At 35.6% G+C, this 144179-nt stretch overlaps 1 protein-coding gene and 2 long non-coding RNA genes across 6 annotated transcripts; all 3 read right to left on the bottom strand.

Moving 5' to 3' along the window:
• Window positions 1-13450: 13450 nt before the first annotated feature.
• LOC111094264 lies at window positions 13451-27157 on the bottom strand. Of its 2 annotated transcripts, none has more exons than XR_005384549.1 (4): window positions 26863-27157; window positions 22503-22661; window positions 20605-20869; window positions 13451-14737 (listed from the first exon to the last, which is right to left on the bottom strand). It is a non-coding gene; the product is annotated as an uncharacterized LOC111094264 (long non-coding RNA). The 2 variants fall into 2 exon arrangements; XR_005384548.1 differs by having other exon boundaries at window positions 22517-22661; window positions 26863-27155.
• An 898-nt stretch (window positions 27158-28055) lies between these two features.
• On the bottom strand, window positions 28056-28712 carry LOC119867778 (translation initiation factor IF-2-like). The gene has a single exon (XM_038585081.1). It carries the CDS (start codon window positions 28710-28712, stop codon window positions 28056-28058), a length of 657 nt encoding a protein of 218 aa, XP_038441009.1.
• A 10118-nt stretch (window positions 28713-38830) lies between these two features.
• Window positions 38831-78761, bottom strand: LOC111094262. Of its 3 annotated transcripts, XR_005384551.1 has the most exons (5): window positions 78268-78761; window positions 71476-71635; window positions 51417-51505; window positions 48636-48793; window positions 38831-39483 (listed from the first exon to the last, which is right to left on the bottom strand). It is a non-coding gene; the product is annotated as an uncharacterized LOC111094262 (long non-coding RNA). The 3 variants fall into 3 exon arrangements; XR_005384550.1 differs by lacking the exon at window positions 51417-51505 and having other exon boundaries at window positions 38836-39483; XR_005384552.1 differs by lacking the exon at window positions 51417-51505 and having other exon boundaries at window positions 38837-39483; window positions 48636-48743.
• Between the last annotated feature and the right edge of the window lie 65418 nt (window positions 78762-144179).

Raw genomic sequence — 144179 nt, forward strand, 5'->3', positions numbered from 1 at the left:
ATCAGAGCACATGTTTTGGAAAGATATTTCGTATTGGTTATGCGGTAATCTATTGATTCTTCCTGACCAAACACTTATGCAGCTTTTACTGTTTTTTTTTTTAAGATTTTATTTATTTATTCATGAGAGACACAGAGAGAGAGGCAGAGACACAGGCAGAGGGAGAAGCAGGCTCCATGCAGGGAGCCCGATGTGGGACTTGATCCCAGGACTCCGGGATTAGGCCCTGGGCTGAAGGCAGGTGTTCAAACTCTGAGCCACCAGGCATCCCCTGTACTAACTGTTAGACATTTGTCACTACCATGCTTTTTGGCATGTGTTGCATAAAGGCCAAATCTTTCTTTGCTTATGGACATAATTTAGCTCCTAGTCTCACATTCTTTAATTTTACATATTTATTTCAGAGTAAATGTAATTGATTAGACATGACTTTCCTGGTTACAGTTACAAGTGTGGATCTCCCTAAAATTACTACTTTATTACAATTAGTAATATTCCATATACATTAAGGTAGGGTGAGCTATGCCAGAACATTGGTTTTTTTCTCAGTTTATGCCTTGAGGATAACTGTAACCACTTTGAAGTTTAGGAAAAATATGTGTCACCTCCATGATCAGCCCACACTATTAACAATACCATGATTCTGGAATATATTGATAGCAGCATCACATTTAAAAATCAAATTGCCTAATCTTCCTGGATCTGTGATTTGGTGTCTGACATCACTTTGGGAAATTATCAGTCATTATTGTTTCAAATACTGTTCTGTTACATATTTCTCCTTCTGAAACTTCCATTATGCTTATATTTTACATTTTGTAGTTGTCCCACAAAATGTGGCTATTCTGTTCTGTGTGTGTGTGTGTGACTGTTTCCCTATTAAAAGTTCTTTTTTTTCCTCTTTGCTTTTCAGGTGTGGACATTTCTGTTGTCATATCTTCAAGTTCAGAGGTACTTTTCTCAGTCATATCTAGTCTACTAACAAGCTCATCAAAGGCATTCTTCATTTCTGCTATTTTGATCTCTAGCATTTATTTTTTAATTCTTTCTTAGAATTTTCATCTATCTGCTTATACTATCTGTCTGTTCTTACTTATTATCTATGTTTTTCATTAACACTCTTACCATATTAATTATAGTTTAAAAAATGTTCTTGTCTAATTTTAAGATACCTACCATATGTGAGTCTGATGCTAATGCTTGTTCAGTCTCTTCATATTGTGTTTTTTTTACCTTTAATATGCCTTGTAATTTTTGTTAGAAAATAGACATGGTGTATGAGGTAAAAGGAACTGCTATAAATAGACCTTTATTAATCTAAAGAGAGGTGTTGGGGGAGAGGAAGTTTTCTCTAGTCTTGTGATTAGGTCTCTGTCTTTGGTGAGCCTGTGCTCTTGGACTATGAACTTCACCAGTACATCGGTTTTGTTTTGTCCTTTGCCCTCCACATCCCTTAGATGGGAAGGGTATAGCTAGAGGGATCTAGAGTTTGGTATTTCTCTTTTCCTAAATCAATTAGGCTCTGATAAAATCCCAGCAGGTAAGCCTCATGGCAAAGTAATTTCTCCTAAAAGTAAGCCTTTTTAAGAAGAACAGAATACTCTAGCATATTTCAAAATAGTTCCTTTTCCAAACCTCCTGCTATAAGTACAATAGGATTTTTCTTCAATATTCACTGTAAGAATATGGTAGAGCCTTTGCAGGAAAAGCTCACAAAAGTATGGGGAACCTGCTGAGACTGAGTTCTCCTGGAGATTTTCACTCCCAGAGTTGTCTATATTAAGCCTTCAGAATTCACCAATTACAGGTTAGGTTTTTCTACTCCTGAACTGGTTCCCACAGAGATGTTTTTATCTGTGGGTGTCTGCTTTGGTAAGTTTGGTTCTCTCTTCACCTGTCTATCTCTCCAATATTTGGTACAGTGGTTTGCCCTGTGATCTCCCTTCTCTGAACAGATCTAGAAAGAATTTTTGATTTTTCAGTTTGTTCAGTTTTATACTTGTTAGGACAGAGTGGTGACTTCTAAGTTCCTTCCATGATGTATCAGAAGCAGGAAGTTGACAAAGGGCAGTTCACCCTTGAATAACTCAGTAAACATTCTTAAACTTGGATGGTTTAGATATTGTCTGGCCTTCAGGAGGTAGTTACACCAGATGGATTTTTGAATGCAATTCCAGAAGGTAGTAACAATGTTTAAAGGAAAAACTACATTGAAAAGTGTTTAAATTATAAGAAACTATTTGTAAAGCATAACAATAATTTTAATAGAATATTTCTGATATTCTAAAAAGGATTTGGTGGGGCACCTAGGTACCATAGTGAGTTAAGCATCTGGCTCTGGATTTCGGCTCAGGTTATTATCTGTATTGTGATCAAGTCCCATGTTGGGTGTGGAAACTGCTTGAGATTCTCTCTCTTTCCCTCTCTGCCTGCCTCTTTTTCTCTCTTTCTCTCTCTCTCTCTCTGAATAAATAAAAATATAAATAAATAAATAAATAGATTTGGTAAGAAAATTTTGAAATGCATACATACACATATTTTTAAGAATTATAAAGATGACATCACTAGGAGAGATAATTATATCTCACACTACCAGTAAGAGAGAATGATCCTAGCATCTTGAAATTCTATCATAACTTGTTATTCTTTGAGAGAAAAACATTTGTGTTAAAATTGCAGATTCAATTAATTGGAGAAACAATTCTACAGTTGGTTTTTAAATATTTTCAAGTGAAAATACTATGGAAACAGTGAGTCATACAATACTATTGTTAGTGAATAGAGATATTTGTTAGAAATCATAATGTGGCATGGCTCTATAAACTTACACTGTCTTCTATGCTAGAGGCTATGGCTCTCATTGTTAACAAGTAAATAATGCTAAATAAGTTTCACGGTAAGAATTTTCTTAAACCGATTAGACAGATAAAGATGCAAAAATGTCTGAATAAATAAACTTCAGACTGAAAAAAGCCATTTATAGATTAGAAAAGATCTCTTCTGTTTTTATCCCTGGGCAAATAGTGGGGATAGAATTATATCTACCATAAACTGTGGGGGGAGGGGGAGAGTCTGCGAGAATAAAATTGAGCTCTAAGGAAGAATCATTAAAATCTTAATATTGAAAAATAAAGTATCTGAGATGAAAAAAAATCAATTGAAAAGGCTTAACAGTAGACTAAAACAGTCAATGAAAATTATTTAAACTGAAGTCCAAGAAGAAAAAAAGTCAGAGCATCAGGGAGATATCTCAGATAATATCAAATATAAGTACTTGAGATCAGCGGGAGAGACGTTAGAGAATGCAATGGAAGGGAACACTTGAAGATGTTTTCTGAGAATGTCCTACCAATGCTGAAGGATCTCATTCTTCTAAAATAGTTGTGCTCCTAAAATAAAATAAAATAAAATAAAATAAAATAAAATAAAATAAAATAGTTGTGCTCCTAAAATTCAAAAAAAGTTGTATTTTATTTAATTTAGTGAAAAAAATGCATAGCATATCTTTCCTGCTTCAGTCATATAAAAGAATTGGCTATTTTCATTTACAAAATATGATTCCTCAAATAGAAAAACTAGTGGAAATAAGTAAAAGGCATATTTAGATAATATAATTAGTTAACAAATATATGATAAATACATATATAAAATATATTAATCAAGATATAAATGAGTAAATATATTAATGTATATTACAAATTTATTTAGTAAGTAACAATATTAATAACATTAACAAAATCACAAATCAAGAGGCCTGGGATCCATTCTTCCCTCTACTTTACTAGTCCATACTACCACTTTGCTACTTCCATAGTAGTCCATTTGGGCTGGTATAACAGAATACAAGAGTCTGGGTGGCTTACAAAAATAGCAATGTATTTCTTATAGTTCTGAAGCCTGGAAGTCTAAGACCAGGATCCCAGCATGGTCAGATTCTGGTGAGAGTCTCTCCAGGCTGTAGACTGTGCACTTTTCACCATGTTCTCATGAGGTGCAAGGGGCAAGCAAATATCTGGGTCTCTTTCATTAGGGCATTAATCCCTTTCAGGAGAGCTCCACTCTCGTGATCTAATTATCTCCCAAAGGTCCCACCTCCTAGGCATTAGAATTTTAACATAAGAATTTTGAGGAAATGCCTTCAGACCTTTCACATTCAGTCAATTTTCAAATCCTTATACATAAGGATTATATATACCTTTAATTAACCCTTTGCTATCTATCTCTACTAACACTTATTTATTTAAAATTATCTCCTATCTTTTCGTGGATGAAACGGAAGCTTTGACAGTTAGTCTCTGCTCATCCTTCCAATTGCAACTGGGAGTATGTCCAGGGAGAAATGACTTGGTTAAATCTCCTTGTAATCATTCAAATCAGATTTCTTGATAGCATTAACTGTGAATCTTCCTTGACTTAGGATGCTGTTATGCCCCAATAAAATTATTGTAAGTTGAAAATAACATAAGGCAAACATGGGTTCAATTCACCTAACCTACTGAACATCGTAGCTTAGCCTAGCCTACCTTAAACGTACTCAGGACACTTACATTACCCTACAATTGGGCAGAACTACCTAACACAAAGCTTATTGTATAATAAAGTGTTCAATATCTCATGTAATTTATTGAATACTGTATAGAAAGTGAACCAGAATGGTTGTATGAGTGAGTACGGAGTGATTATAAGTGTAGGGGCTGCTCACCCTTGTGACTGCATGGCTGATGGGAACCTGGGGCTTCCCATGCTGCCTAGCGCCCTGACAGTGGGTTGTACTATATCACTGGCCCAGGAACAGATCAAAACTAAAAGAATGGTTTCTACTGAATGTGCATTACTTTTGCACCATCGCAAAGTTGACAAATGGTAAATTGAAACTTTGTAAGTTGGGAACCAGCTGTAGTAGGAAGATAAAGGAGAGTCTATTTATAGCCCTCATTTATGAGAATTTACTTGTCTGTCTAGGTTAATCTCTGATTCTCATGAATATGATTTGATAATCCAACTCTGTGTTTTCTTGGATTGGTGTTGTTAACAGGATTATCTTTATTTTTTTGCAAATAATAATAGCTAAAGCACTTTTTTGACGAGAAAAAGAGGAAATGGAAATACATTATGAGAATTTGGTGTGATGCTTACCAATTGGTGAGAAGTGAAATAAGAGTTGAAGAAGGTTATGGAAGGCAATTCTCACCAGTGGAATTGGGAAAAATAAGCTTAAACCACGGGCTAAATGAATACAGTTCCAAGCAGAAGGGAAATTGATGCACTAAGCACCTGGACAAATGTTATATTCACTTGCAAAATAGCCCAATTAAGACCGTTGGTTATTTTTTAAAATTATTATACAAGTAGCTGGAATAAAAAACTAAGTGGCGATGGAATTCGGAGGATATTCTGTGAAAGAACTGGGAAGTTTAAAGACAAACACTGGTAAAAAGAATTAACAATCTATGAGACATTCCATTAATTTTAGTAACTACCAAGTGGAACCGATTATTCAGCTGATCACAAATCACCACGTGGCCACAGACCATTATGAACAGATGTCTCTCCATGGTATGACAACAGTGGGCAAATATGAAAAACCTATGGAGGGGTAATTCCCTGAATTCTCACTCACTCAGAAATAAAATCATCCTGATGTGCTAAGAATGTAAGGTGTGTACCACCCACCTCACCTGGCTTTGTCATGATCCAAGGAGATACACTGAATTTAATTCCATTGATCAGACTGTGATACAGGATATAGTAATAGGACGTGTCCAGCTTGGAGAACTTAGGTACCTCGTTCTTGGTAGGCTCACCTTGCACTCCCAGTGAAAGTGAAATCCAGTGTACCAGAGGGCTCTGGGAATCCACCATCGTATTGCCATAATACAGCCAGGCAGTGCTTGGACTTGAAAACTATAAAAACCCAATAACTTGGGTGGTGTGATGGGAAAATTGATGCATATTTTCCAAGTGAGAAGTGAAACAAAGGGAAGGAATAAAAAGACTATTGGGGAATAACAATAACCTACTCACCTGGTGGGTTTTGAAGAATGTGTTGAAATAAAGAACATGACAAGACTCCCATTAGGAAGAGGACAGTGTATTTTAAATATTTGATAGACAAGAGATTCACTCTTCTCCAAGGCAAATATGGGCAGCATTGTAGGCCTTATACAACAATTTGCATGATGTAGCCTGGCGGTGTTATGCATAAACTTTTTGGGATTGATGGATATGGGGTTCAATGTATAGTAATTCATACAGAGATGACATTCTGGAAGGTACAAGGTTAGACTGGGTACACATGGGAATTACAAGAAGGAGGGAACTAAATTTACAAATTGAAGAGATTATCCTCTAGTCCAGTCATCTGTACCTGAATGTATAATAGTATTGACCATATTGGAGTGTGGGGCCTTTTTGCCAGTACTCGTTTCATGCAGTTACTAAAAAAGCCTGCCCTTTGAGTTTTGATTTGCCATGATAAATGGAAAATTTTGAAATTATCCACATCCTTCTAGGTGGTAAAACTTAGGCAAAGCAGAATTCTAGGGGGCAGTGTTAAGATCTGTGTTCTGAAAAGGAAAATGGCTGGAGGTAGATTTTTGATTCTCTCTCATTCTCTTTTCCTCAGTCTTTTCTGGCCAGTATATACATCAGCTCCTACAGACTAACAGTGGATCATTAAGGATTAAAAATTTGTTCCTGTAAATGTTTTAGTTGTCCATGAGTATACTTTTATAGGACCTCTTTATTATTTTACATACTATATAGGAAATAAACAGGCAGAACAGGATTGATGAACCAATATGGATACCTCTAATGATTTCCTTAAAATACCAGTTTTGGGGCTGCCTGGGAGGCTCAGTCAGTTAAGAATCTGACTCTTGACTTCAGCCCAGTTCATGATATCAGGGTTATGAGATCGAGCTCTGGGTCAGGCTCTGCACTCAGTGGGGAGTCTTTCCCTCTACTCCCTCTGCCCCTCTCTCTGCTCTCTCTCTCTCTCTCTCTCTCTCTCTCTCTCTCAAATAAATAAAATAAAATGTTTTAAAAATACCAGTTTTGAATTCCTATTTGCAATCTCATAAAATGGAATCTAGTATGACACAAGGATATTTAAACTTATCATCATATTGCCATAATCGAGTGAGGTGGTACTTGGACTCAGTAACTGTCAACAGTAAGTGTGGTCCTTCCATTGATAAAAAGATCATTTCACTCTTCAAAGGAGTAAATTTAGGAGGAGTTAAGGACTGTAGTCATTCATGTGACAAATACTATATGTTCAATAAATCTAGAACAGTATTCAAGGCTAATCCAGTATGTGAAATTCCTGAGAATAGTGGCAATAGACAGTCTTCAAATTTTGAGGAATAAGTTACCATCTCTCACTGAACCTGCTTTAAGCAAGAAGATCAGGGACCAACAGTGGTGTTCAAGTTTTGATAAAATTACATTCCTTAGCTGGGAATCCTTTGAGCTTATCTTCACAAAGTTAATATAATAATATCAAAATTTGACTCAGGCTCTGAACAACAAAAAATACCATTAAAAATCTGAAGAGTGATGACATAAGTAATTTCAATTCACTTAATGGCCTGACTGAGCAGGTCAGGTGGTTGTAGAAGTGTTTAAAACTAGAAATTTGGCAGAAATCGAATGAGGCTATCCTGCAGAGATATCTAAATTTTGAATTCAAATGCTGCCCATTTGAAATCATATTTCTAGTTTGTTACTGTCATAGGTAAAAAAAAGTATCCCTATCACAGAAGGGCATTAGATAATTCTGAGGCTAGAGATAATGATCATGTCTTGGAGGAGTCAGAAGATCATTTGAAGAGAGAGCAAAGTTTAGAAGAAGTGGAAAAATTCAGGATTAGTACTATATATATATATATATATATATATATATATATATATATATATACAAGTTGTTGCTTCACTGCCAGTGGAGGCAACAAGTAAGTCTCTTAGTACCTCCATAACACTTTTAATTTTTTTAATGTTTTTTAATAACATTTTTTATTTTTTAACACTTTTATTTATTTATGTATTAATGAGAGACAGAGAGAGAAAGAGAGAGGCAAAGACACAGGCAGAGGGAGAAGCAGGCTCCACGCAGGGAGCCCGATGTGGGACTTGATCCCGGGTCTCCAGGATCATGCCCTGAGCTGAAGGCAGACGCTCAACCCTTGAGCCACCCAGGCGTCCCTCCACAAAACTTTTAAAATGAGGTCTGAACCTTCTGATTTTCTTCGAACTGAGGCAAAACAGGCTACTTAGATTCCTGATAAGAGTTCTTAAATTGAAAGACACGTTGCTATGTGGAAATCAGTCATGCCATATCCTACGGAATGTAAAACCTCGGTGGATGAGGCCAAGGGCAAATCTACAGTGGACAAAACTGAGACCCACTTATTTAGCAGAAGTGAAGGTTAGGTCCTGACTACAGGGGAATGTTTGGATATTTGTAGACTCTTGAGCCTATAGCCTACTCTTGAGTCAATGTCCTTATAGTATGTGCAGGTAAATGGAACTTTTAAGAACACATTTTCATGTGGGACACTCATTTATGTAAATCTCTGAGGAATAATTTAGAAGTGCCATGTAAGTACCAAAGTGCCATGTAAGTCCCCATTTTCATGTGGGACACTCATTTATGTAAATCTCTGAGGAATAATTTAGAAGTGCCATGTAAGTACCAAACAAAAATTTCAGTTGACAGTTCAGAAGCCAAATGGAATATAAGGCAAACATAGTCAAATCCCTAGAGCCAATGCTAAGACCATGCACCAATGAGCCCAGATGGTATACTCACCTTACACCTGATGAATCCACTAATACAAGCAACTTGCTGCCACTGCCCACAAGAAGGGAATTGTTTGGAAAAGTCTGCAAATAAAATTTCCCCCCCAATACACGCCTATATATATATATATATATATAGCTGGAAAAGATATTATATTGAACATCTACCCAAAGGGCTACAAATTGGGGTTAACTATGGTTGATATAATCTGCTGATTGCTTACCTATAAAAGGTACAACCTTGGAAACTATGACATAGTTAATTATTTGGAAAAATACATTTCTATCAATTTGGCTTAGCTGGACACATCTTGTAGTCAAGGTTCATGGTGCTATGGGCATGAAAATGTTCTGAGCATTGGCATGTATTAACTTTTTTACTACTACAGCAATTCTACAACCCAAACTTTAAAGATGAAGGAACTGAGTCGTAGAGAGGTTATTTCCCCCACATTGTGCAGAAAGTTGGTGACAGAGCCCACAAAGTTTGCTTTGGATTCCTTACTCTTAAGTGGTATGCTATACTGCCTCTTTCACAGTCACACTTTAAACAGAATTAAACAAAAACCAGTTTAGCAATGTATTAGGAGAACTAAAAATCAATCATTTTCTGGCACATTCTTATTGTAGCATTTTCTGTAACACAGAAAGATCCAAAATAATGGCTGGCCATATAGAAATGATTATGCAAATTATAATAAATAATAGAATAATAAGGCAAATAAACTAATATATATATATATATACTAAAATAATAACTTTAGGATTTCTGACTTAGCTTTTTTTTAAGATTTTATTTATTTATTCATAAGAGACACAGAGAGAGAGGCAGAGACATAAGCAGAGGGAGAAGCAGGTTCCCTACAGGGAGCCCCGTGCAGGACTCGATCCCGGGTCTCCAGGATCATGCCCTGGGCTGAAGGCAGACGCTCCATCACTGAGCCACCCAGGCATCCCAGATTTCTGACTACAAAAACAATTAATGAAAAATTACAAACACAATTCCATGATCAATATGATTTGTCGCCATATAAATTTGAAGCTTAAATTTAAAATTGGAAGGACATGTCACAAAATGTTGATTGTGAATATATTTGAATTGTGACATTAGAAATGCTTTTTTCCTCTTTTGGTTTTTATGCACTTACCAAATTAAGTATAAGAAACACATTTCCTTCTAAATGGAAAAATCATTTCTTAAAAATACTTGCCTCTATTCCTCTGTACGATTAATATTAACAGTTGCTTACATATACATTTTTTTTGCATATTGGGAAAATAAGTTGTTTCCTATCTATATCCATCACTTTCATAGTGGCCAACTGGTCCATCTCTGTTCTTATGCACCATACAGATATATTTTAATACCCTTGCACACATACCATTCAAGTAAAATTCTCCTAATTCTATGAAACTAAGTGACTTTATTGGTTGATTTTGGTCTTAAAATGTCTTATGCTGAATTCAACTCTAGTTTTTTCTTTTTCTCATATGGAAGACGAAAGAATACTGGGTATGTAAACAGTTCTCCATAAACTGTGAAGGTCTCTTGCTAATAAATAGATCCGTTCTTCCTGGGAAAGGCCTGTATTTCCCCCTGGCGCAAGGGAAGCTGAAAAACTGGTTATATTCTCTGCCATCTTCACAGATGCATCTTTTGGTTTTATTGTAATTTTTCAAGAAGTCTCATAGCTTGATATGACCAAAATAATTTTCAAGTGGCATGTTAGAAAGCATAAAGCTCATCTTAATAGAATATATGCCAAGGTCATCCCTCTAAGTGAGGTAAACATGATAATTATTTACTGTTTAAACATCAGGGAACAAATGAAGTTGAATTAGTATCATTGCAGTAACACATTTGGTTAATATGATAATCAATAACAAAGATACTGATTTTTCAAGGTATTATCCCCTTTTCTGAAATGCATTTTCATATAGTTCAGAATGCTTTTTAAAATTGGTAGAGACATTCAATAAATATAATGAATAATTTGGTTTAATGTATTAACAGCACATATTTATAAGGACTATTGTTTGCCTTGTGACTCAAAGAAAATTTTGTCATATACCTATCTCATAGAGCATGTTTTATAATAAAGCTCTATTTCTTACATTTTAAAGTCATTTTTCAACTAAGTGCAATTCTGATGCTCTCCTTTCTACGATAAGCTCTAGGTGTGGTTTAAAAATTAAGAAAAGTAATTTTTTTTGTTCACTTGTTGTGGATTTTATAATCAAAACACAAATATTTAATACATTTCCTGTGGTTTTCATCACCCAAACCAGAGAGTTTTGGAGCATTGCAAATTTATATTGTACACTAAGCAATGTCATTTCAGCATCAATAGAATGCTTTGATATTTTGACCTCTTTATTTCATAAAAATTGAGAGGAAAACAATTGATTGTATTTTGTCTGAATGAATATACGTAATGTCATAAAAATTATAATATTAAGAATTCAGTATTTTTTACTAAACAGAATAGAATTTCTCCCTTTTTATCAGAAACAAGGTTAAATAATACAAAAATTAAGTTTAGGGAAGTCACTACTATGCCAGTTTTTACCATCAGGAAATGTCCTGTGAGATTTAAAATATGTTTTTCTTATCTCAACATGACAAGTGTTACCACTATTGACGACCCTAAATAATTATTCTATTATCTAAATGTTTTTATATTCAAATAAGACATTTAAAAAATTGCTGCTGACTTGCTGTGTGACCTGGAGCCATTCACTTAACCTCTCTGTTTCTCGATAGGAATCAGATTAAGATTAATTATCCATGCATCATTTCTTAACATAGAAAATGAGAGAGATTCTGTAAACTAAATTAGGTGTTAAAATATGTCATACACATTCAAGGTATTATTCAAATGCATAATCATATATAGTAACGTCTGTCAGCATTTGAATTAAATGATAAGCTTGGATATTTAGAAGTGGTTTTCTGTGGAATTTAGAAATTCAACTAAGGCCAGAGATTTCCCCCAATCATAATCCATATTAAATGGTTAGAGGGGAAAAAAATAACTAGAGATTAAGCTTTTATTCAAAGTCGCATTCAATTTTCCAGCATTTAAAAATATTAGTTTTCTTAGAATGACATTATTCCTTCATAGAAAGGGGAAAAAAACTTTTCCTTGAAAAACTGTCATTGGTCAAGCCATTATTAGTAATCCTTTGACTCTGCTGGGGAATTAAGATTCCTGATTTCCAGCCTTAACTAAGGAGCTAATTAATTAGCTGTGCCTCAAGGAATTCAGCTATACACTTTGAACCTCACTTTCTTGATCTAAAAAAAAAAAAAAAATGAAGGGAGTTTAGAACAAATGACTTCAAGAAGTAATTTCAGAATGAACACTTTATGATTTATAATTATTCAAATTATTTTTACAGCTTTATCAATCCTGTAACAACTGCAGTAATAAAACACACATACACATTGGTTTAAAAATATGAGAGAGATTAGGAACCAGCTCTCTGGGTTGAGTTCAAGATGGTATGAGGTTCTATGCACACAGTTCCTTCAAGAGATGGGATAAACTCTCCTGTTGCATGGCTCTCATGGACCTGGAACTATCTGACCAAGTCCTGCTTAGGTGAAACATTTCTTCTTGGCACAAGTGGGTATTTCCCTAATATTTGAGTCTGACCTCATTGCGGGTGACAGCCACGTTCTCTGTGGAGGGCACTTGGGCTTATCCTCACAAGCAAAGGCTTGACATGGGTTGTTTCATTTGTCTAGCACTTTTAGGTTATTTTATCCCTTATTTTTACCATTTGCATTCTGAACAGAAGCCTTGTCCTTAGATCAACCAGAGTTTAACTCTAACATGCTCATACCTCAAGCATGTTGCTGCTGTTTTTTGAATCACGGGGGCCTGCTTAATTTGTATTTCTTCCGTCCTTAGGTCTCCTTCAAACTTAGATTGTTTTCCAAATAACTCCCCTCCATTTGATACAAGATTTGTTTATGATCAGCTGTATTCATCTGTTAGAGGACTACTACACTTCCTTCACCATATGTGCATTCTTAATAAGTTTCTTGTGGCCAGTCAATCATGAACCATTTATAATTTAAGCCATTTATAATTTAAGCCTTACCCACATACCAAAGATTTCACTGTTATTCATGTGCTCCTTTATCTGCTTTTACTTGCAAACTAACCATCGTTCTCTCCACCAGAAGCAATCATCCACCATCTGTCAATCTGAGTGAGACTCACTTGTCTTGGAAACTGAAGCCTGGTATTTATATATTGCAGGTATTATGAGCACTTCTCATCTCACACCCTGCTATCTCTTCTCCATTCATTTTTTATTGTTAACAAGCATCCTTTACGATGTTTTCTATGCTTTGTGACTTGTCGTCTACGTAGATATTTTCAGCATGACTACATTTGTGAAAGAAAAGTGGTGCCATCATATTCACCTTGTCATTTTTAAGTATATTTGAAAGCAATGGGAACTTTGCCAGAATAAGAAATACAGCAATAATTCATTACATAGATTTTTCCCCCAATTTTATTATCGGAAGAGACGGGATATATTAATTACATAGAATAATTAAAACTGTATGTAGTAATTAATTATCAAAGAAAGTTTATTTTTACCTTGAAAAGTAATTCAATTTTTCCTATCTATAATCCTCTTGTGTTGTGTTCACATAAATCTTTTAGGTGAAAACCAGAAATAGGTAAATATTAACATGAAATTTATTGTTTCCTATATGTTAATACGTGAGTGTATATAGGGAGAAATAAATGTCAAATTAAGCTCACAAATGCTATTTGAGGAAAGTCCTCTCAAAAATGGAAGTGGGAAGTTCTTAATTTGTATCAGACTTCAAAAGTTGATAATGTACCTGAATTTGAAATAGGGTAAATATTTTGTCTTAAAATTTCTATGTAGACTAGGTCTTTCTCTTTCTTAAGTAAAAGCAATTAATAAAATAACTACTATCATGCCTTACCACACTCAGCAAGTTAATAAAAACTTTCACTGAAACACTTTTTGTACCATAATTTTCACATAAAATACTTCTCTATTTTTCATTTTCAGGACAACCACCAAGTTCCCAGAAAGAACTGTGAAGTACTTAATGAGACATTTATCTGGTCTATGTACTTTATATTTAGCTGATAATATAATGAGGCCAAGGTACTGGAATGAAACATCCCTAACATTTCACATAATTTTCCACTTCGTCTCCACCATTTTTGGTACTTCGGCAGGATATTTTAACTTTTTGATGTTTTGAACTTTACCATCACTATCAATAATCACGGTGTCAGATGCAGCATCCTGCTAAACCTTATCCTGAAAAATATATTTTCATTTATCTTTGAGTATATTATTAAGATGATTGCAGTCTAACAAAGCAATATGTTTTAAATTAGATTTTTCTATGATGCCACATCAATTTTTTTTATAACTCTGATGTTTCCTCATGCACATTTTAAAACCATTTTACAAAAAGCAGAAATTCTTATGGTTTTCCAAGTCTTTTATGATTTTACATGATGTTTCTCTCTCTTTCTCAAAAATATAGTAAATTATTATATTTAATAGAATATGGCTAATGATCCTGTAAAAACATGACATACTTACATTTGGCATTGTTTATTTTCCAAACACGTGAAAGTATTCATTGTTACATGGCAGGAGCAACTAAAAATCAACATATTTAACAAGAATCATAAGAAATTCTCTGTAATTTTCTTCCCCTTTGTATATTTTAACATTGCTTTGAAAAGGAAAATTAAATTTAGAAAAAATATTCATTTACTCTCTTAAACATATTTCTCCTCTGAGATGTATAGCCTATTCCATGTTCCTTATTTCATATGACAAGTCAATCTCTAGTCAAAGATTGATAGCAGTTCAGAGTCTTGCTGTACCAGGACAAAACTGTTTCTCTTCTCTACATCTGCCACAATAAGAAAGGAAAGACATAAGAAAATTCTATGTAAATACCAACGCTATCCAAATAAAGTTGTTATTGTTTTACTTATTTTCAAAGGGCAGTTTAACTCAATGAAACATGTAAGAATCAATTCTACAAAATTGTCCCTTAAACTGTGATTCCTGAACAAATTAACTTTTCTGCCTCAGTTTCTTATTCAATAAATAGGAGATAATGGTACTAATCACACTACATTCTTCACAAGATTGCTATGAGTTTGAAGGTGATCTAATAAATTTGGCAGTGTCATGTACGCTGAACCACTCATATCTCTAAGGAATCATCATTTCGCTTTTATTTCTAGAAGACTGATTTGTATGCTCAACTGAAATATATAAAATGAAGAATCAAGAAGTTGTATATGTAGAAAAATTGGCATCAACGTATAGCTCTCACTTGATCTTTTGCTATTTCACTCTAGAGAATTCTACAGATCAAAAATAAAAATTTAAAAAATGTGCTGGTAAATTTTCTAAGAGTAAGGAAAATGGATAATAGTGTTGTGTGAATATTGGTGAATAGGATAAGCAAAAGAGAGTAAGTAAAATTTCACTCAGTTCATAAAATACTGCAGAAGAAATTGCAATCACATCTACTATCAAAATTTCATGGTTCCCAGGTAGAAACACTCTCTTGTTTCCTGATTCTGAATGGTAATCTAGTGTTTTCCTTTCTCCTTGGATGATTTTGAGATAAAATCGAGTACACAGAATATATTAGAATACATTTGCAATTTAATTCATAAATTCCCTTTTTGTATTTGGGTACAAATGTCCAGAGGCACTAGGTTAAATATATACATATATATTATATAATATATTAAGAAAGTAAAAATAAATAAATTTATAGTTTAAATGATAGTTTAAATATTCCTATATCTACTTAAACTGTACCAATAGTTTAAATATTCCTATATAATTGGGGGTTACTTAGTGCAAAGAAGATATGTGATAGAAGAGTTAAATAAGGAGGAACTGTTAAAAGTTGGGTCTCCTCTTAAGCAGAGAGGAAAATCATTATGTGTCAGGAATAGAATTTTATTCTTAGAGACAAAAGAGTAGTCCCAGGACAGTTGAGAGGGGAAATTCTTCATTGCGTTCATGAAACCCTGAGCAGAGCCCCCGAGGGAAAAAGAAAAATCCACAGAGATCACTAACATTGAGTTGGCCCAAAATGACAGAGGACACATGGAATGTAGCTAAAAAATGCTTAAAATGTGTTCAGGTAAATTTCTCTCTGCCAAAATGAAATTCAAGTATAAAGAATATATTCCCCAGTGGGCAATGCTGCAAATTGATTTTTAGGACCCCTTCCAACTGTACATAAATAGAAAAGTGCATGTTAGTAGTTGAAGACGGATTTTTCCAATTGTATTGGGAACTTCCCTATGACTAGAAGGGCTTCAATGGGAAGAGGTAGCTAATAAACTGCACAGAAATATTCTCCATTGACATTAAAAGAGCATTTAAGCCTTAGTAAAGTTCTTTGGACAAGTTCTTAGCAAATTGTGCATATGTAGAAAATCATAAAGTAGTACAATATCGAATAATCTCTCAATGTGATTTTAATTACTATTGTTATCAGCTTATGCAAGAAGTTTGAGTTTTCAAGATGAAACAATCAAATAATTAAGATAAACAAATTTGAAAAATTTCATAAGTTAATTGCTCTTTAGTTGAGTTGTCTGGTGCTTCCTTCAAAAGATCCAGTTAATGAATAGTAACAGTTCTTTTGAATGTACAATAACTTACAGAGTCTTAATTTCATGTTTCCTGGCTATCTACTTTTTATTATTTCTTTAATTTTTTCTCCTGGCTAACAACTGTGAAGTGGTCAAAAGGCAAGGATAAGGAGGAAAGCAAAGAGGAGGAATCCACAGGGTGTAGATAATCCACAAACAGACTAATTGGTCCCTGGATAATTGCTGATCTCTTCGGCAGCAATGCAACTGAGATTTCCAGAAAAATGAAAATACTTTATTTATATCTGTGCAAATTTTGTTTTCAAGGATAAAAGTACTAATCAGATGAGTTTAGATATTTGATCAACATCTCTAAACTATAACTACTTTCTAAATATTCACATGTTGCCTTTGTCTGCATTATCAAGTGCTTGTGTTTTCATTCATTTATAACTGAACAAAATCCTTACTAACACAGAACTAAAAATAAGGACTAGAAACCGTCTGTGTTCCTCTGACCCTTATTTTTCTTCTCTGTATGATGATTCTGGATCAGCCTTATCAGTGACAAGCTGTATGACCTTGTTCAATTACTTTATCATTATTACACAAGAAGGTTTTCATTTCTTAAATAAAAATATTCTATGATGTTAAAGTATTCACATATTCACAAAAATATTTAAAGAGTGACTACTTCATGAAAGGTTTGTGCTTGGCATGAAAAAAAAATAGAAGCAATAAGTAAGTAATAATCCTTATTTTAAGAAACTAATATTCTATAAGGAGATAAATATAATGGAAAATCATATGCTTTCCACTTAAAAATGTGAAAACAAATACAATGGATGCTAAGAGATAATTCAAGTTGAAAGAGGTTGTTGAAAGAATGCATTATTGGGAAAATGGTATTTGACTGGAATCTTCAGAGATCGCTAAAATTTGGCAACATGACTGTCCTAACTGATGAGGAATTACAAAGAATGAAAAAGAAAGTACATAACGTGGAGTCGAGAAGCATAGGAGGTTTTTAGGGAACTATGTATTTGTAGTGTTGCTTGGTTGAAGCATTTAGTATGTGTAAATGAGTTGTTGGATGCAAGTTGAAACGGCAATGTGGGGCTTTGAAGTTCAGGGAAAACATGATTTGACCGTGAATATTTTTCAGCAGAGTGGTTGCACTCTAGAAATATTTAGCTTGATACAATGTGCGGTTAACACAGAAAAGAGACTCTAGGTGGGTGGAACTAGTAAGGAGGCTATTTCAGTGATGTTTGTGATGAATAATTGGTAACTGAACTAGAATGATGATAATAGAAATTTTAAAAGGGGAAGAGATGCAAAAGACACACTTGAAGGGTAAATAGACATGTTTCCGTAGAAGAAATCAAGACCATTTTTTCAAATGGTTGAGTAGAGGGTGGTTCCATGAAATAAAGAAATCCAAAGAAGAGTTAGAATGTAGCCAGTTATCTGTAATTACATCTGTTGATTTTGACATATTAATAGTCAATCACTTAGTCACTGAAAAGTGTGTAATTGGATTTCTGGACAGAGTGTGAGGTTGTGAATTATACCTTTGTCCAAACTGTAAATATGGATGAATTATCAAAGAATATAGGTAAAGAACAAAGACATTGCCTTAGAATAATGCCACAATTTGGAAGTTTGGGAATAAAATATGGGCCATAGATTTAACATAGAAAGAACAGTTAGGGCATGAAAAGAGAACACAAGTAGTAAATGGTCCTAGAAACAAATAAAAAAAATGAATATTTTATTTGTGGCAGAGAGAGAAAGCAGCTAAAGGAATAACAAAACTCAGGCTAGTCTTGATAATTCTCATGGAGTTGGAGTAACCAATGCTCAATTTAATCTCTCAATTTCAATTTAGGTTTTTACGGAGAACAATGTTTAGGATCAAAACAAGGTGCATTTGGGGCGTCTGGGTGGCTCAGTTAAGTGTCTAACTCTTGATTTCAGCTCAGTCTCGATCTCAGGGTTGTGAGTTCAAGCCCTGCTTTGGGCTCCACACTGGATGTAGAGCCTACTTGAATAACAAACAAACAAACAAATCAAAGGTGTATTAAAAACTTTAAGCTTGGATAATGGGCGATGTTGATGCCATTAATGGAAGTAGGGATGTGAAACTGCTAAATATTAACATAAACCCTGCTGGTATTTAATAAATAAAATATCTCAACTGTCTATGATGATTAATATGGTGACAGCTTGCTATTTGACCACTAGGAAATCCCTCTCAATGTAACTTCCAGCTATATGTTATATATTTGTTTTATAGCAAACTGAAAAATGGTTACATTAGCTCACATGCCAGTTGAATTCCAAGAACTCTGACCCGATATTTAGTCCATTTAAGTTAAGGCCTATTTCTTTGCAAGCCTATTCCTTTAAAATATTTTCTTGATGTGTCTATGCAACCTGAAGTGAAATGTGAGGGTAAAGAGTGGGGTGCGGTGCACAAACTCATCTACACGACCAGGTTCTAAGTACAGAGGGTTCTAGAGGTTATATGGTAGAAGGTCTAGTTTAATATCACCTTGATCTCACAGCTTCTCTGGCCAGGGGAATTCCAGGAAATAAAAAGATTCCAATGTCTAGGAAATGCTGAGAAATGGCAAAGATACCTGCAGCCTTTTAGAGCAAGACCATCTTAAGACTGTATTCTATTTTCTTAGATAACCGTAGCAAAGGCATGCTTTAGCAGCTTACAAGCACCAGAAATGATTTTGCACCAGTTCTATTACACAGAGATGAAAGGAGAAGTGTTTTGTACCTGTGCATATGTGACCATAGGGCCCATTATATAATTTAGCTATACTCCTCTGGATTTACGAAGAAAGCTAAGTGTTATTTTGGTGTTGGAATTTTTTACTGTTAATTTTCCATCGTAACAACTTTCCTTTTGAAGCACTGTCCACAGATCTGTTCCAGAAGGAGTGTAATTCACTTAAAAGGTTATTTCTGAACTGTGACCACAGTAACTTGATTGCAACACAGTGGAAGTATACATGATAGAATTAATTTATTTCCTAAGAAGCTATGATATGAGGAATCAAGGTATCCATATGCCTTCTAGTTCCACTGTGTGCCTCTCAGGGTTTTGTGCTCACTCCCATCATTCTAGTCAAGCACACTTAACCTCTAAGCTCATGACTATGTCTCCTTTTCTCTCACCACCATACATGTTAGACACATTCCAGTACAACAGTTTTGATAAAATACAGCAACTAAGATTTGCCAAGCATTTTTTTTGTACTGAGCATTTCCTGAGTGTCAAGGATTGTCATGAGCACTTAATTCTCAAAATAACCTAGTGCAATAAAGAATCCAGCTCTATTTTTGATGTTTGATGGCTGATAGCTTTTAAGCCCCACTCTTTCCCTTTACCCCACATTGGAGGAGGCTGATATGAAAGCCCAGGTTCACCCTCCCCTGAGTTTACTCAAGTTGTACAAGGATCCATATCTGAGGGTTAGAGGGACCTACACTTAAATTCAGAGGGTCTGATTTCAGAGCCCAAACCTTCACTGCTACACTAAACTGCCTCTCTAATCTCTTCCAATGGAAAAGATTCTCAGACGAACATCAATAATCATGGTACTACACCTGGATATATTAAAATACATTAGAATAATAAAATGAATACTATGAGTTTATAGGTTCAGCACTGATGGTAAATGAGCGAAAAGTTCTTTGTTTTAATACCTGTGTTTTACAATTAAAATTCTTCATAGGTATGAGATATGTGTGGCTAAATTAGCTGCAATAATAAAAAATACATAAAAGCACTTCAGAGGTTCAGGTGGCTCTCACATGTTATGATTAGCTGTCAATTTAAATTTCTTAGGCTATATTAATTTATTAGGTTTGATTACCTTTAAGAGTATACTACTAAGCTTAAATTTGTTTTAATAATCTAATAATTGAAGTCACCTGCAATGAAAAATTTCAATGACATAGAATTCTAGCCTAGAAGATTTTTTCTTGCTTTCTGCTTTAGCTGCTCATCTTCAACGGTCAACACAATCCAATCTTAACTTGCACTGTTAGAATTGACATTGGAATCTGCAGCAGTATTTGTCTTAATCCAATATTTGTCTCATTCCCAGTTCTTACTCTCAGTATTTACCTTATTCCTGAGTGTTTTAATTTTTGTATTTGTTATATGCCTTTTCTTCTCCCAAAGACTCATCTTAACAGGTTTTCTCTCATTGCATCTGTAAATGACGGTGCAGCAGATGCATGTGTAATGTGGGACATTGCAAAGTTCCACATAATGACTAGATGAGCTCGGCAGGTGAATTCGGAATTACCAAGTCATTGCTCTCAACTTTCATGAGTTTAAATAGCAGTGATGAATAGTCATGGTGTATGGGCTTGGCTAGATCTCAGACCTAGGGGAAAAAGAAACTTTTTTGTAGATACTTGGTTAAAGTAGCTTCAACTTCAGACTCCTTCCTTCCTTTCACCTGCCCTCACTCTCTCCCTCCTTCTTTCTTTCCTTCCTCCCTCCCTTCCTCCCTCCTTTCCTTCCTTCCTTCCTTCCTTCCTTCCTTCCTTCCTTCCTTCCTCCCTCCCTCCCTCCGTTCCTTCCTTCCTTCCTTCCTTCCTTCCTTCCTTCCTTCCTTCCTTCCTTCCTTCCTTCCTTCCTCCACTCTTATTTTTTCTCCCAAATATAAAGAATATTTGCAGGAGAAATTTTATATTAGGTTATTTAAACTATGCCAATATAGACCAAGAGAAGGGAAACTATTTCAAGCCTCATACACAGAACCAATTCACTAAAAGGCAAAATCTTTTAAAAATGATGTTTTTATACTATTTTACTTACTAAATACAGTAAAAGCCTTCCTTCCTTCCTTCCTTCCTTCCTTCCTTCCTTCCTTCCTTCCTTCCTTCCTTCCTTCCTCCACTCTTATTTTTTCTCCCAAATATAAAGAATATTTGCAGGAGAAATTTTATATTAGGTTATTTAAACTATGCCAATATAGACCAAGAGAAGGGAAACTATTTCAAGCCTCATACACAGTACAGTTAGAACCAATTCACTAAAAGGCAAAATCTTTTAAAAATGATGTTTTTATACTATTTTACTTACTAAATACAGTAAAAGAAAATATTGGATTTATCATAAAACTAAAATCAAACAGTAGTCTTTATGGCATAGCACTTTTGATCATGATTTATGCTACTGGGTTGGATAATTTTAGCAAATATATTATAGTCAATATTAACACACAAAAAAGTGTGGTACATTGGTTCTTATTTTGCAAACTGAATTTAGTTCCTTTCTCATAAAAGGAGTTACAAAAAAGCACTTTTAATTAGCAGAAATAAGTGGACCTGCTCTGAGTGTGTAAGTGTAAGTGGTCTTTTTAGTCTGATGAGGGTGATATAGTTGAGTAGAAAAAATGAATAAGGTAGGTGTAAAAAGGTTGAATTAATGTAGGGAGTTGATTTTCTCATAGCCTTAGAGAATATACCCAGGGAAACAAGGGAGATGACGAGTATATGAAATGCAAATTTTAGTGTCTAGAAGTAAAGGTTTATTGACACATAGTCACATTTCTTTGCTTACTTATCGTCTATTGCTGCTTTTGAGCTAGGGTGGCAAAAATGCCTAGCTGTGGCAGAGACCATATAGTCCACAAAGCTTTAAATAATTGCTATCTGACCCTTTACCAAAAAAAAGTTGGCTGATCTTTGATTTAGAGGATAATGCCATGCTCCACATAAATTTCTTCCCCCTAGATCACACAAGCTAGCTTTGCATCTAAGACCTTTCTTTTGATCAAATTAATGTAACTCTTTGTTTTCTATTTCTTACATTCTAGCGTCAACGATCAAGTCAGATGATCCAAAGGCTGATAAAGTGCCGAGTCTCATATGAAATTAATTTTTACTTTGAACAAAAGTACACAAAATATATCTAGAACAACCAGAGACAGTCATGGATTTTTATTGCCAAAAAAATATTACCCACATTTTCACTCTACTTCTGTGTGCCTCTTCTGATTTGTTACCTACCCTTCTCATCTCACCTTCTCAAACAAGTTGACTTGCACCAGTTGACAACTTTGCCCTCTCACCTTCCTTGTTTTTGACCAATGGATGGCATCAGAAGACAGGGCAAATGGATGAGGCATGTATTTCCTAGTTTCCTCCTGAGGCAGCCTGCATCTGTGACTTGGGGACGAGATTATGGAAATAGAGGCAACTCTGCAGTTCAACATTTCTTAAAGTATTTTAATCTAAAACCTACATATGTGCATTTTATTTATTTATTTATTTTTATTTATGATAGTCACAGAGAGAGAGAGAGAGAGAGAGAGAGAGAGAGAGAGAGAGAGGCAGAGACACAAGCAGAGGGAGAAGCAGGCTCCATGCACCGGGAACCCGACGTGGGATTCAGTCCCGGGTCTCCAGGATCGCGCCCTGGGCCAAAGGCAGGCGCTTAACCGCTGCGCCACCCAGGGATCCCACATTTTAATTATATAGTATATTCTTTCTAATGTTGCACCACACTTAATTTTTATAAACGTATACATTATCAGATGTGAGACTGGCAGAGAGCTGATTCTCAAGCTAAGCCTTACCAAAATGGAAAGTAATAAATATTAATACAGGGATCCCTGGGTGGTGCAGCGGTTTACTGCCTGCCTTTGGCCTGGGGCGCGATCTTGGAGACCCGGGATCCAATCCCACATCAGGCTCCTGGTGCATGGAGCCTGCTTCTCCCTCTGCCTATGTCTCTCTGCCTCTCTCTCTCTCTCTCTGTGTGACTATCATAAATAAATAAAAAATTAAAAAAATAAATATTAATACATATAATTTCTGTTTTCCTTTAGCTTTAACAAAACATCAAATTCTATTCTTTTTTTAATCTTCTGGATTCCTGCCCCCTCCCCCCCCACTCCCCACCACCCGCCATTTAAAAGTGGTTCTCTCTTTTCCTGTAACAAGAATTAATGCACAAAAAGACTAGGACATCCTTTTTTTTTGTTTTGTTTTGTTTTTCTTTTTAGGATTTTATTTATTTATTCATGAGAGACAGAGAGAGAGGCAGAGACACAGGCAGAGGGAGAAGCAGGTTCCCTGTGGCGAGCCCAGTGTGGGACTCGATCCTAGGACCCTGGCATCACAACACCCTGAGCCAAAGACAGATGCTCAACCGCTGAGTCACTCAGGTACTCCAGACTAGAATATTCTTAATGTAAATATGCATATACTGTATTTGCATATTAGTATCCATAAGGCCTTCTTATCACATATTATGTATTCAGAAAGGACTAAAATGATAAAAAAGATTAGAAAATGGCTTGGTGGGGTACCTGGGTGGCTCAGTGGGTGAAGCATCTGCCTTCGGCTCAGATCATGATCCCGGGGTCCTGGGATGGAGCCCCACATGGGGATCCCTGCTCATCAGGGAATCTGCTTCTCCTTCTCCCTCTGCCCCTCTCCCTACTCATGCTCTCTCTTTCTCTCTCTCAAATAAATAAAATCTTAAAAATAAAAAAAAAGAAAATCGATTGGTTTACAATAGAATAGACTATACTCTATTTTCCACAAATACCACATTGCTGATGAATGTGAGGGGCTGCTCCCACCTTTCTTTCCAGGAGAAAGAATTTGCCAGTAACAGTGATGTAGTGACAGGAAAGAACTCAGCCTCAGATCTCTCTGTTCCATGTCATACTTAGAATAGAGATTTTCTTCTTAGAATAGAATTTTTCTTGAATTGGCTAAAAAAGTCATACACTTCATGCTGCCTTCTGCAGTACCATCTGGGAAGGGAATTAACAGTCTGGGAAAATAGTCTGTGGTGGAATCCTTTGCACTTCACTGTGGTGGACCGCACAGACCAGTTGCATTTTAACAGATGTGCAAAATCTTTGCAAGTTGCCTATTATGCTTCTAAGGATTCAAATGAAATAAAGTACCAAATTTACTCTATAAAACTAAAGATGAATAATGTACATTCTTCAACTGCAATTTTTATTCATCTTTCATAGGATGTTTCATACCCACAAAAATTGTTACATTATTTTCACATTAATAGAGACATTGACCCTTTGACATGTTAATGTTTATTGCATTTGTGAAAATACTTCCAAAAAAGTCACCATCTAACAAAGTGACAGTGAAAATATGGAGTTAGTTTTAAAAATTAGAAGTAGTGGGGCAGAGCCGATGGCTCAGTGGTTTAATGCCACCAGAGCCCGGGGTATGATCCTGGAGATCCGGGATCAAGTCCCACGTCAGGCTCCCTGCATGGCGCGTGCTTCTCCCTCTGCCTCTCTCTCTCTCTCTCTGTCTCTCATGAATAAATAAATAAAATCTTTAAAAAAAATTAGAAGTAGTGAACGATCAAAAATTGTTTTTTTAAAGGGGCCAGACATAACAGAAAAAAAGCTAAACAGTTTAATGCAACTGTTGCAAGCAGGCTTTTCCCAATAAAACCCTGCCATTAAAGATAATTTTTGAACATGCAATCTCTACCTTTTTTCTAATAATTTCTCCAGATATTTATAAATTGTTTTTCCTTTTTAAATATTGTATCACTCCTTACAGTGTGGCTTTTTAAAAAAATGAACAATTTATTTAGCTAATAAAATGCAAAACCAAAATAGCAGAAAGGGAACACTAATATAAGCTTCTTTAGACCTGGCCTGCTCTGAGGTAGCCCACCAGTTTTTCTTTATTGGCCAACCATCTCTAATAAGTAGTATTTGTAAAGTAGACTCTTTGTTTCCATCTCTTTTTTATAATTGGATTATTATATTGTACAATAGGGATAGCCAAACTCTAGAAATATAATTAAATAAAATGCTATATTCTAAACACTGAGATAATTTTTTTTTAAAGATTGTATTTATTTATTCGTGAGAGACACAGAGAGAGGCAGAGACACAAGCAGAGAGAGAAGCAGGCTCCCTGTGAGGAGCCCGATGTGGGACTCGATCCAGAGACCCCAGGATCACAACCTAAACCAAAGGCAAGATGCTCAACCGCTGAGCCACCCAGGCACCCATAGATAAACAAATTTGACTGAATATGTATGTTTTCTTTAAAAATTTATGGCCTTTAATAAGTAGATGTATTTTTTTTAAGAGTTTATGCATTTATTTGAGGGAGAGTGAGAGCTAGAGAGATCATCAAGAGAGAGGGAGAAACCAACTCACCACTGAGCAGAGAGCCTGATGCAAGTGTCGATCTTATGTCCCTGACATCATGACCTGAACTGAATGCACCCCGTTAACCAGCTGAGCCATCCAGGTACCGCAGTAAATGCATTTCTATAAATCAATTCTACACTAAAATTCAGACATTCCTATGCAAAAATATAAGCATTGTTAATTTAACTAAAACAATTGTTCAAATAACCTCACAGTGATTGCAGGATACACAGAGTAAACATAATAGGATATAGACTCATGAAAAATATTGAAAATTCACCCTTTACAACCATAGTTATTTTTAACATTTATTATCTTCAAGAGATAAAAAAGTTATTCTCTTCCCACAATCTAATTCAAACCATGTATATGTCATAATGTGCTCTTTCTACATGTTACAAATTTTTTTTTAGACATAATTTTAAAGGACTGCATAAGATCCCATGATAAGACTGCAAAACTTAAACATATTTGCTTACTAGGCTATAATCAGTCAGTTTTAATAGGAAGAGATTGGATATTATCTCATTGCCTTCTACTTGGAAATAGGTTCAATAGATCTTTATTTCAGCAAAGGAATATCATACAGTCAGGACCACTGATGGTATGAATCAATATTTTTATAAGAAAATAGGTTTACTGGGCAGCCCGAGTGGCTCAGTGGTTTAGCGCCTGCCTTCAGCCCAGGGCATGGTCCTGGAGACCCGGGATCGAGTCCTGCGTCTGGCTCCCTGCATGGAGCCTGCTTCTCCCTCTGCCTGTGTCTCTGCCTCTCTCTCTCTCTCTGTGTGTGTGTCTCTCATGAATAAATAAATAAAATCTTGAAAAAAATAGGTTTACTAATTAGAGTGAATCTGTATTTCTTTCACATTTGACTTATATAATTTCAAATATAACATCAAATAAAAGCATAATTGTATTTTTGTTAACAGGGCTCCTAAATCTAAGATAAACATTGTCTAAAATTAATAAGAATTTACTTATTTTGATAGTAGAACATTATTAGATGTGTTGATAAGTAATAAACGTAAAGAAATTTGTATATGCCATCATTTGTAAACGTAAGTGAAAACAATTGACTCTGGGAAATTTAGGCAAGGAGCAGAGAATAAGAGATCTGGCCTGAAAAATGTTCAAATAGGACCAACAATCACAATCAGGACTAATTTGATGAATATGCCATCAGCATTGCTCCTGGACACACAACTAACCTTCTTACTCTTTTCTCCTACTTCTGAGGATCCCATCTAGACATCCGGAGTAGCTGCTGCAGCTCTGTCTGGAAATGGTATGTACCTGCCATCAGAATGAAGCCACATGGTCTTTGCTTCTTCACATCACTAACTTGCCATTCAGATCTGAACTGCTGAAAAACCTGGCAGAAATAGAACTTCGACAATGCAGAAAGCATTGGAAGTCCAGTGGAAAAATAAAACAATTTTGCTGAAAATAGCTTCACACACACAAAATTATAAATTACTTAATATGATGATATAGTATAACGTCAACATATGCACATTGCAAATTAGTACATCCATGAACTCTAGATAACATGAATTCTCATGTAATAAGCTTAATATTTAATTGTAAAATAGTCACTATAGTAAAAATAATATATTATGAAAAAAGAACAGTCCTATTTAAAAAATGTATACATGAAGAAGTCTTAAAATGGGATTTAAAACTCAGTGGATAGAAAAAAATCCTATATTGGACAAACATAAAATTAATTTGGGAGGCAAACATAAAATCAAAAATTTGGAATCCTGTTTTAAGAGATAAAAGACACACACACAATATATATATAAAGGTAAAAAAGATGGAGTAAATAGGTTCAATGTAGATTGAAAGGCATTTAAGATAAATATTTTTATTTTTATTTTATTTTTTTAAGTAAATATTTTTAAAATGGAATGAGATAATTACAGCATTAACAGAGCCACAAATCTTCAGATTTGGAAAACATGGGTCTTGCTTAATGGTACATTTTGAAATTCATAGCTTCACACATTAGTAACACTGCAGAATATTAAACATAAAGATTAAGATCTTTAAAAAATCAGGAAAAAATTCAAATGACTTTTGACATAATGACAAGCGTCCTTACACAAGAATTAATGCAATCGAGAGTCTTCACTACCGTCAAAAAGCTGAGAAAAAAAATCATCAATCTAGAAATCTATATTTTGGTAAGCTATCACGCAACAAGAAAGGCAAAATAGACATTTCCAGTCAGAGAAAAGCAAGGAGAGCGCCGCGTAGCCCACGACGCACACCTGGAACCAACATAGCTGGGTGTGGACTACACTGAAATTAAAAAATAAATAAATAAGAAATATGGAGACTATCGCGTCCTGAGTCACATGTAATGGACTTCTGCAAGATATTTTTTGGAAGAGATGAATCAAGAGGGAAGAAGCAGGAAGAGGCGCCGCAGAGCCTGCGGGGGCTGCGTGGCTGTGGGCCGCGGGCTGCGGGGCTGAGGCGGGAGCGCACCACTCGGCGACCTGGGCGCCCCGAGCCGAGGCCTGGGCCTGGGCCTGGTCCCCGGGTGGTCCCGAGCTGCGGCCTGGGCCTGGCCTCCGGGTCCCCGAGCCGCGGCCTGGTCTCTGGGTCTCCGGGTCCCCGAGCCGCAGCCTGGGCCTGGCCTCCGAGCCCCTGGGTGGCCCCGAGCTGCGGCCTGGGCCTGGCCTCCGAGCCCCCGGGCGGCGCTGAGCCGCGGCCTGGTCTCTGGGTCTCCGAGTCCCCGAGCCGCGGCCTGGTCCTGGCCTCCGGGTCCCTGAGCCGCGGCCTGGTCTCCGGGTCTCCGGGTCTCCGGGTCCCTGAGCTGCGGCCTGGTCTCCGGGTCTCCGGGTCTCCGGTCCCCGAGCCGCGGCCTGGTCTCTGGGTCTCCGGGTCCCTGAGCCGCGGCCTGGTCTCTGGGTCTCCGGGTCCCTGAGCCGCGGCCTGGTCTCCGGGTCTCCGGGTCCCCGAGCCGCGGCCTGCCCCCGGGGCCCTGGCCCTGCCCGCCCGTAGGCGGCTCGGGGAGGCTGCTGGCGGCCGGTGCCTGCGGCCCGAGCATGCGGAGGCGGAGGCGAGAGCGCCGGGGAGCCCGCGCCGCCAGCCCCAGGAGCTCAGTGTCCCACACGAGCGTCGCCAGATTTCCGTCTCCTTCAGATTCACCTTCTAATTGGTTTCAAGTGGATTATTTTCAAAGGGAATGTTACCAGCTTCTGCTGCAAAGACTAGGAACTTCGGTAACTGGACCCAGAAAATCATTAGGGACATAAAGTACTTGGGGTCAAAACACGTCTCCAAGCTGAACGTTTGGTCGCCTCGTTGCCGAAGACTTGGCCTTGGCGGATCCAGCACAGTCGGTGTGACTTTCTGTCCACAGCATTTTTAAGTCAGAACGTCCAGACGTCGCCCTTGGGACGGAGCGCTCGGATTAGAGGCCTGGCCCATGGGCCTTACCAGCCCTTAACGCCTTAGCAAACAGGAGGCCGCATTCCCACGTCCTCGCGGTCACAGGCCGCTGAGTCCAAGACGCAATCACAGAAGAAAGAAAGTTGAGAGGCGTGTGTTTTAGGCAATAGAGTTCATTTGACTGCTCTTGCTGGCTTTCTCAACCACATTAGCTGACACTGAGGCCGGGGATTTTAAATCGAGAAGACAACTGTGGGGGCACCTGGGTGGCTCAGTCGGTTAAGTGTCCGCCTTCGGGATTAGGTCATCATCACGGGGTCCTGGGATTGACCCTCGAAGTCAGACTCGCAGCTCGGCCCCCTGCCCATGCGTTCGCTCGCTCGCCCTCTCTCTGTCTACCTCAAAGAAATAGATGAAATCTTGAAAAAAAGAAAAGACAATTTTGCTTTCATGTTCACTAAAGAGCACTACTGAGCCTATAGCTTTAGCTAGCGGGTGTCAGGAAGCCACAGATGAAATGTCCCCATTTCTCTCCCTCTTAAATGTCGTTGTAAACCAAATCTGGGGACAAGAGAAGAAATTCCAAAGGAGGCTGACCTTGGATTTTTATAATTATTCTGTAGGTCAAGAGAAGAGAGGATATTAGGAACTAGAATAAATTTACAGATTTGTCAAAGGATAAAGATGGCAAATGAACTGTTATAAGTAAAAGCTCGTTTACCATACAGAGACAAAGATGAAGGAAGATGACACTGTTGAAAAAAGTGAGTGTTGGGAAGGAGCTACAAGCCGATTTTATTACTGCTCATAACAGCAAACCAATACGTGCAGTCTAACAAAAGAGGCCATCAATGTAATACAGGAGTCCAGAGGTGATCAGGACAGAGTTTCTGATAAAGACACTAACTGAGAGCTAAAGCAGCAAAATAATAAATCCTATGTATATCTGTGTGTATATGACACATAGAACGTATTTTACATACATATGCATATATATGCATTTATATGTATATATTTCTATGTTTTATATACATGTACACATATATATGTTTGTGTAGCTACAAAAACAACTAAACTAAGGCCAAACATATGTATACATCATTAAAATAAATGGAAATAAGTGTAGCTCACCTGTTACAGAAGAAGTAGTCAAATTTATCCATAAAATTTAACTCTTTGCTATTTGCAAGAAACCCAATTAAAGAAAAATGATTTGGAGACATTAAAAAGAAAATTGTAGGCAACATGTCTGAAACAAATGTAAACAGAAAGAAAAATATACTTGGATCTTCTTATCAATTAAAATAGACTTCAGTTAATCAGTCAGACTGAGAAATACAAATACCATGTGATTTCACTTATATGTGGAATCGAACAAAAATGAATAAACAAACCAAAAGCAGAATCAGACTCGTAAATACAGAGAACAAATTGATTGTTCCCAAAGGGGAGAAGGAGTGTCAAGATGGCCAAAATGGATGAAGGGAGTAGGAGGTACAGGCTTCCAGTTATGAAATAAGTCATGGGAATAAAAGACACAGCATAGTGAATACAGTCAATGACATTGGAAGGTGACAGATGGTAGTTGTGCTTGTGGTGAGCACGGCATAATGCATAGAGATGTTGAGTCACTGTGTTGTACACCTGAAACTAATAATAATAAAGTTCAGGAAACAAATGCAAATTATTGAATCAAAGGCTACAATTAAAAATAAAGGCACAACACAAATATATATATTTTTATAGAGAAAACCTAGAAGCCACATTGATATAGCGGAAATCAGAGGAAATACAGAATAGTAAAAATGGATTTTCAGTTAGTCAGTTGATAATACCTATAAAAATAATGCCTATAAGATTAATCAATATAATTGTATATCTTGATAATAGAGAAAGGTCTTCTTTTCATGAACTCATTGAAAATATACAAACATTTGAAGATATATTTGGCCGCAAGTAAAGTCTCATTGGTTTTTATTAAATGCAAAAATATTGGCACTATTTGTTGGTAACTCTGCAAATAAATAAGAAATTAGTAATAATTCCTAAACAACTTGCTTCCATCTGATCATTGTAAAGTTATTTAAAAATGTATTCTTCTGGGGCGTCTGGGTGGCTCAGTGGTTGAGCGACTGCCTTTGGCTCAGGGTGTGATCTCAAGGTCCTGGGATCGACTCCCGAATCAGGGTCCCCCAGGAGAGCCTGCTTCTCCCTCTGCCTGTGTCCCTCATGAATACATCAATAAAATCTTTATAAATAAATAAATAAATATTCTTCTTCTGTCAAGCCAAACATCAATAATTTTTAGAAAAAATCAGGAAAATCAATATTAAAATTTATGAGATGATGCTAAAGTAATTCTCTAAGAAGAATTCTTAGCAATACGTACTTAACTTGATAATATAAAATAGTTTGAACCACCACTCACAGATTTCAGGGAAAGCACAGAAATAGCCAAGACAACAGCAAAATAAAGAAATTAATAAATTTCAGTAAATGGGATATCTCGCTGAAGAAAAAATAAAAATGACAAGGGAAATATTCTGAAAACAATGACACTTTAATTGTATTTCTTTATAATTCCTATGTTATCATTTAATTCCAATTCTCGGGGGCAGCATTTTCAATATCTCATTCCTACATGTGATATTTACCAGGTTGAGGCAGTTCCCTTATATTCAAACTTTGCTAAAAGCTTTTTTCATGAATGGATGTTAACTTTATCAAATGGTATTTCTTGTATCTATTTAAAGGATGATTTGTTTTTCTCCCATTTTAATTTCATATAGCAATTTAGATTTACTGACTTTCAAAACTTAGAGAATATTTGTCTTCCTGGAATAAATCTCATTTGGTGTAAATGTTTTCCCCTTTTTATACTGCTGTATTCAACTGTTTAACAACAGTTTAAAATTTTGACATCTATTTTTAAAAGAAATATTCATCTGTCCATATCATCTCTTGAAACCCAAGGCTATGCCAGCCTAAAATGAGTTAAAAAGTGCTACCCCTCCAATTCTATGTCTTTTGTGTTTGCAAGAAAAGTTTATGCAAGTTTGGTAATGCTTTTTCCTTAAATGTTGGAAAAAATTCGGTTGTTAAACCATTTGAATATAGTTTACTTTCTATACAAAGCTCTTTGTTGTTGTTATTGTTATAAGTGATTCAATTTTAACAGATACTAGAATACTATGTGTTTCTATTTCCTCTGTTTTCTTAGTAAATTGTGCTTTCAAGGAATATGGCAATTTTATACAATTGTCAAATTTATTGTTATAAAATAGTTTAGAGCATCTTATTATAATATTTTAAATTGTCATTAAATATATAGTGATGTCCCCATTTGCTTCTTGATATTGGCAATTTTTGTTTTCTCATAATTTTTTTCTTACTATTATGTTTCTAATCATGTATCATATTCCAACCTCTAAAAAAAAAGTATTTACATATTTTTCTCTAGTATACATTACTATATATGTATATAGTAATATTATTATGTATTATTATTTTTCATTAATTTGTTTTCTTAAGATGATTTATTTATTTTTATTCATTAAGTTTGATTTGCTGCTCTTTGAGTTTACTTTTTGGTCATTTTCTACCTTTTCTGACCTGCATGTTTTAATTATTTACTCACTTTTAATATATTTAGTATAAGAATGGACTGTTGTGAACTTGCCTTGGAACACCGCACTGGCTGTGTTTCATACATACTATTACAGACAGAATTTGTTTTTATGTGCTTTGCTTTATTGTACTTTGCAGATACTACATTTTTTACAAATTGAATATTGGTGGTAACCCTGCATTGAGCAAGTCTATTGGCACCATTTTCCCAACAGCATTTGCTTACTCTGTGTCTCCGTGTCACATTTTGATCTTTTTCACAATATTTCAAGCTTTTTTCATTATTATTGTATTTGTTAATGATGATCTGCAGTCAGTTATTACAACTCGCTGAATGAAAAATCAGATGGCTGTTCCCATTTTTCAGCAATAAAGTATTTTAAATTAAGGTATGTGCATTTTTTAGATGCAACACTGTTGCACACTTCATAGATTACAATGTAGTGTAAACATAACTTTTACATGTTACTGGGAAACCAAAAAATTTCCTTGACTCCCTTTATTGCAATATTTGCTTTATTGTGGAGCTTTGGAATCAAACCTACAAAATCTCTGAGGTGTGCCTAAATATTGTTTTTATTACTGGTACTTTCTTGAAATTCTGAGGACTTCCGTTGTCATTTGATTATAAATGGATTAATGAATGACATACTTTTAACTTAAGTAAAAGGAAGGCTTTCTTTGAACCATCACTTCATTATTTTCTAATTTGCTTTTTTATTTGCATTATCATCAGAAGATTTTTGTATTATTTATATTTTTATAAATGTGAGATTAATATTAAAAAAGAGATAATTGTTAAATGTCAGTGTTCGAACACATTCGTCTTTTTAGGCCACGTCTCATCAAGACCAATGAAATCTACATTATGGATCACGTACAACTATGTTCCCCTAATATTTTTTTCCTCAATCACTCTTGGAGAGATGTGTTAAACTCATTATTATTGTTTTTCTTTTCATTTACCTTTTAAATTCTCCATGATTTTTCTATAGAAGTAGTTGCTGTCTTATTAACATAAATATTACTAGCAGATTCTGTACTTGACTTTTACACTTAGTATTTTATAGTGACTGCATTGTTTAATTTTTCCCTCCTTCCACTCTTCTCCCTTTCTTCCTCTCTAGTTTTCCTCCTTCTTTCCTTCCCTGCTTCCTTCCCTTTTCTTTCTCTCACCCCTTTCCTCTTTCCCTCCTTTTTCCTTTCATTTACTTCCTTACTTCCTTCACTTCTTTCTTTTTGAACATGAATTTTACTTTGTTTATCATCAAGATCATGATTCCTTGTTCTCATTTGCTTCCCCAGTATATCTTGCTCATCTTTTCATTTTTATTAATTCTGAAATTCTTTTTTAATATGCATCTCTTATAACCAGTCAATTTAGGTTTCCTTTTTTAGCCAATCTGAACATTGTTTTATTTCAATTGTAGAGATGTCACTTAATTATTGAAATGACTCATATAATTCATCTTCATTTGGACATATTTATGTACAGGGCGTGAAAGTTTTAAATATATAACATAAGATGCAATTAATGTACTATATACATGTTTATTTTTCATTTTTATTTAAATATTTCAGAGGATTTGCAGGTTTTCTGGTGGAATCTTTATATAATACTCTTAGTTTCTACTTATTAAAATAGATTTTTGGAACAACTAGGTGGCTCAGTGGTTGAGCGTCTGCCTTTGGCTCAGGTCATGATCCTGGGGTCCTGGGATCTAGTCCCAAATCAGGCTCCACACAGGGAGGCTGATTCTCTCTCTACCTATGTCTCTGCCTCTCTCTCTCTCTGTCTCTCATGAATAAATAAATAAAATCTTTAAATTAAAAAAAAAAAAGCAGTGCAACCAAATATCTTAGTTTTTTGGGGGACTATCTTGTCCTGACTCAAAGTTCCTAACAGTTATAAATATTTGCTTTTAAGATTTTATTTATTTATTTGAGAGAGGAGAAAGAAACAAAGAGAGAGCTTGAGCAGGGTGGAGGAGCAGAGAGAGGAGAAGACTCCCTGCTCAGCAGGGCTTGATCCTAGGACTCTGATCCCAGAAGCTGAAGGCAGAAAGCTAATTGACTGAGCCACCCAAGTGCTCCTAAATATTTGCTTCTAATGGCTATCTTTTTGATGGGTCTTCTACCTTTGTGTAGCATATAACTTCCACCATTATTGCATAAGCAACAATAGAATAAGTTGAGACAACTCTGGTATTGAAAATGTGCATCAAAAAAAAAAAAAAGAAAAAAGAAAATGTGCATCAATTGATTAATTAATTAATTAATTTGCATTTCATCTTTCAGCAACACTTTTTCCCAAGTGGACACTGGAAGGGGGGGAAAAAAAAGTTAATTTACCAGATACATTTCCAGTGGATTTTGGACTATTTGCATAAATCTACTTAAGATTCATTACAGATTTTCTGCTTTGAATAATACGATCATCTTGAGATGCACAAAACTGGCCCTCTCCTTCTAACATCCCTTAATCCCTTGGCAAGATGACTTACTTTAGTAGCATAAAATTATGGCAAGTAAAGAGTTTATTTGAAGTTGGAAAATCTGTGAAACCTAGTGTCAATGAAATAAAAACTTTTTAAAAGAGTAACATTTTTAAAAAGCATATCAATAAGGGATGGTTTCTTTAATATCATAGGACTTCTAATACAAAGAATTTCTTAATCAATTAAATCTTTAGCACAAGTGATCCCGCCTCCCATTCCTTTTCCCCTCTAATTTTAGTGTCCTGAACAGTTAATCTTTTCCTCTTCTTCTGGGTATATCAATATCTTTTTAAAAGTATACACATAAAAATTCTTTTGCAATGTGATTTTATGCCTATGGATTATTAATCAATTTTTTTTTCAATTTTTAAATATACTGTCTTTGGTAAAAATGAATCTGCAAGTGTTTTGATAACCAAATAAAGCATAAAGATAATATGTAAACCTGGAGAAATGTTTGACCTCAATTACAAACAATCACAACAATAACAACAGAAAAACAAACCAAAACAAAAAAACATTTTCTTTAAAAGGAGAGTGAAAAAGGGTTGGGATGACTAAATCTAGTCATCATTAAATCTAGAAAATTGGGCCATTCAAGGTTAGGAAGACCACCAGCCAGATATTACTTTGGAAAATATAACAACTGGATTAACTAAGGTACTTAATATTTTTTATGAGTAGGGAAAATAAAAGGAGTGAAACAAAAAACCCACAGGTGTTGGAAATACAGGAATGCATTGTTCATTCAGTTTTATATGAAAACAAAATATGAAAATAATACACATAGAATAAGCTCATTCTGAATAAAAAGGGGATTGGGAGTAAAATTCAAATTACTATAGATTATTTGTTATTTGGATGTCTTTGGTAACAAGCTTTTCTTGCCAATGAATTGGATTACCTTCATGCCAGCTTTCTATCGGCAATGAATATATCATTTTACTTTAGTATTAGTAGCTACTCTCAGGAATAGATGTGCCAAGGGCAACATCATAGTAAGAAAGTAAAAAGCAGTGGGCTTCATCATAAAGACTGAAAAATAAACACTCACTTCTTTCACTTAATTGGGGCTGAAGTAGATTCTCAAAGTTTTAAAAGGTATTTCTTTTTAGGAAATACAATATTAACAAATGAAAAACCTGCAGCTATTTTAATCTCCATGATTCTTTTGAAAAAGTAACATTAGAAAATCACTTAAAATTTAATAAAATGTTTTAAGTTTGTCTGTTTAATAGTAGTCTATTTGAATGTTTCAGTTTTTAGATAAAATAGTTACATGGCTGACACAAAACTCTGAAATATTGCATAAGCAAAAGAGGTGAAATAGTTTATTATAACATGCACTGTGTATCTTGCACCTTCCCATAAGTTAAGGTTTTGGTTTTTCTCAAAGGTGGTCATTCACTGGACTACTAATCTATTTGTTATTTGAATCAAAATTTTAAAATAAACCTCAATTAATGTCACCAACATTGTTGTGACTTCTGGACAAAATATTCACCACCGAAAGTCATCATGGTTGTTCTAATATCTCTCTCAGACAGTACACACAATTTTGTACATTCAGGCCATCATTCTTGCCATAAATAATATGGGATGATAATCCATGCAGAAGAAAATGGAAGACGAAGTTAAAATAAATACTCTGCATCTACCATTGTTCCAATGTGGTACCATTTAACTTCAGCACAGACAGTAATGTCTATCATTGACATTTCAGTAAAGAACTGAAAACATTGTAAACTATTTTCTGATGTAAGAAATTATGGTACCCAAACAACGCTCCAGTCTAAGAGGGGAAGGCTGATGACTCTAACATAAAACAAAGCTCATCATAAAACCTGCTGTTACACTCCTGTTATAGGATGCATGTGAAAATTCACTAACAAGAAATTCAGCTTCTTTTCTACGGTTCTCAGATTTGTTTAGGCTCTTTCTGTGGCCACAAAATCGAATAGAATCCAACATGAAGGCAATAGTAAGGGAGGGTATTATGGCAAAACTAAATACGCGGTAACTGTCCAAAAAATCACCAATCACATCCTTCAAGGCATATTAAATACTGACAACTTTTTTATTCTATTTTAATAAAGCCCTTTGTAATTTAAATAACTGAATCATAACACTCTCATGTTTGGTACATATACCCTTAGGAATCCTTTTTAAATGTGCCTAATTCTACCTACACATAGGTAGTTATGTTTGAGAACACTGGGGATAATTGAAGATTACAAATCGAAAAAAATAGGAATTTGATCTAGCTGGTGATAATGCTAGTGAACATGATAATGCTAGTGAACTCTTCAAAAATGGGATTTTTATTTAATGTTTGTGTGTATGTGTGTGTGTGTGTGTGCGCGCGCACATACGTGTGCCTTCATCTATTTTGGAAGATGGCAGATGTACACTTTGAGGGCTGTCAGGTTTTCTACCCAATAGAGTTGTTGAAAAGTACATTTTCATAATTCAATTTGCTACCCTAGGCCAAAAAAAAATGTGACACTTAAAGAGTGATATGATAAATTAATTGATTTCTCCACATCACCAGGCACAAAGATGGTTTCTTTTATGTCTGTGGAGGCAAAGTGAGGTCCTGGCAACTGACAGGATTGTAAAAATACTCATCAGGCTTTTCTTCAGCAATAAGTTACTAACAGAAAACAAATATTCCTGAGTCTTTTACACGGCACAAAATTATACTATTTATTCCCCTTTCGATAAGGAATATCTGAGGTAGTTAGATATGGAAAACTGTAACCTTTGTCAGAGATAGAAAGTGAGAGGGGCAATCAAGTCTCACTCAATGCAGATTAAAATAATCAGCTTATTTATTTAAACTGAAATTCTATTTTTTAAAATCATTCTCAGTGGTTATTTTATGTTCAAAACAACAGGCAAGTAATCTAGCTGCAAAAGAATAATTTCTAAAAAAACTTTAGGAAATACTGTGACTAATTTAGTGAACAAGTAGCTCAAAATATTTGCATTACATCGACAGAGAGATGATATTACTTTTTATTTATAATTACATAAAATTGAGGGGAAAAAGGGAGCCTAAAACCCCTTAAGCTGACAGGCTGCCGAGCTATAACTGGCAGAGTGAGTACAGAGAGATTCAATGTGAAAAGTGGAAGATAATGTGCTCACACACTAATGGGCACTGAACTAGGCATAGGCTCATTTTTCACATCATGTCATCTCTAAGGTTTGAAGAAAAAGTAATGGCCAGAATGAGCCTGGCTCTATCTCAGACATTATCATTTGCCTCCTCAGTTTTATTTGTGTTGACTTGTACAGTCTAAAAAGATGACAGTCTCTAGGCCTCTGGATCACTCAGAGTGATAATACACAGCACATTACACTGTTGGTGACAGGTTCTGTTCTCCTGGATGGCATCTGAAAGGAACGCATCTCCCTCCGTCATTTCAAATGCTATAAACTGACAGAAGAAAGAATCTTGCAGAGGGGACATCACAAACCCTGTCTGTTATGATTTTATGAGATAAACTGGAGTTTCCAGGGTATCTTGTTCAGGAAATTAGTGTCAGTCAAACTTTAGTGGTTTTTTTTTTTTTTTTTAAGAGATAAATAGCAGACTCTCAAAAGTAGCCTTGCCCTATTTCATACAGCGAAACCTCCCAAACCATGTGTTCAATACTGTGAAAAACTGGTTTTCCTCTCTTTCAAAAAAAAAAAAATAGCTCCTGGGTTACTAGTTAAAGTGCAATAAACTATCCGGGGCTTCAATGAGAAATAAATGTCTACACATCGACGAGATCTTTAAAGAAATCACTAGTCTGGTTGTATGAAAGAATAAATCAGTACTTTTAAATATTTTGGAAGGCTCATTTTTTGCTGAATTGCTAACTTAATGTCCTGTTGAACTATAAACATGCCAAGACTATAATGTTTTTTTCTGGGTACATTTATTCAAGGTTTTATCTTCTTTCTCTTTATTTCAGTAACTATTACGGAATTGATTTACAGTAGTTTGAATTTAACTGAAGACTCCACAAAAATATCACTAAGGTAGATAATAATATGCAGAATTTTATTAATTTATCCTAAACTGAATAGCATATGGAGTCCCCACTCTTACATTTTTTAAAACATTACAGTGTCATAAAAATTTACAGGTGCTTGAATCATAATCTGCCAATTGTCGTAGCTTTTTCCCATGTAATTTCAAGTACTTCTATTATAATAAACGTTCCTTCCACGACTTAAGTTTAAGTGATTATTTAAGTTAGACTTGCTCGTTGTACTTTTCTGTCCATTTCCATGTTTGAAACTTTTTTACTGTCAAGAAGAAAAGAAGTGAATGTCAAATAATGTTTCACACATACATTTATAAATGTCTTTTAGTTAAATTTTTTTATTATAAACTTATTAAAAAATTATTTCAAAGTGGAGTTTGACCACATACTTGTATTTTAAGTATAGGATAAACCTGATGATTCAGATGACTTGCTATTAAGCCATAAGAGTGTTTTAGAAATTAAAGATCATAAGGATAACACTCATAGTGTGGTTAAATAAATGACTTTTAAAAAGAAATGAGAATTTATTTCACGTGTATTTCTTTTCTTTGGATGTCTTATTAATTAATTAGTACTGAGACTGCATAGTACTTTGAAATGTAAATCTAGGTTCCTCTCTTAAAAAGGGAAAAAATATGAAGTATGAAGCCTCTAGTCAGAAAAAGTATGAAGAGGGCAGCCCGGGTGGCTCAGCGGTTAAGCGCCGGCCTTGGCCCAGGTTGTGGTCCTGAAGACCCGGGATCAAGTCCCACATCCGGCTCCCTGCATGGAGCCTGCTTCTCCCTCTGCCTGTGTCTCTGCCTCTCTCTCTCTCTCTTAAATAAATAAATAAACAAACAAATAAATAAATAAATCTTTTTTAAAAAAAGAAAAAGTATGAAGAGGATGTCTTTCAATATGTTCACATGGAACATTGCAAAGGTGTGATTTGTCATCCCACAGGTGAATTTTCAGAATTTTCTGGTGCTTGGAAGATAGATTTGAAATTCCCTGAATTTCAGATCAAGGGAATGATGTGACCACTGTAAGTACCCAGCAGTGTTTGATCAGATTCTTCCTCACCTTACAAGAGGGCATTTTCGTTCATACAATCCCCTATTGGGATTCAGACACCTGTCATCTGCTTGACATACCTAACAATACAGTCACTCACTCTTGTTTTATGGAAGACGTAGAGAGAGAAAGAAGAGTAAAGGGTTTAATAGAATTAGTTTGAAGAGGGATTATCTTGTTTTTTTCTTGGTAATTTTTAGAGTTGCTCATTTTTTTTTATGAGACGCAGCATCACCCAGCATCAGTCTCCAACCTGGAGATCTTCATTAGCTCTCTTCTCTTCTTGAGTAAAGTTAGGACTTGAATATAGCCTATATTTTCCTACTTACATTGTATCCTACAGCTTGATGCCCTTTTTTGGAGCCTACCTGTTCTCTCATGTTCTTATGTGATTTGTCTCCAAGTATCCTATTCTGAGAGGTGAACAAACACCCCAAATTATTATTTATTGTACGCACACGCCCTCATTTCCTCAAAACAGAGCTTCGTAAACAGTGAACACATAACTGGGAGCTGATGACCCGAGGATGGCCAAAGAACTGCTTTCTTTCTTGGAACTAACTAACCCCTCTAAGGGTGAGTTTTATTGAAAACAATTTTGACTTCTGCAGATAGACCTCAACTTTGTAAGTATACAAGAGGATTTAGAACCTGAAATGTTACTTTAATGAAATCAGTCCTATAACCTAGTAAGCAGCCCTATTTTAAATAATAACGAGACATAGCCCACTTCATTCCTCGACTAGCAACATCTGGTAAAACCCACTTATTAGTTGAAAATAGAAATAAATATAAAACTTTATATATATATTTATATATAATAAACATATATAACAAAGAACTTGTAGATATCCTTCTATATTATATATGTGAACAAAAAAAACAGAATTGAAGCCCTTTAAAATCATATCCTGAGTAGGCATACAGACATGTAGATAAAAGGGAATCTTTTTCCCCCCCACCTTGTTTCCAGGTAAATAACTGTAGCTACAGAAAAGAGAATGAACCGTAGCTCCTAGCAGAAGTGTGCAAATCCACCACGTTCTATACCTCAGGCAGGGTCACCACCACCCATCTACTGGCACAGGGACATGGAAAACGCAGTCACTTAAAAGTCATCTTTGCTCTTGGAAATGGGAATCGCTGCCCAATCCCATTAGGCTTCCACCTCCTGTCCTTAGGCTCACTTCCGCCCTTCTTTGTTGAGGTCTTATCCCTCCTTGTGGGTGTTGAACTCGCCTTCCAGACGAGTAAGCCTCCTGCTTGTAGTCGGCCCATGGAGTCACCAGGTTAAGGGTGTATCTACTCCACTCCTGATAAATGCCAGTTTTATCTGCCCATTTCTTTTGTGTGTCTCTCAGTTAGATAGCAGGGTTAGGACATATCAAATCTTGTATTCTCCGTGTCCCTTTTATTTTGGAAAGCTTTTGAGAGCTTAACATTTCCCTGTTTCTTGTTGTTCAGACCAAACCATTGCCTTCTGAATCCGTTTACTCGTGGCCTCTTGCCTCCTACAGCAAATCCAGGCTTCCTCTTGTCATCTTCAAGGAACCCGCCCCTATCTCGCCTCTCTGTCCTTGTACGCACTGCCCTAGCTGTCGCTTTTATCTCTAGTCCATTTTAACCATGTAAACAGCGGAGAATCATTATAACAGTTAAGAGGAAGTCAAGTGATTTCAAAGACAAACTCGGATTAAAAAGAATGGGATCCAAATTTCTCCAACCTAAAGGGTGAATAAATATTTACTAAAACTTTAACTTCTACAACATAAAAAAAAAAAACCTTCCACTTCTCCAGACATGCTTGTATCTAAACTGGAATAAGCATAAAATATATATAACATACATGCACATATATGTAAGTATTCGGTATTAGCTCAACCAATTGGTCTTGACTTCTAGAGGATTTTCATTTAAATTGCGTATGAATTTAAAAGGCCCACTAAAGTATAATGTTCCAAATCTCTTACTTTTCCTCCCAACTCGATAGATAGATCCCTTTTTATGTCCAACTTACAAACTGTTGTCTATAGTTTTAAAGCCCTTCAAGCATTTTTCTCTTAAAAAGCCCATTTCATTTTCAGATCGTTTTATTTAAAGAAACTTTTTCCTTAACTTGAATTTAAATCTGTCCCTTGGTAACATTGAATTGTTGGATTTTATTCTTGCCTCTGGAATCATATAAGTCTTGGCTAAATAAAGTTTTACATGCAGTCTTTCAAATATTTAAAAATTTTATTGTGTCTCATTTAAACTCTCTAGGTTAAATAATCTCACTACTGAAACTAAGCATTTTATCATTTTTTGGGGTCTTTGATGATCTTACTTTGTGTTCTCTATTCCTGTTTACTAAAATTCCTTTCAAAATATAGTGATCCAAACTAAGTATGATGGTCTGGCCACATCACACTCAAGGTTAACTAAAACTCCAGTGCGATTGTTACATAGGTTTTTTTCCTAGGCAAGCTTTCCTTATTGTGTTCTTGTAAAGCTGGACTTTTTTAGACTTTAGAACAAGTTGACCTTACATTTGATGGTACCACATTATGACAATAATGGTTTATCTACTTTTTTTTTTGCCCATCAAGATTTTTTAGATATTGATAATAGGTACACATTTTTCTATATCTCATTCAGATTCACACAATTCACAAATATAATCAGTATGTTGTCTCGGTTCTCATCAAAGACCTTAACAAAATAGCCTATCAAAATTGTAAATTTCATTTTTTACAGGCCTAGAAGTTTATTTTGATCAAGAAAATAAACTTCAATTGATTTAAAGAACCGCAAAAATTTCAAAACTCCTATTTTAAGCTATGATTCTCATGAAACGTTGCTATAACACGATACTTAGTTATTAGAAATAGTGTTCATACATTTTCACAACTTTTGTTCATTCATAATTTTAAACTTTAAAATGATTGTAAAAGTTGACAAATTTTTATAAAATTATCTACGTATTTTTCCAAAGAAGTTATGCTCAAAGGTTTCTAAAGAATTCCATGCACTAGACAATATTCTTACAGCTTCCTCTGTCTGGCTCTTCTGGTACAGAGACTACCAGTCCACCAAGGCATAAGGAGGCACCAAAATAGACTTGTAAGAGGAAAATACAATAGTAGTTCAATTACTGGTTTGTAAGCAAGGATTTTCAGAGTCATAATACATCAGAATTAATGGTAGCAAATATATGTGTTGTTGCCTTATTTCAAAAGCATTATTCTTACTTTTAGGAAATATCCATATCCGTTATGGTGAGCACAGTCTATACTATAATGAATTACATAACTTTTTTTTTTGCCTGATGTATCAAAAACTTAGGTGAGAAGTCATAGTTCTAGGTAAGCAAAGCCAGACATCCCACTGAGATTTACCTGTGGCTCTGGTTAAGTAACTCCATCTCCTGTCAAGTTTCCTTAACTATAAAGTAAACTAATGATATGTCACCTCTTTCAAGGGAATTTTGGAGAGTTAATGAATGCACAGTGAGCAATTTAAGGATCAAACACACTGGGCAAAAGACTAAATTTTTATTATAGTGGATACTCGCAGCCTTATGTAATCTGCCAGTCTAAACCATGTGCTGCTTTGGCACATACTTACTGAAAATAGCAGACCAGTTTGTGAGCTGGCAAGCTCTCAACACAGCAGATGGACATGCAATGAAATAACTAGCAAAGAGACCTTGTTTCAACATCAAATATGTTTCCTCAGGGCCAGATTCCTGGGCGAAAATGTTTTAGTGATGCTGCTGCAAGTAAGGTACGTGGTATGTGTCCTTTCCATTAAGCCTTAGCTAACTTTTTCCATCTCTTGTGGGAAGTTATTTCAGGCATTCACGCATTTCAGATATTGAAAAATTCATATTTAAAAGTCACAATGGCTTGGATATTTTGGCGAAGAGTTGTGAAACACCAGTGAAGAATGAGATTTAAATAATACTTATTTTTTTCATGATAAGAAGCTACAGTTATCTAGTCCCTTGAGCAAATGGGAGACTTATCGCACACTCTGTCACAATACTCTTTATTCAAAGTTTGTAATCTTTTAGTGTCTCAGTGCAATGTCATTGCACTCTTTACTAATCAGAATATTCCAGATATTTTTGGCTAGCTCCTTTGAAAAGTAATACATCCACACGGTGAGATAAAAAGAATAGAAACTCTCAAAATTAAGGGGAATCTCAGATAATTTTCAGCTATTGTCAAATGGGATCCCTTCATATTTTAACATTAATATTATAATTAAAATCAGAGAAATGTATGTGGAATATATGTCTGCAGAAGCAAATGGATATCTTAAAATTAATAGTACAGTCCACAATTTAAGGAATTAAATCATTAAGGTGTTTCATAGGCTGATCTGAATTTTTTTTGTTCTGTAATAAGTTTTATTATAATATTTGTTATTGATACAAATTTCATTGTGATTCCTAGACACATCATAAGCCCATCAGCATTGGGAAGCTTTTTGAGAATTCAATTAAGAATAGAAACTAAATAATACACACTTATGACAAAAAGGCAATCAAACAATGAAAAGTACAAATTTTTTTTTCTCCAGTAGAAAACCACTAGTGCCTCTCTGAATATATAACCACTTAATAGTTTCTTTTATTTGTTCAGAAATCCTTCATGTGTGTTTTTAAATTTAAAATTTTATTTATGTTTATATGTTTAAAATAGTATATTTTGGAAGTCTGCATATGAAATGCACATCTATTTTTAATAGCTTCATATTAATTATTATATAAAAGAACTAAAATTTATTTTAAAAGTCCCTCATTAGTGGCCTTTTAAATATCTGATAAGGGTCTCATTACTGGTCTTTTTCTGAAATTTCTTGGATATTGTCACATATTTATTCCCCCCTATGAACCCTGGTGTCATTTTGTCAAGTGCCCCCAAGTGAAAAGTCTGATGGAATTTTAATTGGTATTGAATAGAATTTATGAATTTATTTTGTAAGAATTATAATAATATAGCTTCTTATCAAAGAACATTGTCTTTCTTACTACACCTACAAGACTATTGCTATCATTTGTAAAATGCCTGGCATATAATAGATCATGGATTTATAGTGTTTTTCATATAGATTTCATGCATATCTGGTTAGGTATACTCAATGATTATGATTGTTACTAATATTATTTATGTGCATATAAGTGATAATAATTTTTTTCTTTATATTTTAACCTGCCATTGTTTATATATAGGGAAGCCAATTTCTGTATTAATTGGCTCTCTATTCACTTTGTTAAATTCTTTCACTGCTTGTTGATTATAGTTTATTATCTTGAGTTTTCTTGCTTATATAGTCATACCATCTGCATAAAGTGTTAAATTGTCATTCTTGCAAATATGTATGCCACTTATTTCCCTCTCTTCTTTAATTGCGCTGGCTAGATTTTCCAGAATATTGTTCAATAGTACTGATAAAGGAAGCATCTGTTTCATTTCTAGCACTTAAATAAAATGTGTTTAGTGTTAAGCTGTTAAAATGTATGTTGACTTTTGGGTTTTAATAGCTCGATCTCTATATTATTATGTCAAAAAAAAATCCATCTATTTTTAGGATAGTAAAGATTTTTATTTGGCCACTAACACATGTTTATTTTGAGGGACAGATTTTATGGTGGCTGTTTCCCTTCACTCATTGTACACATTTCCACTCTATGGATTTTGGAATAAGTCACATGACTTGCTTTGACCATAGGTGCAGAAGCTTTAAATGGGTTTGTATCGTTTTGCCCATCCTTACCTCTCTGTCCCATGTCATTTAGAACAGCATGCTCCAGATGTATTTGTCCTTCACCCTGGGTCCTCAGAGGATCCTGTCGGTCCAACTCAGCTCAACATAGCCTAGCAAAGCTCAGTAGAATCCAGTCATATGGCATCCCAGAACTAATGTGAGGAGTGAGTGACTAAATATTTATTAGCTTTCCTGTAGATACAAATTCAATATTTATAACTGTCTTTGGTTGTATGATAACTAATACATTATTTTAGCTTGTTTTATGAAAGTAAATGACCTTTCCTATGTCTGGGATGAAACCTGTCTGTCCACAGAATGTTATTTTGTACATCTACTTAATTTGATTTGATATTTTCTTTTGAAATTTGGTATCATTTTAGTAAGTGAGATTTGTCTATAGTTATTTTGGCTGTCTGGCTTGGTATCTTGGTCAAGTTTTACTATTGGTGATATGACAGGCTTTAAAAATGAATTTAGAAGCTTTGTTCTGAAAGTTATGTTTCAGATAAGTTGAAATAATATTTGGATTTGTTTATTCATTGTTTTTATTTGAAATAACTTACCAACAAAACAATACAGACTTGTTCATTTTTTATAGATAGCTCTTTGATAGTGTGACAATATAGTCTTTGTTTATTGGTCTATTAAAAGTTTATATATATTTTACTAAAAACATTTCACAGATTTTCGAATTTATTTGCCTAGCATTTTGCAATATACTCCCTTATAATTCTTTCCATTTTTGTTCCTATATTTAGTTATTTCCTTATGTTTATTTTAAATTTTATTTATTCTCTTGGACTAATTAAACATATATCTATTCTGACACTTATGAATATATTGCCTAATGTCCATCCAGTGGCCAAGAAGATATATTTACAATAGAAATTATAGTAACTCTTTCTCCTGATTAACCATTGCCAGATGATTCCCATTAAAACTGTCATTCTCAAATCACCTTGTGAACATGTTTATTCTTTCCATTAGAACTGACTTTCTTGCTAGTCTTGAAAACATGTTGTCCCTGCTTGAGGTCTTTGAATTTGCTCTTTCTCTGGTCTAGAACATTCTTCCTCTATAACTCAGATTCTAGACTTCAGCTGCACGTGGAAATCAACTGAAATGTTATGAAAGAATATTGATGCCTGAGACCCACCTTTAGGGGTTCTGATATAATCCATGTATGTCGCCTAGGAAATGCAATTTTTGAGACCCTCTTGATGCCTTTTAATGTGTAGAGAAGTTGAAGATTCACTTTCCAAGGTCAATGATTCCAACCACAGATGCACGTTTCAGGCTGCCAAGGGAGCTTTAATATAAACATGGCTGCGCTCTAACCCAAATCAATAAAATTAGATTTTTGAAAATGGGAAGTAGGAATGGTTGAATATTTCCAAAAGCTTCTCAGTTGAATCCAATGTGTAACTGGGTAGAGGTACACTTTCCTCCATATTCCTACGCAGATTCCTGTCACTTCTAAGATAACAATTAAAAAATTACTTGAGAAAGTCTTCTCTGACCACTATATATAACTTGCTTCAGTATTGTGAGTCCTCAACCTTAATATAGGTTATGTTTATTACCTAATTTTTAGAACTTTCCACAATCAAAAGAATATTGAATAGAATAAATGAATACATTTATTTTGGCCTGAGTTTTTTCTGCTATTTTTTCTCTATGTATTATTAACTCCTATGACTGATGTGCCTAGAACAATATCCAAAATTGAATTAATAAATTGTATGCTCTCTTGGCTTCACTCAGTAAACTTGGAATAATTTGTTATTAATTTTGTAATTCTTGCTTTGTTTTATTTAGAATTTGGATACTATATATTTGTACCCTGTACTTTATGTACCCTGTACTTTATATCATGGTATCATTTTGTTTTTGATGTCTCCTGTATAGGCAAGTAGTTGGCTATAGCTCCAACCTTTTTGGAATTGGAAGAAGGTATAAGTTTCTATTCATCTTCTGTCTTTTCTTATGTAAATTATCTTGTTCTTTATAGTTACATCTAGTAATTTTTTTAAAAAATTACATATTGGTATCAGTTTTGAGTTGCATGGTTGCAAACAAGAGATCACCCAGTATTTTATGTAGTGAATAACTTTCATAAAAATTTAAGCACCTCATAAAGAAAAACTACAAAAAAGCCAAGAAAGACCTTCAAATTTAAGAATAGGTATCAGTGCTCCATCTAGGTTCTAGGTTCTAGGATGTACCAGGTTGGAGAATTATTTTAGACTGAATAATATGGAAAAAATTATTGGATAAAGTATCAGAACTGCAAGATGAAATCTAACATACTTTTCAATGCAGAGGTAAGAAATGAGGCCATGACTTAAAATGAAGAAATCAGTTTGTATTAGATTCTACGGTTGTTTGACCAAGAATGAAATTAGATCAATTGGATAGAAAGATATGGTCAATTTCAGGAATAGGGTCATGAGTCTGTGCCCACATATGCTGGACTATTACCACTGGGATTTCTACAAAAACCAGTAACTTCAAAAAACCATGCCCTGAGGAAATGGATACACAGGAAAAACATTCATCCTTTAGTATTAAGAGATGGAAAAGAAAATTATCTTTTGTTACCTGGTCTCTTGTTAAGAATGAATATGTCTCCTCAAAATTTGTAAACGTTGGCTTGAACTTTAAGTAGGTTTCAGGTTCAAATTTATTTTATCCACACAATCTGAGAATCTTTCAAACAACAATTAAAAGTAAATTTTTCTCTCATAATAATGATGGATCTGTTGTGTAACACAGAACAAAAACAAAGTCATTCTAGAGCACTCTAGGGTTACTTTGGGTAGTGATCTGTGGATTGGTGCTGGTTCATGAACTGATTGCTACTGATCAGTGATAAGGTAAGTACAGAAATTGAGAGTGTTAGAAATGTTATAGCTATTTGACAGAATAATTAATGTAAAATTGATCTAATATATTTTTTAAAACCTAGCAGTTTTATTTTTAAGTCTCTGTTAATTCAATTTATTCTAATAATTACTTTTTATTTTTTTTTATAAAAGTATAGATCTATGATGATTTGAAATAAGTGGCTCTTCTACTGGTACTTTGAGAGGTAAACATGACCAATGCAAGGTGGAAAATAATTCAATAGATAAAATCTATCTCACAATGCAAAATTACAAAACACATGGAGAGATAAAAATACACTATGATTAGGTGTTTGTACAAGAAAAATAGCAAGATTAGACTCTAGATAACATAATTCATATGCTTAGTAAGTGGAAAAATTGCAGAATAGAAAATCAAAAAAATAGAACAAGATGATATAAAATAAAGCATAAGTTAATTGAACAGAAATATTTAATTTTAAGAAATGAAAACAGAATTAAATAAAGTCTTAGTTGACAAGTTAACCAGCTGACTAGACATAGTTGAATAGAGAGTTAGCAAAATAAAAGAATTTGAAAATTGTTTTGAATATAGCTAGAGTAAAAGACATGAAATATGAAAGAGGTTAAGATAAAGGTTAGACACAATGAATAGCCTCTAAATAACTGCGCAATGTTCTAAAAAGGAAAGTATAGAAATAATTGTATTTGAATTTGAATTTCAAATACAATTTGAATAATTGTATTTGATGGCCCAAAATTTCTCAGCATTATTAATCCATGAATTCTCAGAAGTGGGATACACTGAGGCACCTGGCTGGTTCTTTCCATGGAGCATGTGATCCTTAATCTTGGGATTGTAAATTTGAACCCCATGCTGGGTGTAGAGATTACTTAAAAATAGCTTTTTTTTTTTTTTTAAGTGGGATACAAAATAAATCCTTAGCAAGATAATTAAATATATTATAGCAGGGCAGCCCAGGTGGCTCATAGGTTTAGCGCTGCTTTCGGCCCAGGATGTGATCCTGGAGACCCAGGATCGAGTCCCACCTCGGGCTCCCTGCATGGAGCCTGCTTCTCCCTCTGCCTGTGTCTCTGACTCTCTCTCTGTGTCTCTTGTGAATAAAGAAATAAAATTTTTAGGAAAAAAATATTATAGCAAAGTTCACTAAAAAAAGGAGGAGACCATCTTAAATGCAAACAGAGATTATAAATAGGATTACCTGAAAAAGAATGATATTTAGGATTACAGGTAAATTTTCAAGAATACCACAGAAGCCATAAATTAATGGGAGAGGGTAGGTGGGAGATATCTTTAAAGAGTGGAGAGAAGGGGTGCCCTAGGTAGCTCGGTGGTTAAGCATCTGACTTCTGCCTTCCTCTCAGGTCATATCCTGGGCATCCAACCCCATGTTGGGCTCCCTGCTCAGAGGAGAGCCAGTTTCTCGCTCTTCCTCTACCTGCAGCTCTATCAAATGATTAAATAAAATATTAAAAAAAATTTTTTTTTAAATAAAGAGTGGAAAGAAAATATTTGTTAAGCCTCAGTTTTATATATACTTAGCTTGTAATTTAGGGAGATAAAGGAAAAAGAGACAGTTTCAGAAAATGAGATAGAGGAAAGGCTGAACGATCAGAGAATAAATTAAGAGAATAAAGGAATGAGATACATAAAGCAAAGATGAACAATAAAAACTGATACATGTGTAGGCAAATGAATAGTCTATTACAGTAAAAATAGTTATTTTACTAATGAATACTGAATATTATATAAAATGTAAATAGTTTTTGGATTTGGGGATTTAAAAATTGGAAATTTTGTGAGGATGGGAAAAATAATTACTGTCATTTGCCTAGGCTATTTAGAGAGATTAAAAGTGATTAATATCCAAAGAAGAGAAATAAAATGATTAATTTCCATAGCAGTATAACAAAAATGTAATAAAGAACACTTGACCAATCTAAAAAAATAAAAGTCATCAAAATATAGGGGAAAGGAAAGCAAATGAAGGGAAATAGGAAGCAAAAAAATAATAATAATGTGGGAGTAAAAATCAATAAACATAACAAATATAAATGCACTGAACATTGTATTTAAAAGATAAAGTTATTTTTAAACTGATAAACCAACAATCTAAATAGCACAATATATGTCCAGTAATATGAAAATAAATATACTTGTAAAGCTAATATACAGATCTAAAATGGATATTTAAAAATAAAATAGGAGGAACATACCCCATAACACCTCTGAATTTTTGTTTCATTTAACATAGCTCCAAATAAATACAGACACTGATTGGCAAAATTATCAGGATAAAAGGACAAATCCACCACTACAGATTTTAGTATATATATTTAGTTATTAATAAATTAGGAAGAAATTAAATTGGTAAGACAATAAACTACTGGAATAAATATACATTCTTATGGATATATACAATACCCCTATCATTTAGAGAATTTGCATTTTTCCAGGCACACATTATATACTTAATGAAAATTGAACACGTACTAGGTCACAGAAGCAATCTTAACAGCAGCAACAACAAAATTCTAGGGGAGTAATTGTTGCTTGGAATGTGTTTTCTAACCTAGAAGGAGCTAAAATAAAGATAAATAAGAAAAAGTCAACCCCCAAAACCTATTTAACAATTTTTTAAATTTGTTTTTTATTTTTATTTTATGATAGTCACAGAGAGAGAGAGAGAGAGAGAGAGAGAGAGAGAGAGAGAGGCTGAGACACAGGCAGAGGGAGAAGCAGGCTCCATGCACCAGGAGCCCGACGTGGGATTCGAACCCAGGTCTCCAGGATCGCGCCCTAGGCCAAAGGCAGGCGCCAAACCCCTGCGCCACCCAGGGATCCCCCAAAACCTATTTAATAGGTTATTTTTGAATAATAACTGGTGGGTCGTATGAGAAATTATAATAAAAACTAGAAATATTTAGAATTGTACAATAATGAAAATGTTAAATGTGTGGGATGTTGCTAAAGTGATAGATACCCAAAGAAAAATCTAAGTTTTAAATATTTACATAAGAAAAAAAGTGAAAACCTAGAGAGTTTCTAAAATTTATAACATAACCAAAACTCCTCAAAAAATAGACTCTTTTATAGATGATTTTATGGGTATATTGTATATTGTATTTAAGCAATATAAGACCAATATTATAAAAATTCTTCTAAAGAAGGAAACAATTTAGTGCTTACCAAATCGTTTTATGAGGGTGATATACATTTATATTAAACAATGCAATATGTATCGGAGAAACTATAATTAAAACCAATCCTATTTATGAATATAGATGAATACATCAAAATTTCAATAAATGAAGGAAAAACCAATGATAAAATGTACTACATATTGTATCACTAGAAATGGAAAAAAATATTTTCCTTGATAAAGGTTATTTACCATAAATTTTCACAATATTATTCTTCAAAGTGAATGCAATAACTGCCCCTAAATCTATATACAAGGTAAAATGCCTTCTATCACACTTCTGTTCAATAATGAACAGATATTAGGTATTCTAAACATTGAAATAAGTAAAAGAAAAACATAGAAATTTAAAAAGAAAAGAAAAAGATAGTTTTCAGACAGGAATTGTCTACCTATAAATTCCAGGCATATCTATGGAAATATTAGTGGATACAATATGTTATTCTAAATCAGACTATATTTTATGCCAGCAAAGCATTATTAAGACATGTAAGTATAATTTAATATAAAGATAATACCAGAAAAGTAATAAAGACTATAGAATACCTAAGATTAAATCTAACATCAGTAAATAGTATAAAATGTATACATAGAGGATGAGATGTAAATAGATACGTTGATAATTGGGGACACTTAATATGATACAATGCAAACTCTTCCGTAAAATTCAAACAAAATTTTAAAGATTATTCTGCATAACAACTGATCCTAAAATATGTGAAAGAAATAAGGGCCTATAATAAGTGTGGTGATTTTGAAGAAAAGGGACAATATTGGAACTGTTTTATAATTAAGAATAAGTATAATGTTAATACGATTCAGGTGACTTAGCATTGGCAAAAAAAAAAAAAAAGGACAAAAAATCAGCATTGTATTACTTAATTTCATTTGGTTTAATATCTCTATAAATGAATTATTTGCAATTTGTAAATTAATTTCAATTTGTAAATGAGACCCACCTAAATATGGCAATTAGATGTATGTAATTGAAGACATTAAAAATCGATGGGAAAGGGGCACCTGGCTGGTTCAGTGGTTGAGTGTGCCTTCAGCTCAGGGCGTGATCCTGGGGTCTTGGGATTGAATCCCGCATCGGGCTCCCCCACAGGGAGCCCGCTTCTCCCTCTGCATGTTTCTGCCTCTCTCTGTGTGTCTGTCATTAATAAATAAATAAGATATTTTTAAAAATCAATGGGAAAAATAAATATTCAATAAATTTTCCGGCAAAAAATTGCTTGCCCCCCATTTACCCCCAAATAGGAAAGAAAAATTATTCTTATTTTAAAACATTCACAAAAATAAATTCCAGATAGCTTAATCACCCAAGATACAAAACACTTACAGAAGCAAACACGAAAAAAAACATAAATAAGAGAAAAATACAAACCACAAATAGAAATATGTGTAACACATGTGACTTTCAAAGATTAGTGTTATAAAGACTGCATATGTATATTAAGAAAGAAAGACCCTATTAAAATAAGTGGTTAAGTTTTTTTTTAATTTTATTTATTTATGATAGTCACAGAGAGAGAGAGAGAGAGAGGCAGAGACACAGGCAGAGGGAGAAGCAGGCTCCATGCACCGGGAGCCCGACGTGGGATTCGATCCCGGGTCTCCAGGATCGCGCCCTGGGCCAAAGGCAGGCGCTAAACCACTGCGCCACCCAGGGATCCCTAAGTGGTTAAGTTTGAATAGGAAGTTCACATAAGTCGAAAACCAAATGGCCAGTTAATATATAACGAGGCATTTAATTTGGCTATTAATCAAGAAAACACTAATTAAACTACAATTAACTATTATTTCAGACCAATTCGGTTAGCAATCCTTTAAAAGGATTGGGAAAGGGAAGGAGAAATGAATTCTCTCATACAATTTTTAAGACAAGAAAAGAAAAACAGAAAAAATACCATTGGAGGTGGTGAGATAGCTTTTCTGTCACCAAGAGTTTTCATGGGCCACGCTCTCTAGAAACCCTAATCCCCTATCACAGTGCATGTCTTCCACTCTCTTATTGCTCTTTGCCAAATGAATGATGGTTCTCTTTCTAGCTGCTCACAGGTATTTGGTCCTTGTTCTGTTGAACACTACAAAAAACTGTTCCCATGCTTAAAAATAACAGATGACAATGACAGCATAGTTTTATATTCATAATTATGGAATGATTTCTGAAGCTAATGCCTATTATTTACATTCAAGATTTAATAGATCAATCAGGCATTTACCAATTGAAGCAGCTCATTTATAGAGTGTATGAAAATAAATGGAAATAAACAAAATGACATCAATTTCTCCAAACCATTTTTCTGTTCCCTTTCAAATATTCCAAATTTATTTAAAGATTACCTTTTAATGAGATCTATTCTTTTCTTAAAAAAAAAAAAAAAAACCTTTGGGTGAATTTTATTTATATACAATAAAATACACTCATTTTAAGTATAAGTTTAGGTAAAAGTTGACAAATATATTATCTTGTGTAACCCATTGCCACAATCAAGATATAGAACATTTTAATCACCCCAAAAGTTTCCACAAGCTCACTGGCAATCAACTCCTTCCTAGAGTTTCCATCCTCCTCCACTCCAGCAAACCTCTGATCCATTTTAAAATCTACTTGAGTAGATTTGCCTTTTCTAGATTTTTATATACATACAGAACCACATTGTATTTATGTTATCTTTTGTAATTGAGTTTATCTACTTAGCATAATGTTTTTGAGATAATCCATATTACTTTTCAGGCCAAGTAATATTTCATTATGTGGGTATGCCATATCTTGTATATCCATCTCTCTTATCATGTACATTTTGGTTGTTTCTAGGTTCTGACTGTTAATAAAATTGCTATGATCATTCCTGTAAAAATCTTTATGTAGGCATATATTCCTCTTTAATTGAATTTCAAAATAAATAACAAACTCAAAAATATTAAAAGATGAAGAATGAAAAACCTCCCTCCAGCTCAATCCAACAAGTAACGGTGTTAGTGGGTTCTTTATTCTTCCAGATAATTATTACGCAAACAGAAGCCAGTAGAGTTGTATGTCCTTTTTTCTTACCCCTTCCCACCAAAGGTGGCATATTATACACATTTTTTGTAACTTGCTTCTTTACTTTTTATTTTTTTTAATCAACATAAAATTGTTTTTTTTGAGGTACAGTTATTTGAATTTTAACAATTCAATTTAATGTGTAGATTTGTGTTATCACAATCACAGAAAAAATATAAACTATCTCCCCTATATCATAAAATTTCCTAGTGTTACCACTTTGTAGTAAAATCCTTCACCGACTCCAAATGCCTGAAACTCACCGAGGTGTTCTCTATCACTATAGTCTTGTTGAGAACATACTGGAACCATACACCATACTTTTTGATACTGGTTCTATTACTCAGAGTAATGTCTTCAAGATTCATAGTTACCTATCAAGAGCTAATTGTACATATCAATAGTTAGCTTCTTATTTTGTTTTGAAATATTTTCTTTCACATTTGACTTTAATTGTAAGGTTTCTTCCCATGCACTTAAAGATATTTTAGTGAAGTTTACATTGTAAGATGACCTCTTTGATAAAGAAAATATAAACATAGTATACAGAATCCTCATAAATCTCATACCCACGTTGTCCTATTGTCAATTTCTTTTTTTTTTACATTTTTTTATTTTTATTTTTTATTTATGATAGTCACAGAGAGAGAGAGAGAGAGAGAGGCAGAGACACAGGCAGAGGGAGAAGCAGGCTCCATGCACCGGGAGCCGGACGTGGGATTCGATCCCGGGTCTCTAGGATCGCGCCCTGGGCCAAAGGCAGGCGCCAAACCGCTGCGCCACCCAGGGATCCCGTTAATTTCTTATATTAGTATATTTATCACTATTAAGGAACCAATATAGATATTACAAAGTCCTTACATTATTCATTTTTCTTTCATTTTACCTTTCGTTAACGGAATCATGTCGTGTTCCAGTTCTTTCTCAGGTCTCCTCTCTTTCTCCTGTCGTCCGTTCTCCTTTCCCATGTGTGTTTCTCTCGGTTCCTCCACCATGACAAGTGTATAGACTTGAACGCTCTGTGGTGTACTTGCAAGAACTGTGAAGTCCATATTCTTCCAAATGAAACCAAAAAAGAAGTCACCCCACATGTCTAAAAACTGTTGCTTCTCCTCCTCTGAAACTTCAGACTCCCAACAATTTCCAAATATAATAGCTTTGTTCTCTTTAGTTTCTGTGATGGAAAATGTTATAAAGGATATTTTACACCAGGCTTCTGGTTACATTAGAAGTCAAGTCCATTAGGGATTTTCTTTTCTTTCTTTCTTTCTTTTTTTTTTCAATTGGTTGTTGAGATGGTTCAAAAACCAGTTTTTAAGCTGTGGTCTTTTCAAACACATCTTCTGCACATAAATCACACATTCCAATAAAGCATTTTTCAAGACTGTTGACCACTTGAATTCCTTTGCTGTTGATGAATTAGCCTAACCGTTATTCAGGGATATTATTATATCTCCAATCCAGGATTTCTTTTTTCCTTTTTATGCTTACTTAACGTGGAGGTCCTGATTTTTTTTTGGGGGGGGGGGGTTCCTGATTTTGTGTGAATTCATTACTTTGGATATGAGAAGTAGAAATTGCCAATAATGTGCTTTCCCTTTTCTGCACAAATTCTGGGAATATGTAAAATCCTTTCTTTCTTTTTTTTTTTTTTAATTTTATTTATTTGTGAGAGACAGAGAGAAGCAGAGACACAGGCAGATAGAGAGGCAGGCTCCATACAGGGAGCCCGACGTGAGACTTGATCCCAGGTCTCCAGGATCACACCCTGGGCTGAAGGCAACACTAAACCACGGAGCCACCTGGGCTGCCCAATCCTTCCTTTTTAAAACATGGTTTGAAGGAACAACTCTAAGTCCATTCAGGGCAGTACAATTTAGATGATCAATTGAACACTTCAGACCTAAAGGTTCATAAGATTCCATCTCATGTAGAATATTGTATATTAATTATTTTTACCGGATACTTTACAAATACTTCACCTCATCTTGTATGTAATCAATAATAATGTATTTTAGGGTAGAAAGACACAGATAAAATAATGTACTTTATCAATATAAAAAGTATATTTAAGTCCTTCAAAAGAATGCTTTTTCTGTGCCAAGTATCAATTCATGATACTGCATCACATTTGCTGATGTCTCCTTAGGCTCCTCTTGGCTGTGACAGTTTCTCGGACTCCCCTTATTTTTGACGGTCTTTATAGTTTTGAGGACATTGGTCAGGCATTTTATAGAACACCTCTCAATTGGGAATTGTCTGATGTTTTTCTTATGATTAGAAAAAGATTATGGGTCTTTGGGAAGATGGCAAAAATAAAATGCCACATTCATCACAAAATATCATGGATACTTACTATCAACTATTGATATTAACCTTGATCACCTGGCTAATCCATTCCTTTTACAGTGCTGAATAGCATTCCATTGTATGGATACAATACTGTTTGTTTAACCATTCACCTATTGAAAGGCTTTAAGGTTGTTTACAGCTTTAGAGATTATGAATAGTGTTACTATAAATAAAAACTTTACATGGGTTTGGGCAAAAACACAAATTTCCCTTTCTGTGGGGTAAATGTCCACTAGTAGGATTATTGGGACATAAGGTTAGAGTAGATTTAATTCTGTAAGAACCTGCCAAACTGTTTTCCAAGTGTACATTTGGCATTTCCACCAGCAGTAAATAAGAGTTCCTGTTCCATATTATTACCAACATTTGCTCTTCTTGGTATTTTCTGAAAGAATATTTTAGCCATTCAACCAGGTGTGTAGTGCTAACTCATCATGGTTTTTATTTGCGTCTTCCAGATGGCAAATGATGCTGTAAAACTTTTCATGTCTTTCTTGCCCAGCTGTACATCTTTGGTGAAGTGTCTATTTTAGTCATTTGTCCAGTTTTTAAAGTTGGTTGTTTATTTTCTTACTGTTTAGAGAATTTGGTACATATTCTGGATATAAATCCTTTGTCATATATGTGATTTCCAAAAATATCCATTGATTTTTTTTTCTTTTATGGATCATACTTTTAGTGTCATATCTAGAAACTCTTTAGCAAGGCCTAGTTCTCAAAAATATTCTCATATAATATCTTCTAAAAGTCGTATAGTTTTACATTTATATTGAAGTCTGTGATTTCATTTTGAGTTAATTCTTTACATAAGATATGAGGTTTAATTTCAAGGTTTTTTTGTTTATTTGTTTGTTTTGCCTGTGGATATTGGATTTCTCTAAAACTATTTTTTGAAAAGAATATTTTTCTTTCATTGAACTGATTTTACATCTTTGTCAAATGTCAGCTATCTGTATTTGTGTGATATTATTCTGGGCTCCTTATTCTGTCCCACTGATCTATATGTTGATCCTTCCACCAATACCACACAATATTGTTAACTATAGCTGTATAATAAGTTTTGAAATCGGGTATGATAATTCTGCTCTCCTTATTTTTCTGTTTCAAAATTCTTTTAGCTATTTTAATTCCTTTGCTATATAAATTTTATTTATTATTAATTTTTTAACAAGAAAAAACAAATTTAAAAAAAAAAAAAAAGAAAAAACAAATTTAATAGGCTTACATACAGGAATCACATAGGCATGAAATTCTGAAGACAATAGCCATATAGATTATAGAGTAATCTTGCTTATATCTACAAAATATTTTGCTAGGATTTTGGTAAGAATTGTGTTAAACTTTTAGGTGAATATTCAGGTCTTTGAACTTTAGTTTTCAAATCATGAACACATCATGTCTCTCCATGTAGTTAGATCTTCTTTCATATGAGTGTTTTGTAGATTTAGCATACAGGTCCCATTAAGTGTTTTGTTAGATTTGTAGGTATATGTTTCATGATTCAAGAGCTACAAGATATGTTATTTAAAAAAAAGTGTTTCCTGGGGATCCCTGGATGGCTCAGCGGTTTAGTGCCTGCTTTCCGCCCAGGGCATGGTCCTGGAGTCCTGGGATCGACTCCTGCAGGGAGCCTGCTTCTCTCTCTGCCTTTGTCTCTGCCTCTCTCTTTGTGTCTCTCATGAGTAAATAAATAAAATCTTGAAAAAAATTGTTTCCAATTATTCATTATTAGTATATAGAAATATAATTGCTCCTTCTGTTTTTGTTGACCTTGTATTTTGTAATTTTGGTGAACTCTTGCATTAGTTCTACAATTCTCTTTTTGGTAGATTCCTTAAGATTTTCCATGTAGACAGTCATGTCCATACAAAGGAAGAGTTTTATTTCTTCTTTTCCAATTTCTGTGTATCTTATACTTCTGGGTTTTTTTTTCTTCATATTAAGTTGACTAAATCTAATAAGATGTTGTATAGAAGCTATGAGACTGATATTCTTGTCCTATCCTCTATCTTGAGAGGAAAGCACTTTTTTTAAGATTTTTTATTTTATTTATTCATAGAGACAGAGAGAGAGAGAGAGAGAGAGGCAGACACACAGGCAGAGGGAGAAGCAGAGAGGAAAGCATTTAGTCTTTCACTAGTAAGTATGATATCAGCTGTAGGGTTTTTTTTTCTCTAGAATTCTTTTTATCATATTGAGAAAGTTCCCTTCTACTTCTTGTTTGCTAAAAGTTTTATCATAAATTGGTTTTGAATTTTGTCAAATGCTTTTTCTGTACCAATTGATATAATCCTGTAAATTATGATCAACTAATTGATTAATTTATAAATATTGAATATTGCATTCCTGGGATAAGCTCCACTAGGTCATGATGTGTTGCTTTTTTAATATTGGATTTGATTTGGTAATACTCTGTTCAAGTATTTTCTATCTTCATGGGGATATCAGTATGTAGTTGTCTTTGTTCTGTCTTCATTGATTTTTAAATCAGGGTATTTCTGGCCTCATAAAATTGGATAAGAATTGTTTCTCTTTTATTTTCTGGACTATATTGTACAAAATTGCCTTTTATTTGTTTTTTAAATGCTTTTAGAGTTCATCAGTGAACCATGTGGGCCTAAACATTACTGGAATGTTTTCTAACTGTAAATTTAATTCCATCTCTTTAACAGTATAGGACTATTTATGGTATCTGTTTCATCTTGAGTGAGTTTGGTAGCTTGTGCTTTTCAAAGAATTGTTCTATTTTATCTAAGTTTGGAACTTATGTTCATAGTTTCATAGTATTCCTTGCTATTTGAATATCTGCTGGGTCTTTAGTGACACATTTTTATTCTACTATAGACATATTTAATAATAGAATGGCTTGATTGGACTTATGTGCATTTAAATGTATTTTAAAAACTGTTAAAACAGTTTTTCAAATAGTTGTGCCTTTTATATTCCCATGAAAATTTATAAAATTTCTGCTTATTTTAGTTCTTTTCAATTCTTGGCTTTGTTTTTATTTTTAATTTTAGCCAAGTAGTTTACAAGCTGTACTATTTTGCATTCCAGCAAGCAGCGTATCAATTTCACATCTATGTCAACACTTGGTATTGTCAGTCTTTTAAATTTTAGCCCCTCTAAAGTAGATGCATAGTAACATAATGTTTTCAATAAGAATTTTTATGGGGAATATTAATGTCAGAATCTTTTCATTTGATTTTTGGCCATTCAATTTTTGTTTGTATTTGTGTGAATTGTCTATTAAGTGTCATTTTGAAAAAGTCAAATTTTCATATTCTTTTGACTATTTTTATTGTCAAAAAAGTCTTCTACTACCTTTTCACCTGTGAAAATATTCTCCGCCATCTCATACACTACACTGAAGATAAGAATGTTCATATAGTTTTATTTTGCTTAACTTTTATTGCCAAACATCCCTGACCAATACTCAAGCTTCTATAATCTAGAATAATAATTTTACACTGTTATTAAAGTAAATACTTAATACTTTCAATATTTATATTTAGACTCATGTTTAATTGGGGTTGCTCATTGTTTTTTTTTTAAGATTTTATTTATTTATTCATGAGAGACAGAGAGAGAGAAAGAAAGAGAGAGAGAGAGAGGCAGAGGCACAGGCAGAGGGAGAAGCGGGCTCCATCCATGCAGGGAGCCTGACATGGGACTGGATCCTGGGTCTCCAGGATCACACCCTGGGCTGAAGGTGGTGCTAAACCGCTAAGCCACCCGGGCTGCCCTTCATTGTTTTTTTAACTTGAATTCATTTTTATTGCTTTTTTCTTCTTTCTTTCTTTTCTTCTCTACTTTCTGAAGTGAATTTTCTACTAGCATGTATAATAGGTTAACTCCTTTTGTTGCTGTATTACTAAAATCTATTTTGTCTTAGTTTTTGTATGGTTATAGGGCTAGGAAAAGCACTGTGGATTTAAAGTAATTTCTCTTTTTGTTGAGAAATTCGAGGCCAAATTTTTTCTCATTCTGTTGTGCATGAACTATAAAAACACTGTGGTTTGAAAAAAACGATCTGATGTTTCTTAGTAAAATATTTTCTTGTGTTTTGTGAGGAAAAAAAATGTAAGCAATCTTCTTCTCTCCACCCCCTTTTTATTAATTCTATTATCTTATTTTTTACCTACTCTTAGACATATATTGGAACTTTTGAATATACTCTCTATACTTCTCAACTTCAATTTCATACTTTATGTCTTTTTATGTTGTTCAGGCAGATTTTCTTGTCTTCTTATTTACATCCATTCTACTATCTAGAACTCATATCATGACAAAATTTTTATTTCAATAGGCATATTGTTTCATTTCCAAACTCTCTCATTTTCTTACAATCACCTGTTCTTATTTGATATATATGCTAACTATTAACTAAACTTTTATATATATATGTATATATATATTTTATTTTATTTTATTTTATTTTATTTATTTTATTTTATTTTATTTTATTTTATTTTATTTTATTTTATTTTTTTAGATTTCTCCAATGTGTTATCCTGGCTACTAGTTTCACTTAATACCAAGGTGTGGTCCAACATCAGATGTTTGGTGATATTTCTGTCACATAAAAATTCCATGCTTGAGAGAATTGTATAAACTCTGCAGAAGATGTTGTACTGGGATGCCCTATAATAATGGAGGACCCATTGCTTTCTCTAGGTAGCTGGGGCAGTTGTCATTGTTTCCCATTAAGTGGCTACAGAATTTTTTTAACAAGGTACATTTTAACTCCTGAAAAGGTTAACCCTCAAGGCTATTGGGCACTATGCTTCACCATTTTCCCAGAGAAGCAGCTTAAAAGTGTTTCCAAAGAAAAGCCTCAAGATCATGAACATGGCATTGGCTTTCTACTTTGGTTTTGCTTTTGCTGATTCTTCTGAAACAGCATCAGAGAATCAGTCCAGACATAATGTCACTTTTTGGCATTTAGAAATTATTAGTTCATTTACGTATTTGTTTTTCTATCATGTTGGAGTTTGTTGTGTATTAGAAGTAGAAACTGCCTTGAATTTCTGTAGAGGAAAATGTAATCCGTTAAACTCTTACAAGTAAAAGCCCACCATGTAAAGACAATTCTCTCCTAAGCAATATATTATTGATACACTTATTAAAGTAGAATTTCAAGTAGGCTGTATTTTAATATGTCTACCCATAGTAGACATAAACACTTTGAAGTCCGTGACTGTATATTAGACACAGTATGCTACCGAATAGTCATTCTTCCTTTCTTTACTAACAGAATTCCAACTTATTTGGAGTGTATGTGTGCCAGATAAAAATACATTTCCTACTTACTTTGAAGCTAGGTGTAGACATCAGACACAGTTCTGGCCACTGAGATATAAACATACTTCATTGGGTATGGTTTCTGGTGATTGGAGGCTGACTCAGTTGCATGTGTACCCTTTTACTCTTTGTCCTTCTTCTAGTTTGGAATGTAGACATGATGTCTACAGTTCTAGGATCCTTACTGCCTTCATACTAATGGAAGAAAGAGTTCACTATTCTGTTGACCATGAAATAAAATCTCTATCCTGCAGTATGATTGTCAACCAGGTCATGTACTCACAAGTGAAATAAGATAAGATGTCTCTAAAGGCTTCATTGTAAGATGATTTACATAAAGCTAAGTTTCTAGAAAAATAACTCTCCATAGAAATGCAAATACCTTAATTTGGCTTACTCTAAGCAACGTATATCTCTGTACCTGGGACTAATTTCTTCCAAACTACAGGGCTGATATACAATGGGGAAGTAGTAGAATTGGTGTTAAGAAGTAATGCACACTGTGGAATCCATAGTTTATATTTTCAGTTACCCATCATACATATAAATCCCTTCCCTTACACATTTAAAAACTTCATGCTTACATAATATAGTCACTCTATAGGAAGATAATCTAACCTTCAGTTTATGTAATTTATTCCATCTCTTCCCTTAAGAATACCCGTAGGCATGACTTTTCCCACAACACTTTCCTTGAGCTCCTCTTCCTCCAAGCCAGGTTATCTCCCCTGCTGTGTGCTTCCAACTCAACTTTACTTACTTCTTGTATTTTACTAGTCTCACTGGATGGCAATTATCATATTATTCATCTGATCACCTCAACTAAAAGATCCATCTTTTTGTTTCTAGATCATGTCATATTCATCTTTGTATAGTTATTAATTCAACATTTGGACTGCATTGGATATTCAATAGTTATTTGGTGATCTGTAAGTGATTCTATTGAGTTCATTTCAATTTATGTTTTATTTGAACCTTTGTATTATTGGAATATCAGGAAAGGGGATGGGGACTGACTATAGCTGTTTTAAGTTTAAAAAAGTTCTCGGTCTTTGTAATATTTAATAATTAAAGTGTCATCATAAATATATTAATTGCTATAAGCTTAGAATGACCATATAATACTCCGAGAAATTTAAAATATAGCTGTATTCTGAAAAACAGGGACAAATTTTAGGCCTAAAAATAATCTATTAAAATAACTCTCTGTTCAAGTGTGCATGTGTGCCTCTCTCATGCAACCTGCACACACATTCAATGAAATGTCAGCATTTATTTCCTTAGAATGATTAGTTAGATTGTGATGCTACACAAATATAATTATGAGATATGATAGCAGCATAGCATGCCTACTTCCACTCATTTTCAGTGTTTTTAGAAAGTGGTTCCCATAATTATTTTATTAAAAAAAAAGAACAGGAGTAATTAAGACCTGGCAATATATCACTCTTAAGATTTTTAAATAAGAGGACAAACACTCAAAACTCAAAATATTATTTTTTCTGGAAAGAAGAGCATTTTATTTTCTAATTAGAAGTCATGAATTTAAATGAATGTGGAAACATTCAATTTAGGAAGATATGAGTATAATGATGAATTAACTTCTATTTAGAAAAAAAAAACAAGCAACGTAGCTACACACACAGCACACACCCCATTGATATTTAAACAGCAACAATGGCCATAAATATATTTTTAAGATTCTGCTTATACATCTCTCTCTGTGGCTACAAATAATGTTCAGGTTAAATGAAAATGTTCCCAATTGAAGTGTACCGTTATCTCTTCTATCCTTTATCAGCCTCACATGTACAGTTCTAAGGTAAACATGTAATCGTACACTTGGAAATTTTGATTTTGAATCTTGACAGCACATTTCCAAAGGTATAACATCTTAATCAAATTTAAAAATAAAACATCCCAGTGCTGAGCTTGGTTGTAAACCTAAAATTATATAACATACATGTTTTTATGCTTTGTCAATTACATTTGAAATAGGGGACTGTTTGTTTCAGCCCTTCTAAAAATGAGACGAGGATGAGAAAACAACCTATTTCCTTATTAGGTTCAGAAGTCAAAGGACTCAGCCAGGAGCCGCAGGCTTCAAGAGCATAGAAGATTAAGACATATATTGGATTCATGATGGAGGGCAGAAAGTTCATTTTCAAAATAAAACAGAATTTTATTCATATTCCTTTTAAAATTCAGATTGCCATTTGCCAGCTGACCTGTGACACGGCAGCAGTGTATTACATTTTCAATGAGCAGTCTGTCTGGAGCTGCTAGTGGGAGAAACTGCTTCCTGGTTTCTAGGTTTGTATTTTTCTAACTAAGATATTGTTGTCAGAATTTTAGATGGTGCAAACAGGGGCAAGGTAACATATTTATTTTTAATAAGGAGGAGATATAGATAGTATAGTCATCAACATTATGCATGGAATAATCCTATGAAAAAAATCATAACAGCTCAGGTAAAATGTGTATATGGGACCATCAAAGATGGGGATGCCAGCATCTCAATGAGAAATAAGGGCAGGCCAGAAAAATGCATCTTTATTTAAAAAATAAATACATGTGAATGCCTTTTTAAACAAGTTTTGGTAGAGTGCAAGTCAAGCCAAGGTTTTCGATAGTCAGGGACTAGATTTATCCAGCTCACCATCTGTCAAAATTATATTATAGATGACACATATGCATAGATACAAGACCACTGATTTTCATATATATTAAAACCTGAAACTACTTCAGGATATGAAAACCTACAAACTGTTAAGCCAAAAGGCTTACATCTAGAACTTTTTTTTTTTTCCCTCCACATTGTTTTAATTCTATTTTCTTCCTGACCTGCATTCAGGAGAAAGGGACATGTAGTCAATGGAAATCATAAAAATTAAATTTCATTTAGAAAATATCAAAATAGAAACTTTTAGAAAAAATGAAAATAGGACAAAGGATTTATACTTCATTTTTGGAGCTGCTCTTGTGAGCGAATAGATACAATACATATTTTTAAATGTAGGACAGTGGCTTTAAGATGAGAATGAGAACAATTTTTAATGTCGGATAGAAAAAGGTAATATTTGTTAAAACAGAAAACTAGCAATAACGATAAAACATGTGACAAGTTGAGTTAACTTGAACCAAGACACTGCTGTCCATATTTCACCCTTGAGAATAGCTTTGTGATAAGAGTTACTCGTGTGTTATTTTTGTTAACCTCTCATAGGAGAAACAAAGGGAGAAAAGGCAGCGATTTTCACAATTTGATTTGGCACTATCCTTTTCAAGTGGAATCAGATAGTGGAAGGGAGCATCCTTCACCTCATATTTACCTTGAACAAATCATGTTTATAGATTTTTCTCACATATTGGTAAGAATAATATGTTTACCAAGTAGGAAACATTGGCTTTAATCCATTTGCAGCAATTAAGTGAATGATTGGTTTGTAAGTAGAGCTCTGAAGCTTTTTCCTTATAAATGAGATGTGAAATCATATCCTACCATTTCACATTTTTGAAAAAACCTTCCTATTGAACTATATAATTATCTTTTCTTATCAATAACACAAACTTTCCATATTATCCAAATCAGTATCAATACTCATTTTTTATTAAATAAATATTTTCAGGTAAATATCTTGATAATTTGTTATGTTTTAAAAAGAAATGACAGTAGAAGTAAATTGAATGACAATGGATTTCACTTTAAGAACAGCTGTTCTAAAAGCAGATCATTTCTATCATAATTTAAAATGCATGCTAAGAAAGGAAAACTGGATATCCTTCTCAGACTCTTCCCAAATGTGTTTGCATACTTTATCACTGTAGTTTAATTTCTATAAATCTCCTAATTATGATCTGTGAGCTATCAAAATCCATCCAACTTCTTAATGGATAATCTATAATTAAAAATGATCTCTTTTTTGTAGTTTTCAAGTTTAAATTAGATAAACACATTGTCTTTCTATGAAATGTTTTAATGCCATTCATTTTAAACATTTGGCTTTTTTGTGTAGGTTTGTAGCCAATGGGAAAACTTTAGAAATCATGCTATCATAAGGTTTGCTGCTTTTTTTTTAATTGCTAAAACGCATTTTTGAAATGCACACAATTTCCACAATATTCAAAGCAAAAGGAAAATCTTTTCGTTTTTCTTAAAGGAAGAAAAGGAGGAAAGGAAAGAAGAAAAAAAGAGACTCCTCAAATAAATTCTAGATGCAATAGAACTACTTTGGGATAATTTGATTTGCATGTGCCATATGTTAAGTCATACACTCCTCTTCCTCCAAACGCACACCTCAAATACTACGAAAAGCCTGCAAATCCTGATATTCTGGCTCAGTCTATGCCATATACTACTCCAGCCTGCCTAGACCAAGCGCTCATGGAACAAGTTTCATTAGAGAGCATGAAAAATTACTGTCAAAATTGATGAAATTAGTATCTTTGGAGGTATAATGTGCTTGGCATATGCCACTGGGCATGTTTTCCAGTAGCTCACACAGTATCAAACAAAATTTTGAATTTCTTTCTTTGACTAGCAATACATTGATATACTTTAAATCATATATATATATATATATATATATAGTTTCAAGCCAGAGACTTCACCAGTTGAACCCTGAACAGAAAATAGATGCCAAATTTAGCAATACAATGGGATTGAGATTGCTTCTTCACTGAGCTAATTTTCCCAGAATCCACCGTTCATCTCATCACTCCTTATAAAATACAGAATCCTTAATTGGTCTCTGCTTCTCCAACATGTTTTTAATGAAAACGCAGCACATAACTCTTAGTTTGTTGGCTGCCAGAGCCCAATTTACAAAAGTGGGAGTGCGAGATAAGAAAAGTACATCTGCAGAGCAGACTGCGCAATGAATCACACGATGCCAGAGTTGAGTAGAATATAATTGAGTCCAACATCTCTGAGCACTTTCACCATAATTAATGATAATCTGTAACAGAGGAATCTGAGATTCCAGTTCAGAGAACTGTTTAATTAGGCCAAGTAATGAAAGCAGAAGCAGTACAAGAATATGGCCTGTCTCATGATTAATGATTCATGCTACTGAACACAAAAGTGCCGCACCGTTAACTCTAACGGATGCTGCATCTCTCTGGCATTTACAAAATAGTGAGATGCATGCATTTTTGTATTTTAAAGATGTAACTGGCAGTATCCTTTCCTGAGCTATTTACATGATAAATATGGTTCCGAAGGTAACTGTCTTCTTCACAGGTTCTTTGCTCTGGGGTAGTTTAAGATAAATATGGTATCTGCCTTTACATCAGTATTAAGGTAAGTGCTGTTCCAACACAGGATAATTAACACTTTCACTTTCTGAGTCAGTAAAACATCATTTTCAATATTACTTTTTTTTGGGGGGGGGGGGGGGAGGCTGTTAAAATGTATGTCTCGTTGACCAAAACAGGCATCTTAAGGTTTATATATGCACCTCACTCATGGATAACACAATGAAGAAAGAAGTAGGTTAAAGATCACATTTAAGGTATGGAAAAATAAAACACGTTCAATGGGTATTATTTGGGGGGCCAGAGTATAAAAAATCCTTTCAAGGTACAGCAATTTGACTTTGGGATTGCTCTGCAAGTGTGGGGGACAAGACAAAAGAAAGGATGGTTTATCTGAAGCTTTAACAACATACAAGCCAGCAAATTATATGGGCTTTATGTCACTACTTACTGTTTTTCTATAAAATAAGAAATAGTACTTATCAAAGGCATTGCAGAATTGCGCTGTACGTATGCAAGGACTGTGATAAGACAGCCTCCATAACACAACATGTGCATTCTGTCGTCAACAAAATTAGGTCTCTTTATGTGTCTGCTGCAGAAGCTTCTGTGATTCGACACCCACTGAGAATTAGACTAATTCAGAAGACACCTTATCTGTGATATGGATTCAAAGAAAAGATTTCTGGATTCTCTTTACCATTTACCCTGCCTTCTAATACATGGGGACACATAGTCAATCACAACAATGCAACTCATTCCTGACATGCAGATATCTCCTTGTTGGCTCAAAAAATATGTAATCTCATAGGCAATGTAATTCCAGGGTTGTCAGTAACTTTGGATTCACGTAAACGAGTAAGGATGTGAAATTTCAATGGCTGGCTTCCAGTAGGCTAAAATAAAATCCCCCATGTTTATACATTTTTCACTCAACCTAAAAAGTGGTTGCTCTTCCAGGAATATTTTGTAGAAAATTAATGACGGAGCCACTGTAAATAGAACAATTTTATAGGTATTAAAGAACCACACTTTATTCCAAAATTTTGAACATGCATATTAAAACTTTTGCCTAAATCACTGTATAGTACCTATGCTTAAAAAAAGACAAATAAAATTCTCTTAGTTTCCTCTACAAAAGTCTGAGTGGACTTTATTTATACATGGAAGGACTGTACTGTACGGTAATCATAAATGACATATGCATCATATACAAGAAATAATTTTCTTTCGAACAAAATAACATTTAATAAAATGCTTTGAAAAGGAATAAAATATATTCTTTAGCTAGTCTGATAAATTTTATATGTTCAAATAATTTTCAAATCACACTATTATTGGCTTCATGGATTGTAGAAGATAAAAAAGAGAGAAATATGGACTTCATGATAAATGAGGTTCTCAAAGGAAGAAACCACCTTACCAATTGTTTTACAATGCATAAAAATAGCTAACATTTTTAAAACAGGTTTTATTTGCCATGAACCGGGCTTCACAATTTAATACATTACCTTATGTATTCCTTACAACAAACAACCTAATGAAATAGTTACTGTAATTATACAAATGTTACACATGAGAAGATGAAAAGTTAAAAGATGATTCAGCTAAGATTAGCTCATCAGCATCTAACAAGAAAACATATCAGTGCCTTAACAAAATTACATATATACAGCCACATAAAAAAAGACCAGAGCTGGAGCTACCATGGTGACTCCAAAGTACCATCAGGAAATCAGAATTCTCTCTTTCTCTCCTGCCTTACTCAGCAGATCACCAAGTTATCAAAGATATCAAGTAGAGATCCAATCGTTACGTTGATATTTCAACCAGTAGGAAAAGTGAAGAAGGAAAACAGGATTTGTCTCATCCTCTGAAGGCGCCTTCCAGTAAGTACCACACAACTTTTCTCCGTATATTAGATAGTCCAGAATCTATCTGCATGGCCTTCTATATCTATGTAGGCTGGATAACATAGAATTTATTCTTGGTAGCAATGTGTTAATCTCAAAATTAGGTTCACGTCATTAGGAAGAGTGGAAAAATAGTCTGCTGGCATGTGCCTGAATCAAGTGCCATTTTCTTAACCAGTATCATATATACCTAGTGACATGGCATAGTAGCTTCTCAATAAATCCTGGTTTGGGATCCCTGAGTGGCTCAGCGGTTTGGCGCCTGCCTGCAGCCCAGGGCATGATCCTGAAGTCCCGGGATCAAGTCCTGCATGGGGCTCCCCCAAGGAAGCCTGCTTCTCCCTCTGCCTCTCTCCCTCTGTGTCTCTCATGAATAAATAAATAAAATCTTAAAAAATACTGGTTGATTTTTATTACTTTTAACTAAATGACAAATGACAGAAAATTATATCATTTTATTTTAGCTTATAAGTATTTTTTTAAGTAAAATATGATCCATTTGGCCCTATGAAGTGTCATTTAGGGATCCCTCGGTGGCTCAGCTGTTTGGTGCCTGCTTTCAGCCCAGGGTGTGATCCTGGAGACCCGGAATCAAGTCCCGCATTGGGTTCCCTGGATGGAGTCTCCTTCTCCCTCTGTCTGTGTCTCTGCCTCTCTCTCTCTCTCTGTGTCTCTCATTAATAAATAAATAAAATCTTTAAAAAGAAAATGAAGTGCCATTTAAAGGTAACATATGTAACTATGAGAAAGATAAGAGGTAGGTATGATGCATGGCCAGTTATTTGGCATTCACTAAGAGCAATATAATTCCATCTTTAAACCCAAAATCTACATGAAGATTTTTTAAATGAATGGACTCACAAACACTCTACAAGTTTCAGACTAAGGCTTTTAATTATACATGTGGAAACAATGACCACTTAATAATAACACACATTTGGTGATAACAATTTTAATATGTAATTATGTATGAAATATATCACAATTTCAGAGGTGTTAAATATAAAAACATGCAGGTTAGAATAGAAGAAATACTACAGTGTACTCACTGAAGAGAAGAACCCAATAGATGGATTAAAATATATACAATTGATGGATTAAAATAGATGCATTCAGAGAAAATAAGTGAATTGCGTAACAGATTTGAGGAAATGAAACAGAATTCAGACAAAAATGCTAGAAAATATGAGGGATTAAAGGCATGAAAAGTAGAATGAGAAAATCCACCATGTATTTCTTAACACTTCTAGAAAGAGACAAAGGGAAATTGGGAAGAAGACACATAGAAAGAAATAATGGCTGGGAATTTTCCAATATGTAAACAAATAAGCAAAAAAGAGGAGTTCTCAGGTTTGTTCTGAAAACTCACTGAGCTCTGAAATGCACAAGTTAAATACAACAAATAAGCAAGCAAACCAAAAAAACCCTAGATTCATTATAATAGAATTTCTAATTTTAAAGACAAAGAAAGGGCACCTGGTATGGCTCAGTGGTTGAGCATCTGCCTTTGGCTCAGGGCTTGATCCTGGAGTCCTGGGTTGGGATCCAATGGAGTCCCTGCATCGGAGTCCCTGCATCGGGCTCCCCGCGGGGAGCCTGCTTCTCCCTCTGCCTGTGTCTCTGCTTCTCTCTGTGTCTCTCATGAATAAATAAATAAAATCTTAGAACAAAAATAAGCTAAAGGCAAAGAGAAAACAAAAACAGTCAGGAAGAAAATATAAACTACCTAAAAGTATCTCTCTACCTAAACTGTAAACTGACAATGCCATCCAAATGAATACAGAAAGATTTTATCAGTTACATATAATTTATTAACAATTAAAATACTGGGTCATCTGGGTGTCTCAGTGGTTGAGCATTTGCCTTTGGCTCAGGTCATGATCCTACGGTCCTGGGATCGAATTCCACACCAGGCTCCCCACAGGGACTCTGCTTCTCCCTCTGTCTGTATCTCTGCCCCTCTCTGTGTGTCTCTCCTGAATAAATAAATAAAATCTTTAAAAAAATTAAAATACTAAGATATACTTCAGACAGAAGGAAATTGAAACTAAAAGAAAAAAATGAAATCCAAAAAATAATGAAGAGGAAAGAAATCAACACATTAACTGGTTAATGTGAGAAGTATGTCATTGCTAACAAACTACTTCTGGTTTTTATCTAAGGTGGAGAAAACTAAAAAGTGTAGCTGTCACTCAATAAAAGAAAAAGCCAGTTAATCCTCAAAATCATAACTTTTGTTGAACGTACTAAAACTGAAGTCTCAAGTTAACCACGTTGTCTGAAATCAAATGAAAGAGAGATACACCTTCATGGGGAGGTGAGGCAAGAACAGTGGGTATCTGTGGGAGCAAGAATCAGAAGAGCTTTTGTTTCAAGTAGGGAAAAGAATTCACCTAAAATCTCTAATGAATGGATAAATGATGAATGCGGGAGAGCATGAGATTACAGTCCTAGAATCCCTGGGAGCAGCAGACATAAGCGGAGTTCACATCCACTAGTGGGATCTTCTCTACTGACCTTCCGGGGTGCATAAGAAAAAGATTAGGGCAGGGCAAGAAGTTGGAAAAAAACTACCTTAAGAATTTCAGATCTGTGAGAGAGGAGAGGCTGAAGCCCCTTCAGGCCTCTTTCCTCTTAAGGAGCAAAGCTATTCAGCTACGCTGGTGAGGAACTAGCAGCAAACCTGGTCAGCCCCACTAAGTTGAGCCCCACGGAGTTGTTGAAGACCTGTGGTCCCTGGGGAAAAGTTAAGTAAAAATTCCTATTTTTTTTTTTCTTTTTTGAAAAAACAGAATGAAATTGTCCTAAGTGTAAACTATTGGATGTCTTGTGTCACTGTGGCACAGGTCTACCTAAGACTGGTCTGAATTGGACCAGCAGAGACCCCACCCCCAAGCAGGAGGTTAGGTAGCAGAGTTACAAGCTAGGTTGGTCTCCTCAGAGAGGGGCAAGACCTGGGATAGAGATCGTCTCTGAGATGCAAGTACCCAGAAGAGGTCTCAGAGCTCTTAAAGGAGCAATACTGAGAAACATCCTCCAGCAAACAGTCCACACTCTAAGTGCATGATTATACCAGAGAAAGAGGAAGAGGATCTGTGGCTCATCTAAGAATTAAATTGACAAACAAGATTCACAGGAGAAAACAGCCTATTTTAATTACGTACCTATGGGAGTTCCACAAAAATTTGAGACTCAAAATCACCCACACCATTCCGATTTATACACCATTCTCAACTAAGGAAGAGATAGGGGTTTGGGCCTTCTGTGGTTGTGGTATTAAATACACTGGTAGGTGAGAGAAGGAAATGTTTGGTAAACAAAATGCTCTGGGGGATCCCTGGGTGGCTCAGCAGTTTAGCACCTGCCTTTGACCCAGGGTGTGATCCTGGGGTCCTGGGATTGAGTCCCACGTGGGGTTCCCTGTGTGGAGCCTGCTTCTCCCTCTGCCTGTGTCTCTGCCTCTCTCTGGGTCTCTCATGAATAAATAAATAAAATCTTAAAAAAAAAAAAAAAAAGAGAAAACAAGAGTTGCTCTGTTACCCAGGTGAGTTTTTGGGTAAAAGTTATCTTCTCTGATAATAGCTCACTTCCTGGTACAGACCTCCTTAATAATGTAAATTTCTTCATATTGCTGATTTCCCCTTCAAATGAAGAAATTTATACTGCATTATACTGCATCACAAAAATTTTAAAGGAAGTTTTTTAGACATAAAGGACTACAGTGCCATGCAGAAACAAATCCATACAAAGAAATGAAGATTTCCTGATAGTTGGGAAAATTAAAGTATTTTATCTTATTGTTTATTTACCTAAAAGAGCTGGCCTTTTGTAAATGCACTAGGAATGTATTATACTTTCTATAGAACTGCAAAAAAATACTCAGTTACATTAAAACTGGCCTAAAAAGAAAGGAGAAAATAATCAAACAAACAAAAAAACAAGTAGGAAGTTGATAGATTTAGATCCAATCATAATAGTAAATTAGATGTAAATAAGCTAAGCAAACAGATTAAAAGAAAGAGATTGTTAGATTATTAGAAGAAGGGTAGATTAACAATATGCTGAGTTCAAGAAGTATATTTTAAATATGGAAATGTAGAGAGGTTAAAAATAAAGGCATGAAAAATACTTATTGTATAAACATTTATTAAAAAAAACTTGTAGTGATTGCGGATAGATAAAGCAGACTTTAAAATAGGACTTATTACTTAAAAATAAGATTTAGTATCTGGGATGAAGAGGGACATTCCATGACGACAAAAGGGATGAATTCACCAAGAAGGTGTAACAATCCTAAGTGTGAATGTACTGCCTCGCAAAACATCAAAACACATCAAAAAATGATAGAAATGGAGGGGGGGGATCTACAGAGAATTTCAAAATTATGTTTTGAGATATCGATACTTCTCTCTCAATAATAAATAGAAACAGTAGATAGAAAATCAGGAAAGACATAAAATAACCCCCCCCCCCCAAAAAGACAAAACCAGTATAAATCAAATTGGCCTAATAGAGAATTAAAGAGAAACAGCAGGACAGGTGTTCTTTTCAGGACCATGTGAAACATTCACCAAGGTAGCTATATGCTAGGCAATAAAATAAACTTCAAGGAAATTAATATATATTGATATCATATAGATTCTATTTTTTAATGAAAAAGGAATTAGAGTATGGAGATGCCTGGGTGGTTCAGTCAGTTAAGCGTCTGACTGTTGATGTCAACTCAGGTCATGATCTCAGCATTGTGAGATTGAGCCCCACCTTGGGCTCTGTCCTGGATGTGGAGCCTGCTTAAGATTCTCTCTCTCTTTCTGCCTCTGGCCCTCTCTCCCACAAAATAAGAGAGTTAAAGAGAAAATCATTAACAGAAAGATAGTGGGAAAACCCTAAGTTATTTGGAAATTAAGCAACATATCTTTTTAATTAAAAAAAAATGGGTCAGAGATCAATTCACCAGAGAAAGTAGAAACATTTTTAATTGAATGAAAATTAAAATGCATTAAAAAATACATATTACTCAGCTATTAGAAATGACAAATACCCACCATTTGCTTCAACGTGGATGGAACTGGAGGGTATTATGCTGAGTGAAGTAAGCCAATCAGAGAAGGACAAACATTATGTGTTCTCATTCATTTGGGGAATATAAATAATAGTGAAAGGGAATATAAGGGAAGGGAGAAGAAATGTGTGGGAAATATCAGAAAGGGAGACAGAACGTAAAGACTGCTAACTCTGGGAAACGAACTAGGGGTGGTAGAAGGGGAGGAGGGCGGGGGGTGGGAATGAATGGGTGATGGGCACTGGGGGTTATTCTGTATGTTAGTAAATTGAACACCAATAAAAAATAAATTAAAAAAAAAAGGAAATAAAACTCTTAAGCTAGGAAAAATGCTCAACCTTACCAAAAATCAAAGCAATGCAAATTGAAACAATAAGATAACATTTTTTGTCTACTAAATTATGAAAACATTTTAATAACAATAAATAAAACATTCAATACCCCCCCCCAAAAAAAAATACATATCAGGGCATCCAGGTGGCTCAGTCAGTTAAGTGTCTGCCTTCAGCTTGGGTTGTGATCTTGGGGTCCTGGGATTGAGCCCCACTTCAGGCTCTCTGCTTGGCAGAGAGTCTGCTTCTCCTACTCCCTCTGCCCTTCCTGCTCATGCATTCTCTCTCTCAAATGAATAAATAAAATTCTAAAAAAAAAAAAAAAAAAAAACTTCAAAATTTAAGGGAGGCAGCTAAAGCAGTGCTTAGCAGGAAAATTAATTAAATTGAACATTATAACTATAATATATTATAGAACATATTATAATTTATTATAAAATAATAATTATATATGAAATATATTATTATATAATTAGTACAAATAAAAATAGAAACTATACAATGAATTACACAAGGAGGATTTCAAATCATCTCGATCTAACATTCCACCTTAAGAAACTAGAAACAAATACTAAATACAAAGCAAGCAGAAGAAAGGAAATAATTAACATATGATTATATATCAATAAAATTGAAAACAAAACTTCAACAGAAAATGCCAAGTCAAAAGCTAGTTCTTTGAAACGTTCAATAAAATTAATAGACTTCTAGCCAGCATTGACCAAGCACAGAGAGATTGACAGAGAACAAGTGACAGAGAGAAAATGTGTCAAAATTACCAATACTGGCAATTTAACTGGGACATCCTTACAGATCTAATAGACAATAAAAAGGCAGTAAGGGAATATTATAGATAACCTTAAGCTTATAAATTCAAGAATTTTAAGGGAATGGATAAAATCCTGAAAGTCTCCATCAAAACGTAACTACAGAAGAAATATATAACCTGAACTGTTCTGTTATTTGTGGATTTGAATTTGTAGCTAAGAGTCTTCCAACAGAGAAAATATCAGGACAACATGGCTCAACCGTTAATTTCTTCCAAACATTTAAGGAAGAAATAGTATCAATCTCTTGAAAAATAGAGAAGTGACTATTTACTACTTATTTTATGAGACCAGCATCACTTTGCTACGAAAAGCAAAGGCAAGAAGAAAATTGTAGACCATTATTTCTTAAGAACATACATACAAAGACACTTGACAATCTACCAGCAAATGAATCCAATAATATGTAAACAGAAAAAATATTTCATGATAAGTGGGGTTTATCCTGAAAATCCAAGGCCAGTTCAATGTCCATAAGCCAATCAATTGTAAGTCACAATATCCATAGCATATAACGGAAAATACTTATCTATACAAAGTGCATCTACAAAACAACTAGAGTTAACATTATATTTCATTATTCAAATACTGCTTTTTTTTTTTTTACCCTAAGACATGGAATAAAGAAAGGAAATCTTTTCTTACCACCGCTATTCAACATCATATTCGGGATTCTAACAATGGAATAGATAGGAAAAATGAATGAAATTCATATGGATTGGAAACAAGAAATAAATTGTCTTAATTTTTAGATTGATGGGACTTTCTAGAAAATTCCAGAGAATCTACAAAAAATTTAATGTAAATTAAGCAAAGTCATAGGATATAATGACAATATACAAAAATCAATTGCATTGCAATATATGAATAGGAAAAGAATGGGAAATTTAAGGAACTTTGGAAAAAGTACCATTTAAAATAGCATCAAAACCATGAAACACTTAAGTATAAATCTAAGATGTATGTCCAAGATCCATATCTGGAACACTGATTAAAAAAATAAATGCAGAAACATTGTGGTTATAGATGAAAAGTCTCAATATTGTTAAGATGACCATTCTGAAATTGATAGCAAAATACTAAAAGTTTTCTGAAGGCAAGAAAAATGTCTAATTGAATTGTGTCGCTTTGTAGATATAAGGTCTTCGGTAAACTTCTTTTTTTCCTTAAGATTTTATTTATTTATTTGAAAAACGGAGGGGGAGAGAGAGCAAGAAAGAAAGACCACATTGGGGGGTGTGGGGATGCCCAGAGGGAGAGCAGGGAGGCCCACCAGACGCTCCAGGTCTCTGGGTCACAACCTGAGCTGAAGGCCACAGTGGACTGAGCCTCCCAGGGGCCCCAAGGTCTTCAGTAAACTGCTTGAATTAATTTAGGGACCAGGAACATACTCAGTGCTAAGAAGACATTGACAATATTAGATCACTAATGTAGTGGATCTCATGATTAGGTTCCCCCTTTTTTAATAGAAATTTCTTTTTTTTAATGTGATGAAATGGTAAATGTGAGGGAAGCTACATGTAGGTTTAGTAATTTTTCTTATATTTATGATTAAATGTAATTATCAAATTGATGGAAAACAACATAATGAACAAGATACAGAACACAAATTGTAAATGACTGTAGAATTCAATTAGCATTTCTGAGATTTTAGACCTTTTTCCCAGTAAAGTCACATCATTAACATCTACAGCAATTTTCATGTCAAGCTGGAATGAGTTTTTCTTTTTTTCCAAATAGGATATTTTCTTTTATGTTTATGTTTTAAAAGTGGAAAGGGAGAATAAAAATAATCTAAAAAATGGATATTGATAAAGGCTATGAAGTGAAGAAAGTCAGGGCAACGGACGCCTGGGGGCTCAGCGGTTGAGCGTCTGCGGTCGGCCCAGGGCGTGACCCCGCGTCGGGCTCCCTGCATGGAGGCTGCTTCTCCCTCTGCCTGGGTCTAGGCCTCTCTTTCTGTCTCTCATGAATAAATAAGTAAAATCTTAAAAAAAAAAAAAAAAAAAAAAAAAAGCAAGGCAAGAGTGAAATAATGCAAGTCTACCTGAGGCCCTGTTCTGGCAGCCTTCTGTGAGGACGTCACACCGCGAGCAGGCCCGACGCACAGGAGGGCCCCCGTGCAGAAAGTAACCGGAAGTCGGGGGGAGCGCCGGGGCCGCGCCGGCAGGAACTTGCGGACCGTCGTGCGCCTGACGAGAGGCCCGGGGGGTTGGGGCGTCCGCGCCGCTCCGCGGGCTCTTGCGTGACGTGACGTCCGACGGGGGCCGAGCGCCGCGCCGCTGACGCTCTGGCCCGGGCCAGCACGAAGTCGGGCCTAAAGTCTTTCCAGTCGCCTCCCAACGAATTTCCTTAGTTGCGCCGTGAGCCCTCGAGGTTAACCCCCACACAGAAAACCGGCGACCCTCACGACGTGACGAAGTGTCCCGCTTCGCTTCAGTCAACTACAGGCCTTCGTCGCCCCCGGCCTGCCGCCCTCACGGCCTGCTCCGCCCTCAGCCGGGGCTGACTCTCCCCGAAACCGACGCTCGCTCGCCCCGTGCGCGGCCCCGCGACGGCCCGTCCCCGGCCGCGTGCGTTCTTCCGTTTCCTTCCCTGTTGCGTAACACGATCCAGGCGAATCATGACTTTCTTCTAGCTGCACCTCCTCCAGAACTGCTCACTGAACTCCGGTGTGTGCGAGGCCCTGGGCTTTTACTGGTAACGGGGAGAAAAGCCTAAGAATGTTGCCCGGCTCCTCGCACGGGGCCCTACGTAGAGTGTGACCTGAATTTAGCACGATTCTATGGACGTCTTGGTTAAGAGGAAAAAATGTTCGGAACTAAAAAAGGAAAATCAAAATAAAAGTCCCCCTCCCCCCGCCCCGGGATACAATTTGTTCGTTCTTTCGTTCTTTCTTTCTTTCTCTTTCTTCTTTCTTTCTTTCTTTCTTTCTTTCTTTTAACTTACCTTACACCTTACTTTAAAACAAAACAAAACAAAAAACAAAACAAAACAAAAGAAACACCTGCAGCTAAATCTCAAAACAGATTTCAAGTATCAAATGAGGCCACGTTGAGGTGTCTGGGTGGCTCAGTGGGTGAGCATCTGCCTCCGCTCAGGGCGTGAGCCCAGGGTCCTGGGATCGAGTCCCGCATCAGGCTCCTCACAGGGAGCCTCCCTCTCTCTCTGCCTGTGTCTCTGCCTCTCTCTCTCTGTGTGTCTCTCATGAATAAATAAATAACATCTTTAAGAAAAAAAATGAGGCAGTGTCATATGCCAGAGTGCCATTTGAATTCTTATTTTACTCTGGGAGAATGCAAAGGCTTTAAAGAATAGATTAGAAGAAAATCACTGGTGTCTTTTTACCTCAGCAACAAATACAAACACGATAACAAAAAGTTTCCTTTTCTTCCTCACGTATCTGCCTGAGCATTTTCTAATGCAAAGGTTGTATTCAATATACTTTTATTTTTCCAACTCGAGGAAGAATTTTTTTAATGATCTTGACAGTATAGGCGGTACTAGATTTCTCCACTGTGTGTGATATTTGTTGAGTTCTACTATATATAAGACGTTTCATGAACTCATTTCCCATGCATTGATTCCCTGTCAATAGTGATCAGCATCAATATTTCATTCATTGATTAGTGTCATTTCTCTCTCTATATATTTTCCCTTTAAAATTTCATGGTTTTCTAGAAACCATGCACATGATTTCTAGAACCTGCACATGATTATTATTTTGAATATTCAGATTTTCTTTTCGCTATGGCAGAAACATTTTCACTATATTTCTATATGGTTATTGCTTTCATTAAGAAACTCTTAATTTTTGAATATTTATTTTTTTACTTGTCATCTTATTGAACTCTCTTAATTGGTATAACAATTGTTTAGTGGATTTACTTTGCTACAATAATAATTATCTTCTCTGCAAATAATGATAATTCTTTCCCTTATTATAGCTTTTTTCTTTTTCTTTGATGTATTGGTAAGATATTAAACAACAGATATGGGAATATAAAGATTATGAATTTTAACAGGAATTGCACTTATGTTTTGTCATTATAGGAAATGTTGTCTGATATAAGCAAATAATAATAATGAGCTATTGTGCCAAGTGCTAGAAAACCCATGGTTTAAAATAAACTAATATTTAGAGCTCAAATTTGACGAGTCATAGCTTTATAGAACAGTAGCATTTTTGTATAATTAGAAAAGCATTTCAAATATTTCTGATAACCTTCTTAGCATATATTGAGGAGTTAATATATTTCTCCCTTTTGAACTATCGATGTGAAAAACCATATACATAGATATTAGAATATTGAATTATTTTTTCTTTTTTAGAAAATAGCACATTTAGCAGTTTTATCAGTTTTGAGACTCTATTTGATGATATTCTTCTAATATCATACTTATGATATTTTGAGTCAGACTACAGGGATTCATAGTTTAAGCCTTGAAAAATCTGAATTTGTATCCCATTGGCATCTTAGGTTAGCTTGTAATCTTAGGCAACTGGTCCAAACCAGCTCAGCCTTAGTACTTTTGGTGTAATGTGGAGATAATAAAATAACCTACGCTTTCAGATGGTTGAGCGTGTTAAATGGTATAATGCATGTACAGTCCTTAGCATAGAAGCTAGAATGCTCAATAAACATATAGTTATAAATGGTACTTGTCAGTCTTTCCCCCCACCTTTCTTTCCCTGATCAGATTTTTTTATATTAAGGCCATAAAAGCATCTTAAAATTAATTAATGAACTCCTTTCAATAAGGCTATAGAATATGCAGGACCTAACTGACATGTAGATTATTTATTCCTTAAAAATCAGCCACAAATCACCTCATGAAAACATCTAAAATCAGTATAATTTCTGAATATAATTATTTGCAAATTCAAATATTTGTCAATTTCTTCTAAGGCAATTTATGTACTCATTCTCTCAGATTAATTTTGATAATTTATATTTTCTCAACTTCATTAATTCCTTATAGCTTGCTACATTTATTAGCATGTAGTTACAAGTTAATTGTTTAAAATCACTTTCATATATAGTAATAATCTTTTTTACGTGCCTAAATCACATGCTTGTAAATATTTTTGCCATTTTTTTTTCTTAATGATATTTATCCTTGTACTATATAGCTACATGTTGGGCACATTTATGTCTATAATTATTTTTTCTCTTTTTATCTGATTTGGTAGTTTCATTTTTCCATAATTAATTTCTTCTTCTTATTTTTTAGAGTTTTTCTGCCTAACTCTATGGATTGGATGTTTAATTGATTATTTTCTAGTTATGCTTTTTAAAAATGATAGCATTTTTGCTCACGAGGTAAACCTTTGAGACAATGGTCATAAGTTTTCATAGAAAACATGCTCATTATAGTTATTTTCCAAATACCTCTTAGTTGTAATTTTGATTTCTTTCTGTTCAAAGTTTCAAGTAGAATTGGTCATTTTAATTAAGTAGCTAGATTTTCCTTTGCTGCTTAAAGTTTAGTTTATAATTTCCAAACCTTTGCATGATGATAAAAGAATGTGAGTAATGTAATTCCTTTATAGGATTACACGTGAAAAGGAAAAGCAGAAAACATGCTCATTGTAGAATGGATCAGTACTATATAAAATGAGAAAGTCCTTCATCTCCTCATAACCATGAAGAATATTTGTAGATTGAGTTTCCTGCAATTGGATGTTAATACAGACTTTCTTAGGGATCCACACCTGTGGAAGAGAAGGTGGGAGGCAGGACTGAGAGAAATGGAACTGCCATGAAAATTTTAAACACCTCAGGTAACTCCATGTGGAACACTGGAGCATACATGACACACCCCAGCTGTCCTGTGTGGTATCAAAAGGGCTGCCCTGAAACCCTCTTCTTCATCAGCTGTGGGATATGAGTCACCCAAAGAAGTGTGAGCCCTGAGGAGTTGGTCTTCTCTGCAGTTGAGGTAAACCCTGAAAGAGCTGACAGCTAGAGACTGTGGGAAGAGGCTATAAGTCCTTCCAAAGGGACATGGGAATTGTGGCTAGCTCAGTGTATAACATATATATATTTTTTTAAATACCAGCTTGGAATGTTTTATCAAAAATTTTTGTATATATTTTTATCTACATCTTATTTTTTTAGTTAAATGATCTCTGGATATTATATAGTGTATTATATATAATATTATGTATATTATCTATACTATATTTAGCACACATTTACTCTTTTGATCCTTTACAAATTTATTCAAAGTTGTTTTTTAACAGCAAGATTTTCTATTTTTCAGTTTTGATTTATGTATTAGTCGACTGTATTAAATTGTCAAACAAATTTTGAGAAGACATAGGGTATATCTCCTGGGCTATTGCTCCATTAAATATTTCTATAATATTTACACATGAATAAACTCCTTTCAAAATAAATTTTCTTTGTTGTCTTTTGTCATTTGATATTGCATAGGTTTACTTATTTCTGTTTAAACACTTCAAGTCTTTACTTGTCTTTAAATTAGAAAAAATCTCAAGACCTGTCTAAAAATGATCAATTATTTTTACTAGGACTTTGATGATAACAGAAGTAGAGAAGAATTATGATCAGATTTACATTTTTAGAATTATCACCCTGACTTTAATCTGGAGGTTAATTTATGAGGAGAATGAATGAATGTAAGGAACAACAATTCAAATTGACTCTCAGCTTTATGAAAAGGATTTTAATGGATAAAAATAACACAAGAAGAGAAATAATACGAAAGAGATGGTGAAATCAAGTTTAATTATAAATTGAGTTTGAGGATCTATGAACAATCATATCTGAAATATATAAATGGCTGTCAGGTTTAGTGCCGAGGTAGTTGTATTGTAAATGACGTAATAATAATCATTAGTAATTCAAGATGTGCAGGATCTTCTAGAGATTGCATAGTATAAGAAAAAAGAGAGATTAGGATAGAGGCTTGAAACATACCAAGATATACGAAAAATATAGGGGAGAGGGAAATGCCATCAGAGGAGAGCAAGAAAGAGTTGTCAAAGATGTTGGAAGACTGTGAGAACATTTTGATACAGAAAGTGACCTCTGAAGGTTGCTTTGGCTGCTGCCCATGAATTCTGATACATTATGTTTTTAGTATCACTTAATCATTTATATTCTAGATTCGTTGTGATTTTCTCTTTTACTTTCTCTATTAACTTTTAAAAACACAAGTAACCCTTTGGTTACTCAATAAGCAGTGTGGTTTTTATGCCCTTAATATCTTATTATATTATGATTTATAATTAAATACCATTTTAGTGAAATAGCCAAACTGTGGAAATGTGGAAAGATCCCAGACGTTTATAGACAGATAAATGGATAAAGATGAATGGATACACACACACACACACACACACACACACACACACACACAACGGAATACTACTTAGCCATCCAAAAGTTAAATCCTGAAATTTTCAATGATGTGGATGGAATTAGAGGAGAGGGTATGATGATAAGTGAAATAAGTCAATTACATCATCTCACTCATATATGGAATTTAAGAAGCAAGACAGAGGATCATAGGAGAAGAGAGGAAAAAATAAAACAAGACAAAATCAGAGAGGGAGACAAACCATGAGAGACCACTAATCATAGGAAACAAACTAAGAGTTGGAGGGGAAGTGGGTGGGGGTTTGGGGTAACTGGGTGACAGACATTAAGGGGGGCACGTGATGTAATGAGCACTGGATATTATATAAGGCTGATGAATCACTGACCTCTGCCTCTAAAACTAATAAAATATTGTGTGTCTGAATGTAAAAAAATTTTAAAAAATAAAAATAAAAAATATATCATTGTAGTGGGTAAACATGCTCTGAATGACTTTGATTTTTTGAAATACATTTAATATTGTTTTATGGCTCAGCATATGGTCAATATTAGTACGGTATTCAAATGTGAGAAAAATATAGTATTTTACTGTTTTTGGCTACTTGACTGTATAAACATCCCTAAGGTTAACTTAATTGATGTTGTTGTTCAATTTATTATTTTCTAATCTACTTACACAATTACTTAGAGATTGTTGTTTGTCTCCAATTGTAATTGTAGATTTTTCTAATTTTTCTTTTATCTTTGCCAATGTGTTGATTTATGTATTTGAGAACTTTGTTATTATTTGTTACTGATTTAACTATATTTTTATTATTATTGTCAATATTGTTATTATTGTTTTCAGGTGTTACTGGGTACTTACACCTAACAACCATGTAATATGATTGCATTAAAAAGTTTAAAAGATATTTGTGACCTGCCCCCCCAAAATTAATAAAATATTTGAAGTAACAAAAATCCTTTTTACTCAAGTTTTTATTTAAATTCCAATTAGTTAACATACACTGTAACAGTTGCAAGCACAGAATTTAGTGATTCATCACTTCCATGCAATACCTGGAGCTCATCACAAGTACCCTCCTTTTTATTTTATTTTATTTTAAGATTTTATTTATTTATTCATGAGAGATACAGAGAGAGGCAGAGACATAGGCAGAGGGAGAAGCAGGCTCCCTGCGGGAAGCAGATGTGGGACTTGATCCCAGGACCCTGGGGTCATGCCCTGAGCCAAAGGCAGACGCTCAACCACTGAGCCACCCGGCCCCAGTGCCCTCCTTCTAAAAGGAGGGAGAGAGGACAGCCCGGGTGGCTTGGCAGTTTGGTGCCGCCTTCAACCTAAGGCCCAATCCTGGAGACCTGGGATCGAGTCCCACATTGGGCTCCCTGCATGGAGCCTGCTTCTCCCTCTGCCTGTGTCTCTGCCTCTCTCTCTCTGTGTTCTCACGAATAAATAAATAAAATCTTAAAAAAAAAAAAAAGGAGGGAGAAAATTTGCAATAAGTATGAATAGTTTACTTAAAGTTCTCATTAGTGCATTTTAAAGTGTTTTGGAATTTAAGTTTTCTTTAACTCTTAACACTTTGCCATTTAAGCTTAGAGTTAGAAAATTAAACTAAGGTGGTTGGAATAGTCAGAATTTCAAGAACAAATATAAATAAAATACATTGAATGTTAGAAGAAAAGGGGACTTCAAAGTTCAGCTAGTGAAACCTTGAAGTGCACATAGTCTTCTTGGCTTTTCCCATAGGGACTATAGGGTTTTCTTTTTGGAGTTTTCTAAGACAGTGACCATACATCTATATGTCCAAGTTTCGAAAAATTCTTATTTCTTCTTTTTATATTCATTTTAATTTTGTAGATTTATACATCACCATCATCACCACTCCCTTCTTTGGAAAGATTGTTCTCTTATCTTGGCAAGGATTTTGGAAGAAATGGAGGCTAATCAATGTATTCACAATTTGCCGTCATTAACTGCCAGGCCAACAAATAGGTTTTTGCATAAACTTCTTATTGCTATTATCCTACGTATGTTGCTGCTTCTGTTTGCTGTTTCTACTTCTAGTTTTCATTTGTGGAGACTTTTACCATGGGGTCTGGCACCTAGTGGACCCAGAGCCCTAACAAGGGGAACATGCTCCGTGTCTCCCAGGATCACAAAAAAAGGAGTGAGTTCGGCCGTGGGAATAACAAAAAAAAAAAAAAAAAAAGACTTTAATAAAAACTGGTCATTATGCATGAGGGATGTTTTTTAACATTAAGGATGTTAAAACATATATATAGAACATACAGATTTCCTTATGGGTACAGAGCAGCAGGAATGAAGAGAGAGTCTATATTTTAGTCTCCTTTATGTGGCCAGATATTCTGGCTTTTTAAAAATTAGATTTCAGTTTTGAAAACTACGATGGCACATTGCAGAATTCTGAAAACTCTCAGTTGTCTTGCAAATTCTTCTGTAGGTCTGCTCTTCGAAGTTAAGTTAAAGGTGCTGTGGCACACTGGTTAAGAGCACAGGGTCTATAGCTGGATTGTCTGGTTTCAAAACACAGTTCCACCATTTATTAGTTCTGTGATCTTAGTAAATACTGCTTAAATAAGTTTTCTTCTCAATTTTCACATATGCAATTGGGTTAATAATGGTACCTAATTCATAGAATTTTGGTAAAGTTTAAGTTACTTAATGCATGTGAATACTTCTTTGAAATGCATCCGGCACTTAGTAAACACTATGTTATAATGACTATTTGTTATTATTTTTTCATATTATCATCATTATTATTGGTGGGTGTGAGAATCATACAATGGTTTGTGCTTCAAGTACAACTCAAGCTGGGTTAAAGTAATGGTTACACATTTTTAATGAAAGGATATCCTCATAATAGCTTAATTATTCCACCGTTTAAAATTTCTGACTGAGGCTTCCTCTATGTGTGCTTATTTACCAACCCAAGAAACAAAATCTAAAGAACTAAGGATCTTAAATATAATAACAATAATCATCTGTCAAATGAACAGTTATCTTGTGGGATCATGATTTGAGTGCTCAGATAAAAGTTAATAAAGTAGTCACAAAGGATTCTGTCCACTTTTGTGCTGAAGAAGATCATATTTAAGGCTCCATTTAATTTGCAAAATGTCAAAGAACATCAAAAGAAGAAATTTATTGCATTAATCTTTCAAAGACAGAATGTAAAGCTCATACTAGCCAGAGTTATTAATCAAAATTAGCTATTGATTTTGTCTGTCAGTAAATTCAAATTTACAAGGACTGTTGGTTATCAACACTTAGATTATATAAGTGGAAGCTTGGGATTTTTTTTCTATCTAAGGATGTTTGATTAGCACTTCTTTTTTTTTAATTTTTTTTTTTCAATTTTCATTTATTTATGATAGAGAGAGAGAGAGAGAGGCAGAGACATAGGCAGAGGGATAAGCAGGCTCCATGCACCGGGATGCCCGATGTGGGATTCGATCCCAGGTCTCCAGGATCGCGCCCTGGGCCAAAGGCAGGCGCCAAACCGCTGCGCCACCCAGGGATCCCTGATTAGCACTTCTATTAGCATTTCTGTTATGACTATTAGCATTTCTGTTTATAGGAATCCTAAACTTCTACAAAGTTTGAATAAATGGAAGCATTTTCACAAATGACAAAATTGATGTCAACTTCACTAATCACATTAAAAATAATAGTGATATTAACAGATTTATGTTTTAATGCTATAAATGTGACAGAACTATACAGTATCAATTATAATGAAGACTTACTGGAGATAGGGAAATAAGTGACAATAGTATTTATTGAGAAATACAGATAACAGTTCTGAACTTCAGAAAGTAGAAATGAATCAAGGCATGGAAGTAGAAACAATAGGATTGGTCTAAAGATTAAAAATGGGGATTGAATATGACATTGGCTGTGAGTTTGTCATATATGGACTTCATCATGTTGAGGATGTTCCCCCCTATACCCACTTTGCTAAGAGTTTGTTTTTATCATAAATGGATGTTGAATTTTATCAAATATTTTTTTCTGCATCTCTTAAAATGATCATATAATTTTTATCTTTCTTTTTCTTAATGTAGTATATTACATTGATTAGTGGTTATTGAAATCTTTTAGCATCCCTGGAATAAATCCCACTCAATTATGGTCATATGGTCTATGATCCTTTTAATGTATTGTTGAACCCAGCTTCCTAATGTATTGTAGGTTTTGCATCAATGTTTATCAGGGATGTTGGGTTGTGATTTCTTTTTTTTATATTTAATTTATTTATTCATGAGAGACACACAGAGAGAGAGGCAGAGACATGATACTTTATGGGAGACATGATACTTTACGGGAAAACCCAAAAGACCTCCACCCCCAAATTGCTAGAACTCATATGGGAGTCCCGCAACATTGCAAGTTACAAAACCAATGCCCAGAAATCAGTCGCGTTTCTATACCCTGAGACAGAAGAAAGAGAAATTAAGGAAGAGATCCCATTTGCAATTGTGCCAAAAAACATAAGATACCTGGGAATAACCTCACCAAAGAGGTAAAGGATCTGTACTCTAGATACTACAGAACACTTATGAAGGAAATTGAAGAAGACACAAAGAGATGGAAAAAAACGTTCCATGCTGATGGATTGGAAGAACAACTATTGTGAAAATGCCTATGCTACCCAGAGCATTCTCTACATTCAAAGCAATCCCTATCAGAATACCATGGACTTTCTTCACACAGTTGGAACAAATAATTCTAAGATTTGTATGAAACCAGAAAAGACTCTGAATAGCCAGAGGAATGTTGAAAAGAAATCCAAACCTGGTGGCATCACAATGCCTGACTTCAAGCTGTACTACAAAGCTGTGATCATCAAGATAGCATGGTATAAAAACAGACACATAGATCAATGGAACAGACTAGAGAACCCAGAAATGGACCCTCAACTCTATGGTCAACCCATCTTTGACAAAGCAGGAAAGACCCTCCACTGGAAAAAGGACAATCTGACAATCTCTTTAATAAATGGTGCTGGGAAAATTGGACAGCCACATGTAGAAGAATGAAACTAGACCGTTCTCTTACACCAGACACAAAGATAAATTCAATATGGGTGAAAGACCTAAATGTGAGACAGGAATCCATCAAACTCCTAGAGGAGAACACAGACAGCAACCTGTTCGACCTCAGCTGCAGCAACCTCTGGCTAGACATGTCTCCAAAGGCTAGAGATACAAAAGCAAAAATGAACTGTTGGGACTTCATCAAATAAAAAGCTTCTGCACAGTGAAGGAACAGTCCACAAAACTAACAGGCAACCTGCAGAATGGGAGAAGGTATTTGCAAATGAAATATCAGATAAAGGGTTGGTATCCAAGACCTATAAAGAACTTATTAAACTCAACATTCCAGAAACAAACAATCCAGTCAAGAAATGGGCAGAAGACATGAACAGACATTTCTCCAAAGAAGACCTACACACAGCCAACAGACACATGAAAAAAATGTTCCACATCATTTGTCATCAGGGAAGTACAAGTCAAAACCAATGTGAGATATCACTTTACACCAGTGAGAATGGCTAAAACTAACAAGACAGGAAATAACAATGTTGGCGAGCAGGTGAAGAAGGAGGATCCCACTTACACAGTTGGTGAGAGAATGCAAACTGGTGCAGCCACTCTGGCAAGCAGTGTAGAGGTTCCTCAAGAAGCTAAAAATAGAGCTACCCTATGAGCCAACAATTGTACTACTGGATATTTACCCCAAAGATACAGATTTAGTGAAATGACACAATACCTTCACCCCAGGGTTCATAGCAGCAATGTCCACCGTAGTCTCCATGGAAGGAGACGCAATGTCCTTCGACAGATGAATGGATAAAGATGAATGGTATATATACACAATGGAATACTACTCAGCCATCACAAAGGATGGACACTTACTGTTTGCATTGACGTGGATGAAACTGGAGGGTATTATGCTGAGTGAAATAAGTCAATCAGTGAAGACAGTTATTATGTGGTTTCACTCATATGGGAATACAGGAAGCAGCATGGAGGATCATAGGGAAAAGTGCCTGAGAAGTCATCAGAGAGGGAGAAAAACCATGAGAGACTTTTAACTATGGGAAGCAAACTGAAGGTTGCTGGAGGGGAGGTGGGTGAGTGCATGGGGTGACTGGGTGATGGGCATTAAGGAGGCATGTGATGTGGTGAGCACTGGGTGTTATACACTGGCAACTTGAATTTAAGTAAGAAAAATAAGGAAATAATAAATTTAGAAAAAAAAGAAAGAAACTTGTGAAATTGAAAGCCATTGACATTTGGAAGTTGTTTCCACAGCCAACTGGCCAATACCATGCACATTTCAGGCTTATTCTGAATTTTAATGAGAATTTCTCTAGCATAGTAGTCATTCAAAATGTGGGCCCCATACCACACTGTGAGGATGCGTGACTAATAAACTGCAAGAGATCTCATGTATACAGTGTCAGGTGCCCTGTGTTCAGCCATTCTCATGGCCCTAGGATGAGAATTCCTTCCTCACCAATAGGTGAATAGGATGTAATCAAAGAGTAAAGTAGATCTTGAACTGAGGTGTGGCTGACTTCAATGTCTGTTCTCTAACATAGGAAGACACTGATATGTGAAACTGTTTATAAATAGAAGAAAACAGTGTAGACACCAACATGACTCTTACACAAATACTTTTTAAGTAAAATTTTACCTGGTGGAAAGGTTTTGTTCTTAAACATTGGTTTTGAAACTGGAGTATACAGCACATGTTAAAAATAAAGAACAGTTGCTAAACCCAAGAAACACTTGAAACAATATCGCATTGTGTATCACCTATACTCAAATAAAGAAATGATAACCATAATCATAATTTAACAGGAGCTGTGTACAACATGAATCAATCCCTCAAATAATGTTTTCTGAAGAATATCATATGATGGCATTCATATAAACATTAAAAATATGGGAATTGGAACACTTGTTTCAGACCGCATTGTCTGGATTTAATTAAGGATGTATCAGGGCGCGCGTGGGTGGCTCAGTTGCTTAAGTGTCTGACTTTGGCTCAAGTTATGATCTCTGGGTTCTGGGATGAGCCCCACAGTGGGCTCCCTACTCAGTGATGAGTCTGCTTTTCCCTCCCCCTCTCTCTCTGTCCCTCCCAAAGCTTGTGCTCGCGTGTGTTCTCTCTCTCTTTCTAGATCAATCTATCAATAAATATTTTTAAAAATTTTAGAAAAGGGTGTATTAGAAAAGTGGTATGTTGAATCCAATATTACCAAAGGAAATCAGAGGTACAATTTTACATTAATTTGCTTTAATTGGAGATAATTTGTACCAGACACTGCAAAAGAGGACAGTACGATTAAACTGCACAATACTAAAGGATTTTTTTTTATTATGTGATACAGAAGAGGCCAGAAATAAGAACACCAAAGAACATGTTCTAAAGTTCTAGCAGTTACTTTAAAAAGTGTCCATTTTACAAAGAATGTATTGTCAGGAATACACCACAACATTGTAATTATCTGATTTAAAACTTTCTTTCCAGAGTTGCTGTGGCTGAAAGTCAGTATTTGGTATAGTAAAGCAGAGAAAATGAATATGCAGGGAAGTAAGTATAAAGGGTATGAGAGAACTGTTTGCCAAAGCGAAAGAGAAAGCACATACTAGTATTTTTTCTATCGATAATCATAAATGTTACATAATATATGCTAAATTATATGGAAAGTGTTAAGAGCTTTGCCTTGCCTTAAAGGTAGGGGAACCATTTGCAAAATTTACCATTTGCGGAATTTAAGAGTCCTACCGTTTCTTTTTTTTTTTTAATTGAGATACAATTAAAGTGTATATTTCAATATATCTCCAAAATGTATAAAAATCACCACTATCTAATTCCAAAATATTTGCATCACCCCAAAAAGAAACCTCATACCTATTAGCGGTCATTTTCACTTCCTCCTTATCTCTATCCTCTGACAACCAGTAAACTACTTTCTGTTTCTATAGATTTGTTTATTCTGAATTATAGATAAATGGAATCATGATACATATCTTTTTTGTTTGGATCTTTCACTTTACAGGTTTTCAAGGTTCATGCAAATTGCAGCATATAATAGTACTTCATGTCTTTTTTTTTTTTTTTTTACTGCATAACATCCCATCATATGAATATACCATATTTTATTATTCACTCATTTACAGGTGAACATTTGGGTTATTTCCACTTTTTGGCTATTACTAATCATATTGCTTTGAATATTTGTGTACAAGTTTTTCTGTGAATGTATATTTAAATATCTTAGGTATATACCAAGGAGCAAAATTGCTGAGTTATACAGTAATTCTGTTTAACTTTTTGAGGAACTGCTAAACTATTTTCTGAAGTGGCTAGAACATTTTACATTCCCAACAGCAGTGTCTGAGGGTTTCAGTTTCTCCGCATCCTGGCTATGCTTGCTAATGTCCATCTTTTTTATTCTAGCTAGCCCGGTGGGTGTGAAATGGAATCTCATTGTAGCTTTGCATTTTTAATTTCCCTAATGACTAATAATATTGAGCATCTCTCCATGTGCCTGTTGACTATATGCATATCTTTCTTGGAGAAATGCCCATTTCTATCCTTTGCTCAATCTTTAGCTGTGTTGTTTATCTTTTATTGTTGAGTTGTAAGGGCTTACATATTCAGAATACAAGTCCCAGATAGATAATTTATAAGCACTTTCTTCATTTTGTGGGGTGGATTTGCACATTCTTAATAGTATACTTTGATGCACAATTTTACTTTTGATAAATTCCACTTATCTATTTCTTTTTTGTTATTACTTGTAACTTTCAGTGGAACATCTAAGAAATCATTACCTAATCAAAGATCACTAAGACTTATGTCCAATTTTTCTTCTAAAAGTTTTACAGTTTACCTCTTATATTTAGGTCTTTGATTCTCTTTAAGTTAATTTTGTATATAACAAAATTATGTGTTAAATCTTTGTCTGACTTCATTCTTTCTTACATGGATATCAAGTTACCTTAGCATCATTTTTTGAGAAGATGATTCTTAATCCACTGAATCATCTTGTCACCCTGTTGAAAGTACATTGACCATTATCATGGGTTTCTTTCTGAATTCTCAATTCAGTTTCACTGATCTATATATTGATGTTTATGCTATTACAACACTGTATTGATTAGTATAGCTTTGTATTCTGACTTGAATCATAAAAACAGAGAATCACAGCCTCTCAATCAATTCTTATATTTGAGCCAGTTTTCAGATCCAGAACCCTTTGAATGAAGGGAAGACCAGGTCTTCTTAATGAAGGACCTCAGTATACTATCAAAAATTTATATGGTGGGACACCTGAGTGGCTCAACATTTGAGTGTCTCACTTCAACTTGGGGGGTGATCCTGGGGTCTGGATCGAGTCCCATGTCAGGCTCCTTGGGGGAAGCCTGCTTCTCCCTCTGTCTATGTCTCTGCCTTTCTCTCTCTCTCTCTTTCTGTCTTTCATGAATAAATAAATAAATTTAAAAAAATTTACATGGTTAATCTTTCTCCCAGCCTTCCTCAAAGGGGAGTGCAGCCTTTTACCAGGGTAACTGTACAGGTGGGGAAGAGATTATCAGACTTTTCAGAGGTGATTGAACACTGGTTCAGAACTGACACTAATTCCAGGAGAACCACAATGTCACTGTGGTGCTCTAGTCTGAACTGGGGCTTATGGAGGTCAATTCTGTCTCACAATGGGTTCCTCAACCTTTGGAGTAAGGGCTAATGTGGGTTAAAGCATGTGGAAGCCATTAGAAATACCTCTACCTAGGAAAATAGTGAACCAAGGCAGTATGAATACACATAGTGACTGCAGAGATTAGTTTCAACAATAAGGACTTAAAAGATATAAAGATAATGATTCCTGCTACACCCCCATTCAACTTGTCGATTTTGCCTGTGCAGAAGACAAATGGATCTTGGAAAATGACATTGGATTATCATAAACTTGACTGGGTGATGCCTTCAATTGAAGCTACTATGCCAGATGAGGTTTCATTGCTTGGGCAAATTAACATATTCCCTGGTATCTTGTATGTGGCCATCGATCTGGCAAATGCCTTTTTCTTTATACCTGTCTATGAGGTCTACTGAAAATATACTCTTGATTTTTTAAAGTCTGATTAATTTCCAGAGTTTTGCAAAAGCTGATTTTTGCCAGTGTTCTCACTGATTTTATGGAGGAGAGGATTTTCAGAGATCCTTAACATGGCATCCTTCTTTTTTTTTTTTTTAAGATTTTACTTATTTATTCATGATAGACACAGAGAGAGAGAGAGAGGGAGAGAGGTAGAGACACAGGCTGAGTGAGAAGCAGGCTCCATGCAGGGAGCCTGATGTGGGACTTGATCCCGGGACTCCAGGATCACGCCCTGGGCTGAAGGCAGGAGCTCAAACTGCTGAACCACCCAGGTTGCCCTCATGGCATCCTTCTGATGCTTGAGGCCTACCATTTCTAATATTAAATATATATATAATATATATAAATATATATAATATTTCTAATATAATATATATAATAGAATTAATTAATTTACAAAGAACAATGAACTAGAAACAGAGGAAGACAATGGAAACTATAGACACAAGGGAGAAGTAACAAAACACATGAAAGTATGAGCTTTTTATGAGTGCTTGCAATAATGGAGTTAGTAATATAGAATTCAACAGCATTTTTATTCTATATTAAGTAGATGCAGTTAATGGTCAAGTCTTCCTGTTCCTGACTTGAAATGTAGCATAGCACTAACCTTAGAATTACACTTTATATTATGGCACAATGCTGTGTTCTTGATTCTATTAAAAAAGTGGAGGGAGAGTCATTTGAAACTAAAATGTAAGCCTTTGTAAATTACATGGAAGGCTGAGATATGGGCCACTAAGTATGACTAAACTTTAGGTAAAAGTTGCCTGTTTAAGCATTCATAGAGAAATGTTTGGTATGAATATGAAAAGTTTTTATTCAAGAATATTCATGTCATAGGGGCACCTGAGTGGCTCAGTCATTGAGCGTCTGCCTTTGGCTCAGGTCGTGACCCCAGGGTCCTGGGATTGAGTCCCATGTCAGGGTCCCTGCAGGGAACCTGCTTCTCCCTCTGCCTGTGTCTCTGCCTCTCTCTCTCTCTCTGTCTCTCATGAATAAATACATAAAATCTTTAAAAAAAGAATATTCACATCATAGAATGTTTCTGAGTAAAGCAATTATCAGCATATAATCCTGATAAAAATATTAATGGACAGTGTCATTCCTAGGACAAAGAAATATACATATCCATAGTAATATAATTCAAAATCAGTCAAATAATTTTCTAATTTCATAGTTAGATATAAATTAAACTTAAATAAAATTAAAATCAAAGATTTTCTATAACAGAATTCAGCAATTTCTTTAAAAAATTATTTCAGAGAAGCAATTTGATTTGGAAAGTTTGTGAGGACACACATTCTGTCTCAATATCTCCCTCTCTCTCAGTCTCTTTCCTTCTCTTTGTATACTCTCACGACTTAATCTATACTTTTCGCTCATTTCTTTCCATCTTTGTCTATATTATTTGAAGAGATACGCCCTCTAAATACTTTAGAGGTACATTCCTTCAGCTGATAAATACCTATATACATAGTCACTTGAGACAAGTATGAAATATACTCTGATGATTGTATTTTCCCATCCTTTTCCATTCTTCCTTCATGAGACTGATTTCTGTCTTCTTTCTTCTGTCATCCTTCCCTTTCTTCCTCGTTTCCCTCCTTCCTCCCTTCCTTTTTTCCTTCATTCCTTTTTTCCTTCCTCTCATGTTCTGTGTGTATGTGTGTGAGTGTGTGTATATTAATATTCTCCCTAATTTGCACCTTCCCGTGTTCTTACAGCATCCATCAAGGTATCTGAGAGATTTTTTTTTCTCCATATTCTCAGAAAATGCTAAAATAGAGAATGAACCAAGGAGGCCACCAGAACTTCGAAGCTGGTCTTTAAAGAATTTCTCTCCTGGAGCAGTAGAAATGAGTAAATGAAAACAGATTAGTTTCTTTCTCTTGCCTTTCTACTTTAATCTCAGTCAACCTTAAATACACACAGAGCTTAAATTTAGAAGCCCAGTGTCTCCATCCAATTAGTATTTTTGTGAGAGAGCTTTGTCAGATGTCTCTAAGTCCCTTTATGATGATCTTAGGGTCATCTAAAAATCCAAAAGATTCTGATGTTGTGGTGTTTTAGGAAGTAATGAAAGGTGTCTTTGTGCAGATTGGAATGTGTGCACAGAAAGGAGAGAGGGTTAAGCACTTTGGGGCAGAACAAACGATGAGATTACCTGAACTCTGCTTCTCCTGAGTGGCTACAGGGGCAGTTTTTCTCAGCAGAGCTCACAAAATAGATTACAGAATAAGAACATAGCTTTAAAAATTATTGCAAAGGTCCACCCAAATCCCATAGTGAACTGTGTGCCTGAATGACTTCCATTTAGGTCTTCAGCTCAAAAGACGCAGCTAATCTTTCAGTGAGAAATAAAACATATTTAGATAACATAAATGTTTAAAGTGCAACATGACTGACGAACAACAGTAACAACTGATTAATTTGCCATTATTGTTTTGTATTTTAAAATTATGAGTCATTTTATTTTAAAGCTTTTTCTAAATTTGGAGAAGGCGGCCAAAACATTAACCACGTCTAATAAAACCCTACATAGATATTTTGCTATACTTGCTTTCCAAATTACATCTCATGCATTTATATTCAACACTTTCTTTATTGACTTTATATTTAACATTTTCTTTATTGACTTTATGATATGTATCATAAATGAAATTATTTATTTTGAGGCAAGATATATAAAGACAAAATAAACATCTTCTCCCTACCTCTCTAAGCATTTCCCTAGTCCTACAATTGAAAGAAATCAATATAAAACTTTGCATCTTGCTTATTTTCCAGTACCCTTTTTTTACAAATATATATTGTGTTTGTTTTCACAGATACAGAATCATACAGCACACATCACTTTGAAACATTCTATTTTCAATTAATTTAATATAAACTTTTATACAAATCAGTATACATGATTCTAGTTCATGTTATCATTGTTTATACATATGTGCACATATAGATATATATTTAAATAAACAGGAAGAAGATTTATCATATTTTTGTTTTGAATAAGCTATTTTTCTTTTCTCTTCACCTATGTCCTCTGCATTTCTACCATCACTTTCTTTCTTTTATTTATGATCAATTAGCCAACATACATCATTAAACTCAGATGTAGTGTTAAGCAGTTTATCACTTGCCTGTAACACCCAGTGCTCACCACATCACATGCCTTCTTAATGCCCGTCACCCAGTTACCCATCACTCCATAAACCTCCCGTCCAGCAACTTCAGTTTGTTTCCCATAGTTCAGAGTCTCTCATGGTTTTTCTCCCTCTCTGATGACTTCTCATGCACTTTTCCCTCCTTTTCCCTATGATCCTCTATGCTGCTTCCTGTATTCACATATGAGTGAAACCATATGATAATTGTCTTCACTGATTGACTTATTTCACTCAGAATAATACTTGTGGGTTTTGGCACAATTGCAAATGGGATCAATTCCTTAATTTCTCTTTCTTCTGTCTCATTGTTAGTGTATAGAAACACAACTTATTTCTGTGCATTGGTTTTGTAACTTGCAATGTTGCAGAACTCCTGTATGAGTTCTAGCAATTTGGGGGTGGAGGTCTTTTGGGTTTTCCCATAAAGTATCATGTCATCTCCCAATGGTGAGTTTGACTTCTCTTTTGCCAATTTGAATGCCTTTTATTTCTTTCTTTTGTCTGATTGCTGAGGCTAGGACTTCTAGTACTATGTTGAACAATAGTGGTGGGCATCCACGTTGTGTTCTCGGCCTTAGGGGAAAAGCTCTCAGTTTTTACCCTTTGAGAATGTCTGCTGTGGGCTTTTCCAAGATGGCTTTTATGCTATTGAAGTATGTTCCCTCTCTCCCTACACTGTGGAGAGTGTTAACCAAGAAAGGATGTTGTAGTTTGTCAAATAATTTTTCTCCATCAATTGAGAGGATCACACGGTTCCTGTCTTTTATTAAAGTGATGTATCGCTTTGATTAGTTTGCAAATATTGAGCCACCCTGGCACCCAGGAGTAAATCCCACCAAATGGTGGTAAATAATCCTTTTAGTGTACTGCTAGATCCTATTGGCTGGTATCTTGCGGAGGTTTTCGGCACCTGTGTTCATCAGGGATGTATTGGCCTGTAATCCTCAACTTTGGTGGAGTCTTTGTCTGGTTTAGGGATCAAGGTGATGCTGGCCTCACAGAATGAATTGGAAGTTTTCCTTCCCTTTCTATTTTTTGAAACAGCTCCAGAAGAATAGGTATTATTTCTTCTTTAAATGTTTGGTAGAATTCCCCTGGGAAGCCATCTGGCCCCAGACCCTTGCTCCTTGGGAGGTTTTGATGACTGCTTCACTTTCCTTGCTGGTCGTGGATCTCTTCAGGTTATCTCTTTTTTCTCGTTTCAGGTCTGGTAGTTTATCAGTATCTAGGAATGCATCCATTTCTTCCAGATTGCCTAATTTGTTGGCATACAGTTGCTCATATTATGTCTTAAAATCGTGTGTATTTCCTTTCTTTTGTGTTGGTTCTGATCCCTCCTCTTTCATTTGTGATTTTATTAATTTGGGTCCTTTCTCTTTTTCTTCTTCATAAGTCTGACTAGGGGTTCATCAATCTTATTACTTCTTTTGAAGAACCAGCTCCTAGTTTTGTTGATCTGTTCCACTCTTCTTTTGGTCTCTATTTTATTGATTTCTGCTCTAATCTTTATTGTTGAATCTTTTTAATTCTTCTCTAATTTCCTGGTTGGCCTATTCATTGTTTAGGAGGATGCTCTTTAACCTCCAAGTGTTTGAGTTCCGCCCAAATTTCTTCTTTGTGATTGAGTTCTAGTTTCAAAGCATTGTGGTCTGAAAGAATGCAAGGAATAACCTCCATCTTTTGTTATCGATTGAGACCTGATCTGTGACCCAGTATGTGGTCTATTCTGGAGAAAGTTCCATGTGTGCTTGAGAAGAATGTGTATTCAGTTGCATGAGGATACAATGTTCTGTATATATTGGTGAAGTCCATCTGGTCCAGCGTGTCATTCAAAGACGTGGTTTCTCTGGTGATCTTCTGCTTAGACAGTCTGTCCTTTGCTGAGAGTAGAGTGTTGAAGTCTTCTACTATTAATGCATTTTTGTCTATGTGTTCCTTTACTTTGTGTATTAATTGGTTGAAGTAATTGACTGCTCCCACATTAGGGGCATAAATATTCATAATCTCCAAGATCTCCTTGTTGGATAGACCCTTTAAATGTAATATAGTGTCCCTCTTCATCCATTACTACCACCTTTCATTTAAAATCGAATTTATCTGATATGAGGATTGCTAGCTTAGCTTTCTTTTGAGGTCCATTTGCATGGTAAATAGTTCTCCGCCCCCTCATTTTCCGTCTGAAGGTGTCATTAGGTCTAAAATAGATCTGTGGCAGACTGCTTATGGATGGGTCTTGCATTTTTATCCCATCTGACACCCTGTGTCTTTTGACTGGAGCATTTAGCCCATTCAGATTTAAAGTAACTATGGAAAGATATTAATTTAGTGCCATTGCATTAGCTGTAAAGCTCTTGTTTCTCTAGATCATCTCTGTTTCTTTCTGGTGTATGTTACGTTTGGGCTCTCTCTTTGCTCACAAGGTTCCCCATAGTATTCCTGCAGGGCTCATTTAGGGGTTACATATTCTTTTAGTTCTCATTTGTCCTGGAAGCTCTTTATTTCTCCTTCCATTCTGAATGACAGCCTTGCTGGATAAAGATTCTTGGCTGCTTGTTTTTCTCTCTTGTACCCTGAATATATCATGCCAGCCCTTTCTGGCCTGCCAGCTCTCTATAAATAGGTTTGCTGTTAATCTAATATTTCTCCTCCTATATGTTAGGAATCTCTTGTGTTGAGCTGCATTCAGGATATTCTCTTTGTTTTTGAAATTTGCAAGTTTCACTATTATATATGGGTGTTGATCGATTTTGTTGATTTGGCGAGATCTCTCTATCTCTTGGTTATGAATGCCTGTTTCCTTCCCCAGATTAGAGAAACTCTCAGCTATGATTTATTCAAATATACCTTCTGGTCCTCACTTTCTCTCCATGCCCTGAGGAATTCTAAAAATATGGATGTTATTTTTTTTTCAAACTTCACTTACTTCTTGGAGCCTTTCCTCATGAGCCTTTCCTCATGGGCCCTTGGTTGTTTTTCTTTTTCTCAACTTCCTTCTCTCCCATCAACTTATCTTCTATGTCAATTATTCTCTCTTCTGCCCTTTTACCCTAGCTGTTAAGCATCCAGTTTAGACTGCATTTCAGTTAGAGTATTTTTAAGTTCAGCCTAATTAGATCTCATTTCTGCACTAAGACTCTTTCCTAAAGTATTTTATTCTTTTTACAAGCCCAACTAACATTTTACTTAAATCCATATCCATTAGATTTGTGGCAGAGTTTTACCTCTGGTTCTTTCTTTTGTGGTGAGTTCTTCCTTTTAATCATTTTGTCCAGTGCAGAATGGCTGTATGAGTGAGTAGAGTCAAAAATAACAACAACCCATGAAAATACACACTGTTCTTCCAGCTGGTGTTCTAGTGGAGGGGCCTGCCTTGCTAATTTTCAGGTGTCTGTGCCTGGGCAGAGTTGCATCATCCTTTGCCAAGTGGCCAGGCTCAGTGTCTGCTGTTTGCTGTGTGAGGTCTTAGTTCCCTGAAGGCCTTTCACATCTCTTGCAAAAAGTAGTCACTTTTCTATTTGTAGAGTTCCAGCTGTTCTTTCTTTACATCCCAGGTTGGATTTGTAAGGTGTTCACAATGGTTTGATAGTTATTTAGCTACACTTAGCAGACCAGATGAAAAAGGATCCCTTCTCTTCCACCATCTTGCTTCTTCCTCAAAAGTTTATTTCTTGATCATGTGTCATGAGCGTTGGTGGTTGATTTGAGTCTTCTCTGATTGAGTCTCTCATTCATGTACCTTCTTTGTTATGAAGTAATAGCTCAATCTGGGACATGCTGTTCACATAGCAGGGAAGAAAAAAACAAACAACCTATTGAAACCAAAGAAGCCTCCTAAAAATTGTTATGTGAATTGCATGCAGTCATTTCCACAATTATTCCATTAGCAAAAGTGGGTTATATGACCAAACATGATAACACAGGTAGAAAGTACACTGTTTTCACACAAATAACTCCATGTACTGGACGAGGGCATGCACTTCTTTTACACAGTTAAAATTTGAAAACTAATTCAATCTACCATGTTCCACATGCTTGATTACAAATATTCATGTCTCTTCTTGCTCTGCACAAAATACATTTGCTTTCTAACCAGGGAACACCTAAAAAATTCTCATTGAATCACAGCACCAGACTCAATGTTTCAAGATCATCTTTACTTCAGACCCTAACATGTTTTTTCTTGATGCAAAAAACTCTGAAGTAACAAATAAGCTTTTTACCCCCACGTATATGACATATATTTCTGGGACTGCACAAGATAACTTCAAAAAATCCCATTTGAAGGGATGCCTGGGTTGCTCAGTTGGTTAAATGGTCAACTGTTGATTTTGGCTGAGGTCATGATCTCAGAGTCATGAGATCCACCCATGTTGGTCTCCGCACTGAGTGTGAAGCCTGCTTATGATTCTCTCACTTTCTTTTCCTGTTCCTGCCTCTCTCTCAAAAAAAAAAAAATCCCATGCAAATAAGGGAGAATGATTAAAATGTTTTATACCAAAATCCCATGGGATGGATAAAGCAAAGGACTTCTTCTGGAGAAGTGGAAATATTTCTTGATTAAATTCCCAGATTTCCCTCACAGACATTTGTTCCATAGTCTGTCATTCTTCATTTCTCTTGGCTTGGTCTTTTGGAGGTTCTACCTTTCTATTACTTAGCCACATCTGTGTTAGCTTTTAGTAAATATTTTCTTCTGAGGGCTGAGTGATTTTCCACTCTGTTTTATGCCTATAGAAACTTGGGGACTCAAAGTTTATTTTAGGTCTCAAAAGTCCCAGACTCATTCAATGCTACCTGAAAGTTTTTTTTGTCAGTAAAACTTACTCAAATATGTAGTCGGGTCTTTGTTTCCAGTCAGCACCATGTGCCAAGAGGCATATCTGCACTAGCTTTTAAGGCATATTTCTCTCTGGTCTTAAGTGTTGGTATTTTGAGCTTATCAATTATTTTGTTCTTTTTGTTCTTTCTTTATATACAGGATCTAGTGTATTACTTAGCATATATTAGAGACTTAGTAAATATTTATTAGATAAATGAACAGTTAAAAAATAAATGTGAATTCTTAATACTTATGAGAAAATTATTTAATGGTATCAGTACTGAAGAATTGGAAATTAATAAAAAGATATTGCTCTTTTCCAAAGTTATTTTACCCATTGTGGATTAGAGTAATACAGAGATAGATAATTGTGGTGGATAAATTGATGAAGACTTTCTGAAGGGCAATACAGAAATGAATATCAATATTTCTAAAGATAGGGGCACATGAGTGGCTCCATTGCTTAAGTGTCTGACTCTTGATTTCTGCTCAGGTCTTGATGTCAGGGTCATGAGATCCACCCTTTTGTCAGGTCTGCACTGGGTGTGGGGCCTGCTTAAGATTCTCTCTCTCCCTCACCCTCTGCCACTCCTCCTGCTCTCTCTCTTTCTCTAAAAGAAGAAAAAAAAGAAAAGATTGTTAAAATTTCTAAATATGTCTTATCCTTTTGTATCTTGGTAATTCAAGTGTAGGACATGTGGGGATAATAAATACCAAGGATATAAATTACAGTGCTGGCTACCTTAGCCTACAATAAGAAAATAGTCATACGAATTATGGCAAAATTATTTAATAGATTAATATGCAGTCATTAAAAGTATTTATCTAATTACATGCCACTTTCCCAAGGTATATTCTGTAAGTCTACATTTATAGCTAGTTATGTGTCTGCACATACTTTAATGTATATGCATATGGGTATATAAATAATCATGTGTATATATATGTGTGTGTGTGTATATATAGGAAGAGAGAAGCATTCATTTGTGTGGTGGGATTCCATTTTCGTAAAAAATGTATGTATGCATATAAGTATTCATATGTACTAAGAAAAAGTCTGAAAAGATAAATATAAAAATATATTCAGTGGTTATTGGATCATAAATGATTTGCATTCTCTTTTTGCTTAGCATTATATTCTAACATTTACAAAATTAAATATCCATTAGTTTAAATTAAAATTTAATAAAAGCAGAAGTGACAGCAAAATATTCAGTAATAAGCATCAGGGTCAAGACCTCTATGATTTATTGACTCATACACATAAAATTCAGATATGTAGATTGACTAATACACCAAGAATCTTGGTTATTTATTTATTTATTTATTTGAGAGAGTGAGTATACAAGTTGGGGTGGAGGGGCAGAAGGAGAGAGAGCATCTTAAGCAGGCTCCACGTCCTGCACAGAGCCTGTGTGGGGCTCAATCTCACAACCTTGACATCACGACCCTATGATTATGACCTGAGTCCAAATCAAGAGTTGGACAATTACCCAACTGAGCCACCCAGTTGCTCCACATGAAGCCTATTCTATGCAATGATAATTTATAAAGAGCATAATCCCTTTTAATACACAAGCAGCAGCATGTAAAAGATTTTTATTTTTATTTTTATTTTTTTTATTTTTATTTTTTTTTATTTTTATTTATTTATGATAGTCACAGAGAGAGAGAGAGAGAGAGAGAGAGGCAGAGACATAGGCAGAGGGAGAAGCAGGCTCCATGCACCGGGAGCCTGATGTGGGATTCGATCCTGGGTCTCCAGGATCGCGCCCTGGGCCAAAGGCAGGCGCCAAACCGCTGCGCCACCCAGGGATCCCTGTAAAAGATTTTTAAATTAAAATTTATGTTTTCATGAATAACTGGATAATCTGACCTAGGAAAACAAATAAAAAATAAAATAATCAAATTCAGGTCAAAGATTAGATTGTTTTCTATCAAGAAATTTGCATCATTTCATGTGATGATTTTCCTTGCCACTAATTTCCATTAGTGCTTTTTCTGTCATTACGAAGGAGTCAGATTAGGGGTTGGGTAGCCCTAAGTAACACCGAACATGTCTTATCTACCTTTGAAATCGGCATGTGCTGCAATGGAACCCTGTTTCTCGCGAATCGAGTGCTTCATTGTGAATATGGACCAGGGTCAATGCAGGCCACTAAGTGTGAAAGGATAATGTGAAAATCCATGCATTTGTTTTAGGGGAATAATTTCAATGAGGAAATATCTCCTTGCATTTCTTTTCTTGTTCATTCCCTTTAAAGAGATCATATTTATTCTGCTTTCAGGATTTAGTTCACTACTCTTATCTCAGGCAAATCTCCTATATTAGTCAAGGTTCTCCAGAAAAATAGAACAACAGAACGTGTATATATATAGAGATGTATTATAAGACATTGGCTCACATGATCATGGAGTCTGGCAGTCCCAAAATCTGCGATCAGAAATCTAGAGACCCAGAACAACCAATAGTGTGTGTACTTCTAGTCTTAAAGCTATCAGGCTCAAGAGCCAAGAAGAGCTGATGCTTCTGTTTGAGCCACTGGCATGAAAAGATCAATATCCAGCTCAATTAATCAAGCAAAATGTTCTTATTCTTGGGACGGGGGTCAGCCTTATTGTTCTATTCAGGTTTTCAATTATTTGGATGAGGGCCACTCATGTTAGAGAGGGCAATCTGCTTTGTTCAGTTTACTGAGTCAAATATTTATCTTATATAAAAACACGCTCACAGACATATCCAGAATAAAATTTGACCAAACATCTGGGTCCCCTTGCTGTAGTCAAGTTGACACATAAAATTAACCATTGTATCTGCTGATTCCCATCCTTGTCTTGAAATTGTCATATCTTTCAAGGATATAAATTCATTCAAACATCTTCATTATCCCATTGGCTGAATATCTTTTCTTTCATGTCACTGTCTGAACTTTGGGGACCCAGTAAGAAACCCAGATGAAATCTGAATCTCTGCTCCAGAAAACAAATCACTTCATTTATACCTTTAATGGTGGAAATGATTTTAACAAATAATAATGGTAAAAGGAGATGAAAGAAAGAAGGATCGATGTGTGCCAAGCCACAGAGGAAAGTACAAGATAGGTTTGTAAAGAAGAGAACTTAGATCAATGATGCTCTAGAGAAATTAGAAGGGTTATATCTCAGAAGAGAGATCTGAGCAGTATTCTAGACGATTGCAGTTATTAAGATGTTTAGTATTCTATTATTACCACGATTATTATTTTTAAAGTAGTAGTAGTAGTGGTATCAATGGAACACTACTGACAGCTTGATCAGCAGACTACATTAAGTAATTTGGTATGAATATTGATGAATTATTACATGTAGAAATACTTGATAAGGAATTATGGAAGGGAGGGAGACTGGTGAGGGGCCTTTTCTAAGAGGTCAGGGATATTACTTAGGGAAAATTAATAAACCATGGCAATCTTTTTAAAAAATATTTTATTTACTTATTTGAGAGAGAGAGAGAGAGTGAGAGAGACACACATGAGCGGAGGGGAGGGGAGGCCAGAGGGGGAGATGCAGGCTCCACCCCGACCCAGGGATCAGGGCCTGCCCCCGGCGGCCCCCTGGTGGGATCCTGTAAACAAAATGTGTGGGAGAGAGGGAGGGAGGACTCCGCCTACGTTCCTGGGAGAAGAGCACTATCATCGGAAGAGTGACAGGGCAGCTGGCACACGGCCTTCTGGCTGGTGGCCCATGAGGTTTAATCTGGGCCGCAGAGGCCTGCTGGGCGTGTCGTGCTCGGAGGGACCGCGGGGTCCGGCCACTCCGGCTGGGAGGTCGCGGGTGCGAGGGGCGCCGCTCGGCTTCTCCGCCTCCCCCGCCCTCGGGACCCCCTCGGCTCCCTGCTCCCTGCTCCCCGAGCTCCGCAGTGCCCGGCAGAGCAGCCGGGCCGCAGCCCACCGACTGCCGCCTGCCTCCCCCTCCCCGGGCAGGGCTCAGCTGCTGTTCCCCTGCTGCCCACTGCTGTGTCCCTGCTGCGTCCCTGCTGCCCCCCTGTTGCCCCCTCCTGCTGCTCCTCTGCTGCCCCCCTGCTGTCCCCCTGCTGCCCCCTGCTGCCCCCCTGCTGCCCCCCTGCTCTCCTCCTGCTGCCATCCCTGCTGCCCCTTGCTGCCCCCCTGCTGCCCCTCCTGCTGCCCCTCCTGCTGCCCCCTCCTGCTGCTCCTCTGCTGCCCCCCTGTTGCCCCCTCCTGCTGCTCCCCTGCTGCCCCTCCTGCTGCCCCCCTGCTGCCCCCTCCTGCTGCTCCTCTGCTGCCCCCCTGTTGCCCCCTCCTGCTGCCCCCTTGCTGTCCCCCTGCTGCCCCCCTGCAGACCCCTTGCTGCGTCCCTGCTGCCCCCTCCTGCTGCTCCCCTGCTGCCCCCTCCTGCTGCCCCCCTGCTGTCCCCCTGCTGCTCCCCTGCTATCCCCCTGCTGCGTCCCTGCTGCCCCCCTGCTGCCCCCCTGCTGCCCCCTCCTGCTGCTCCCCTGCTGCCCCCCTGCGGTCCCCCTGCTGCCCCCCTGCTATCCCCCTGCTGCATCCCGCTGCCCCCCTGCTGCCCCCTCCTGCTGCTCCCCTGCTGCCCCCCTGTGCCCCCTCCTGCTGCTCCCCTGCTGCCCCCCTGCTGCCGCCCCTGCTGCCCCCCTGCTGTGCCCCCTCCTGCTGCCCCCCTGCTGCCGCCCCTGCTGCCTCCTGCTGCCCCCTGCTGCCCCCCTGTGCCCCCCTGCTGCGCCCCAGGATCCCCCAGCGCAGGGGCCGGTGACCCGACGCTGTCGGCAGGGACCTGGGCCTGTCCCGGCGGGGCAGCCTCCCGGCCACCAGCTGCGGCCTGGCCCGGTGACGGCCCCCGCGCCGCCCCCGAGAAAGACTCAACGTTTTACAATGTTTGTCAGAGGCCTGATCATGGTTTTTGTAGTAAATCACCTTATTCTGCTTTATCTCAGAAATTTCAAAGAACTGCGTGAGTTTCGGGTTTTGTAGGAATCAGTTTGTGGCTTAGTCCTCGCGCCAGCGGACGCGCAGTTTCCAGGGGCGCGGCCCGCAGCTGTCCTTCGACTTCTGTCCAAATACGCGGGCGCCCGCCTGGAAGGATGCGCCCAGCCGCGGTCCCGAGCGTCGTCTTCGCTACAGTGCTCCGATTACCCGTAACATACATGTATTACTTTTATAATCCGAAAAAAATGAAGTTAGACAAAGTCCCAGGCCATTCCTCGCGCAATAGATTTGTGGGCCGCGCTCCCTCCCCTGCGGCCGCCCGCGCCCCGGGGCCCACCCTGTGCCCCACCTCGCCCCGGACCGGACCGGACCGCACCGCGCCGCTCGCCGCCTCGCCCGAATCCGACCCAGGCCTCCCCTGTCCCTTCTGCCTACGAGCCTGAGTCCCTTGGTCGGGCACAGCTCAATTCCCGACTGTGGATTTCGTGAGCTCCTCATAAAACGGTACAATTACCGCAGGTCGTGAACATCAAATGCCACCAACACTTCCAGCTGTGCCCGCGGAATAGCCTCCCCAAGAAGTACTGCAACATGGTAATAATAACGCCCCAGCTGTAGCCACAATCACCGAAATCACTGACGGTGTCAATAATGTATAAAACCCCATGGAAACTCAACTGTACTTGCCAAAAGGCATTCATCAATTTCACTGCCTTTTATCTACCATTTAAAATGGTCTGGTTTTAGTGTTAGGGTTTTAAAATAAATGACTAGGGTAAATAGGCCCCGGCTGAATTGCTCACTATCTGCTTTGAATTGCTTCTCTAAATGTTGGGGACGTGAAGTTCAGCTTTAACCACTCAAGTACATTCTGTAACCACTACACGCTGGATGATGGGATGTGAGCGGGCATTGAGGATCCAGAGAGGGGAAATTTACTAAGCCCCCGTGCAGCTTAAGTTCATTCAAAACATTGCAAAGGACGTAGGGAGAAGGCAAGGGAGGGAGCTGCGGGGATTTCTCAGAAGCCAGTCAGCTGTAGGGGGATCTTAGGGAGTGAAAACGAGGAAAGCCAAAGAGCAAGGTCTATTTAACACATGCTTGGAACAATAAACTGTAACTATCACTGCACTTACCGTGTGGTTTCCTGTATTTGCTCAAACACATTGTATAGACGATGGAACCAACGCTTGAAACGTTTGAGCAAAAAAATTTGCTGTCACTGAAGATTTAAAAAAAAAATATCCAAAGTGTTGCTCTATAAAAGAACTATTGAATGTCATACACTTCAATATACTAGGAGTCATTATTACGAGAACTTGAATTCGTATGATTTAGCTTCCTCAAGTATATCACCCCAATCGATTCTTCCCAGTTCTGTCAAGTTTTCTTATCCCCACATGTTACACACAGTAACAGGAATCTCGGGCTAGAATGGTCTGCCCGATATCACACACACACTGAACACACGAACACTGCTTTCGGCCACACCAGCAGCTCTCCCCCGGGAGATCCTCCCTTGCCTTGACTCTGTGCTTCTCCTTGTAGAGAAATGCCTATCAAGCTTCAGAAAACCTGTGGTTTGCAATCTTAGACTTGAGAATGTGAGCCTCCAAATGGTTTTCTCTCTTCCGGGCACAACAGTGAACTTTTGGCTGGCAGGACACATCCCCTGAGTGAAGAGGCAAAGGCTCTTCCAGAGAGGCAGCAAATAAAAAAGAATATATGGAAATAAACAATATGAATATGGATAGTGGACAAGTTTTCATACATTTATTCATTTATTTGTTAATTCTTTCGGGAAAAATTTACTGAGCAATTCCAAAGACAAGGATTGCATTGATGCTGAGGGTTTAATCAAGAATAACATAGATTTTGCCCATGATCCTTTGGAAAATCTTCTTAGAAAAGGAGATAGAAACATAAATTAAGAAATTGCAAAATTTGACAAATGCCATGAAGGAAACTGAGTTTGGCAATAATTTTTTTTTTTAAAGTGAAGAGTATACTTTTGGGTATAAAGTATAATCAGAGAAGGTAACTGTAAGAAAACAACCAGAGACTGCAACTGTAAGAAGGTAGGCTTTAAGCCAAAATGAAAAATATTTACTTAAGTAATAAATTTTCAAAGCAGATAAGAAACAAAGTTTTTGAGAAGTCTATTGTGGAAGCAGAAATCATTTGATCAAAATGCTTCACTGGGACATAATGAAGGTGGGTATTCTGTTAAATGTGAAGTTGCCTAAATGTGAAGAAGTGGAGAAAAAAAAATCGGTATCAGCTGTGCCCCGTATCAGCAAAGTTTAGCAAAATGTCCCCTGCCACTAAATATGTTTACGAGAAAAATATGTTGACCCCATTGTGGCTTCAGAAGTTATTATATTCTCCATTTCAAAGACCAAAACAGTAGCTTACATTTTTCATACATAACTCATTTTAGAGCATATGGAGAGCTCTACCTTTCTGAGTTTATAGGCAGATTTTTTTCCTCAAAGGCAAATAGGAAAATCCTATGAGGCCTCTTTTCTACAAACCCAGTACTCCTCACGCCACTGATAGAATTCTTTGGCCCACGTTGCCCACTCTTTCCAGATTACTGAGCCTCAGAGATACCTTAGTAGTATAATGCCATTGCAAATAAAAAGTGTCCTGCCTTAGATTGCAGAAAAAAAAGAAAACCCCACAAACTCTGTGTTTCAATCGAAAGCTTTATATGCTACTTTCCTCCTGCGGATATTATTTCACACATCCTGGCACAGTCTTTCAAACATGGTACTTAGTGTATCCTGTCTTGGAAACTGTCAAGTTGAATATGCAATGTATTCCAATAGAAGAGAGAATTAGGCCTTATTCTTTTGCGAGGATACTTGTTACTGAATTGTTAAAAACCGAGGACATAAAATTCTTATTGAGTTCTTTACTCTAGAGCTCAACAATTTTTTAATGTACACGAATAACAACGTTTGAAATGATTTAATGGTAGAAACTTCTTAAATATAAAGTTTTAAGATAGCATGCTCTATAACTGCTTCAGATCTAAAAGTGAAATGAGCTAGGCTAATGAATTACATTCCATACTTTCCATAATATTTTCATGCTGTTTGTTTTTAAATACATTTTATTGGTTTTAAATATGTAGTAAATTTCATGTTGCCACACAACATTGAGCCCTGGCCACTCTAAGTAATGAAGCAAATTCTAGTAGCTGAAATAAGCCAGAGAAGTGTTTATTGTACTAGTATAAATACTACAGGTTGTCTTACAAAGTTGAAATTTTTATTTCTTGGAGGATTTTGTGTAAAGAATGAATACTCATCCGTCAGGGAATAAATGTTAGACTCTCCATGTTTGGAAGTTCTTTCTGTAATTCCATGACATAAAATGAGTCTATATGAAACTATGACACCAGTTGAAGAGAAGATCAATGAATCATCATTCAGTGAAATATTTTTGAAACACTTTGAACACCATGTTGATATAAGTTCTTCTCCACAAAACCCAATCAAATAAATAATGTGATGTAATTGTTTGAATAATATGGCCACATCTTAATCAATAAAGAACACAATAATAGACTAAATATATCTCAAACTTCACTTATTTGTAATAACCAGTACAAGTATTTACTTTTGAGATAAGGTGTGCTAATGGTCAAGAGCAAAGAAACAGGGTATGATGGAAGCAAGACTGGCAGTAGGAATCTTAATTTTTAGCTCCATCACTGATGATTTCTGCGATATTGTACCTTTCCCTACCCAATCTGGACCTCACTTTCTGTACTAGATAGGAGTTGGCGGATATCTAAGTTTATTCCAGCCATCTGATTTTCAGAGGGAGAGTAGAGTCCTTTAATAATGATAAGCAAGGAAATAACTACTGTGTATATATTATTTTCTTTTTGATTTGAGGTGATTTCTCCGTGTATAATTTATGATATTGCATTTTGTCACTGTGGTGTACTGGTTGGGGATATTGGTCGTGGAATCAGATCACTTTGGGTTTGAATTTTTGCACTCTCAGTAAATGATCACCAATTGTGATCTTGTATAAATTTCTTAACTGCTCTCTGATCAGTAGAGACAATGATTATACTAAATATGCACAGATTGCCATGGTGACTGAGTGAGTTTGCACAAGTAAAAATGCTTAGGTGGTTTCTGGCACATAGTAAACATTTGATAAATGTTAGCTATTTTTGCTTTTTCAATATTTTATTCTTTTTATCACTTATCTTATTTGGGTATAAGAATGATATAAAAATGGAGTCATAGGTCAATGCCTCATTAAAAGCACTGCTCTAGGGCAGCCCCTGTGGCGAGCGGTTTAGTGCCACCTGCAGCCTGGGGTGTGATCCTGGAGACCTGGGATCGAGTCCCACGTTGGGGTCCCTGCATGGAGCCTGCTTCTCCCTCTGCCTGTGTCTCTGCCTCTCTCTCTCTCTCTCTCTCTCTCTGTGTGTGTGTGTCTCTATGAATAAATAAAATCTTAAAAAAAAAAAAAAAAGCACTGCTCTATATAAATGAACCCAGGCAGGTGAGATGATATTTTCCCATGATGGGACTTTTAGGCTGTTTTTCAAACTAAGTACTTCAACCTGAAGAATTTTAAAAGTTGGTTGTTCAAAGAGTTGCTTCTCTTTGTAATTAATTTTACATAAATGTAATCATTTCAGCTTATTTTCTTTGATCGATATAGTGGACTTCCTTAATTTTGAAAATATACCCAGAAATGACCTTACACATACAATGCAAAAGATATATACAATGTATCATAAAAACATTGCCAGGAAAAAAAGCACTGCATTATAACCTAAATTTCCATCAATTATTATTTCAGGTATTATGGTTGCTGATGAAAAAGAAGCTTTTTCCAAAAGCCCCAACAACTTAGCAATAGACTTCAAATTGTTTTCTCTGGTCACATGCCATATTTTTCACAAACACCACATGATTAAATCCTTTAAATAATGCAGCACTTTGGGATACCTAAAATAGATGCTTAGAAGTGGCAACTTTGTCCAAACACCTTAAATATGTCTTCTTTTATTCTCACTTTCCTTTCTGACCTGGATCTGGCTGCCCGTGCACATGAAAGAAATTACAAAAGCTTCTCAGTCACTGCGACTCAGGCTCCTTTTGCACTACAGCATTTGTCATTGCCAAAACAGCAGAGTTTAATTAAGTGTTGTGAGCAGCCTAGTGAGAAACACACTTTAAATTAAACCTCTGTACATGCAGCTATTGGTTCTTTACCTCCTGAACAATCAGCGGGGTGTTAGGCATAAATTCTGTCTCTCAAGGGAAACGCAGCTCCACGCACCTCTAGTGATTCATAAATGATCCAGCTTTCTTAGAACCATATCTTATTAAAGCACATTTAATTATTTCTAAGTTTTAAACACCGATAGATGAAGGCGATAATTAATGTGCCTATGACTAAACATTTTATTTACTCTTGATATATTAATGGTATTATCAAGAAAATATGCTACAGTTTCAGGTTTAACAAAATTACATGGCAAATTATCTTTTGATGCATCAAGCAATCGTTAATATAATGGAATAAATTATTTTAACACCTCAGTAGTAATGGATGGGTAAAAGAATATACGCATTTTAATTTTCAGAATGTTTGCAATTACACATTTCAGGGGACACTTAAATCAATGATGCAAGTGTTTGGAATTTTAGAAACAGAAACAAAAGAACAATTTAGAAGAGTGACTTGTGGGTTTCTTACATACAAGGGATGTATCAGTGTAGGGCTTTCTTATAACAGCAAAGTTCTGGTACAAAGCTTATGTGAAATGCAAAATTATTGCTTCTTAGAATTACATTTCTATCTGCTCAGTCCAACTTAAACTTTCAAGTTTGGATTTTTGCTTAAAACCAAAAGGAGAGTGACATGTACATTTTAAATCCACTGGATTAAATGCAGTCTCCTATAAAATAATGGTGATGATTTTTTTCAATTGAGCAGAGTCTATCAGAGCAAGCAAGCAGTCAGGATAGATGACCACATCCATAAAATATTCTTGCCTTGTTCCACAACACCATGGGGCAATTTCACACTCTGAAGGACAGTCTCTGGATAAGTCTGCTCTACAAAGATGCAAAAAAGATGAAAAGATGATCTATTATTTGGTGGAACTAGACACAAATATTTATCTGTTCTCTATTAATGTGGGTCCTATATCTTATCTTTCAGGTTCGGCAAATGTCAATGAAGTTGATACTGCTAAAAGCTTTCCATTGATTAGAAAGTTCTTGCCTGAAATTTTTGAAGGCAAGAAAAGAATGGATCATTGTCTGCCACATAATTATTTAATTGCAGTTTTGCTAGAAGATGACTCTCTTAAATCTTTATTGAGATGGCTATTTGGGACTTTTTTTCCCTAAGCTTATTACAAGTAAATGAAGTTGATTTCAGTGATTATATTTAAACATGTGGAAGGAAACACACATGCAGAAGCAATCACTTGAAAATAGGCTGGATTCTTAATTTTAGGATTAAAGTGTTGGTTTATCTTGCAGTGATATTGATTGGCTTAATTTAATATAATTTATCCTACTTGTTCACTGAAATCAGTAAGTTTGTATATTGACTCTCATTGTTTTAATGAGAACTTCAAAGACAGTATATATGTTTATGATTTTAAGAATGCACACTGACTTATTATTGCAGGTGCTAAAATAATTTATGTTCTTGTAAGATAGTTAAGGATTATCGCTATCAATACATTCTAATAAATCGACAAATTTACATGTAGTTTTTCCATAGTCCTCCTCAGGCTGTACACAGTTTCTTCAAATAGTCTATTTATCTTTCCATCTACTCTATTTTCTTTACATTCTCCATTTTTTCTACTTTTTCCATTGTTTCTCAAAAATACCTACTCTAATTGCAGTTGAGACAGCAGTGAAAAAGCAACAAGCCCAAACACAGACATTTGGGTTAGAACATGCAGAATCAAAGTAGCTATATAAATCAAGAGTAATTTAGGGAAGTTATAGGTCAATTTGTTTAATGGGTGGCTCCTCTGCTCAAAAATATTTTCTTCTCACATTCCTAAATTATTTTGTCTTCTGGTTTTATACAACTGGGTGTTTCATCAATGATAGATTAATCTGTTTTAATAAGCACCCTCTTTAAAAATGAAAACACCTTGGGGAAGGTTTAGTGACTAACACTCTCTACATTAATATGAATAAGTTTAATTAGAATCCTTCCTCTCAGCTAGTATCTGCTATACTGAAAGAAAAGGGGTCTGGGTGGTGAAAAAGACATAATCATCAGCCCTAAAACTTAATTACAGTTTGAAGAATATGTTATGGGGGAGGGAAGGGAGAGTGTTTCCAAGAGCAGAGGGGCGTGGAAGCTAGATTTTTCTGGATTCAAATCTCAACCCTATCATAGATCAATTAGGTAATAGTGAACAACTTAATTAGCTATGTTCTCCTAAGTAAAATAAGGATGATAATAATAACAATGTATACTTCATAAGGTTGTTCTGAAAGTTAAATGAGTTAATGAGTAGAAAATCAGTAATGCACAGAAAACTGTCAAAAATAATAGCTAATTCTACTGGAACTTTTTGGTGAGAAAAATATTAGACTATCACTTTTGAACATTAAGTCAGATGAATTAAAGATTAAAAAAAAAAACAACACTTATCTTTTGAGTCCTCTCCAACCTGCCTCTCAACACGGAGTCATAAATATTCTAAGGCAAAGCCCTGAACAGCCCACAGACCTCTGCCCTGGGTAATTCTGCAAATTGTCCCACCTTCACTCTCAATCTTTAATTTGTTGTCTCTCCTTTTCTACTACCTAGTCCCATCTCTTGCCTCAACCTTGGTTTTACCTTTTCATAATATGCAGCCTAAAGGGTTTGTCAGTTCACGAGTAGAGTCAGAGAAGCTGCAGCAAGGGCAAAGAGATTAAATGGGTTCAGATTTTTCTTTTTTTTAGAAGGTTAGGTATACATGTCTGGGCCTCAGAATGCACATTCTTATCTATTTCCTCCAAATACAACATTTTTCCTCCAAATGCTTTTAGGAGATTTATTTGGTATTTGGTAACTCTTTCCTCTGCATATCTTCAAATTTGGAGATTTGGAGATAATGGGCTTCATTAATATTTACAGAAATTTCCAACCAAAAGTAACAAAGTATACATTCTTCTCAATTGTACGTGGAGTGTTTTCCAATATGGATCCTATGCTAGGTCACAAGAGAAGTCTTAACAAATTTAAGAGGATTGAAATCATATTGAGCATCTCTTATAACAACAGTGGTATGCAACTACATATTAATTACAAAAAGAAGTTGAACAAATCACAACAATATGGAGATTAAACAACATACTATTAAACAACCAATGGATCAAGTAGAAAATCAAAGGATAAATCAGAAAAAAATATTTTGAAACAAATGAAAAGAAAGTGAAACATTAAAATTTATGGGATGCAGCAAAAGCAGTTCTAAGAGGGAAGTTCATAGCAATAGATTTCTACTTCAAGAAACAAGAAAGGTCTCAAATAAACAGTCCTAACATCTCAAGGAACTAAGAAAAGAACAAACAAAGCACATTTGTAGAAGGAAATAACAAAGATTAGAAAAGATAAATAGAAACCAAAATGACAATAGAAGAGATCAGTGAAACTAAAAGTTGGGTCTTTGGAAAAATAAACGATTATCAAATCTTTAGCTAGACTTGCCAAGAAACAAAAGGGAGAAGAACTCAAATAAAATCAGAAATGAAAGAGAAGTTACAAATAATAATATAGAAATACAAAGGATCATAAGACACTACTATGAACAATTATATGGTGATAAATTGGATAACCAGAAGAAACGTATAAATTCCTGGAAATATACAATGGACCAATACTGAATCATGATGAAATAGAAAATCTTAATAGATCTATTAGTAGTAAGGAGAATGAATCAGTAATCAAAAATCTCCCAAAAACTAAAAGTCCATGAGCACATGCTTCACTGCCGAATTCTACCAAACATCCAAAGAAGATTTAGTCACTATCCTTCTCAAAATCCTTTTAAAAATTCAAGAGAAAAGAACACCTCAAACTCATTTTATGAGGCCAGAATTACCCTGATGTCAAAACCAGACAGATGCCACAAGAAAAGAAAATCACAACCAATATCCCTGATACAAATAGATACAAAAATTCTCGACAAAATATCAGCAAACTGAATTCAACAATACATTAAAAAGATCATACATGGGTCACCTGGGTGGCTCAATGGTTGAGCATCTGCCTTTGGCTCAGGGCGTGATGCGAGGGTCCTGGGATTGAGTCCCACAACCCCTGCAGGGAGCCTGCTTCCCCCTCTGGCTGTGTCTCTGACTCTCTCTTTGGCTCTCAAGGATAAATAAATAAAAATCTTAAAAATAAATCATACACTATGATCAAGTCAGATTTATTCCAGAAATACAAGGGTGCTTCATCATCTGCGAATCAGTCCTAGTGATGCACCACCTTAACAAAGTGAAGATTAGAAATCCCATGATCATCTCAAAAGATGCAGAAAAAGCATTTGGCGAAATTCAACATCCGCTCTCAACAAAGTGGGAATAAAGGGAAGATACTTTAATAAAATTGTCTCTCATGAATAAATAAAATCGTAAAGAAATATTTTAAAAATAAAATAATATAATAAAGATGGCATATGACAAACCCTACAGCCAACATCATACTCAATGTAAAAAAGCTCTAGGGCAGCCTCGGGGCCCAGCGGTCTAGCGCCGCCAGCCCAGGGCGTGATCCTGGAGACCTGGAATCGAGTCCCGCGTCGGGCTCCCTGCATGGAGCCTGGTTTTCCCTCTGCCTGTGTCTCTGCCTCTCTCTCTCTCTCTCTATGTGTGTGTCTCTCATGAATAAATGAATAAAATCTTTAAAAATAAATAAATAAATAAGCTCTAAATTCAGAAAAAAAGAGTCTTGCTACTTTTATTGATATGATACATAAACAGAAAAACCTAAGTCCATCAAAAACTGTTTGAACTAATAAAGGAATTCAGGGAAGTTGCAGGATATAAAATTAGTGCGTAAAAATCTGTAAAGTTTCTACACAGTAATAATGAATCATCAGAAAGAGAAATTAGATGGGTTTAGAACTTAAAAGCATTGGGTTAGAGAAATTCAGGTATCAAAATGAATATTTTTCAAGGCCCAGGATATGATATCAATAATGCTCAATTTATCTCCAAAGAGCTCACCTAACCTATTCAGGGATAGGAAAATGTGGGTCAAGTTTGAGATTCTATCCAAGCTTTGAAAAAATATACTAGGGTCATAACAATTAGCATGATACTGAAATTTTAGCAAAGAATGCATTTATTTAATAGAAGTGCCTTAATTTAAAGGATTAGAGAACCAATAACAATATTGGGAAACTTGATTTAGGTTATAACATACAACAAAAGAAGAACAATAAAGTATCATATATTGGGGGGACTAGGAAACCAAGTAATAACCTCTTATAAGCTGTTTTTAATCAACAGTGAATCTAATAAATCAGAAACTATTCTTTAATATTTCACACCATAATTCTTCTATAGCTTCAACTGTCTAGTCAATTATTATGAGATCTTATAACAAAATATATAATTTTTTTATTCTCATTTTTAACTATAAATTTACAGCCAGTGATAAAAGCTAATCAGTGAAAATGTTTAAAAAAGGAAAGGAAATATTAAGGACCCTTACTTGACATTATTACATGATTGCAGTTTGAAGCAACTGCAAACAAAACAAAATAAAACTTTATTTTCTGTAGCAGAGATGTCCTAAAGGAGTTTTATTTTTTTAAATGGGCATTTTCAGCTGTGCACATCACATTCATTTTCTAAAAGTTTCTTAAGAATTCATATTCCAGCACCATGGAATGTTCCCAATTGTGCACCCATTTCCCAAGGCTGGCTTTGAAACAGTAGCCAAAGCAGTTTCTATTAATTGATCTAAATATATCTAAAGAAATATCAAACAATCCTGAATTTCATAGTCAATGAAATACCTGACTTTGAAATTTGAGCAAAATTCTGAAGTATCTCCATTTATCTAACTCTAAAGAGAAAACAAGAACATTCATCTACTGAAACTTCTGGTTAGGGTGACTAGTGAGACAAGAGGAAATCGGGGTGAAAAGTCTAGGTATTCTAATATTCTTTATAATGTGCTTTTTAAATAAACTACATGCAAAATAAGTGATAAATTCTTTTAACAGTGATTTATTTTATTCTAAGGACATTCACTTATACACTGAAAAGAAACATTGAAATTTATACTTATTTATGTATCCAAATGTTATCTTCTATCAGTATACAACAAAGCTAAGAAAATGTTCTAGAATATAACTAGTCACTATTTTTTTTTCTGATCACTGAGGAAAAAAATGGTAAGAATAGTTTATGTTCTATAAACTTTGATCATCAAAAGGAACATTTTATTACTGTAAAATGGGGATGTTAATATAGACCTATCCTTTTCATACATATAATGAATTAATTAATGATGACTGAAAGCACAAAGTGTCATGTGTAGACTAGTTATAATAAATGATTACAACTCATATAAATGCAATGAAAACATATGAACAAATTATCTGTTTTTCAGATATTAAGCTTCAGTATTAAGCTTTGGGAACACAAATTTATAGCTGTAGTTTCCTACTCAACTACTATAGTTCCTACTCAACTACTATGTAGTTTCCTACTCAAAATTATATTCATCTCTCTGGGATATATGAACTGTTGTCACATAAATTATTTAGTTGTTATAATGTTATGTTTAATATTTATATTTATGATTGCTCTATAAAAATGCTATCACTCTTTATTTTTTTTAATTATTTATTTATGATAGTCACACAGAGAGAGAGAGGCAAAGACACAGGCAGAGGGAGAAACAGGCTCCATGCACCGGGAGCCCGACGTGGGATTTGATCCCGGGTCTCCAGGATCGCGCCCTGGGACAAAGGCAGGCGCCAAACCGCTGCGCCACCCAGGGATCCCGCTATCACTCTTTATATATAGGATTTTTAATATTTTAAAAAACTTTATTGTAGCAAATAGAAAAACATTCACATATTTAAAAATTTGTAGATACATACATTCTTCATTACATATGTTATATGTATATTGTATATTTCTGAGGTAGAGAGCTAAAAAGACATGAACATGAAAATGCTCTAAAGAGGTATGGTCAGATGATTATATTAATGGTTCCAATTCTTCACCCTTCTCTGAATATACATGACTCAAGATTTCTCCCCACGAATGTGCAGTGTGCTTCCTTATTTCAAGGCAACTCATTTGGCCGATTGGATGGGTTAAGTGACAGTGTGCCATTTCTGAATCTAAATCTCAACCAGTTCAGGTGTTTTCATTTGCCATTACTTGTACTTCTACTATTGTCATGAAAACATGCCCATGCTGGTCCAGGATGACCAGCACCTGCAGAACTAAATTGTGCTAATCCAATCTCCCCAGCTGATGTCTACCTGCATTAGCTGGCTATCAGCTGACATGCAGACATACAAGCAAATCCAGCCAAGATCAGCAGAGCTTTCTAAATGCCTTACTTTGCAGTCACTGCCACTAAGGCACTGTGTGTGTTTTTTACACAGCATTATATGACCATGAGTTACTGACACAACGACTAGAGAATAATGAACTATCTCCAGGTTGGTTAGTAAAGAAGATTATTAGGAAATTCCTAAACAGACCAAGCAAAGAGCAAAGTAATCAAGTACAATGTATGACATATCCAAAGCCATGAATATATCACATGGCTTACTGAGATACAGGGAAGTAGTTTCTTTATGCAGGAGGTAGTTGGAGGTGAAGGCTAGATTTATAGAAATGAAACAAATCATAGAATTTTGGATTATCACTTAACTATAGAGTAACAATGAAAAAGGTTAAGAATGAAGGAAACATGACCAGATTTTCATTTTCAAAAGATCATAATTATATGAAATAAAATTTAAAGTAAGTGAGGCTGGAGTAAGAGGAACTTGCTACGCATTATATTAATACTCCATATATAGATGATGAAGGCTAAAATTAAAGTGAAGCAATAGTAGTAGAGACAGAGAACAAGCAGATATGAGATATATTAAGAGTTAAAATTGGATGGAATTAGTATCTATTAAGTTAAAAGTGTGAAGAAAGGAAAAATGTCAAGGATGACTTTTGGGTGTTTATGTTACGTCTCTGATGCCAAAAATATGGAAGCTGAGTTCTAGAAGAAGAATCTTATCAGTTTCTGAGGTTCAAAGGAAGAAGTTGATGTGTACATCTGAACATGATAAGGAAGCCTGGGATATTCAGGTTTATATGCCATTGGATCCACAGACCTGGAGCAAGTGAAGGAGATCTGCAACTTGTATTAGATAATATTTAGTTTACAGGTGTAATAGGAGAAGTCATGTACTTCTCCGAGATTACCCAATGCATAAGAACGGAAATAAGTAATATAGTGGAAAAATAAAGTAAGTACTCAACAAAATTTACTCAACAAAAATTACTGAGACTTTTGAAAGACTGTACACATTGCCCTACCGCAAGATATTAGAACCAAAAAAAGCAGATATTCCTGTTTTACTTTCAAATTTGTAAAAAATGTATTCTAATAAGAGCGTTATTCTTATGTGTCACCATAAACTCCTTAATATTGAGTATAATTCAAAATGTCTCAATTCCAGTGCCTAAGTATTTGTTTTCAAAAATCACTTCTATCAGTTATTTTATTTTATTTTATTTTTTTACTTCTATCAGTTCTTAATAGCACAGGGACTTTAGCTGTGGAATAGAATAAAGTTACCTGAAAACCACACAAGGCTTCAAATGCAGACTTCCTTCCATAAGGAAGAAAGGATTTTTCTTTAAGTGCTTAGTGTGAAGCACTTCCTTTTTAACTGAGCTCCAAAGTTTACCCTCATACTCTTAGTAGTACGCTATCTTTATTCCATAAGATCAAAAACTGTCTAAGAAAACATTTAAAATATTTTAAAATATATTATTCATACTTCGTCAGATTTTTTTCCCATATGTTGAAAACCCAATGACCAGGCTCAATTTTTTAAGTCTAGATGTTCTTAGGACCACTGAAGACTGCACCAAGGGAAAGGTATGGAACATTACCAAAGTTTAAACATTCTGTCTGTACACGCTTTAGTAACTAAATTGTGCAAAATTTGCCTATGCTTTTTTAAAGAGAGTTTTATTTATTGTATTAATATTGGTTTCCTAGTAGGTCAGTGGTTGTCAACAGGGTGAGATTGTTTAGGAGATCTGTAGAGTTTCTTGTTCTATTGAAGGAAAGGCACTAATGTCATTTGTGGGTCAGGAGAAGCAATGCTAAATATTCTTTGAAGTTCTGTGTAGCTCAGGGGTTCCACAAATCTCTGCAGATATTCTGTAGGTGAAAAAATACTTCAAATACTTACAATGGGGGGGGGGGTGCACATTAACAGTGTATTGTTTCCCACAGAGTTATGGATTAACAATTCTGATATTTCCATGCATATATGCTGGGATTGAATAATTCAATAAATGGATAGCAGGTATTGGGAGCCAGCTTTCTCATTTTTGGAGTGGGTATGTACAGGTAAGCAAGGGGAAAAGGCGAGGCTGGTTTACAAGATAATGGATTAGAATTAGAGACAGTATGAATTCATCCTTATTTTAATCCAGATGTATATGACTATATACATTAATGTGTATTTGTGTGTGTGTTTGTGTGTGCGTGTGTCTGAGTTAGTATGCATAATAATTCCTGGTTTTGTCATCTGAAGGGTCTAGAAACTGAAACCCTGATAGTAATGAACACACTCAGTCCCCTAATCTTAGTTTCAAATATCAACCTCCACACCCGAGGAACCAGGGCCCTTCAGAGAAATAGCTGATCCTAAGACTGTGCTTGGTATGTCTACGAGATGAGGCAGCAACATCTTGTAGTGCCAGAGAGTAAGAAAGCAACAGTCTGAATGTACAACAAAATAATCCATTTTGGAGTGGTTATTATAATATAGCATGATGCTGGCTACTACCAGGTTGTTCCTCTTCTGAGAATCACAACCTGACAACTTGGAGACTATTTTTAAAGAACTTTATAATTAGGAGGAAGTCTTCTAGTGCAGAGCTTCTCAAATTTGAATGTGCATATGAATCCTCTGGAAATCATGTAAAAGTGAAGAATCAGATGAAGTCTAAGGTGGGGCCCCAGATGATCTGTTTCTAAGGTCCCACGTGATTCCAGTACTGTTGATACTGCTGGTCTGTTCATCGCACTTTGAAGGGCAAGATCTTTAGTGTGCAGCAAATACACTCCAGTCTAAGTCAATGAAGAGATTTCACTGGCTCAGCCACAAACCTGGGGAAGAACAAGCACTGCCCTAGGATCCAGCAGAGTTAACGTTTTCAACAATGATATCAGTTTTCAGAATAAGGACCCAGAACCTTTAAGAACAGGGCTGGAATTCCAACCCTGTTATTTACCAATAGGAAGAGAAGTAAATAGGAATGACCAAAGAGAGGTTGACCAGGGAATTTCCACAACAATCTGTCTCAAGGCAAATGAGAAAAATGCACAAATTGAGATAGGAAACTTCAGAATGAGATCTCAGGGCCAGGATGGGTGACTTTGTCTAAAGCACATTGTGAAAGTAGTAAACAGTTATCTAGACGAAACAGCCCAACTGTCCCTATTCACAGACGGCAGACTGTGGGCAGTGCAATGTTTGTTTTGAAGTTCACAACAGACACACGTGGAGCATGTAGGAGCGGTGGAGAAGAGAATACTACATAGAAGAGGACTCACCGAGGTGAAACTGAAGCATAAAAATTCCATCCTATTTAATTAAAATACAAATGGAAATTTGCTTTAAAGCAACCAGGAAAATCCAACACACAGGCGATTATGTTGACTTTGCTCCCCTCCGTGTTCCTGGAAACTTTCACCTACTTCATCCTTTAAGTTTTGTCTAGAATGCAACTTCTGCTGATAATTGCTGGTTCATGTCCTTATTTCAGTCAGGTCTGTGGTAAAATATCATACTGTCTGAGAGATCCTCTGACTATCCTATCTAAAATAACACCGCTTTTAATTTACTCTTTTCCTATTATATTTCATGGTTCATTTGCACCTACTTCTACCTGTGTGTGAGTATGTGTATACACACACACTTACTTATCTATGTCTCTCTTTTGACTATTTTCTCTACTTGAACACAAGCTCCATGACAACAGGAACACTGTCTTCTCTTTGTTCACTACTGTCTCCTCAGTTTAGAAGAGAATCTGGAATGGAGTAGTTGCTCAATAAACTTGTTGAACTAGTGAATTAATGAATGCATCCATGCTTTAACATTGACGAGATAATATTGAAAATTAATCAAAATACATGAGTTATTAAGAAATGGTTATAGGACCTGCTATGAACGCATCCAAGGATAAAATTTCAGTTAAAATAAATAATTGTTTACCTGTCTCAAAATAATTACATCATTAACATTTTTTTTTCTGCCTAGAGCAGAGACCTTAATCTTAGGAAATCTGCATGTGGGTATGAGAAGCCAAATTACAGGCAACATACACATGTATTAAAAAAAAAAAAAAACAACAAAACAAAACAAAACAAAACAAAAACTCTGTCACAGTAAATTTTTTTTGTTTTTTTTTTTTAAGTGTTTCATATTTGAACATTCCTAGCCACTCTTAGAAGTTTGATCTTAAATGTACTACTACACTTGGACTTCCCGCTAGGAGCACAGAAAGTGCTCTCCTTTAGAGGGAGGAGGCTGAGCATCTCACACCAATGAGAATGAGTGTCTTGAAATTAATTGGTGTTTGGAAATTGATCTGGTAGATAATAATCTTCTGTATGTTACTTGTGATTTATTCTAATTTTAAATTTTTAACACATACTCTTCGAAACATGGATGACTTCCGCAGTTGTGTACTGCTAGTCCTGGCAACTGAAGACCTTCTAGTTTTCTCCCTCAGAAATTGACATATTTTGTATGTTAACCATGTAAGTCCTATGGAAAGTTTTGTATTTCAGAATTTATTGAACATTAAAGATATATAGTTTATAAATTCTCCAATTATGTTAATAAACCCGGATAAGATATGCATGCTGCAACTATAATCTTAGACAAACCTGGTCTACTGAAAAAAAAAAAAGGCTAAATCTCTACAATGGCTACTTTTCCAGAATCTGTTTCATTTATTTTTTAAAATCAATCTAAAGATAGCCACAAGTTTTCAATATTTGTTGGGTTTTGTTATTGCTTGCCTACTTGTTTCCTAAATTTACTTTCTTGCTTGCTTATTCTGTGAGAATTGGGTTTACATCAGGTAATGCCCACCAAGCTATGGATGGGCTTCAAAATATGAGCTTGGCCTCTCACATGGGAATGTGTGATCTGGAGCAGGATGTTGCTAGCATTTCCCATTGGAATAAAATTTTGGCATTGACTCTTAAAGAGAGACCTCCCCATTAACATGTTTCCGTTTTCAAAGGAAGTGATGGGTGGGGAAAAGAAACTAGTAACTGAAACTCACAAATGTCTAATATATCTGTTTCAAAGGAAGGACAGAAATGTATTATATTTTTAGACTATAACTTACTCCTACTGCTCAGAAATGCAGCCAGGCTTGAATCGATGAAATATCTCTATAGGAATCACTGTCAATCTGTATATTAACCACCAAGTGGCATATTTTCACAAACAATTTGTTGACTAGCTTCAGGGTCAGCCAAACCATGTAATTTTAACATATTTTTAAAATAAGAATAAGCATTTAAAATTCCATCTTTTCCTTACTGGGTGGTTCTGACTAGTTCTAATATATCTAAAAAATATGTCTTCTGTAGGAACTATCATCAGTTTAAGACAGTGAGCAACCCCATATATCAAAAGGAGGATGAATTTTCTTCTTCCAAGTATCCAAACATAGTCAATGTATTAAAAAGCTAATCAATTCAGATAGGGAGGAAAAAGCGTGTTTGTTTCCATTTAAAAAAAGACAAAACCAGGTATTTTCCAAGTATGAATAAGATGTCATTATTCAGATGGTTTATTTGATAACACAGAGATGAATATTTGTGATTCTGTTTCTTCGACCACAAATAGTACACACTGTGCTTCAGTTCTTGCACTGAGAATGAGAATTGTTGACCTAGAAACTAATACCTTGAGATTGATATTGCTATTAATATTATCATGCTGCCATATATACAAAAATATTTCTCAAAAAAGTAAATCATCAGTTGGGGTGACTGGGTGGCTCAGTCAGCTGGGGACAAACTCTAGGTTTTGGCTCTGGCCATAATCTCAGGGTCACGGGATCAAGTCCCAAATCATGGGTCTTCATGCTGGGCACGGAGTCTGATTAAGATTCTTTCTCTCTCACCCTCTCCCTCCCTTTCACCCCCCCCTTCTCTCTTTCTAAAATAAATAATAAATAATCTTTAAAAAACAACAAAAAAGAAAGAAGTGATTAGAATAATCATCATCTGTTTTAGTTATTTTGTCATATAACAAACCACACCAAACCTTAGTGGCTTAAAAATAATAATCATTTACTTATTCATGACTATAGTTTGGGCTGGATCCACTGGGTGATTTTTCTGCCCTTACTTGGTATTATTCAGATGGAAGCAGTCACCTGGATGTTTGGCCAGAGACGAATATTGCAAGATGGCCTCGCTCATGAGTCTAGTGGTAACGTGGCCTGTCAGGTACAATGCCTACAATCTTCACCATATAGCTTCTCTGACACCATAGACCAGGTTTCATCTAAAGTGGCAATGGTGTACCAAGAGCAAAAGTATGGAAGCTTTAAGACCTTTCGAGGCTTCACTCAGAAGTCACATAAAGGTATTTCTGTTTGATTCCCTGATCAAAGCTGTTTCAAAGACCAGTCTGGATTTAAGGGCTTGGGAAATAAATTTGCTTTTGATGGGAGGAATGGAAAATAATTGTGGCCATGATAAATCTTCCTTATTTCCTTTTTTTTTTTTTTAATACAAAGTGTTTAAATATTTTTAGTTTGGAAATTTTAAATCCACACCATAAAAAGTAGGACAGAGAATAATATCATTTGTTTATTGTTCAGGTACTCACATACTTACAGGTCTTTTAGAAATAAACAAAGATAGCATTTGAAGAGTTTATTTATTGAGAGGTGAATAAATGGAAGAAAGTCATAATTAAAAGGCATAATTAACTGGATGTGAGTTCATCATTTTTGCGTGGCCTCAATGACAGAATATAATTTTATAAAAATAATCATCACAGAAAACTGGATTTTAATGGATCTACAAATACTCCTTACAAGTCCATAATATGCTCTAGTATTGTAAAAATCCTCCGATTTTAATGTGTATTTAAAGGATCTTGAAGAATGATGCATGCAGGTTATTATGCCTAAAACTTTGCAATTTTGTATCAAGAGACTAATGCATTTAGTATCTAGACAGTTTTTTGAGAAGCACAGATTTAAGTAATGTGCTCAACAGAAGACAAACCCCAGAAATGTAAGTATAAAAATAGAAGTTAAAACAAACACATTTGGAATGGTATATGGTATATTGTTTGAAATATCTCTCATATGAATCTATTACTATCATTATAAAAAGTCATTTGTAGAAATTTAAATGTGATTCATGCTTTTTGTACGAAACTGAGCTGAAAGATGTTCTTTCCAGCTTGACTATGAGATTTGAGGAAATGGCTAAATGAATTTTCTTGTTTTCAGAATATACTACTAACACTTAAATATCTCTGAGTGCTAGTTGAAGAAGTTTATCTTCAAATACGTATTTGTAAAATGAAGTTACAGATAATAAGAACAGGAAATTAGCTCAAATTGTAAAACTGTTTCTTATTACGGGGTCACTTAAAATGTTATTTTGTTTATTTTTTACTTGCAATTATCTGCTGATAAATCAGTTACTATACTCATGGATGTTAAAGAGACAAAACGATGAGTTTTGGAGATATAAATTACCAGATATGAAAAAAATCTCCAAGTTTAAGCAGATGTTATATCCATAAATCCTCCCAATGAGCATAGGAATCAAAGCAGTCCTAATTCCAGCCATGTTTGAGACATGCCATATGGGCTGCGACAACCGAGTCCAGAAACACAAGTTAGGGAAGGGAAAAAAATAGAAGCATTAAGTTGGAAATCCTAGGACTTCAGTTGTTTTCATCCCCTTTGGGTTTCAAGGACATTATTTTAACATGTTAATTATCCCAGTGTTTGTGTCTATGCTTAAATGGCAAACAGTGGTATTTCCTCCCACTTTTTAATTTCATTATAATTAATAATCACTCAAAATATCCACATTGCCATTCTGATTGTTTCTGGAAGACAAAGTGAAAGGCCATCATTACTCAAAAAGTCATCGATAATCATCTTTTCTAGTATTGCTTTATTTATACGGTGTACATGCAAGCTCTTTTTTCAGGAAGGGCTCCTTTCCGGTGAACAGAACCGCTCGGGCCGCCGTCGCTGCTGCCGTCGGGCCCCGCAAGGGGAAGGCGGCCCAGGGCTGCGCCTCCGGGGGGCCCGAGGTCAGGGGAAGGCGGCCCAGGGCTGCGCCTCCGGGGGGCCCGAGGTCAGGGGAAGGCGGCCAGGGCTGCGCCTCCGGGGGGCCCGAGGTCAGGGTGCTGGCCGCTGGGGCAAGAGATGCGCGGAGCCTTTACGGGAGAACCTTAAGCAAACTAGCAGCCGCCTTTGTCTTGCAGCCACGGACATATTTGCTGTGCCTCCAGGTGGGCCGTGCAAGGGGAAGGCGGCCCCGGGCTGCGCCTCCGGGGGCGGGGGGGGCCGAGGTCAGGGGAAGGCGGCCCCGGGCTGCGCCTCCAGGGGCCCGAGGTCAAGGGAAGGCGGCCCAGGGCTGCGCCTCCAGGTGGGCCACGCAAGGGGAAGACTGCTCAAGGCTGTGCATCCAGGTGGGCCGCAAGGGGAAGGAGGCCCCGGGCTGGGCCTCCGGGGGGCCCGGGGTCAAAGGAAAGCGGCCCCAGGCTGTGCTTCCAGGTGGGCCGCGCAAGGGGAGGGCGGCCCAGGGCTGTGCCTCGGGGAGGGGGGCCGAGGTCAGGGGAAGGCGGCCCAGGGCTGCGCCTCCAGGTGGGCCGTACAAGGGGAAGGCGGCCCAGGGCTGTGCCTCCGGGGGGGGGGGGGGCGAGGTCAGGGGAAGGTGGCCCAAGGCTGTGCCTCCAGGTGGGCCATGCAAGGGGAGGGCGGCCCAGGGCTGTGCCTCCGGGGGGCCTGAGGTCAGGGGAAGGCGGCCCGGGCTGCGCCTCTGGGGGGCCCGCGGGACAGGGGAAGGCGGCCCAGGGCTGCGCCTCCAGGTGGGCCGTACAAGGGGAAGGCGGTCCAGGGCTGTGCCTCCGGGGGGGCCCGAGGTCAGGGGAAGGCGGCCCAGGGCTGCGCCTCCAGGTGGGCGGTACAAGGGGAAGGCGGCCCAGGGCTGTGCCTCTGGGGGGGCCCGAGGTCAGGGGAAGGCGGCCCAGGGCTGCGCCTCCGGGGGGCCCGAGGTCAGGGGAAGGCGGCCCAAGGCTGTGCCTCCAGGTGGGCCGCGCAAGGGGAAGGCGGCCCAGGGCTACGCCTCCAGGTGGGCCGCGGAAGGGGAAGGCGGCCCAGGGCTACACCTCCAGGTGGGCCGCGGAAGGGGAAGGCGGCCAGGGCCGCGCCTCCGGGGGGCCCGAGGTCAGGGTGCTGGCCGCTGGGGCAAGAGACGCGCGGAGCCTTTACGGGAGAACCTTAAGCAAACTGGCAGCTGCCTTTGTCTTGCAGCCACGGACATATTTGCTCCTGTTCGGTGGGCTGTACCGGAGCCATCGGACAGCCAGGGCACGCGGCGCGGCCCCCGGGCTCTTTCCCAGCCCGCAGCCCGGAGCTGGCGGGGCGGCTCGCAGCTCTTGACAATGTGTGGCACGTCAGCTGCGTGGGGCTCTCTCAACAGCCCACTGAGCTGGGCTCTCGAGCTCTCAGCAGCCACGTAGGAAGCGGTGACAGTCGTACTGCTTCATAACAGCTGCATGGAACTCTGACACACACTTCACAGCAACCAGTCATCTATATAAACCAATTTCAGGAGCAAAATTGCATGGTGCCTCCACTCCGTTATAAACACAATGATATCCACTCAAAGCTGATAAATGCACTACATTTCTTCAGAGCTTAAAAGAATAAGGAAGTTCTTTGCATCTGAGATTTCTTTCCCACAAATTAAGCCTCTCTTTGTCCTAGCCATTAATTTAGAACTTTAGAAAGAACCAGACACTTTAGACTTTGAATATCTGTAAAATAAAGAAACTTCAGTATTAACATTTTGGTTCTTCCACTAAATGCTCTTTCACTTTTCTTTTTTTTTTTTTTTTTTTTATTTAAGTGTGTGTGCCAGACTTTCCTAACTGACGATCTGAAGCAGAAAGCAAAAGGAAGAAGTAATTAAGGTTTAAAATACTTACCAATGCCGTAGCAATTTGCCAATTAATTACAGTGTCTTTTCATAGGATTAAGCACAATATAATCCTTATTATTGAATAAAACATCTACAAGCAACCTAGAAACTACTGTTAAAAGACTTAAATGTTAACTATATGTTTGGTGAATAATGAAGCTTTGGTGGATCAATTAATAATTCCAACAGATTCCAGTAAGCTATAGAGGTTGCTAATACATATTTGTATAACCAACACAGATTTTTGAATGGAGCTTGAAAGGACATAAGTAAAAAATTATTCATGGTTCCAGAAAAAAAAAAAAAAGACAGAAACCAACTTTTTTCATCCTTTTAACAGTAGCACATATCTATACCTGTGTGTATATCTATGTATTTAATATTATTGCAGAGATTAGAAAATATATACACATATGTATTGCAGTTTCTTTATCCTAACAATTCTACAGGAAGTCAGAAGAATTAAATATTTTAGCTAAGAGGATAACGAACAAACTTTATTTTATAGGAAGCATATTTCAATAAATCATAATTTCTTAATATATATTAAGCTCCATTCAGAGAAGAATTTGGTTTATGCCTAGTGGAATTCACTGTGCAAAAAATTGAAAAAAACATGCTATTGTATTATTTGAACCATATGGCTTTTTGGAATAACAGTTGCTATTGCTAATTTGTTAGTGTCTATAATAGGTGACAATTTCTGATGTCATTTAATAAAGGTTATGACACTATCCTATAATGATAATTGTTACTTTTAGAAGTGGAGTCCCATGCAGGTTTCATTTAAAGGGTTTCCTTTTGTTGAAAAAGAAGTGTAAAAATGGATTATCCAATAGATAAGACCTAACAAGGCTAAATAATTATCCATAATCACATCCCAAAGTTCTGACTCAGTATCAGCTTTCTTTCTTTCCTTCTTTCTTTTTTTCATTGAGTCCTTTGATGACTTGCTTTGATGACTCCCTTGAGTCATCACCTATGGAGGAAGTTAAGGCATTTGGAGGTTAAATGACTTTCTTAGGATAAAATGGATACTTAAGTAATGGAGCAAGGAGAAAGAACCTGGTCATTGACCATAAAATCAGGGCCCTATGCACTGCACCATATGGTCCTTAAAGGGGCTGTTGAGGAAAAATGAAGATCTGAATACAGATAAATTTGCTCCATATGATTCAAGTAAAAAGTTGAACAAACTCAGTTATTTTGACTCCCAAGCAGCCGGTGCATTTTTCACTACGACAAGTATTTTTCCCCCAAGAACTAAAAATAATTAACTGGAAGAAATCCAACATTTCTTAACAGAATCTAAGGGCTGCCAAGATAGCTAGACCTCTCAAAGAATTCAACTCAAGAAGAACTCTAAAGTCAGGAATGGAGATTGCCCTCTCTGCCTTCCTTCTTTTTTGGAAATGGGTGTTTTTGGCTTAATGTACATAAAATCCAACATATTAATACTTAGATTATCTAGGATATTTAAGAAAGAGTACAAATGGGGAAGGAGGTGCTACAGCTACATGACTTGAAGCTCAAATTGGGAGGGAGGGTTTTACACAGGTGAGAACACGATGCTCTAGATGTACCCCTCCACAAAAGAGACACTGAGGAGAATGAGATTTATTTTTTATTTTTTATTATTTATTTATTTATTTATTTATTTATTTATTTATTTATTTTGCAGATGGCTGCTTGGTTGTACAGTTGTATTCATCTGTATCTACACACAAAAGCTGCTGTGGCAGCGTAGTATTTAAAATGTGAAGCTCTTTTAAGTTTAAGGAAGTAAAAGAAATATTTCTTTTTTTAATGATTTTTTATTTATTTCATTTGAGAGAGACAGAGAGAGTTAGAGTAAGAACAGGGGAGAGAGTTAGAGGGAGAGGGAGAAAAAAAACTCCCTGCTGAGGAGGGTCCTGACCCTGGGCTCAATTTCAGGACCAAGGGAGATGCTTAACCAGCTGAGCCACCCAAGGAGTGTTTCTTGAGATGATTGGGGATGAGTGGGAGCTTTTGTATAAAGACTGAAACAGGAGACTGAGGAATTGGAGAGGAAAGGCTTGGAAGAAATGTAGGCAGGGAGAGGAAAAGTCAGGAAGAAGCAACACAAAGAAGTATGGGAAAGATTATTACTGATTATGGGGACCAGCATTTTGGCCAGCGGCCACAGAAGGCAGGCTGAAGGGATTTTCCTTGCTGTGACGGTCCTCTGTAGGCTGAAGCTCAGCAATTGTCAGCCCATGAAGGAAGTGACTTTTCACTGTTAAAATAGCACTTCGTTCAGATGATGTTCTGCTTGTTACTCACTCCCCATCTTCTTCCCCACCATGATTTTGCATAGACCAGAGAATTGTGCAACACCTTGGGGGAAGTGGTTTTTTGCAGATGATTTTTTAAATGTTTCTTTTATTTATTTTTTAATTCAAAAATAATTAACATACAGCGCTACGTTAGTTTCAGGTGTACAACATAGTGATTAGCAATTCTCTACATTACTCAGGGCTCATCAAGATAATTGTACTCTTAATCCCCTTCACCTTTTTCACCCATCACCCCCACCCACCGCCCCTCTGCTGCCATCAGTTTGTTCTCTATTTAAGAGTTTGTTTTGCTTATTCCTTTTTTCTTTGTTCGTTTGTTTTGTTTCTTAAATTCTACATACGAGTGAAATCATATGGTATTTGTCTTCCTCTGCCTTTTTCACTTAACATTACATCTTCTAGGTTCACCCATGTTGTTGCTAATGGCAAGGTTTCATTGTTTTTTATGGTTGAGTAATATATATACTGCATCTTCTTTATCCATTCATCTATTGCCATCAATAGATTGGGTTGCTTCCATAATTCGGCTATTGTAAAGAATTCTGCAAGGAACCTCAGGGTGCATATGTCTTTCTGAATTGATGTTTTTTTATTCATTGGTAAGTACCCAGTAGTAGAATTACTAGGTCATATGGTGATTTTATTTTTAAGTTTTTGAGGAACCTTCATACTGTTTTCCACAATGGTTGTACCATTTTGCATTCCCACCAACAGTGTACAAGGATTCCTATTTTCTACACATCCCTACCAACACCTGTTGTCTCTTGTGTTTTTGACAAGGGAAACAAAACCAAAAATGTACAGGTGATTTTTTTATATATTTGTCTGACTGACAAGTCTCTCTCAATTACCCTTGTCATTCACTGCATTTGTTTGGTTTCACTGCTGTTTTCAGTTGTTTATTTTATTGACTAGGTATTATGCTTACAAATACATTGTGATACCAATACAAAATTGAAAAGATACAAAAGATTTTGTACAGCTCAGTTTCTCTCATAGATTTGTCCTGAGCTGAAGACAGCACCCTGCTCAACAGCACACTTCGTCCTGAGGGCGCCTACACCTATTGACTAGTTGAGGCCCAAGCTCTAGAGACCCAGTCCCACCTTCTTGCATGGGGGGCGGGGGGGGGGGGCAGGCAATCTGAAGGGCTGTCTGAGCTCCTGAGTTTCCTGTGGGATCAGAGAAAGCTTCTGTCACTTCTGTGACTAGACTGCAATCTGTGCCTCTGGCCAAGTCCAGTTTCTTTACCCCCTTACAGATACTGACACCCAAGAACACTTTTGCTCTTTCTTGTCTCAGTGTCTGTTTCTAAGACAACTCAATTAAAGATACCCAGTATCACACTTTCCTTTCAGAAACAATTGTTATTAGTCAGTGCTTCAGAATAATATGGGAAAAAAACGAGAAAAAATTTCTTTCATCTTTCCTGAGCTGATACAAACAATATTGCATGACTCTCAAAGGAGAAAAATTCTTTTATAAATGTGTGACTATAATATTACAATAAATTCTTACTAATAGAATGACTGGGTAAAAGAGTATTTCCATTTAAGATTTGAAATGCAGTATTCTTTAAGGAGATTGTAACCTCTCACAGCAGACCTATTGAGCTTGGCCAAACTGTAGATGAAGAATGGTTCTTGAAATTTTATTTTGGGTTTATCTCATTGAAAGTGATTTTTGAGCAACTTTTTATATGATCATTTCTATTTTTTTCATGAACTACGTACAAGAAATTTTATTGTGCTGTTGATCTTTTTCTTATTGATATACTTTCTTTTTACATTAAGAAAATTAAAATGTGTGCTGTTTAAGTTACAGTGCTCTTATTTGTTATGTATCTTGCTATGCAAAATATTTCAATTCATGTATTTTTAGATATCAATTTTTTATGTCTTCTGAGTTTTGTTTCATAATTAGAAACACTATGAGATAATTTTAAAAAATTTAGCAGGTCCTTTTGTTGATTTTTGTTTGTTTAAAAAATGTAACCCATCTTGTAGTCCTTTTGTTGATTTTTGTTTGTTTAAAAAATGTAACCCATCTTGTAGTATACCTTTAGGTAGTGACCTAACTGTACTATTAAATTCTATTTTCTATACTTCATTCAGGATTTTTATAATACCAATATTTATTTTTATGATTGTTTTGTATGCTTTTTGTGTGTAATTATGTCAGTCATATCAATGTTATGTGAGAATATGAATTTTTTCCATATATCCTCAAACAACTGATTCACTGGAGGTTTGACTTCAACTGATTTGGTATAATTTCTCTGTGAAACTAACTTGGCCTGGTACTCATTTGAGGGTAGCTCTTTGACTACACCCTCTATTTTTACTATGGTTGTCTACTTAAATTTTATTTTTTTTTATTTTTTCTGAGTTCACACTTAAATATTGCTTACTTATTTTTTTTCCTTGAATGTCATCTCTAAATTTACATAAATGTATATTTTGACAGCTTATTTTTTGTTAGATTAGCTAAATGTTTATATTTCATTGGTTCTTTTGGAGAGGAAAATTATTAGATTCATTAAATTATTTATCTACATTATAGTATTAATCTCTGCTTTCCTCTTTATTGATTCCTTCTTATGATTTTTAAGGTTCATTCTTTTAACTTCTTTATTTGAGCCTTACTTTACTTTTTGTTTTTACTTGTATATTAATATAAATAAAGCATAAATTTTCCTCTGAATGTTGCTTTGACTACAGAGTTCTTTTTTTTTTTTTCTTTTTAAAGATCTTATTTATTTATTCATGAGAGACACACAGAGAGAGGCAGAGACACAGGCAGAGGGAGAAGCAGGCTCCCTGCAGGGAGCCTGATGCAGGACTCAATCCCAGGATCATGACGTGAGCCAAAGGCAGACACAAACAATGGGCCACCCAGGCGTCCCAACTTTAGAGTTCTGATATACAAGTTTATTTTAAAATATTGGTTTGATTTCTTCATTGTCTCAAAAGGTGTTTAGGAGATCACTGCTCTTTATTTCTGTGTGTTGTGCCAGAGATTGATATTGCTGCTGGTTAGACTAATTAATATTACTAGACTATGTCTGGCTATTGATTGTTTTGTATTTTTTTTAGGACAAGATATACTATTTTAATTTATAAAGTCAGATTTTCTAGAATTTTTGTATCATTCTATTTTTTTCTGTTTCTGTTTCTCATTCTCACGAACATCAAATATGTTAGCCATTTTTTCTGAATATATATACACTCTCTCTAATCTTTTATGACTTTTGTTCATTTGCATTTTATTTAAAAATTCTTTTAACCCCTGCCTACTGCACCTTTTCTGTTTTTTTTTGTTATGTTTTATTTTCAAAAATGAAACTTCCTTTGAACTGCTTTTGCTATAGACTTCATTTCTTCACATCTTTTTACCTCTTTCTCTACTTTTCCCATGACCACCAGCTCATTGTCAGCTTTAGTTTTAAATCATATCTTTTCTAAGCTTTTGTATATCTGCTTTTGGCTCTTACTTTACAGAGACAAATAGTTCATTAAATTTGCTTGTTTGATTTTAATTTAACTCAGACTAACTTGTATTGTTCATCTGCCATTGTTTCTAGTTCTTTCTCATGTTTTCCCTAGTTGTATCTTTTTATAAATATTGCGCTATTATTATTCTACAAAGACTGTATTCATTTTATTATTATTATTATTATTATTATTAGTCTATTTTTGGATGAATCCTTTCTGAACAGGTTGCCTGCAGATAGTTCATGTAGAGAAGGAGCCAAAGATATATTCCAGGGCAGTAGGAAGTTTCCTGTGACACAAGATTCTTACTTTAACTTTTTCTTAGCTGCTATGCTGGCAGTTCAACCATCCTTCTTCCTAATGCAGGGTTTCTCTTTCTTACTCTGCCTCACTGTCATGATGCTTTTGAAAATACAGGTCTTCATGGGATTCATTCCTTATAGTTATGTGTTCCTTTCACACTTACCCATTCTATTATTCTGAGCTGTAATTTGTTTGATTGGCTCTTTAGTGTGAACCTCCCTTTTTAGTGAATTCTGCTCTGTTACTTTGAGATTTGCAACCATAGACCTCTTTTGTCAGCGTCTTCATGTATGTCTGTTTGGCTTTCCTTCTATTTAGCCATGCTCCTTCATGAATTATTATTTGAGGTTATAGTCACCTCTTAGTTTTGTCAAGGTTAAATACATGCTTTCATTTATTTTCTTCATTGTTTTGAAGTTATTTCTGAGAAGAGAAGGGGATTTTATTTTTCCTCTCCTTTAAAAGAGGAACTCTTTTCAATTTGATTTTGAAATGCACTGTTGGATTTTGTTTTGATTTCACAATTTAACTTTATTATCAAAAATTTTTCCTAAGATTTTATGTTCTGAGAGTAATGAATGATGGCTAATACAGTGCACTGCATGGCTGGCCTGGCATCAAAATGACAAAAAATAATCTACTACTAAGCAGACAACTGTTATCATGATAAAATACATGAGTTTTTTTGTTTGTTTGTTTGTGTGTTTTGCCCTAGAACTTTTACATTACAATGCATAGTATTTAGACCCTCCTAAATATTGTTAGATGTTCATCATTAGTATATAACTTAAATAATGTTTTTAACTTAAATAATTTTTAAGAGCGTTCTACTTCCATAGAAATTGAAACTTCACATATTAGGAAGACTGTAAATTCTGTAATGTATCATATGTATCAAAACATAAGTATTTTCAAGTGTCCTTTGACTTTTTAACCTCTAAATTATTTCACAGTGAGTATTTAGATGCTTAAAGGAAAAGTAATCTGATTTATCTGTTAGGATAGTGTAGTGAAGAGAATCTACAAAAGATTTTTTCTACACCATGATAAGAAAAGGTCAGTGTTTATTTGTTCTGAGTTAGTTTGCAGGCAGAAATAACTCATCTTTGATGCACGGCTTTTATTCTCTTCTAACTATTGATTTTATGAATCACCTCTGGAGTTGAGGCATGTATTCCATCCATTTTGGGAGCATGTGTGGAAGAAGGGTGTTATATAGACTTTATTATAGCTATGCTTTTCATTAGCTGCTTGATAGGAGGGAAATGACTTAACTCTCTACTTCCTCATCTAGATCGAGATACTTTCTAAGTTCTCTGAAAACTCTAAATCGATAATGTCTCATGACTCAGAGTAAATCCAATTATTTCCACTAAAAAAGAAATTCTCCAATTTGAATTAGAACCATATGGTTGGATATTAGAGTTTTGGCCCATAAAAACTCATAATCCATTCCTTTCCTACCGATGTGTGCTAATTTACATTTCAAAACAGAGTGATATTTTAAAATCCTAAGATATTGCAAAAATAGGACTCAACTAAACCAAACTCTTTCTAAATTGAAAAAAGATGGATAATTTAAAATAAGAAACACTTTAAAGTTTGGATGCAACCAAAGTAATATATTTTTTCTTTCTTAGAATAATATATTCTTTCACACCAAAATCATTACTATGTATCAAAATGCTAGAAACTATAATTCTGATGTGCTGTAGTAGTCCCACATTGGATAACATTTTACCTGGTTAAAGGATTGATGGGATTTTTGCCTCTGAAAATATTTTAGTGGAGGCATCATCTTTCTATTTGGAAAATAAAAGAATCTTGGATGACAAAGTTATTTTTCATATAAATAGAAAAATCTTCCTAGAAAGAAAAATTTTGAAGAAAAACATTCTAAGAACTATACATTTACAATTAATGTCTTAACATGGTCCCTGCTGCTTTTACTCTGCAGCTTACATTTTTTTTCCAAGTCTCAGCCAGAATAAACACTGGCTTTGTTAGAGGGCAAGCTGATATCAAGAGCCATATGGGCTCCAATGACACAGCACGAGGAGACAGACAAAGGCCTTTGCTCTGAATTCTTTTTTTTCCTTTTAATTTAGATTGCTCCCTGAATGTACCTTTTTCCCTTTTCTAGTTAATTTAAATTAGTTCTGCTTGCCAGCCTGTACCTGCCAAATAAAACATCCCAATCAAATGTCCGGTGTGCAAATCAGAAAGGTTTGGTTTGATCCTTGCAGACTTTGTTTCATCCCATCTCTATAACTATAACACCTAATTAAAGTCTTTAAGATCTTTACTAACACAAGATAGGTCAGATTATGAAAGGAGAAAAGTAAGAAAAGTAAGAAAGTCAGTCAATTATTATTACCAAATTGGCTGTCAATGGCACAAAACCCCATCAGTCTGCTTTTTTGCCACTGTCAGGTCCTCCCATGCTTTTGGCACCTGGTACCATCAGATCACTCCTGAACACTCTTTTTCCAAGGTCATGAAATCCAAGTGTACAATGAACTTACTGTGCCTTCCACAATCTTTCCACTAGTTAATGAACACAAACTCTTGGGAAAGAAAGTGAGGGGAAAGTGCATAAAGTGCCTTAATAAATGATTCAATTGTCCTTTGGGCATATTTTTCAAATGAATAATGTTATAATTAATAGGTTATCTAGCACATTAACAAAGGTACAAGCAAACATCATCCAATAAGATTGGATTTGTGAGATGCTTTAATTCTAAAGAAATAGTTGTGGCCTCTGCAGCCTTGCACAACTCTCTCACCAAGTTTATGGCTGTGTGAAAAGTACCCACCTTCCTTCTTGTGCTTAAATGTTCCTAAAAAGCTGTAATTAGCCTTTCTTTTCTAAATATATATAGAAAGTCTGTATTTCCCACACCAGTATATGACATAATAGTTACAATGGATGTCAGTGAAATTCTTGAAACACAATCTCAACACAATCTTTGCTTCACTTCACTTTGAGTCTATTATTCTCTAAGTGCTTGCGAGAAATAGATGCTTTTCTCCTTATAAAGTCCATGGGGAATTATGGATGGTAAAATGCTGATGTATGACCAGGATATTTGATGGGTGATCTGGTAAAGGGCAAAAACAATTCTGTAGGACGGTGAGTAAAAATAACAGAATACATAGCAATTACTCTTATTCTATAGTTTTAAAATTTATTCTATATATGTGTGTTTGATTTTGATAATGGTCTTGTCTGCTGCTATTCTCATATTGAACTGAATGATAACCAACAAATTTAGTAAAGATATACTTGGTATTGTTGCAAGTATGGGCACACCTTTTAGAAATATTGCAATATTCTTACAGGCAAACAGAGACTAAGTAAAGAGACATAAAACTGTGCAAGTGCTCCATTTCTGGGTCTTTTGAGAATATCGAATTTGCACTACATGTGTTCGTATTTTAACACCATTGGTAGATACAAAGTGATCACTGATATCTAGGACAATGGAAAAAGTCACTCACTAACACTAAAAGAATAAAATTCATAGTCTTAGAACTATGAATCTACTTTCATCAAAGATCTACAAAACACAATTGATTTTCTTTATAGTCAATTCTCTGTCCAATCAAAAATACAGGTATAATGTGTAAGACTTTTAAACTCAAAATAAAAATTATGTCCTTCATGAACTAGCACTGGAGATTTCATTTTTATTGAGTCAAAGAAGATAGTAGCAAAGAAAAGAGAAAAATGTTGTAGGACCTTCGGAAGGAATAACACGTTATCACAAACGGTATTTTTTTTCCTGAATATATCCAAGTCTTCCTATGTAATCTAAGGTGTAACTTTAGAGATATTTTATTAGGTACTTGGGAGAGGTATATGCAAAGATAAATGGTTAATCTGTGCAGTGACTCCACTGTGATCTTTTGCCTAAATATTTGTAATAGCCTTCTAAAATCCAAAATAGATGACCTTGAACCTCTCCTTCCTCAAACTTGCCACATATATGCATAATATGTATTATTTCTTTCCATTAAGAAGACCTGCAAACTCATATCCCACGTTTCTCTTGAACTTTCATGACTTTATGGCTTTATTGACACTAGTCTTCATTCCTACACCTAAAACCTATTCAGTGTCTAGGCCAGGGTACAAAGTCTTTCTTCAAGAATAATTTAGCCCAAATGTTACCATTTATAATGAGAGCTTCCCTCAAATGGAATGTATTTATTTATTATTTTATTTATACTCCAATTATAGCACTTTACCTTACTTTCTCTGTCCCTTTCTATGGCTTTAGTCAGTCAGACCTGTATATAAATTCCAGCAACCCCATATTTTAACTTGTGGCTTCAGGCAAATGAATTAATCTTTCGGAGCCTTAATTTCTTCATATTTAAAATAGGAATAAAAATACTAACTCAACATATTTTTAAGAGATTAGATGAGATCAAATATGTAAAATCTTTAACATTATCTGAGGTAGAATGATTTCACCAGATTATAACCGGTCTCATGTCAGGGTCTGTGTTTTATTAATCCTTATGTCTCAAATGCCTAGACCAATATCTTGCACTTCCATGTCTGAGTCATTCAACTTCTTAGAAGCCTAAAAATCTCTCAAAGAATTCTAACCCATGATCAAGAACAACACCATAACCCAGAAAAGAAGAAACATGATAATGATGAGCCACAAGATAGATGTTCCAGAGGAAAAAAGAAAAACTAAATTACATGGACCCACATCCTCAAATATTTCACTATAGTATGGAGTGTAACCAAATCAGCCAATGGAAATAATACTAAATTATAGCACAAGAAACCCATGCATTATGGCTGGTTCTGCCATTTCATGATTGTGATATACTGTAATTCTAAGTTCCTCCTAAAAATTCCATTATCCTCATCTTAAAATGGCTATTACCACATAAGCACATAATGTTGATGGGATCCAATGAGATGACAGTTGCAAATACGTTTGGGAAACTGTAAAAGAAAATTATATTTGAAGCCAAACATCCTTAAAGTCAATCTTTCAAAACTTATTGGCAAGTAATGTAGACTGTTTCTACATTTGCAAATACAGATAAGAGTATTTGCCTTGCAAAACAAAAGAGAGCATTAATGTTAATATACATACACTTCACGTTACATAGTAGTTACTGAAATGTGCTAATATGTATTATAAGGCATTATTCATTATTTTATTATAAAGAATATACTGGGAATACCCAAATAAGTATAACAACTTTGATATTTTAAAAATGTTTCTATTCATGTATGTTTTAGTATGGGTTTATTTCTTAAGTAAATCTAATTGACCATTTTAACTTCTGAAACTTTACTTTTCTCATTTCTTCTGCCAACAGCAATCGATATAAATCCCTAATTTCATTATCATTGACTCAACCAAGACCCTTCACTCTACCCATTTAAAAGAGATAGTATTTAGATTATCTTTATTTTAGCACCTAAAATGTACCATCTTGCCCAAACAACTTGGCTCCTGTTAGTAGCTAAACCTAATAGGGGGTTCTCTGCATGCAAAGCCTTAGCACCATAATGGAAGTAAGCATTTCATATTTTAATTTGGTCAGGTAGGGCATACCCTGCCAAGAGTACTTTATAACTACTTAATATTTCCCAGTCATTTGAATGTAAATAAGCTTGTCAAGAGAATTTGGATAACTTTTTTTTTACTTTTATTTTTTTAAGCAGCCATATTTGGCAGGCACGTTTTCCCAAGATCACCCAGCTTTAATTTTAAATTTCAAAAGCCTCACATTTAATCCCTTGAGCTGGCCTGGTACCTTGCACCATCTGTTCCCATGGTTTTGTTATAACAGCGAGCACCTGCAGGGTTTTGCAACATTTCAAGCTGATTGTGGATAAAAATCAAAATAATTATAATTTTCATAAAGTAGACTTCCATTCAGATACTACAATCCCATCTATCATGGATTTTGGAAAACCAATCTTCCTCATAATGTGTTTCATATGGATAAGGGTAATTTATTTCTATTTTGTTTTTGTAGATCAATCCTTTAAAGCACATGTACAATCAGTGTGGAATTCTCACATTCCAGCCACATCCAGAAAGCTCTTGTGTAATCCTAGTCTGTTCTTAAATCAGGGCTTATTGCTGTATTTTGATCAGAAAAGGTCATCAGCCAAGGAGCAATGATAAAGTTGGTCCTCTTGTTAATTGTTCATACTTTTTGTTGTTTTGCCTGTTTGTATTAATAATAATAATAATAATAATAATAATAATAATAACAACAAAACACTTTGGCTTCAGATGTTTTCCATTGCAAACAGAATTCAAAATATTAATGTATTATCCATTAAAAACAAAAAGAGGAAAGATGCAGTGAGTGTGCTGTCTCTTTACATCTTTGGGATAGAGAAGTAATCCCTTTAAATACAGGATTCTGCATTGGAAAGAATCAGTGTTTTCTAGTGCCCAAATATCTCATCAATGTGTAACCATCTATAAGTTACTAAAGAATGACTTATGCAGGGTGAAAAATTTATAAGATAGATACCCAAATATTGACCTTTGCTTGGCATTTAAAAAGACATCTTGAAGAGTTGTCAGTGATGCCCAGGCTTTCATTTTCTATCTTAAAAGTATTTTTTTATTCACAGTGAATTTTTAAGATTATTTAAAATCTTAATTTGAGTTTTGTGTGAGCCAACTTATCACTGATAAGGAGCTAAGTATAAGTTTTTCCTATTTATCTAGATGTTGGAAAAGGAGTAATAATTCTATAGTATAAATATTACTTCATGAAGACATGGCCAAATACATGGTAGAGTGTTGTAAGAATATTAGGAGTTGTATCTCTGTAATATTGGAATCTTATTGGTACCACTTCAGACACCCCTTAAAGAATACAAACAAGTAAGAGAGTATGCCTCTTGGCCACCATTGCCAAATCACTTTTGGCATTATGGGAGAACAGTATACCTGCCAAACATCAATTACCATTCCTAAAAGAGCAGTAAGAATGAATGTGATGCTCAGTTGGGAAGGTCAGACAACATCAAGGTCTTGTAGAGATGGTCACGTTGGTGGCGAATTGGTGATAATTCCAGTGTCCGATAGAGTAGAGGCAACTACTAGCAGGACACTGACCCTGTTGTGCATCAGACAAGATGCTGCACAACAGATTAGCACGAGGTAGTCATAGCAGAATTGTAGCAGAGTATGTGAGAGAAATACTGGCAAAATTTGGAGATATTTTGGAGAGAGAAGTATTATATAGAGGGCTAAACATCCAACCTTAGACAATATGAACAAATAACTTACAAAATTTGAATACTAATTTTAATGCCACCGAATTAAAGGTGGTCAGGTGGGTAAACTTTGTATTATAGTAATGAGGATTTTTTTTTATTTGAATTAGATGTTTAATGTGGAAAGCTGTCACAGATCAGCTTAGTTCAATCAGTTCAGTTACTCTGCATATAACCTCACAATACGAATAACACATTTGTTTCATTGTTCTATGGGATGTCATTACACTAGGAAGCTGTCTTTTAAGTCCAGTCCTCTTTACCTTCTTCACATGAAAAATAAAAAGGCATTGTTAGTATCTGAGAACTGCATTACTACTAAAGGATAAAAAAATCCATAAAGGCTATTGGTTTGAATATTTTTTAAAGATATAAAGTAATGAATAGGTCATATACAAATGTCATTTCTAAAGTATTTGTCAATGAATAGCAAACTACAATAATTCTTCTGACTCCTGGAACCATCATTAGAAATATCAGTAAACTTGGGGCCAGGTGACTTGAATCCTTGTTCTAATTTCCCATTTTTAGCTGAGGGAACTTGAGAGATCGAAAGAGTTAGAAAAGTCACTTAAATACTTTGGATTTCATCTTACTCTATAAGCTTCATGTGGGCAGGGATTTTTATTTGTTTTATTTATTATATTCCTAGAAAAGTGTGCGATAAATAAGGATTTGGAAAGATGTTTGCTTCAATCTTTGTTAACTCCAATGTCCATGCAATAAAATGTGCTAGTATGTGGTAATACACTACACAACACTGTGCTATGCTATACTATACTGAAGAGACTATTCCAAATGACAAAATTACATTTGTCTTTTGTTTTAGAAAATAAATTTTGCTAAGCGCAGTGAGCCCACTTGTTCATGGCTTTCCTATTTTGTTCCCAGACTGACTGGGTTTCAAACCATAAACTTTTTTTTTTCCACTTTAATTAGAACTCTGATTATATATGGCTTTGCCGTAAAGTAGATAGCAGGGTATTACTCAAATTGCCAACATTTTAGTCACCGATATATATCTCAAATGATTCTTTGATACCATTTTTGCAGTTCAAATCTGCAGTTGTGGCTTGATTTGGTAACTATTTGGAGTTGGCTCTAAACCTCAAAAGTGACACATGTATCAAGACTGGTGACATCCATCTCTGAAAATTCCTCTCAAATTTTCCTGAAACCTTTTGGTCACAGGTTAATTCTATATTATGAGATAGATGATAATTACATAAGGATAGAGGATAATTGTGTTAACACAATTAACATTGTCTTAATAAGCACACTTAAGAAGCCTCTTTCCAAATATCAGGTAGATGAGCTGAATTATAATTTTATAAATTCTTAATATCTTTAAAATTTAACAAATGCCTTTGTTTTCATTTTTGCTGTCATGATCATAAAAAACAGTTGTCAGATTTTTAAAACAAGTGTTACTAACTTGGTATTTACCCCCACCCCCCATCATGAAGGTGTCCCCATCCTTCTCAAAAAGAAATAATTCTTCTGAAGCTGCTTTCAACATTGTTGGCCAGAGTGCATACTTTTTTTAAAGGAAAACATGGAGAGATAAAAAAAAAAA

This window comes from Canis lupus, chromosome 36 (assembly GCF_011100685.1).
Source record: "Canis lupus familiaris isolate Mischka breed German Shepherd chromosome 36, alternate assembly UU_Cfam_GSD_1.0, whole genome shotgun sequence".
NCBI lineage: Eukaryota > Metazoa > Chordata > Mammalia > Carnivora > Canidae > Canis > Canis lupus.

Bases quoted from the DNA above. Each gene is read 5' to 3' on its own strand.
- LOC119867778 (XM_038585081.1), bottom strand. From the start codon at position 28,712: ATGCTCGGGCCGCAGGCACCGGCCGCCAGCAGCCTCCCCGAGCCGCCT.